At 48.6% G+C, this 144,179-nt stretch overlaps 2 protein-coding genes and 1 pseudogene across 3 annotated transcripts; 1 reads left to right on the top strand and 2 right to left on the bottom strand.

Annotated features, from left to right (window-relative positions):
* Positions 1–13,926: 13,926 nt before the first annotated feature.
* LOC144095283 (uncharacterized) lies at positions 13,927–15,100 on the bottom strand. Its single transcript, XM_077629061.1, has 2 exons — positions 14,959–15,100; positions 13,927–14,370 (listed from the first exon to the last, which is right to left on the bottom strand). The coding sequence occupies exons 1-2, from the start codon at positions 15,010–15,012 to the stop codon at positions 13,927–13,929; spliced, it is 498 nt and encodes a 165-aa protein (XP_077485187.1). The 5' UTR covers positions 15,013–15,100.
* A 3,106-nt stretch (positions 15,101–18,206) lies between these two features.
* LOC144095282 (uncharacterized) lies at positions 18,207–34,138 on the bottom strand. The gene is made up of 11 exons (XM_077629060.1): positions 34,031–34,138; positions 33,266–33,642; positions 31,796–32,060; positions 30,325–30,598; positions 29,275–29,444; positions 27,563–27,728; positions 26,472–26,721; positions 23,018–23,267; positions 21,906–21,978; positions 20,115–20,434; positions 18,207–18,563 (listed from the first exon to the last, which is right to left on the bottom strand). The coding sequence occupies exons 1-11, from the start codon at positions 34,136–34,138 to the stop codon at positions 18,396–18,398; spliced, it is 2,421 nt and encodes an 806-aa protein (XP_077485186.1). The 3' UTR covers positions 18,207–18,395.
* Positions 34,139–72,198: 38,060 nt separating this feature from the next.
* On the top strand, positions 72,199–134,863 carry LOC144093532 (uncharacterized; annotated as a pseudogene). Its single transcript, XR_013306298.1, has 8 exons — positions 72,199–72,418; positions 99,305–99,512; positions 124,285–124,420; positions 125,714–125,847; positions 127,886–128,087; positions 128,493–128,626; positions 129,517–129,787; positions 131,087–134,863. The product of XR_013306298.1 is annotated as an uncharacterized LOC144093532 (transcript).
* Positions 134,864–144,179: the final 9,316 nt, after the last annotated feature.

Here is a 144,179-nt window from a genome sequence, read left to right as displayed (position 1 = left end):
CTCAACGCAAGAACGAGCGCTGAAGAGCTGCGCTCTAAAAAAAAAATCGGCATACCCTTGTACAGCGGAAGGCGGGCCGCCTTGAGCAATAAGACCCCAACGCTTTTATCACACTGCGCGCGCACCTATCATGCGGACGCAGTGTTCGGCAGCGGTTCGGGCGGGCGCCTCGTCGTCGGCGTCCAGGAGCCGGCACAGCAGCTGCTTTTCCGGGCCAGGCGGCAGCATCCGAGACGCCAGCAGCGCGGTGCGCAGGCCGAGGTAGTTGAGCAGCTCGTGATCCTTTACGTGCTGCGTCGATCGAATGACATTCCGGTTACGCGGAGATCTGCGACGCTGTAGCTTTATCCTTGATCGCGTTTGTCCAGTTTTGAAAGTTCAGGGCGCATCGCGAGAGCAGTAACACGTCGTAGCTCCCTTTCAAGTAGATCCGCCTTTTCCTGATGTTTTATTGCTCCGAATACCAAACTCCCTACCTCTCGAAATCTGAGGGTCCAACTGCTGGTTGTGTTTAACTTCCCAAAGCCGCACATACCGGAATGGAGTGCCTCGGATTCATCCCGACCAAGCGGAGTTCACCCGGACACCAAAAGCGTACCACATATGGTTATACGCGGGTATTCTTGGTTGGGCTGAAGGTCGTTCAAGGTCGTTGTTCTGCCTACCCGAAGACTGCTTTATCTAGCGCAGTGAAGCTTTTCGCTTCAATAAACTGCTAATTTCTTCCGAACTGTCTGGCTCAGAGTGAATATCAGTGCAGGGAAGCGTGGTTGCTCGCCATCAAACCTCGATTTCAAGAGGAAACATCGTACAGGAACCTCTCTGGTTGGTCGAAACTTGATAAAAATAATACAGAAAGAAAGCGCCAACGAACCTCAAATATTATCTGGAGGACCCAACCAAAGCGAACAGCCCTGCTCGACGGCGGGAAAATTTTGCTTGAGATCGAGCTCAATCCCCTAAGAAAACTCCTGCTTAAGTCCTGGAACATTCAGCAGACACAGAGCACAGTTAATAGCTCTCCTAAACGCCCCCCCCCCCCCCCCCCCCCCCCCCGGCTTAAGATCAGTGGTCCGGCAGTTTGATAAATGTCATCGTACTTGTTTTTAAACCCAGACGCGCCTCTTCCGTGACCACACCCTAATGAAGTCGAGCATGCATGGCTTCAAAACGTTGGGTTCCTTACGAGAATCTTTGCACTTGGTTGGCGCTTTGCTTACGAAGCCCCGATTTCAAGTGTAGAAGCGCGCACCTTAAGCACGTCCGGCAGCGCGTCGACGTAGCTGGGTGCTCGAAGCACGACCTCGTCGAGTTCATGTCGAGATTCAAACGCTTCCTCGACAATCGTGCGAAGGTTCCAGGACGCCCACGCACCCTGCGGTGCCTCCTCGGAGGCGTTCTGCGGCACTGTGTTGTTCTCCGCCTCTGAAATGGGAGGCACGGGAAAATGCGCTTGTCTGTCAAGCACAGCAAGAACTATAGCTCTTTCCCATTTGGATCTACTCCACATGTGCACTGTCAAGTACATAAGTTCAAGCGATACGCTTAAGTTTATTGTTTATGATAGTTTAACGTCCCGAAGCGACTCAGGCTATGAGGGACGCCGTAGTGAAGGGCTCGGCAAATTTCGACCACCTTGGGTTCTTTAACGTGCACTGACATCACACAGTACACGGGCCTCTTGAATTTCGCCTCCATCGAAATTCGGCCGCCGCGGCCGGGATCGAACCCGCGTCTTTCGGGTCAGCAGCCGAGAGCCATAACCACTCAGCCATCGCGGCGGCGGTACGCTTAAATATTTATTCACTGCAGCTGTTTTAACTTTTTTTCGTAAGAATGTCATGCCCCAGGATGCACTTGTTCCGGCAAGAGTTGTAAGCTCACAAATGGCAGCAGAATAAGAAAAAAATATGTGTAAATATTGTAAATATATGTAAAAGCTGAGTGGTCTCAGCTGTCAATTACTTGGGCACTGTAGGGCTAGACCGGCTGCCGAACTAGTTCATATGAACAAATGGCTTGTCCTCGGGCGGGACAGTAGCGAAATTCCTCCGTAATAGATAACGAACAAAATGTGAAATGTACGCTGCAGGTCATAATTTTTTTTTCAGTGTTATTAAAGGCGTTGCGTACAAAAATAGGAATACATCCCTGAACACAGAGATGTGCTCTTACGCACCGAGCAAATACCACCCGTATATAAAACTTCAATAATAAAGCCAGCTGTAGTGTCCAAATATTTTATATCCGTCATTTTTGCGAAAGCGGAGCTCCGATAAGCCGGCGAATTACGTGAGAGTGAACGACAGTAGCGACGCCCTTGAGCATTTCGGAAAAAAAGCTAGTAAGTGGTTTACAAATAATAAAAAAGGAAGAAAAAGATTTTTGCTTGCCCCGGCATCTGCCATCGCTACGGAAGCACCTGAGCTGGGGCAGCGGAATAAAGGATAGCTGGCAGAATGGAGAAATGAAGGGAAAAAAAGGCTACTGGTCACAGAATTCTCTGGTCATGATAGACTCATCGCTTTCGCATGAAGCACTGTTTTTACAGGACGTTACCTATATATAGGGGTTGGACTTTTCGGCTTTTTTTTGTAAATTTCTGCGAAGTTTTTCCCTGTGTTTATTATCATCATCATCAGCGTCACTACGCCACTGCAGGGCAAATGCTTCTCCCATGTCTCTCCCAATTAACCCGCGCGCCCGCCGTATGCCCCCAAACTCCTTAATCTAATCCACCCACCTGACTTTCCTTCTTTCGGCGAAGATTAATTTCTACGTACAAATTTTCGTTTTCTTTTTGTGAAATATATGATGTTCATGTATGGTTAAAAGCGCAGTAGAATTTATTTTACTTTTAAAACTAATTAACACGCAAATAGTCGCTTTAGGAGCAATATCCCTGCATGAGGAGGTCGTACGGTAGTATTAAAAAGTAAGAATGTTGTAGTCAGATGATCAAGAGGCAAAAACGTAAGTACAACAGCATCATATTGTGCGCGTGCTGACGGCAGCAATGTTATTGCCACTTAACCGTCGCGGAAGCCATAACATGAAACATCCGAGCCATTTATGTATAGTTTCGCTTTGGCAGTTGTTACAGTTCGATAAGTTGTCAGCGTCCTTACATGCAGTAGAAAACCCACTTAACAAGCAATGGCCCTAAACCAGCTATAAGTCTGAGTTGACAAAATATAGGCTAGCCGACAGCACTTATAGACGAGCAGCTCCCCAATTTGCAACGGCGCGTCTGAGTTCGCGGATATGTGCTTCTAGACTCGCAACCATGGCACTATATTCCAAAGCTACTGTTGTCTTACCGCGTTTCTAGATACAAGTTTTTTTTAATAATCTCCTGCGACCTACTGTAATTTGTACTCGAAAGCAAATAGCAGTGTTATGCTTCTTGAAACGTTTACCTAATTCGGTTAAAATTGAATTTCAAAAAGAATTCGGCTTAAGTTTATCGGTGCTTTTCGGTTGGTTTAAACCGAAAAATCCGACCCTTACGACCGCTGGTCCTTGAGGTTAACGGAGTGGATTGCAAGAGAACGCAAGTGTAGCAGGGAGCGGCGGAAAGTTAGGTGGGCGGAGGAGGAGGTGGCGCTTCAACGGGCTTCAACGAACTGGGCTTCAAGAGGGCACGGCTCACCGGGCAGGTGCAGCGTGGTGTTCCAGGGAGGCGGGTCGTTGCCTCTTCGCGCCTTGTCCAGAGCCCTTCGAACCGGTTGACGTCGACGGGCGGCGGAAGCGTTCCTCCCGCCGACGCGAAGACCGCAGCGGCCGCTTGCGCCACCTCGGCGGGACCAACCGTCAGCGCGTCGAGCAGCAGCCGAGGTTCGGCCAAGTATACGCGCCCATTGGCATCTACGCCCATGCTCAGAAGCGCCGGCTCGTTGGTGAAGTAGTACGCGCTGCCAGTGCCTGCGCACAACGGTGACTTAATTTTATTAAGGCGAAAGCATTAGATGGCTCATCGACACGGAGTCCTCGCTATCTCCCTAAATGAGCCGGCGTCACAAAATGCGGGATTGGTCGAAACTGTGTTACGTCATCAAAGCACGTACAAAGGAACAGAATAGAATCGGAATAGAATTAAAATAGAACTAGAATGTAATTGAAATAGAATTGCAATGCTCCCGCAATACTCGCGCGTAAACTCTCTAAGTACCCTCGGTAACCTTTAATGGAACAGGCTATGCTTCGTTAAGTGTGGTAATCGGCGAGTCACCGCAGCGGTAGCCAAGTGGTTGAGCATCCGCCTCCCATGTGGGAGGTGCGGGGTTCGATCCCCAGTGCCTCCGGGCACCCACCGGTGATACATTGGGTACAAGCTTTCCCCTGGTCTGGTGTTCGGCTTATGAGGCGCGAAATGCTTGGAGATGGGTCTTCGACCCACCTTCAGTAATCGAAAATACCTTGTGCCATGGCGCTCTTTGACCATAGATGCCCTTGCGTCATAAAAATCCATAATCATCATCATAACCGGTGAGTTACACGCCGGCAGTCGTAGCGAACTTCTTATACGTTCTGGCAAATAGCGCACCCGTACCAAATTTGCAACCCGTCCAGTTTTCCGACCCGCCGCGGTGGCTCAGAGGTTAGGGCGCACGGCTGCTGAGCCGGAGTACCCGAGCTCGAACCCGACCGCGCTGGCCGTGTTTCGATGATGCGAAACGCAAAAATGCGCCCGTGTGCTGTGCGATGTCAAGCCTCGCCAAGCCTACCGCCGCTGGCGATAGGCTCCGCTTCGCAGCCGTGCCCAGTGCTTCGCCAAGCATGGACGTCGTCACCGTGGAGGGGGAGGATCTAGCCCCTGAAGAGTATATACCCACGGAAGGGGACCTACGTAGCCCATTGCTACGAACGCGCTCCGCTGCTTCATTATCTTCGAAACGCACTCCGAAGCCACCGCTGACGGCGTCGCCTTCCACGTCCGCACAGCATACCGCGTCCCAACAGCCATCTCGTTCCTCGTCACGTAAGCTACCTCGCCGCGATCCGTCACTGACACGTCTACCTTTTGAAGACTTTAAAGTCATCATTCGCCATCGCGGTGGCCTTAATCTGCGTGCCTGGGGCGCGAACGCTCTTCACAGAGCAATCACCTCAAGCCTCGATTTGACCTGCTCCGACACCGCAGAGAACCGCCTCTTACAGGGGCTCCAGCCGGAATCGCTCGCGGTCCTTCCCACCCCTGGACTTCAGGTTGTATCCTCGCCGAGAGTCCGCCACGAAAAATCGGGTTAGCGGGGCAGTCGCGGCTTCTCACTCTCAGCAATCTCAGTCTCGCGATTCAGAGCTTCAAGCCCTGCGCGACGAGATAACAGCCCTTAAAATTAGAAACCATAGACTCCAACAAGAAAACGCTTCTTTAAAGCGTCCACCCTTTGCACCCGATCCACCATATCAAACAAATCCTACTCTGCCCCTTCAATCTGTTCCCACCACCTCGCTTCAGGCGCCCACATCTACTCCCCCGCAACCCAAAGATACTACCTACAGTCCTCCCTCTAGACGCAAAGCAACCTCCCGCTCAGAACGATACGCTAATTTTGCCGACCTCCAGGAATTGCCCAGTTAAACTACCTAGCTATAAACCATACTCCCTCTAGATGTCACCGCACCCGACATCGCTATTTTGATTCAACGCAACCTGCCGGCCGTCCTACACTCCTTAGACGACGTTGGCGTAGACAGCGTCTTGCTCGAACTCCTCCCTCGTGAAAGGGGCGACCAAAGCCTCTTCATTCTTAACCTTTATAGCTCCCCAAAAGACAGAAGACGTGACTTCACCCCCTTTCCCGTGTCAACAAGCTCGCGCACCATTCAGGTCTCCTCATTGTAGGAGATTTCAATGCCCACCACGCCCGCTTGGGGTTACCGCGCCGCCAACCGAAAGGGTAACAATCTGTGGTTACTGGGCACAGGAACTGGGCTTCACCCATGTTACTGACCCTCACACTCCCACCCGCGTAGGAAACAGCGTGTCTGTTGACACTTCACCTGATCTAACATTTAATAAAAAAAACGTGCGGATCGATCGGTGCCTCAACACTGGGGATACCCTTGGCAGTGACCACTATGTCCCTGCGACCACCCGCAGCACGTCCCCGTGCCGTCGGAAAGGTCGCCCAACCCTAATCACGGATTGGGACAAGTTTCGTACCGTACGTGCTCAAAACGCCCCTACCCAAATTAATAACCTGGACGAGTGGATCTCCAATATCCAGCCAGATGTCTCTGCTACCACTAAGGAATCTCCTGCCACGGCTTACCAATCCAATACAGACAGCCGTCTCCTCCACCTATGGCAGGCCCGCGAAAGCGTGCAAAACCGCTGGAAAACACAACGCCACAATAGAACCCTTCGGCGTCGAATAGCTCAGATCGACAAACAGATTGAGGCGCACACCCTCGCATTGTCTCGCCAGCAATTGGGTCAAGTTTGTGACTACATGCGTGGCCAGCTCTAGCTAACCCGCACCTGGCACCTTCTCCGATACTTTTAGACCCGGACGGTTGCAAAAACATCCCAACAAGACAGCATTTCCCGCATAGTCCATCAACACCCCGGCTCAGACCAGGATCTTCTCGGTGAACTTCGTGTCCGGTATCTCAGTACTACTTCCCCGGACCCCCCCCCCCCCCCTCTCTCTATCTCTCTCCCCCTCCCCCCCTACATGGGTGGCGCCAACCCTGCCCTCGATGCGGAGATTTTGGAGGCTGAGGTACGATTCGCTCTCACTCAGCTCCGCCCTAACTCTGACCCGGGACCAGACGGCATTTTCAACAAAACTCTCCGTAATTTATATAACCCGTCCATTGAGGCTCTCAGTGCCTTCATGAATGATTGCTGGAGAGAGGATGAAATTCCCGCAGCATGGAAACATGCACGCGTGACTTTCATACCAAAGCCAGGCAAACGACTAGCTTTCGAACACCTCCGCCCCATCTCCCTCACTTCCTGTGCTGGGAAACGGATGGAGCACGTCAATCTCAACCATCTTAATCGTTATGCTGAAGATAACTATCTCCTACCTCGCATCATGATTGGCTTCCGCTCAAATCTCTCTACGCAAGACATTATATGCTCCAGCTCTCGAGAGAGATACTGTGCCTCCTCTAACAAAGAGGGCACAAAGGCTATTCTAGGGCTCGATTTAACTAAAGCATTTGACAGCGTCTCGCACGGAGCTATTCTCGCTGACCTCTCCCTACTAAGTCCTGGTCACTGTATCTACGAGTATATACGCACTTTCTTCTTTGGTCGTATACAGCTGAACTTAGCTTTGGTTGCCTCCTCTCAGATCCTATACCCCTTGGTAGCAATGGCAGCCCCCAAGGATCCGTTTTCTCCCCCGTTCTTTTCAATGTCGCCTTACTCACGCTACCTTATAAATTATACGCCATCCCCCGGCTGTCCCATACCTTATACGCAGACGACATCACCCTCTGGGTTTCAACAGGCATGATGCTGAGGTTGAATTCGCACTTAAACAAGCGGTGGATGTCATTGAGCGCCGCGTATAAACTACTGGAACTAGGGGTCTGCAACACAGTTACGGAGATCTCGGAAGCTCATCTCACTTCTCAGTACGAACGTCTCACCCACTCCTCCACGGGCCGTCACATACTCGACAGGCTTGGAATAAGCTTCGCAACTACCGCTGCCGACAAGGCCCAGTTTCCGTCCCATATCCACAGCAATCGTATCGTTACCCCTCTCCCTAAAAACATGCACTCAGAGTATCATGTCGCTCGCCGCAAGGACAGGGCTAAGTCTCTGCATAAAAAGCATTTAACAGATCAGACAGTGGTCTATGTCAACGCCGCCGGATACCCCGATCACGATGCTTTTTCGCTCGCTGTTGTGAACTACTGTGGACGGCCGTTTGTTGCGTGCTCCATTCCCGTCAGATCGGCTGAAGATGCCGAGGAGGCGGTCATAGCCTTGGCGATGGTCTCCACCTCTGCAGAAACCATCTTCAGCGACTGTAAATCTGCGATTCGTAATTTCACCCGCCGCGGTGGCTCAGTGGTTAGGGCACTCGGCTACTGATCCGGAGTTCCAGGGTTCGAACCCAACCGCGGCGGCTGCGTTTTGAAGCGAAAAGCTTCACTACGCTAGTCAACACCGCGCTTCGCGCGAGCCTGCGTATGTCGGAGCACGAGTGACGTCACGCGCGGCGCAGGTGGCCGCCGCCGACTCCGTCGCCTGACCTTTCGCCGCTGCCGCGCGTGACGTCACGCGCGGCGCAGGTGGCCACTGCCGCGCGCTATGCGTTATCGTTTGACGTTCGCCGCAAGCACATGTTTTGAAGCGAAAAGCTTCACTACGCGGGTCAGAGCCGAGCTTCGCGTGAGCCAAACTGGTGAGTTATGCGCATGCGCCGCGCAGGTGGTCGCTTCTCTCCGCAGCCGTCACCGTCGCCGACTCCGTCGCCTGACCTTTCGGCGCAGCCGCGTGCTACTGCACATGTGTGTCATGTGCATGCGCAAGGAGGCTATATAATTCGCTTGCCAGAGAATAGGCGTGCGCACTCGACATGGAAGGGAAGGAGAGTGCGGCTGCTGCTAGACTATGCAGAAAATCTGAGAAACTAAATTCGTCCGATACAGAAGTACTCGCTTTGGAGTTGGCTGCGCAACAGCGAAAAAAAATGATAAAGTCAAAGCTAAGCTACGAAGCAAAACCATGACGTGAAACCAAGCATAACTGAAGCTTTTCGCTTGTATATCCAAGCTTAACCAGAGCTTAGACACTGCCTAATTTTTTTTAAAGCGAAAGCTTTACTGGTCGCGAACTTGCGATTTCGTCGTGGTGGTACTCCGAGGAGGCACATGACGTCACAACGCGCGCCTCGCCACGGATATTTCTCTCTCTCTCTCTCGCTCTCTAGTCACTACTGCGCATGCGCCACTAGTACCACCGAGCCACAGGTGTTTCGCCGCTGCGCAGCGCCGCGCTTTCCTCAATGTCCAACTTTCAAATTGCAGTTCTCTCTTTCTTCTTTCGCCCCGCCGCGGTGGCTCAGTGGTTAGGGCGCTCGACTACTGATCCGGAGTACCCGGGTTCGAACCCGACCGCGGCGGCTGCGTTTTTATGGAGGAAAAACGCTAAGGCGCCCGTGTGCTGTGCGATGTCAGTGCACGTTAAAGATACCCAGGTGGTCGAAATTATTCCGGAGCCCTCCACTACGGCACCTCCTTCTTCCTATCTTCTTTCATTCCCTTCCTTGTCCCTTCCCTTACGGCGCGGTTCAGGTGTCCAGCGATATATGAGACAGATACTGCGCCATTTCCTTTCCCCAAAAACCAATTATTCATTTTCCTTGCCTTACGGCACGGCTCGGGTGTCCACCACGATATGTGCAACAGGCGTCATTTCCTTTCCTTAAAATATCCAACGGGCAAGGCGTCGCGCCGCACGGACGATGGCATTCCGTGGACTCCTTGGCAACGCTGCAATACGCTGTCGCGTCCCACTCTTAAAGACGAACCTTGAGCTTACACCGTTTTTTAAATCTGTTTTCTTACTTTTTATTCTTTTTAGCCAGTTAAGCCGGCGCCGTTTTTATACATTATGCGGTTTGCACTTCACACGAAGTCTTCGAATGACGTCAACCCCTTTCGAAGAAGCTGCAAACCTAATGTTTACCGGACCCCGTCGGACGGTGTTCCCATTGTATACAAAAATGAACTAGGAAGCTTACGCAGCGCCTGAGATTCAGAAATATTTAATGTGCTATACACTAAAGCGCTCACTAGACAAGTACAATTACGTTTTGTTTCTTACAAAATCAGTGCATTTTCGGGCGTGCTTTTCTTTAGCTTGGCGTTTTATTTTATTTTTGCTTACGACGACACGAAAATTTTCTTGGACGGTAGAGGTATGCAGCTTTGCAGCAACTACGTGCGCTCAAGCGATTGGTTCATCTTCACTGTATTCATCCCATCCGTGGTTTCATCTGATAATAATAATGAACAACAACTGGTTTTGGGGGAAAGGAAATGGCGCAATATCTGTCTCATATATCGTTGGACACCTGAACCGCGCCGTAAGGGAAGGGACAAAGGAGGGAGTGAAAGAAGAAAGCAAGAAAGAGGCGCCGTAGTGAAGGGCTCCGGAATAATTTCGACCACCTGAGGATCTTTAACACACACACGCACACGCACGCACGCACACAAAGTACAGCACTGTGCGACACGCTTGCTGTGCGCCGCCGTCTGGTCCTGTTTGCTTCTAACGCTCTCCATTATAATTTTATTGAGGGTGGGTGGTGGTGAACTTTTATTTGATGGAATAGAGTTTGGGAGCCACTCTGTTACATAGTCGGCATCCCAGTCTGGTCTCGCGCCTGTTCCACCAGAGCCCTTTGGGACTCAAGCGAGGAGCAGTTGAGGAGGGCAGTCTCCCATGCCTCTCGGTTAGGGGTAGGGGAGGAGAATCCCAATTGAGTGCATGCCCACGCCATGTGGAAGATATCACAGGTTTCCCCACAGCCGGCTCTGCCACTTTAATTCTAGGTTCACCTTGCTGACATGGTCTTTTTTAGCAGGCGGTCTCATGCCAACTGCAGCTGCCTTCCCTGTCCTGACCGCGGACACACGAGCAATCTACGTGGTAAGTACGTTTACAGGCGTTGCTATGCCGCACTTTAAGAGGTCGTCCTATCTTCACGGATGTACCTTGGATACGCCTCCAGCCTGGGTCAAATTGCCAGGCTTGTGCGGCCAGGGCGAGATGCCGGCGCTGTCCAGGAGCTTAGACCGCAGCTCGGCGCCGTCGTTTGGGCCTGGCTCGAGGCACTTGCGGTAGAGGCGCCGCATTGTAATGGGCAACCAGCGTTTACCGGCCCTTCCTGCCAGGAGCATGTGCAGGGCGCTAGTCAGCGCCGCTTGGTGCTTGTGGTCCATCGTGCGTCGGTCGCGCCGCACCTCCCAATGCTCCGTCCTCCTAGTATTCGATAGTAGGCCCAACGAATCAAACAGTGAATTTATAGACTACAAAATGTATGCGTCCGGTAGAGCAGCCGATATGCACCCAACGGATATTATCAGGTTAGACGTCGAAATTCACACGTGTTTGTGTTTGCCGTTTCTGTGCGCATTGAAAAACGCGAACCCGCAGCGGTGGCTCAGTGTTAGGGCGCTCGGATACTGATCCGGTGTACCCGGGTTCGAACCCGACCGCGGCGGCCGCACTTCGATGGAGGCGAAACGCAAAGGTGCCCGTGTGCTGTGCGACGTCAGTGCACGTTAAAGATCCCCAAGTGGTCGAAATTAATCCGGAGCTCTCCACTACGGCACCTCTCTTCCTTCTTTCACTCCCACCTTTATCCCTTCCCTTACGGCGCGGTTCAGGTGTCCGCCGATATATGGGACAGATACTGCGCCATTTCCTTTCCCCCAAAACCAATTATTATTATTATTTATTATTATTATTATTATTATTATTATTATTATTATTATTATTATTATTATTATTATTATTATTATTATTACTATTTTCATTTCACATTGGTTCCAGGGAAAAGAAAATAGCGTAGTATTCTGTCACATCTCGGTAGACACCTGAACCGCGCCGTAAGGGAAGGGATAAAGAAGGGACTGAGAGAGAAGAAAGGAAGAAGTGCCATAGTGGAGGGCGCCGAATAATTTCGACCAACTGGCGATCTTTAATGTGCACTGACATCGCACAGCACACGGGCGCCTTAGCGTTTCGCCTCCATCGAAACTCGGCCGCCGCGGTCGGGTTCGAACCCGGGCACTCCGGATCAGTAGCCGAGCGCCCAAACCACTGAGCCACCGCGGCAGGAGAAAAGCGCGAAGGCATTTCCAGGCTCTTGTACACCCGCAGGTAGACTCGCGACACGTACAAATCCATACAATATGAATGAAGAGGACAAAGTTTGAGCATTCGGTTGAGGATTACTGCATAATTTGGTGTGCCAAGCATTTTTAAAGCGAATGCTTTACTACGCCAGCCAGCGAGCCATTTCGGCTCGTCGCCGAAATGGCTCACTTCAGCCGTATGCCGTATGCCGTGTGCCGTGGCCGACGAACGACCTTGAGCCGCCGTTGCCTAGCAACGCCGCTGTCGCGCTCCAACAGATGGCGCCGCCGTCGACGCCGCTGCCATTGCCGCTCGCTCCACAAGATGTGCTCCGCTGGGGTAGAGGGAGAGGAGGTGTCGCCTCGGGGGTATATATATATATATATATATATATATATATATATATATATATATATATATATATATATATATATATATGCGTGTGTGTGTGTGTGTGAGTGTGTGTGTGTGTGTGTGTGTGTGTGTGTGTGTATGTGTATACCCCGCGCTTCGCCTCAGTGTATTGTTCTGATACCTGATTTCATATCTGCTGCGGGTCCTTGAACCCAAAATATTAAACTTATTTTTGGAATAAGGCGGCGTGCTTGAAGCACTCTGGCACGGGTCGGCCCGGTATTGCACTGCCTCCGGGTTCGGCCCGGGGCCTAATAGCGCGCGTCTTTTCTTTCTATCTTTGCTCTCCTACCCTTAAACTCTCCTACTTTCGGCACGCGGCAGTGAGCGTGGCTCGGCTTGAGCCAGTAGGCAGGCCCGTGCACTTTCCTTTCCTTTCTTCCTATCAGCAACAACAACAGAACATCAGTGTATTGTAGCCGTTATGAAGAGCGCGAAAGAGACGCAACAACGACAGAACGAAGCAAGAAAGAGACAACGCGCTTAAGAGATGCCAGAAGAACGCGCCGCATGACTCGAGAAGCGTCCTAACGAAGATGCGGCTAGAAGAAGTCGTGCCATGTCCCGGAGTGACTCTCCAACTGCGGAAGAGACCGGTTTGAGTTCTCGAGAGCTTCGGAATGAGACGCTGCGTAGACGACGTGCCGAGGAAACGAAGCTTTCGCAGTGCAGCTAGGGTTAAGCAGAGCTAAACCACAGCCAATTTCTTTTTCTGTTTTCTAAATAGTTTTCCTCTAGGCGTATAGTATCAAAAAGTAACTTTATTTGGGAAATACGCAAAAAATCAACTTTTTGTGAAAACTGGTTGTTCCCTTTCATATACGAACGACCTGTAGGTGCTTGTTTATTACCCTTCGCCGGTAAGAAGGCTCTTGGCCCGTTGTGCTAACAGGCGGCGGATATTGTACTCCCTCGCGGATTCAGAGCGACGCTTCGAACCTCCGTTTGCAATGCGCCATTAGAAATGTGAACTCCGGAACTAGGGCCGGACTGAAAATTTGGAAATTGATGGTAATTTCATCGTCCTTGCCAGCGACGCGTATACACCTCATTATTGTTTTGGTGACAGCACTACGCAAAAAGGTGCCGTGACAAGCGGCTCGAACATTCTGCTATTCAGTACATTTGGCAACCGACTGAATTAAAAATTTTTAAGCCGAGTTGGACTCCTCCTTTACTTGATGCTAATTGGCACATGCTATTCTTGATGGTCGAAGAGGGTCTTTCCTGTCTGCTCATAGCGGGTTGTCTCTGCACAAATCATAACACCACCGGGTCAAAACGGGCGCTGTCAACACATGGGCGTGCGAACTCTCTCCCTCCTCCGTGCAGTATTACTCGCGTACTCAACCGAAGGCGAAACCGCCGCAGTCGGTGAGCGGCTGTGGTCAGAAAAAGTTACCATTTCAGCCACATTAGTCCTGCTGATAGATTTGCTGTAGTCGAAAAGAACTCATGAATGAACGAAGCGGCGAATGCTCCTCAAAAGATGCCCTCCAGCCCGTGGCGCCGAACTACTGTCACGTCGGCGTGGACATTCACCTCGCACCTTAAAGCCACCGGCAATGCTACGCTAGCAGGTGCAAGGCGGTTGACAGCGACGTCACGGCAATAGGAAGGCGCCATTGGTCGGAGGGGCTTCTTCCGAGGGGCATTTGCCCTTTCGGTCTAGACTAGGAGCCCACGTACTCATCGATGCGGTGGTTCCTAATCCAGTTGTTGCAGACGTGTCCAAACAGGTCGTCGCAGGGGTTGACCGTTGGGTCGAGGCTGACGTTGGCGGCTGCCGCCATGCACGCCTCGGTGCGGCAGGTGGTTCGGCTCTCCTGGCGGCGCAGGGAGGAACCGCGCGGGGTGACCAGGCTGACGAACCTCCTGGGCGTGATCATGGTCTCGTTGCGACGAGCACGCTCCCAGTCCCCGAGCAGGGTGGGCAGGCACAGCGCGAACAGGGGCAGGAAGATGACCAGCATGCGGAACAGGCTGAGCCAGCTCGCGAGCCGGTCCACCTCTTCGTCGTCGACGGCATCGTCTTCGGGGGCGCCCTGCTGGACGCCGCCGCCAGCGCGCTCCCTGCCGGCGTCGCGTCCGTCGGCGTCAGCTCCAGGGGCGTTGGGCTGGGAGAGGCACGTACGCGCGTGAAATCAAAGCTAATACATTGTCCACGTTGGGCGTCCGGCGCCCCCGCGACTCCACTTGGTCCGGCGGGCTTTAAGGACGGCGAAGTAGAGGGCTGCGGACTAAATTAAACCACCTGGAGGGGGGTTCTTTGAATACTTGCTACTAAATACAATACATCTTCAAGGCCATCTGCGCCCTTTAGATGTGCCTAGGGATGAGAGTTCGCGGGCCAGTCTGGCCTTAAATAACACGGCGCAGATAAGGCCTCAGCCAGTCTAGGCACTGTGCGAATGCACACGATTGCAATGCCCGCGTACGCGCGAAATCTGGCATCGGCTTAGGTTCACGCTCTGCGGGCACTTTTGCGTAGTCAGCATTCCTACACTTTTTTGCTTCATCTTAATGACACATAAGAATCCCGAGGACCCGAATCCCGAGAGCTCCAAGACTGTAGCTCTCGACGAGCGCATGCAGTAATCCGCGAAAGCCAGAGCTTGGAAGAGATCACATCGTGCCAGGTTAGGGTTAGCTCGAAGCTGGTTGGTTACGAAACCGCACACGCAGAGTGCCACTGCCGTACTCACCCCGTTGGGGTCGCGGCTCAGTGAGCTGTTGTACGCTGGTAGCAGTGGGCGCATTGCTGTGTGGAATTGGAGACTGAGCCAGGAGCCGTCTCTTGGTCGCTGTTTTCTCAGCAATGGGCAGAGACCTGCTGCAGTAGGCTGGCTGGCGCGTGGACGTTTGGCGCGTGGTACGTGCGCACGATTAATCAGAGTCCTCTTCTTCTTCTTCTTCTCCTTCTTCTTCTTCTTCTTCTTCTTCTTCTTCTTCTTCTTCTTCTTCTTCTTCTTCTTCTTCTTCTTCTTCTTCTTCTTCTTCTTCTTCTTCTTCTTCTTCTTCTTCTTCTTCTTCTTCTTCTTCTTCTTCTTCTTCTTCTTCTTCTTCTTCTTCTTCTTCTTCTTCTTCTTCTTCTTCTTCTTCTCTTCTTCTTCTTCTTCTTCTTCACCCCAGGTATATGGCACATACCCACGCGCGGGGATTGGCCAAGGTGTAGTTGAATAAACAAAGTTTCCATGGAAGATGACAAAATTGTAGCACCAATCGTGAATTTTGAAAAAATCAATTCTTAATGGTTTTCTCAGTCTTCTTTTTCATTGCATATCCGGTTTTTGCGAAAGGTGCTACAAAAGACTCGATTCTTATTGGAAACAAGTATGGTGCTGCAGGCAGCGGCTGATGTTGGGGAACAGACTAAGGCGGCCGTGTGCTGTGCGATGTCAGTGGGGAAATTCGCCAGGAAAAGATTACGCCCGCTTACCGGCGTAATGTTCAAGGTAGCACCGTACATCAGTCCATGACATTTTTTAAACGCTGTTCGCACCGCCGTCGTCATCATTATTGCAGCGACTTCCTCCTCGGTATCCGACCCTCGGTTCTCGGTGGACGAGGACAAATCTGATATAAATCAGGATAAACATTTCGCATTTGGTTCACGGGGCTCAGCATCACCTATAGCTTAAAAGCTCCTCATCGCCAGCATTTTGCGCCTGCGACTATACTCACGCGCAAGTTACCATGTTAAAGTTCAAAGAAACAAAAAATAAATAGAAAGATCTCTCGTTTCTGATATGTGCTATAGCTAACGTCCCTATAGGGTTAATTCTTCATTTATGCCATATTAGTTACATTTTTACACTAAAAATATTGCGTTTTTTGTCTCTTTTTTTTTGTGGAGCTGAATAGTGGTTTTTCGGAAATAGCAACCCGGGTTCGAACCCGACCGCGGCGGCTGCGTTTCTATAGAGGAAAAACGCTAAGGCGCCCGTGTGCTGTGCGATGTCAGTGCACGTTAAAGATCCCCAGGTGGTCGAAATTATTCCGGAGCCCTCAACTACGGCACCTCTTCCTTCCTTTCTTCTTTCACTCCCTCCTTTATCCCTTACCTTACGGCGCGGTTCAGGTGTCCAAAGATATATGAGACAGATACTGCGCCATTTCCTTTCCCCCAAAACCAATATTATTATTATTATTATTATTATTATTATTATTATTATTATTATTATTATTATTATTATTATTATTATTATTATTATTATTATTAAATAGCAATAACTGGAACGTTAACCCAAGGTTGTTCACTAGGTACTTCGGCTACTCGCTGTTTACACTTCGTTATGCACCGATCTGAAGTACCACAGGGACAAAAATCTAAAGGACGGTTGAACAGCAATCCAGGAGTGAAGCTGAGTCAGGGTTATCGTTGGGAACATTTTAAAAGTAGTCAGAAATCAAGCTAAATGTGGCAAAAAGTAGCCATGCGATCTAATCTTACCGCTAAATTTGTAAATAGAACAGAAGCGATATTATGAATATAAGTTTAATTAAAATTAAGTAAAAGCATTTTGAGTCAACTCAAGAAACAATAAAGAGCACAAAATTTCAGCCCTTTTGCTTGGTCTTCAAGCCAGAGATATGTTGCGCAGAAATAAATTAACTGGTGAGTGTGCGGGCAAATAACTTATCTAGTTTAGATAGCGTTCTTGCGAGAATAATTCTGGCATATTCTAGCCAGCAACTCCGTAGGACGTTGAAGTTGTTCTGCTGTGGAGCCGTAGGCCGAACTTGATTCGTATAGTCGCCATATAAGCAAGTCCAGATTTATTTGTTGCGGATCATTGTTTTTGCATATTTCACACAGGTGAACACGCGCTCAGCATCAGCAGTTGAAACTGGAACTGACAAAAGTTTCAATGTGCCTTTTGCCAGGTGTGGAAAAGGGCATCCGCCGTGTCTTTGCAAGATGCCGCTGCGTGCCAGAAACTCGAAACATTGCGTGTGATTACATACGCTGATAGTTGTTGCAGTTTCTATGTTTGTGACTCCAACTAGATGGAGTTACATAAAAAAAATTGGCGCTGGTTTAGGTTTGGTTAAACCTGGAGTGACGCGATAGCTACAGCTGTCCGAGTGGAACTTCAATTGAATAGCGTGCGCTAACAGGACGAACACAGGAAATTCGGAGAAGACGAAAGAAGCGCTTCTTTCGTCTTCTACAAGTTTCCTGTGTTCGTCCTGTTAGCGCACGCTATTCAATTGAAACGTACCAACTAGCCCGCCAGAAAGTGGAACCTGGTCACGTGACAAACAACGTGACGAACCACGTGACCAGCCACGGCACCGCGCCGCCGGCAGCTGCTCCGCACCACGGGGCAGCATGGTGGCGGCGCCGCCACACTGAAGGCTCGAAATGCTACCGTAATGTAGCTATCGCTACAAAAGGTGATGTGGCAGCCTGAGATTTTCATCGCCAAACGGAGTCGTAAATTAGCCAGTTTGGAGCAAAGTAGCCATCAACAGCAAACCTGCCGAGAGTTGTGCCAACGAACGTCTAATTGCAATGAACTTTGGATATTTTCTCGTGCTTCCTGTGAATTCTCGTCTCCGATAGTATATTTCTCGCTGTCGCTTACTCACGTCCGTCTACGTACACAGTGGTAGACTAAGGAATTCTGAGCTGGGTGAAGAATATTCGCTTCCATGTCATGAGCATTCTTCACTGTGCGGTGATAGGCTACATCTGCCACGATGCCTCTCAGGCGCCCCACATATCTGCGACATATCGAGCCGTTATCAGTGTGCAGCACGAAACTAGCATTGCAGTTGCTTGGCGCGCCAATGACAAAACAGTGTTTTGAAACAGATAATGTGATGTTTATTGCGCAACTGTCCAACAATATGCAAAATTTACGTTGTTTTTTCTACTCTACGAGAAAATCTGACATTTTAGACGATCCTAATTAGTAGGATCGCCCAGTAAGGGTTATTTCCTCGTTAGACTAACATGAAGCGCTGAATAATAAAAAATCGTGCATAAACAAGGTGCGCAGCTACTATTAATGTCTTCGAATTCAAACAGCAATGCAGTTTAAATTCGGTGTTCGGAGGACGTATGGTGTATATTTTCGCGAACGAGAAAAGCATGTGAATACTCTAGGCCTCGAAATTCGTATCGCCCACAGCGTCAGATCCGGCCGCCGTGGGCGGCACTGACAGCCGTGCTGCAGTCTTGGAAAGGGTTGGGCTGCTTCGGCGGCGGCGGGCACTGAAAGGCCCGGGCGAAGTCTTCGTTCGTAGAAGTCACCCCGTTGACCCAGGCGGCGCGACCAGGTCGGGCTGTCCCATCGCGCCGCTGAACAAAGAATAAAAAATAAAAACGAAACAAGCTGAGCAACAGCTTTCGAGCAAACTGCGATAGAACAGAGCAGCGATTGTTAGCGGAACCACAGAGTGAAGAAACCTGGCGTTCCTCTATAGTGATCATTTCTTATTGCATTTAAAATTCCCCTCAGCAGCGCTCTCCTATCGAGGAGAAATTTCAGAAGCGAACGAATACTAATTGCATTCTATGATCACACAAATTTGCCAAAAGCGAAGATGGTTTGGTTTGGTTTTAGGGGGTTTAACGTCCCAAAGCGACACAGGCTATGACTGACGCCGTAGCGAAGGGGCCCGGAAGTTTCGACCACCTGTTTTTTTTTATTGTGAATTGACATCGCACAGTACACAAGCCTCCAGAATTTCGCCTCTATCGACATTAGACCTCCGCGGCGGGGGTTGAATTTCGATGGAGGCCAAAAGCGAAGATGGTTTGGTTTGGTTTTAGGGGGTTTAATATCCCAAACTGGCTCAGGCTATGATTGACGCCGTAGTGAAGGGCCCCAGTAATTTCGACCACCTGGGGTTCTTTAACGTGCATTCACATCGCACAGTACACAGGCCTCTAGAATTTCGCCTCCATCGAAATTCGACCTCCGCGGCCGGGGTCGAACCCGAGTCTCGGCCAAAAGCGAAGAAAAAATGTAATGTACCTCCACCGCAGTAACATTTACTATTGAACTATTTTTCCTCAGCTCTAGAGCTCTGTGCTGTGTAATTTTTTTTTATCCATTGTGGGTACTTTTGAGCCTTAGAAGGGTATGAGCTTGAGCTAAATGGTAATCCATGCTGCTTCCAACTAAATTTTATTCGAAATATCCAGCTAGACACGCGCTACGAAACATGCTCTGGTCTCTCCTCTTTACTCGTCCTTGTGTCCTCTGCGCGCTTTGTTTTCTGGCTGACAAGCACGATACACGTACTTGACCGCCGTTTGTCTATAAGTGCAATCTAGCCACTATCTAGGTGCGCTTTAGGGACTACTTAGCGATACATTGCATGATACGTCAGAGAGGCATCTAGTTGTTGCGCCGTATCACCGTCTTCACTGCACTGCGGCATGCTTGGAAGTAAGCGGCAGTATATTACTCCGCTGGAAAGCAAACGTTCAAAGCTGAAAAACTTCGATGGATGCAACGGTTAAGAAAAAATATAAAGATATATAAGGAGCCCTGATATAATTCACCCACTGGTTTGAACTTAACAGTATAGGTCCGAGTTTATTCATTTACTGCGCTTCGGAACAATCATCCCTATTAGCACATGTCACTTGGGAGTTCTTAATGTCCGTACGCATTCACGGCACGGATGAGAAAATGGGCGCACCTAAGACGGTTCTCATATTCAAAGAAGGTGCCTAGTGACGCGACCTAAAACGATTACGTGATCCATCGAGGAACACCTTTTGAAAGTTTATAAACTTATAACTCAAGCATTGTTGGCTTATGCGCAATGTAGTGTGTGTATACCAGATTCTTTCTGCCGCGCATGCCAAAGAAAAACTTGTTCGAACTGTGTTGCGCACCTTGTACTTGGAAGCGAGGAGCTGCTCAACGTCGGGTCCGTTGGCCTCGCACTGGTTGAGCGCGTAGAAGACGAAGAAAAGCTGCTCGGGTCCGAGGTGCTCGAGGCCCGGAAGCACGAGCTCGGAGGCGTGCGGCCAGGCCAGGTAGGCGCGCAGAGCGAGGGACAGAGCCCGCGACTCCAGCGCCGCGTCCAGCCGCTCCGGGGACGCCTCCCACGAGGAGCAGCCGCTCCGCTCGGGACGCCGCAACGACGAGGCGCGCTGGTGCTGTTGCAACCACCGGAACAGGTGCCGCAACACGGGCTCGTAGGAGCGGACACCTGCGAGAAGAGAAGAGCACTCGTCGCGTCTGTAGCATGCAGGGACTGAAAGTCATCAGCAGGTACAACTCAAGAACGAAGCGGCACTTCGCCGTCAAAGGACCCCCTTCCAGCCAATGGCGTCGGCCGATTCCCATGACCCTGCTAGCATGACAATGCAGGGAGCGGCGTGACAATGGGTGGGGGTAGACTATACCCGGCCTTGGAGAGACTATCCCGTTTCGTCTGCCACTCCCTGCATTATGACGCTAGCAGGCTCATGAGAATCGGCCGACGCCAATGGCAGGAAGGGGGTCCTTTGACGGAGAAAAGCCGCTTCGTTCTTGAGCTGTATCCGAATGCAGCTACTTTCACTGCAGGACAAAGGACAGTAACCTTCCAATTAACCCTGTTCCGTTCCAGATGCTGCCACCTTACATCTTGCAGACATCTTAATCTCATCTGCACACCATACTCAGTGCGTACACCTGCTGCCATACGGACTCCACTGTGTTATCCTATGCGATCATTCGTTATTTATTCTACGCATTAATGTCCTACGCCCATTTCCTCTTCTTGATCTTAGCTAGGTTATGATTACATCACGTTTGTTCCCTGACCCACACGCCTCTAATCCTGTGTATTTATAAACACTTTTGCGCTTAGCATAGCTCGCTGCACTGTCCGCAGTTTAATTTCATAACCTTTTCGTTAGCCTGCTGTTTTCCGCCTCACAGGTTAGAACGGAAAGTGGTTGAACGGATGGGCGCAAAATGAACATACGTTAGAAAGTGCTGAAAAAAAAAGATAAAAACGCCCTGCTGCACAATGGGCATACGTTACGGTGGACAATAAAAACAAATAAGAAAAATATTGTCCTGCCCGCAGCACATTGAGTGGTTATGAAGTGACTGTAAACGTCGTCAATGGTGGCTGACAGTGAGGTTGGAAGGTGAGATAACCAAATTTGCCAGGGCAGGAAGGCTGCGGGTGGCTCAAGACGACTAATAATTCGGGGAAGCCTAGAGAGGCTGTACACGATCACGATGCCTTTCGAAATTAGTCATAATGAGCCTAATTCTGGAAAACTTGGGTATACATGAATCTAACTCTAGTCTAGGAGAAGACTAACGTGCATGATAATGACTGGCCCTGATCTGTTCCGAAAAAATGTGCTGGCAGTAGAAGTAACAGGTGCTATACAAGCACGGGCCAGTTGAAGGTGTCTCTTTTCTCTGAGCATCTTTTCACAAGAAAACTTTTTTCCTGACAACAGACTGTGCCTTTTGCGCGAGGAGGCTTTGATGCTATATTTCTTGGGATTTTTGCTAAGGAACCGTTGCCGTTGAAAGCCAGGGGGCTGTGCTCTCAGAGGTGCAGCAGGAGGAACGAGTTTGAATTTCATTCCGTAAGTTTCGAGTGCGTTACAAAATTTCCAGCTTCGCCTCAGCGGCATGACTAGCAAGGAAACAAGGGCAAGGAAAGGTCTTACCGATGCGTGCCACCTGCAGCATGCCTGTCGAAGGATCGGTAGCCCAGACCAAGTCGAGTGCTGCCGGCGGCACCTGGAACGAGTGCAGTTGCCAGGATTATCCTCCAGTCTCGCTGTTTATACGAAAGGCTTTGTCGCATGCAGTTGGAAAAAAAAAATATCGTCAATTGAAAGCGGCGGGGTACTGTTGGGAACAAAAGCGGTGCATACTATAGTTGCTGATGCATGGCCCGCTTCTATTTCAACGCCTTGGAGTTTTCGCTATGCATGAGAGGCACGGATAGATGTTGAGTGTACATTCTTTGCCAAAAATAATCAGGCTAGACGGTTTGCTTCTCATATATTGAAGCTACTATGTCAGCCCTCAAGCACTAAACCTCTGTATGCTAAGGATAACCCTCGCCCTCACCTTCCGAGAACTTTTTGGTCTTTAGGGAAGCCGTAAGGGCTCTACTATTCGATTGAGCCTGCAGCCTGGTTACTTTTGGCAAAGGATGTACATTTATTTGCGGAAGTGGTGGTTGGAGCCGTTGCGGATGGTGCCTCAGTGGTCTCTGCTGTCTTCTTAGCAGTGGTGAGCAGCGCCTTCTGGTCTCTCAACTAGAGAGACGCTGGCCAACATCCCTTCCCACTGCTTCAAGGCCCCATCAGGCGGCTTAAGGTTGTTGGTTACTAGTGAGCATGTCCATGCGATGCGAGTGAAAGTAGGAATGTCGCCACACCAGAGGCATGCATCTACATATAGTGTTGGGTGAAGGCGATGGAGGTGGGGAAGATTGGGGTATGGAAACGAATGCACTCTCACGTCTCTAGATCAGAGGTGACACTTCTCTGCTTGGACAGCAAGCGCTGCCGGAAGGTGGCGCGGCAGTGAAGCCCAATAGAAAGTCGTGTGCTATGCACCGATTTTGCTACTGACAGAACATGTAAGCAACTTGTACGAAACGGGACCATTTTTTTCTTTTCCCCGCTCGGTCACGGGCCCTCCAGATGAACACGAAACTTGGTTTGGTTCGGTTTGTGGGGGTTTAGTGTACCAGAGCGCCTGAGGATATGAGAGACGCCTTAGTAGAAGGCTCCGGGTAATCTCGACCACTCCTTGGGCGACAGACCTGGAGCGTAGCCTCGGTGCCCATCTCGGCGCCGTCTTCGTCGCTCTCCCCTTGGTCGGTGGCGACGGTCTCCTCTTCGCGCAGCACCAGCCTGCAGCGCGTCGACAGCAGGCCGGTCTGCCAGCGGGCGTCGGCGAACTGCTCTGGCTCGTTGAGTGCCAGGTGCTCGTTGACCATTTTGTCCTGCATCCAGGCGAACACGGTCTGCGAGGCCGATAAGGACGCCGGGGCCACTCTCTCGCCGTAGAACCTGTGCCATTTTGCGCGCGAGATTGCGGGTCACATGGGGAGGAGGAACAAACTTTTATTTGTCATAAGACAAATAGGGTAGGGGTTAGGGATGAGCCTTAGACAGGTGCGTGCGCCCTCGCAACGGTGCTAGGTGGCTTGAAGACTATGCTTCTTGGCGACCTGCAGGGCCCAACCCGCCATCCGGAGTTGTACCTCCGGGTCAGGGCTGAGCAACGCAGTCTCCCACTGACTTCGGTTTGAGATTTGGAAGCTCAGAGGTAGTGGGCCCTCTGGGCACTCGAATAGGATGTGATTGTGATTTGCTTTAGAATGATTGCAGAGTGTGCGGCGGGAATTGTATTCTGCCGGATACATCAGGGAGTAGATATAAGGATTTGGGAATGTTCCCGTCTTAAGTGGCCGCCAGGAAACCTGCTCTGCTTTGGTGATGGATTTGTGCGGGGGTGGGTATTTGAGTCGATAGTTTCGATGGTGGAGGATGATTTCATGGTAGGTTACCAGGCACTCCCTCCTGAACCAGGCGCACTGGTACGTCCGTCGGAGAACCCCCTTCTGCGGTTGCTTCATGTATTTTAGTGGCACACGCAGAACATTCGAAAATAAGGTGTCTTATGCCGACTTAAACCGCTCACAAATTCATATTTCAAGCATTCATGTTATTCATGTCGGAGCGCATTTGTGCCTCGTCATATAAGCCACGCAAATATCACGTCGTGGTTATTTACTTGCAACGTTATTTTGCGATAGCGTTGAGGTAAAATAGGACATACATTTGTGCAAATCATTTGTCAATGCCAGTCTATTTTATTTCATTGTTATTTTTCTGAATACGGTACATGCAGCGTCCACGACGTGAGTATTGCGGGAGGTTCCAAGGTAACACCCGTCAGGGGCCTCTCTTTTGAGTAAGTGAATGAATAAAGAGTGTAGAAATGAAGGACCAAAAAAGCCGACACAGATCAGAAGAAAGATTCACGGATAGAAAGGAAATAATGAATCAATTCGTCAACATACCAGCAAGTATTTATTTATTTCCGAAATACTGCAGGTCCTTACTGTTGACCCTAGCAGGAGGGACAAGATCAATACAGTATGACACTATACGAATTCATCGCAATGGAAGGAGGACAGATAAGTCACAACTTAATTGAAATGGGACATGTTCAACTACAGTAACACAACCTTTGTCCGTAAAGTTTCGAGACTTATTTATTTTCTTCTCTAGAAATGATACCCTAAAACAAATGTTGGTGCGCATGTGTAGGCCATCTTTTCGGGCTAACCTGAGCTATTTATGTTCATTGATGTGGCAGCTACTTGATGGCACTACATGTAGAAAAAATACGTTGTCACTAGTCGTCTGCGCATTCTACTGCGAGTGAATGTGGAGAGATGGACGTTCACCTCGAACAGCGTGTAAACATAAAATTCTGTGTGAAGCTTGGCAAGACAGCCAAACAGACGTATGAGCTCCTTCGTGACGCTTACGACAACGAGACATTATCGCGGGCGCGAGTTTTCGAGTGGCACAAGAGGTTCGTTTCAGGGAGAACGTCGGTGGAAGACGACACAAGGCAGGGGCGCCCTTAAACCTCACGGAATGAAAACAACGTGGCTCAGATCAGAGAAATCATACAGCAAGACCGCACCATTACAGTTCGCATGCTATCAGATGCTCTCGACATTAGTAAGACAACCCAAATTTTGTGTGAAAACTTGGGAAAACGAAAGCTGAATGCCAAAATTGTGCCGCACTTCCTCACACAGGACCAGAAGGACACGCGGACATCAGTGAGCGCTGACTTGCTCTCCGAGGCATAGAAGAGTGCTGCATTCGTCGACATCATCATTGCTGAAGACGAAACATGGTGTTTTCAATATGATCCCGAAACAAAGAGGCAGAGCCCCAAATTGCGGTCCACAAGCTCTCCGGCGTCGAGAAAGGTGCGGCGACAGAAGACCGAAACAAAGACGATGCTGATAGTTTTTTTCGATGCCAGAGTTGTCATACACCACGAGTTCATCCCACAAGGGCAGACGGTGAATCAGGAGTTTTATATCCGCGTGCTCCAACACATGCGTGATGCACTGCGACGCCGTCACCCTGATTTATGGGCATCTAGACAATGGAGACTTCTCCGCAATAACGCAAGTCCGCACACTGCTCTCAGCGCGACAAAATTTCTCGCCAAGCACAGCATTACTGTACTTTCCCATGCGCCTTACTCGTTTTACCTCTCCCTATGCGATATTTTCCTGTTTCTTCGTGTGAAGAGAGCCCTAAAATGTCGCTGGATGAGGAGCGGGGAGGCCATTCAAGTCGCCACGACAAAGGAGCTGACAGTCCTGCCAAAAGAAGAGTTTTCCAACAGTTTCCAAGACCTCAAGAAGCGTTGGAAGCTGTGTATAGACTGCAAGGGAGACTATTTCGATGGAGTGCTGCACAAATGATTTCAATGTTAAACGCACGTTTTTAAATGGACTCAGTCTAGGAACTTTACGGACAAATGGTTAGGAAAAAAATTTACACAGATGCGGAACTGACGGTGGGTCAAATGTAATCATTCTCAGTAGAGTCGATAACAAGGTAAAAAGATATTGGAGGAGTCACTTAAGCTCCGCATTTAGTGTATGAAGTGACAGCGATAATGAGTTACCACTGCGCAGTGGTGCAGCTGTTAAGCGACGCGCCACTGCCCTGCGATGGCAGGTGCTGCCATCGGTGGAGCTTGTGAGACACAGGTTGCTCTTCCCAAGCAAGTTTCGCGATCAATCATTAATTTAACTGCCACCTGACACGGTGGGCAGTTTGCTCACAATCCGGTGGGCAGGTTTTGATGACGCCACAAGGACACGTGACCGTTTGCGCGAGGCCGCGCAGAATCTTCCGCCCCGGGGTGTCCATAGGGTATCCATAGAGCGGCAACCCTGTGTGGTGGACATCATACCCCGTCCGATTTTTTCGCTCACAACGCTGACGACGGTGGCGGATTTCGTTCTCTAGCGTTAAAATCATTGTAGGACCCTCAGTGCTTTTTCCGAACCTGTTGCTTAATCCTCCCTTCGGTAATGCATGTCGGTAAACCTTGAGAGCATAGAATAGGCAACATGGAGGTCTCTAGCAGAACCCTTTGTCCTCCAGAGGACGAGACCAAGCACACTATGCGGAGTCGTGATTCGTTTTGCGACAGAGCAGTCCCACCTGTCGACGTATGCCTGACGCATCGTGGCGTTGCTCAGCCAGTCGGGCGCGAGCCCCACCCAAGGAAGGGCATCCGCGCGGTCGGCCAGCACTGCCGAAAGCGAATTGTTGCCGGTGTCCAACGCCCCCGCGCGCAGCAGGCCGGTCAGCTGGTGCTTCAGGTACCCCAGCAGGGCTCCTGGGTCCAGGCCGTGCACCAGCGGAGATCGAGTTGCAAGCACGTGCAGCGCCAGCACCGGCTCGTACTTCGCTGTGATAGCAAGGAAGACGGCGCAGTGCATGCTGCTGTCTACACTCACGTATCTTAGAGAGTAGAGCGTCTGCATTCACGTCTATCAAGGAAGCAGACACGTGCATGCAAGACAGAAGAAACAGAGTTCACATTTACGACACACTCACTCGGCGAACGCTGACCAAACAATTTATCCTTACTAATACGTGTCGTAGAATTTTTGGGTCGCTGGGAAGTTCTAGAGGAGAATGCAAGTAGAACGAGAAGAATCGAGTCTTTAGGAACCCGACTGAAGGAATTCTCAGCGCACGAGTGCGTTGGGCTCGCATCTCCCAGAAAAAGTGGAAATGAACTTATAAGCGGTCGTCTACTACGGGTGTATTTGCAGATAAAACGGCGACGGTCGAGTCTGAGTTGCTCTATCACTTACAAAAATTTCTTTAGACTGTCTGTAGACTGTCCATAGACGTCTGTCTTTAAAGTCTATAGACAAAACCTAGAGAACAGTCTAGATTTATGGCCATACACTTTTAGTAGGCTTTTATCTATAGACAGTCTATACACTATAGATAGACAAAAAGAAATATCTATAGCAAGGCAATAGAGTCTACAAAAACTCTACAGACTGTCTTTAAATCATTTTTATAAGGGTAATAAGCAAAAGGTCGCTAATTCGACACCAAACCTGAAAAGCCACATCAAGGTGACAAACTGCGAAAACAAGCTGTATTACTGAGGCCTCAGTGCGCGTTCGGAAATGATCCCAAGTGCTTATTTTGGCGTGCTCTCCAATCGACCTTTAGACTGTGGCCGTAAACAAATGGAGGCAAGACTCCGAGGGTCCGTACGCTGGGCGCACCTATCATGCGGATGCAGTGCTCGGTTGCGGTACGCGCTGGCGCCGTGTCGTCAACGTCTAGAAGTCGGCACAGAATCTGCTTCTCCGGGCCAGCCGGCAGAAGCCTCGACGCCAGCAACGCGGTGCGCAGGCCCAGGTAGTTGAGCAGCTCGTGCTCCTTCACTTCCTGCATCGCGCGACGCTCCTTTTAACACGTCGGAATAAGAGATGTCGCACGGGAAATAAACCAGCCACCTTGCGCCGTCTGCTGCCAAGTTTTCAAAACAGACTATTTTGCACGAAAATACGTACTTTTAACAATACGCTGATAGCCTTCTTAAAAAAACGATAGTCTCACTTGGTTGCAAGATAAATGATAGTCATCTCCAGCTACATGGCCGTTGTTTTTGTTAGAGACGGGAAAAAAGAAGATACAGTCGAGGAAAAAAGTCTCTGGACAGCGTGTTTCGTAAACTAAGCTGATAGCTGTATTATTAGCCGCTGGCTGGAGACCTCCGCAACTGTACATGTCGCGGTTCAGTAACGCAGTCGGGTCCAAGGCACATGCAAGAAGCCACGGGGTGACCGTTTCATTTGTATACTAGCGCTCCACGTTTGCTCTGTCTCGGCTTTGTTCTGGTAGACGCAAGAGATTTCCTCTGAAGAATTTTTACCAGCCAAAGAAGACACATAAACAAGAGAGAACCACACAGGACTAGGGCTGGTGCCTTGTCCTGTGCGGTTCTCCTGTGTACGCGTCTTCTTTGGTTGATAAAAATTCTTCAGCATGCCATACACACAGGCCCACCATTCAGCCTTGCTGCAGATTTCCTAGTGCTGCAAGGATTTCGAGTACGACTCCTTCTTCATTTCAAAGACTAATATGCCATCACCTTGTCCGTGGCTACGAACTCGCCATTGGCCCTAACCAATAGACTATGCTAAATGAGAATTTTTGAATGCGTTTCCATATTAGAAGGGTCTGTGCAAGCGCAATTAATTATCAGGTTTGTAAAATTACTGACATCTGCCGCGGCTAACAGTTTGTTCCTAAAGAATTTTTCTCTTTTTTTCTTAACCACCAAATTTTAGAATTTTTTTTATGTTTTCGCTAACACCCGCTATATTTTTGTCGCGGCGAGTAGTGCGTTCAGTCTGCAAGAGGAATGCACCCAATAGAGCATGTTTTTGAGCAAGAAACAAAGTATAGAGTGACTGCGAACGTCAGTCTCGTGCTTTTTGACTTTTTATTCTAGCTGCGCCCCAAACCGCACTGCGTGAACACCCGAAATTAAACAAAGACAAGTAGTTGCATATAGAACGCGCATCCTTTTGTGAAAGGTACGCAGCACGTACGCAAAATATTGTTATTTGTCCGACTGTGAAAAGGATCATCATATGCGACCCTACCTTTACGGAATTTATGAGTGTCGAGAGAATTCTCAGCATCACTTAATCCAGGGTCGAGCGATAAGCTAAGGGGAGAATACACGAAAGGCACAGAAACGTGTAAAGCTTGAATCTTAGTGCATTCAAAACGCCAATGTTGGTACAACCTCTTGGATTTTTCAAACACGAGCATGCCACAAAATATACATTACAACTTGCAGTGTTATCTGTATTTATCCCGGCGCGCGCCCGTGCGCCATTCAGTCATTATATTTCGCAAGTTTCATTCCTTCTACTTGATGAAGCGCCAACGTGGTTAACGTTGCTGCGCCTCTCGAACGAACCTTGAGCACGTCCGGCAGCGCATCGACATAAATCGGCGCCCGAACGACGACTTCACTGACGGCCTCGCGAGGCTCGAATGCCTCCTCGATCACCGTGCGCAGGTTCCACGAGGACCAAGCGCTCAGCGGTATCTTGCCCGAGCGCTGTCGACCGCCGTCAGGCTCCGCTTCTGCATTCGAAGACCTCCGTGTGGTTAACCACGATTAAGGATCTCCTTCATGGCTAAACAACGAAGGACGTCAGTAAAACCAAAAGGCTATGAAAGCAAGGACACTGCGCAGACAAATTACTCTTCTCAAAGCACACCTAGATTCAAGATACGCCTCAACGTATACGTAGCATGCAGCGAGACACTATTTCGAATGACTTGCACTCTATCAACCTGAGGAGTGTTCTTTCTGCTGAAATATTACAACAAATCATAGAGAGTCGTATAGACTCTCTATGAGCGTCCTGTGTTCTCACGGAATAATGACGCCCACAGGCACGTTCCATGCTGTGCTTTATTCTTCCCTTCCTATTATCTTTTAATGGTTATGGCACTCGGCTCGTCACCCGAAACACGCGGATTCGATCCCAGCCGCGGCGGTCGAATTTCGATGAAGGCGAGATTCTAGGGACCCGTGCACTCTGTGATGTCATAGCATGTTAAAAAACACCAGGTGGTCGAAATTTCCGGAGCCCTTCACTACAGCGTCCCCATAGCGTGAGTCGCTTTGGGATGTTAAACCCCCGTAAACCCATACGCATCTTATCTTTTTCCATCCCCTCTCCACGTGTAGGGTAGCAAACAAATCTTTGCTGATTTAACGTCCCTGCGTTTCCATTATTCTGCCTCTTGCTCTCTATGAACCGTGCATAAACGTCCCGCCAAATGCATCAGCACGCTCTTTTTTAAGGACAGCGCGTGACCGACCTTAACTGTGCAGGCTCACCGATTGCACCCTCCTGCTCAGTAATGTGCGCGTCAAACGTCAAACATCTGCGTTGATCGCTTAGTGCCAATTGGAATCTCATGACCGAGTCTGGGGAAGTCAACAGGTTCATACCAGACAGGAACAGCGTGGTGTTCCAAGGAGGAGGCTCGTCGCCCCTGCGCGCCGTGTCCAGGAGCTTTTCGAACCGGTTCACGTCCAGTGGCGGCGGCAGCTGCCCTCCCGCCAACACGAAGGCTGCGTCGGCCGCCTGTGCCACCTCGGCGGGTCCCGTGGTGGGCCCGTCGAGCAGCAGCCTAGGCTCGGCCAGGAACACGTGCCCGTCGGCGCCGACGCCCATACGTAGGATTGCCGGCTCGTTGGTGAAGTAATACGCATTGCCCAGTACCTGCGCATTTCGCGTTAACAATGCACCTGATGTAGATATTTATAACGGCGGAAGCGCCGCTTATGTCACATTCTTCGAAGGCGAAAGCTGTATCTTGGGGTGTTTGCAATGTTGTAGAAGCACATGAACCTGCAATCGGTTGTCAGGAGAGAGCAGATACACAGGTGACTTCGTGTCTGCGTCAAGAAAATGGCCTCAAGGCTGCCTCAAGCCCCTCTCCCTTCCTATGAGCAAGCTCCCTCTAAAGATCTCCTGGGTCTAGGGCCTTGGGAGTGTGACTTCTAACACACATATTGTACACCATACACTTCAGTGCCCTTTTTACTTGTTTCGTGCCTGTACAGTTACATGCACCGGATCAGAATAGCCTCAGATCTATGTAAGGATCTTCTGGTGTGCCGTACTGAGTCTCGGGATAGATCGTCGGGACGTGGATGGCGCAATCTGCCAGTGAACGATCTGCAGGGCAGCCAGGTCGCTGAATTAAGCCAGTGCTTGGTAAGGATTGTTACTGCCATGCTCCAACGTGCATGTGCAACGTGCAACGTGCACGGGCAGCGAGCCGGAAACGCACTTTTAATGACCTCGTTTCAAGCACTTTAAGCTAGCACATTTTCAGCTTTATCGATTTCCACACGACGCTGGACGGAACGTATGTAGCACTATGAGCACCTCTCGTAGCCAACGAGCACCTCTAAGCCAACGTTAACTGGTCGCAGTCATGCATGATGTGCCCACATGGTGCACTTGAGTGAGTCCTCAACGGCGGCGAGCCGCGCGCTTTGCTCTGTCCGAACAATATAGTAGTTTTAGAGAATAGGTCCACCCCGAGCACTACAAGTCAACTGTGGCGGAAGCAACGAGGCGGCAGATTATTTGTATTCATGATTAACCAACTCACCCAGACCTCTGTCCTGTTTCAGAAAATTCCTTCTATAGATGGCCCCTTTTTTATCAGCCCCAGCCCGCGTACAGCTGTGCCATCACGACCTGCTCGTCTCTGACCCTGCCCTTCAGCTTCAAGGAGATTGTGCCTCCCGAAGTTCAAGACTTATTTGGAACGCTAGAACATTAGAGGGGCCACACAGAAAGGGCAATCAATGTCACTATATCTGACCCAGTGTCTGTCCTCGTTGTAAAAGTGCGTTTCTTGTCCGCTTTGTTGCTCACACTATTGTTTATTTGCGTAGTCCGCACCTTGGACACGTCCTCGGCATTGGCGGTGTCCCGTCGTGGCTGCGGCCAAGGAGCTACGCCGGCGCTGTCCAACAGCTTAGAGCGCAGTTGGGCGCCGTCCTCGGGGCCTGGTTTGAGACACTTGCGGTAGAGCCGCCGCAGCGCAGCGGGTAGCCAGCGGCTGCCGGCCCTGCCCGCCAGAAGCTTGTGGAGCGCGCCAGAGAGCGCCGCCTGGTGCGCGTGGTCCATCGTGTAACGGTAGTTTCGCGCGTCCCATGACTCTGACCTGCGGCCATATACCCAGTGAATCAACTGCCACATCCCTGTCATCACATTTCCGGGGAGCCAAACTCCATAGCTCGTGCGCGCCTGTGCCTTCTGGTAAAATGCAGCGCACTCGAGAATTGTAGGCTAGATTTCCTGCTAATTCTAAATGACCGCCCCATTTTGCGAAGGTTCATGTTGCGAACGCACACATTCGATGTGAATGCAATTGCTCGTTGGTTTATAGCCCATAACTCGTAAACGCACCTGTCATGAATTAAAATATTTCTGCTCATTACTCCCAATCTAAGGCAGAAATGGTGTCAAATAGTAAAGCAGGCCCAAACGTTCTCACTAAGGTAGCGCAGTAAAATTGTCTCTCTAGAGTACACCTACAAAGCATGTCGTTGTCCTAGAGAAATTGCTATACTGCGGCAAAGCCACTTCACCACGGGACACTGCCATCCTGTGGTTAAGTCAACTCAGCAGGCGTGTGTCAGCGTTGAAATCTTGGCGACGCTTTGCCCCCTCACAACGGACCAAATAAACTGTCCTCGCTGCATTCTTCGACGCGACTGCTCGCTATAAGTGCTAACGTTCGCTGTTTTCACTTTCTAAACCATACGCCCAGGGGTGAGAGGCTAGAGCCCTTGTTGCTCTGATAATTTGGCCATTTTTGGAGCTGCGAAGAGTGACTGTACTGCACCCTCTTCAGGGTCGGGGGACGGGGGAGGGGGCGGCATTGTGTTCACGCGGATATTTACATTTCCGGCAGAACTTCCTCTTCCGACGTTACTTTGTCGTCTGGCGGTCGTCTGCCATGTCGCGTGGCAGGAGGAGGAAGCTCTCCCGACAATGGAATTTTCGCATTAAAACAAGCCCCTCTCCCACCTCCTTGTCCTGAAGCAATTACGTCGAAGAATGCAGCGAGGATATTGTGTTTAGAAGCGAGCGGACGAGGCATCATCAAGTTGTCAGCACAACCATGTGGACAGTAGTAGTGTTCCTTGGAGGGGTAGTTTTGCCGCATTTCAGCGGTGTCGTTGGAACAACGGCACGCTTGCTGGGTGGACTTACCACACTATTCGAGTGTCCTTTGCTAGGGTGCCTTCGGCGCATTTCAACGGTGTAGTTAGGAAAATGGGTACGACAAATAGACAACTACCGGTAACCGGTATATAGGTTTCCGGGTGAGTCAAACGAAAAGTATATGTAAAGCGGGCTCACCGTGCCTCACTGGCGCCCCTTATCCAGTTGTTGCAGACGTGGCCGAAGAAGTCGTTGCACGGGTTGGCCGCCGCGTCGAGGCTGACGTTGGCTGCCGCCGCAACGCATGCGCGGGTGCTGCACGTGCGCTCGCCGGCGCCCCGCTCGCGGCGGGACTGACCCTGCGACAGGTACGAGGCAAGCGTGGTGTCCGGCGTGTCGGGCGGCCGGTTCGCGTGCTCCCAGTCGCTGCCCACGTTGCTGAGGATGAACAGGTTGAGCGCCAGCAGCAGCAGGAAGACGGCCACCATGCCGGCCACCAGGAACCACACCGCGTGGCTCTTGCTTTCCCCGGAACCCACCTCGGTCGCGGCGCCGGCCGGGCCGGCGGCGTTCTGCTAGAGAATTAATCGGTGCGTCAAACGGAAGTGAGCGAAGAAGAGTTCGCGAGGTGGAAAGTCCCTGAATGATTTCCGTACGCGATTGATATAGCGGAAACTAATCGGAGTTTTTAGATTCAGGAGCTATAGTTGGGACTGCAATTGACATTGGCGAGGTTCGGATTGGCGAGGATCTATGTTTCAAGTGATGGCCCCAGGTATTCCGCCCGGCGCACCTACACTCTAAACACGAATTCGCCTTTATGGGAGAGAGTAAACTGTCCTCTAGCGCACATCATTTTATACAAGAGAGTGCTCTGGAGGACAGCTTACTCTGTTCTTACTCCGTTCCCTTTAGAGTGTGTGTACATACACCACGCAGTGTTCCAGCCGTTGGTTAACTCACCTGGTAGGGATCGCTCACGTTGTCATCGTAGTACTCTGCGTCCGTGCCTACGGCGGCGTCCGTCTGCCGGCCCCAGACACTGTTGTAGGTGGAGTGCCACTCCTGCATGGCGGCAGGTGGTAGCACTCAGCGGAAGAGGCCGATGGTCGTCGCTGCAAAGGCGGCTTTCTGGATTCTGCAAAGGCCGGGTCCTTCGAACAGCTGCGCGTGGCGGCACGAGCTTCTTCTGATTCTTTTTCTTCTTATTCTTTTCTCTTAGCGTCGTGTATGCACGGAGGGAAGACGAAAAAGAAACATGTCGAATTAGAACATTTTGTCATCCCTTGACACCATGAAAATTAATTAATTAATGATGACAAGGCGCAGAGGTCTGTCGAAAGACTGCCACTCCGTTCCGAAAAAAGAATGCCAATGGTGCGTGGCGGAGAGAGTAATAATTCATGCAGGGAAGATTCATTTACAAAAAAAAAAAGAATGTCTCCGAGGTCGCCATTTGCGACATCCATTTTCCATCCTCCTCTGCTCTGAAAACAGGAATGCCGGTTTCAAGAGGAAGGTTTAGAGTGTATTACTATGGGGAACGAGTAAACATGGGAATAGACACAGTTTGTTCATGAGTCGCGTGTCGAAGCTGGCACTGCGCGACACGTTAGGAGACGCCCGATGGTGCGGTTAGAGCAAAAACCAGACAAGCTGGGTAAGTAGAAGGAAACGATGAGAACACCCTTTTGTGCATGCGCCTGCTCGATGAATTTATTCTAAAGCACAGAATGTGACTATTGACAACCAAGTTGAAAAACGTCGTTGAGTGTTAGGGTTGGCACAAGAGACATCGTGGTTAATACAAAGAAAAAAAAAGCAAAAGTCAGTAATGCACGTGACTCACGTCGGAAAATGAAAGTGACCATTTTCCGTTGCGGCTACTAGTTTTTGGAGTAACTGGCATGCGCAGGCTGGTACAAGTTGCGAGCGCTGCAGCTTGAAACCCCAAGAAATTCCTCCACCATCGCAGAGTTGATGAGCCAGCTAGCTCTTGTGCAGAGACGCTAACGATGTGTTGCAAAGAGCGTATGCTGCATTTTTTATAAGAGTTCCGTTTTTGGAAGAAAGGTTCTCGAGACTCACGGTTTTTCGTACTCCGTTTCATTAGCTTGTTGCTAGATTTCATGAATACACAATTGCTGGAGCTGGAAAAACAGTGGCAAAAGACAACCTAATCCTCGTATCCTTGCCTTGCTAAGAAAACTTTCATTCTTCGATGATGCGTTCTCTGCGTGCTGTATGCTCGAAGGAAGAACCTATACTACACACAGCTCTCATACGGATGTGTGTATGAGAGGACACATCACAGGGTGGAGTAGATTCGAGATAAGGGGGTAATTACTGCCTTAGTTTCTCCATTGTATTTTCGGAGTTTCAAAACTTTAAGAAACAGTCTTAATTCGGACAGGAGAATTATATTCCCCACGGTTGATTCTGTGAAACAGGTGCAGTTAAATTAAGCGCATGCTGGTTGGTGTAGATGAAACTTACATGCTCCACTTAAGCATATTAATTCATAAACCTCCAATGAGACTGTCCCCTAGAGATAAGAAAATGTCTGTATCCTGAGGTCCTGCACAGAACCGATAACAGATGATCTCCTTGTAAACTCCAAGCGAAGGAAAACGTAGCCAGGGGTGGAAGTCTGATGGGCAGATGAGATAAGAGAAGGCAAGAAAAGAGATAAGGCATACAGCAGGGCTTTATCAGAGATGACAGATAGAGGCCTTTGTCCTTCAGCGGACGTAACAAGGGCTAAATACGATGAGAAAGATCACGAGCCGTATTTTGTTAGTTTTCTGTCTTCGTTCTTTTGCACGTACACCACTCGCAGTTGCAGCTTGTGACGTCATGACTCAACCACCAGGGAAAATAATGAATCTAGCCTCAGGTTCCGGGGCCATCTTTCTGTTCATATCACCAAATTACCGCTTAATTACGTTATTACCGAATCCTTGCGATGTCGATTCGATCGGCTTGAGTAGTTAGGCCTCTATCCCATAAAGGCTCGCTGCAAAGTGTGCGTGGCGCAGCATCACGTGGCACCAGATGCCTCAGGTGAGCACAGGCAGTGCTCCATTCTCACTGGCTCAATCCTCATGAGGCTGACGTCATTTGGGTTATTTTGATACGGCGGGCATACCATCAGTGTCACTATGACGATGGCGACATCCAAAATTCAGCTAAACGTCCTTCAAACAACCATTGCATGGCAAAACATCTGCTTTCATCATAAAACCAGGCAGTCTGCCGTAGTTTCACTTTGCCAACTCCCCAAAATATCCGTCATCGCAGTAGAGCAGAACATATGTCGCACCCTATGTGCACCTCTTCTGTCTGCCTACCTGTGACGCAACTACTTTTTTCAAGAGAACAAACGAACGCAAATTTTGAAAACATTCGCGGGCTAAGATATGAAGGCTAGTTTGAACGATGCGAATTTTCACTGAAATAACTGCAGCCAATGGACAAAGAACAAAGTGGCTAACCAGGGAACATTGTAGCTAACTGATTATAAATGAACTAGCGTCTTGCATACATCATGCGTTTCAACATTCCGATACTGCTCGTGAGCTTTGAAAGACGCCGTCTTGCGAGACTCCGGAATAATTTGGGGCACTCGGGATCGTTTAACGCTCTCTGAGAACGCACAGTACGCCGGCGTTCCGCATTCTACCTCCATCGAAACGCAGCCGCATGCAGCTGGCGGGATTCCGTCCAGCAACCTTGCGCTTACCAGTCGAATTGCCATCTTTATTGCAATCCCGTGGCAAGACTGATACGTTGGCGAAAGTTTTCCAAGCCACGACAGAAACAAAGCTCTTATTTTGGAAACAAAGACGGAATTTGTGTCCTGCCCGTGGTATGAAGGTCGAGCAACGTGAAAAAGCGGTGTTCCAGTTCTTGTTCCTTAAACGGCAGCATGCCGGTCATGTGCAAGCGCCGCCTTCCACTTATTTTCCGATTCTTTCCTCCTTGCTCGTAATTCCCGGCAAAGTGAGGAGCCGCATAATGCGCTGTCGAGCCGTGAAGAGGTCTTCATCAGACACATCTCGCTCAACTGGACTGGCACGAGTTGCAAGGGGCCGCATAAAACACCGGGCCATTCGACGCAGGCTTGCGCTTTTGGATGAGCTCGCAAACTAGGTCAGCCACTAATTTCATCTCGGCCCGCTCGAGCTTCGGTCCAAAAGAAATTGTGTCTCACATCGCTTTAGAATGAAGCGCGTGGGACTCGACGCTGTGTTCTCAGCAAACTACGTAGGGCCCTAATATATTGAGGCTGCCCTTTCTGTTTAATGATATGGTGTTAGAAAAAAAAACATGTTTTTGACTGTTCTAAAGCAATCACTCCACTGAAGTTTGCCACTTTTCTGAGTTATGATCTAAGGTCTTTGCCTTCCACCACATACCTAAAAAGTGTAAGGACTCAGGTTTGAAACAATGAAAAAAAGGGGGTGCTTATGTCAGCAGGCCTTAACAGCAGACGCGAAGATGCGCGCAAAATTAACTTCTTTTCCAAGGAAGCGTGTCCAGTAAATTTAACTTCCGGAGCCATACACCAGGGCGTCTAGTCATGGACAAAAGGTTTTAGGACATTGGCTCGCGGGTAAAAGTTACCTCTGCGTCATGTGGCTGAGTAGGCCTGATGACGTAGAATTAAAAGCATAGAAAAATAACGGAACAAGTGTTCATCTCCTGGAACGAATACAGGCTGATTGGACAACGATGAAATATTTTTTTTTCTCAGGGAAACCACATCCAGCAAACTTTTGTCCATGACTCTTTACTGGCCGTCCAAGCTGTCGATATCTGTACCATCATGACCTATTGAAGTGTTTTGTAAAACGAAGCGCTGTGATAAAGTGCGCCGCAATATGTACACGTGATGTCACTCATAACTTGAGCCAAGACTTGAAAATGCTCAGTCGAAAGATGTTGTTAGCACCCGTAGGGAGTAAGGCCTATATACTCAGGTCATTCATGAGATTACTATTCGCTTCTCGTCTAGACTTTTATTCAAAGCAGCCTATGGCACTAATCACAGCGGGAAGGCTTTGAAATTTCCGCTGAATTGCCTTGCGCCTGTAGCCTTATCTGCCGAAGCCCTTGTGCGTTGCTCTTCTCCGCATTTACACGTGGACGTAAGCGGAGCGCTTACGAGTGACCAATTAAATGAGCCGAGTGACCTCCGTTATGCATTATCTCTGGCTTACAATATAAGCAACCTTGTGCAGTGGTCACCTCCATGGGCACCGATTCAGCCCACTGTGCTTATGTAAGCAGTGCTAAATATAGTTCCGACGGCGTCGCTTCAGCCGGGGGTAATCGTACAGTATCCCTCACTGTGCATATTTCCTTCGGAGCGAGACGCCTCAATCGGTGAATCTATACCGACATTACAAAGATGTTAACCACAATGTCTTCGTTGTCACTAAGCACCATAAGCACGCTGCAGTTTACAGAACGTTGGCGCATAAACAAAGACGGAAGCGGAAGATTTGACGACGAACGTCTTAACAGTCCGCGGGAGTGAAGAAAAATACGAGAAGGGGGCTCAGTAAAAAAGAGCCCTATACACTATAGCGACGTCTTGATATCTCGTCTTTACGGGCCGCTTTGCACACGATCGTTCGAGAGACGTCCTCCGAGCGGAAAGCGGCACATTTGCGTCAGTGCCCTTGTGTGTATACGGCGGAAATTTATGGTGTGGCCGCATCCGTCGTGATTTATCGACTCGAGAAATGCGCGGCACTACTCTCTTTGATTAGAAGCGCCGAGTCGCGGATGCCGTGGACGAATCGAAACACCATCAGGCGGAGCTTTTAAAGAGAACCATAGAAAGAGTCAAATACGCGCATTACCCTCAGAAAGTCTTACCCAAACAGTGAGAATATAAATCGGGTACGGAGAGGGCGAATCAAAATGATAGGGACCTTTTTGTCCCCGCGGAGGAAATAGTTCAAGCGGCGTTTATTTCAACGTCCAGTAGGATATTGCCATTGCTTAAGGTCACAAGCGAGGGAGCTCACGGAAAAAAGGGCTATAGGGGCGCTTCACAAGGCCAATAAGAGCGGTGACAAATGCTCGTTCTGGTGCGTGTTCGACGGTAATATCAGCATGCCAATATTTTAGTATCACCGTAGCGCATTCTGCAGGAGAGCTATAGTTACTCCGATTCGCCCTTCTCTTGCCGATGGTCCATTTGTTGCACTAACATCAAAATGCTTGCCACAAATTAATAATGCACGCAGAAATCAGTTGGAACCCAAAAGGTAACATTTATTTCGGGATTGAGCAAACCGTAAGAGCGAAAATATAATTAATAATAATAATAATAATAATAATAATAATAATAATAATAATAATAATAATAATAATAATAATAATAATAATAATAATAATAATAATATAATAATAATAATAATAATAATTTGTTTTTGCGGAAAGGAAATGGCGCAGTATCTGTCTCATATATCGTTGGACACCTGAACCGCGCCGTAAGGGAAGAGATAAAGGAGGGAATGAAAGAAGAAAGGAAGAAAGAGGTCCCGTAGTGGAGGGCTCCGGAATAATTTCGACCACCTGGGGATCTTTAACGTGCACTGACATCGCACAGCACACGGGCGCCTTAGCGTTTTTCCTCCATAAAAACGCAGCCACCGCGGTCGGGTTCGAACCCGGGAGAGCGAAATTATCAGATTTCACATTTATCGCAACTTCTGTTTGCAATTTCTGCGTGCGTTTGCGTCAATTCACTTGCAATTGTCAGTCCATATCATGCTGCTAGCTGCAGTTGCAGGTATCCGCTATGCTATGACGGTGCCGACATTTTCATATTTGTTTTAATTTGGTGAGCTCAATATTGCGCGCTGGTTGTGATGACGTCACAACGGTCACATGACCCCTCTCGACCAATCATTAATTTAACTGTCACCTGCCACGTTGGGCACGCTGATCGCAATATTTTCGCCAGGTTGCCAACAGCCACGATGAGCGGGTTAATGACGTCACAAAGTGACGTGACCTCTCGACCAATTAGCGAATTTCGTCTCGGAAATGGGCGGGGTTTTGGTGTGACAGCGACTGTAATGCTATTGCCACTGAAAATGCAAATAATTAACCCCAGCGGCATGTCGGAAAATGTGCCAAAACTTGGCCACACGGTCATTTTCGATCCTCATCGAGTCTGACTCCGGCTGAAGATCCAAGCTCGACAGGCAGAGATGCTACATGCTCCCATTTGATCCTGATTGACGAGTTAGTCTGCTGCAGAACTGGTGTGCGCTGCCTGAGCTCCTATTAGATATAGCAAGCAAGCGAGTTTGGAATCAAATAAAAGTAAACAAAGAAGTAGGTTTATTTGAAATATTGCTGCGTAGTTTCTAACTTTGTTGTATGAGAATTCGCGCTTTAACTCAATCCCCCCCCTTTTTTTTCTTGACACCAGAATAGTTGTCCTTTAGTATTCGTTAACTTTCAGCCGCCTGTAAAACTTCATTTGTGTTGGGTCAGTCCCATGAGGCGTACAACACGGCGCCTACACGCTGAGCTGTTCGAATTTCTTTTGATCGCACTTTTACTTGGGTGTAAAAGAAAACGTTAAAGTCGTCCTAGAATGCATCATGGACGACTCTAGCTTCTTTTTGCTACCGCTGAAGTAAAAGCATGATTAAAAGAAATGCGAACAGCGGAGCGCCTAGGTAATAATTAAATAAATAAATAAATAAATAAATAAATAAATAAAAAATAAATAAAAATAAATAAAACAGGCAAACCTATCCTTTCTTACACTCACTCCGAGGCAGGCGAGAACTTGTGAACACAACTAGCGACGAGGGGCAGGGAAGAGGTGTGTAGGAAACCGCGAAGGGAGAGGAGAAAGTGTAGTACAACGCCAGGGGTGTTTCGTCACTGACCATGCTGAATGCATGGCGACACAACGGATGGCTGCGACGCTCGGCCGCTGAGCACAGGTCGCGGGATGCGAAAGGAAAAACGAGCAACCAACGCCGATATATGCTATGTGGTGTCAGCGCACCTTGAAAAAGCCCAGGCGCTACAAACTAATACGGAGTGCTTCACTACGGCTGCACTTTCTATTCTCTCGTACTACCGGGTACAACGAAGGAGTACGCACCCCCAGCCCCATTCCTCACCATAGCACAGGCCGCACACTGGCGACGACTACAAACTCGGACTGATCCATACCCAAAACTACTACATGCCCGATACAGAGACCAATTCCCCCTCATGCAAACTTTGAGGCAAACCAGGAGACTTCCTACACACGCTCCTCACCTTCCATCGTCCCCCATCAACTATCCGTGGCGGAGTCTTACTGGGAAAGACTTTATGGCCGCAACTTCTCAAGACTAGCGCCGGCTCATCTCCAAGCACTCTGAGAAGGAATGCTTTCCAAGGGCTATCCTTCGCTTTGTAGGTGTGCCTCCTCACACAAGAGGAAGCATCCAAGTGCCATGTAGGTGCTTCGCCCCAGCCATTTACATCATCGTTGGCAAATCACAGTTTCCGTCACCACCTTCCTCTGCCTTCTTTCACTCTTTCTTTGATCCCCCCCCCCCCCCCCCCCGCCCGGTGGCACGGTTCAGAGGTGCATGGTGAGTGAGACGCACTGCACCTCCTTTCCTCTTAAACCACCCGTGTCCACGACCACCACACAGAAGTATTAACGTTCCTGTCTCTCTTGCTTCACAGTCTGACACACTTCTGTCTCGTCGTCTAGCTCACACAACGTAACACAACGTGTACACAACAAAAGTCGGCAAGCTGATTGATGCAGCATCACAGCATTTTCTATTTTAATTTAGACCGGTTAGGAATGAGGCGAATGCTTTACTGCGCAATACTAGGCATTCTGGAAATGCTCTCTGCGGGTGGCCTGGAAGCCCTTTCTTCATTGTTGCCGTTTAAATGTTGTATTTATTTTGTTTTCACGCTGTCCTGCGCTCCGGCCCCCTAGTCAAGCAAACGCATCTGGGTTATACGCGCTGGCCAGTGGCAGGGAAATAAACAGCTCCTGAGGGTGTTTATGAGAGACCGAACGAGGCGGCGTCCCAAACCGCGCCCTAGGGGCTTTCTGGGAGGCAAAAAGTTGGCCTGCCCCTGAATTGTATATGTGAGATAGTCTTTTCGCGCGCGCTGTCTTTGCACGGGACATAATCTTCAACGGGTATATAGATTGTTCGTAGGTCGCTATTCAGTGCTCTGTGACGTTACTATACGGGCACAGAATAACGTCAACGAAGCATCAAACGGCGCTACTCGATGTGATTGTATGGTTTTCTCGTTCACCAACGAAGAAATAAGGTTCTTAAGCATGGCATAGCAGCATGGCATGGGAGCGAGTATGTTCGGTTTTTGTTTTCTCCCTTGGTTCCTTTTTGTTTTTATTCGTTTGTTTGTTTGCTCGTTTCGTCGCAAGGGTGAAGACACAGAGCCACACACATTTGTTTAGTTGCAAGTGTGAACAAGATCCGTGTGCGTGCGTGTTTGTGTGTGTGCCGTCCATACGAGTAGTCCTTAGTTTTGACATCATGCTCATGCAGATGGTCTCATGGCTATCTCGTGCACGTCAGTGAATCTGTAATGAAAGACAGAGAAAAACTACCTGAAGACACAAGTATTTATGTACGGGACATATGCAATATATATATATATATATATATATATATATATATATATATATATATATATATATATATATATATATATATATATATATATATATATATATATATATATATATATATACAGAAATACCCGGGGAAATAGTCGATGACGCGATTGAACGCGCTCGCAACCTAGAGCGCACATCCATCCTGGCAGAAAACAAGGTCAAAGACGACAGCAAAACAAACTTAATCCTTACATTCTCCTCAACGGCTCCCAGAGTAAGTAACATACTAAGCCGTCATTTTAATATAATCAGACAGAGTAATAAGTTGTCACTAATATTCAAGGAACCGCCCAGAGTGGTGTACCGCCGGGACAAGAACCTGAGAGACTTGCTTGTCAATGCGAAAACAAAGAAGAACTCTACCCAGGGTGGGTGCCACCCATGTGGAAACCTCGGTGCAAAGTCTGTCCGCACATTTTAGACACCAAACTGGCAAAATCCAAGTTCGACAGCTTTGTGTTTCACATAAGCGAAGACCTCGACTGCGACTCAAGCAATGTGATTTACAAACTTCATTGTGAGGTGTGTGGACAAGAGTATATTGGTCAGACCAAGACATCATTTCGCTTCCGCTTTAATAACCACAAAGCTCACGTGTCATCATTACCCAGCTTACCCCTTTCCAAGCACCTGCGTTTGCCACTCCACAGTTTCGAAAACATCCGCGTCATCCTTCTCCAGTCCGGGTTCCCTAGCACCTATTACAGGGAACAAAGGGAGTCATACCTCATTCACAAGTTTCGCACGTTCTCCCATGGCATGAACGCTACTCCTGGGAGGCTCTCCTGCTTGAGGGAGGCAACGTAGAAAATTTCACCCGTCATAGGATCTGGACAACATTATAAATCAAAATACGCCGGATGTTGTTCTTGACAACTTCAACCACGCTCTAAATGGCTGGGAATGTAGCTGTTTATTTTATTGTATATTGTTTATTTGTCAGTAATCTCCTTTGTTCAACTTACAGCCAGCTTCCGTGTTCTATCTGGAATAAACACCTATATTCTAACTCTATCACTTAGCCTACTGGGACCACGCGGCTGCCCCGCGGCCGCAAACCTTTCACGGTTTCCGCACACATGTATTATTATTATTTTCTTTCTTCTTTTTTAACTACCGTGCGATACATTTCTGATCATGAGTTCTGTGCTATGTCTTCCGCGCCCAATTCATTCTCATTAACCCATTTGGTATTTGGTTGGCGCCCCATTCTATTCATATATATATTTTTATTATATTTTTTTTATTTTTTGTGTGTGTTAATATTTTCTTCTTTCAAAGTTCTCTTGTGCTACTAATTTTTTCTCTTTTTCCTTTTCGTTTTCTCTCCCAAATTCCTCTCTGCCTTCTCATTACGCACTCGGGCTTCGCTCAATATTTGTTGTCTTTTTCCCCCACGGCTGCCACTTCTTCACGGGAAGCGCACTGCCGGACTCGAGTTGAAACGGCTAGTTTATTTATGGGAAGAAGGGCGCCAGGATGTCTGGTAGACAAAGCCCGACGGAAGGGCCTACCGAAGAAAAGAAGCAAAGATACGCATGCGACACCACTGCAGGTTGCCGCTGCGGCCGCGCAACAAGTGTCTCTTGTGCGCGTCCCCAGCAAAGCGTCTCAGGAAACCTGATACGGGCCGGCGGCGCGGACTCGGCGGCGTCTTGCGGGAGTGTCGTAGAGAAGGGGGGGACTGCGGCCTCCGGTGCGCCGAGAGCCGTGTTTAACGCTCCTTTCCCTTTTCTATCGCTGTTCAAACTCGTTGTCTTTTCTACTCCTTTACTATTTCCACCTCCCCGTTTTGCTCTGTGTTTTTTCTGTGTTTAATTTAGCCACTGCCCCTGTGAGAGCTGCTGCGCGGTCCATTATACGGCCCCTTGCCCTCACTTTCAAGTTTGCTTTGAGGGCGGAGTTTATACATCCTCGCCCGCTTTGTGTCCTTATATTGACAAGACTGTTTCATTGTAAGCCTGCCCTGACCGAAGGGAATACCATTCCCGAAACTGTTGGCACAATAAACCTTTAAAACGAACAGTCGCGTTTGTCGTAATACTGTACTTACACTTGTAAACTGGCGCATTGGAACCCCTACAGAATACTATATATATATATATATATATATATATATATATATATATATTATATATATATATAGTATAATATATATATATATATATATTATATATATATATATATATATATATATATATATATATATATATATATAAAATTCAATTATACCAACTCTCTGAAAAAATACCTGGAAACACGGTGGTTGAAATAGATATTTTTTAAAGAGACGAACTGTCAGCCGCAGCTGACTTCAGTTTTTTTGGTCATGCTAATTAGGTGGTATGTTAATAGAATTTACTAATTATCCTTTAATTAGCACACTCTGGTGGTTAATGTTAGTGGTGAGTTCAGAGCCACGGCCGAGACGATGCCTTATCAGTTTTTGAAACGAAGAACAGCTCATTCTCTGAAGCCCGCAGTGCGACAAAATGCGGTGTTTTTTTTTTTTTCCACACAAAACCGAAACTGAGAGCATGAGGCACGCTGGAAGCTCAGTGTAAGCGTAACGAGACTGGTGGCGCGTGAAAAGCCGCCGGCGCCCATTTATAATTAATAAGGATATGCACGTCATGTGCTTTCTTTTGCTTCGTCGCTTGACGCAAGAAAAACGAATAATCTCCAACTACGTGGCTGTCACTTTTGACAACTACAGGTTTGTTCAGGCGTTTGCGCTGTACGCGCTTGCAAGAGGCTTCGCAAACTCCGCCGCCCCCGACGGGTTCAAACCTAGTTTCGGAGCACCTCAGCCTGCAAAGACGGTTCGAGTTACAGTGTTCGAAGGGGGTTCTCACTACGAGATAAAATTCGTACGCTCTAACCAGCGTGTCAAAACAGACGTCAGTTGTGAATGTAAGCGATCCTTCGTAAGAAGAGCACTTCAGAGACGCACTGAGCTTTTGCTGGAAGCCCGGATTTACCTCAGGTCTATCTTTCCTTGCGAGAAAAAAAAAAGAGGGGGGGGGGGGCATAAATGGGCTTAAGAAAGTAAATGTTACGAAAGTAAAAGTAAATGGGCAAGTTGGTGAGACAAGCTTTGCGAAGACTGCTGCTGCGCCAGTTTTTGAAAATGAGTTTTTATCGCAAAGGCGGGTTTGGGTTGTTCACAGATTGACGATCCATCGAAAAGGGGAAGGAGGCAGGGGGAGGCAGAGCTGGCCAAAGACCTTTTTTCCTAAGCATTTCATCTCTGTGAAAGCCCTGCTGTGAAAGCCCCGCAGCATGCTGAACTTCTTCGAAGACTGCGGACTCACACTCTCATCTGCTGAACTCCCGTAGAGCGAGCTCATTTAAACTTCATCGAACGCCAAGATCAACTGTATCTCTCATCTGAATCATGGACCACCTTTGCAGGCTGAGTGTTTGAAACTGGTTTTGCCCCCGTAGGTGCAGCGCGGTTTGCGGAGCCTCCTCCAAGCACACCCCTGAGGAAGCCGGGCCGCCGGGCCGGGCGACGCTTGTACCCCATTTTTACCGGTGGGCGGCCGGCGGTGGGTTTCGAACCAGCCACCTTCCGCAAACTTGTGTCCACTGAGACCAGATGGGTGCCATGCGGGGTGATCCGAACCCAGCACTTCCAGCATACGAGGCGTATGTATGCTTTAACGTGTTAATAAAATGTGTCGCGTATTAATCAAACTATATCAAAATTGATTCAAGCGACGGAAACTGCAGTATTGCAACGCTTGTCCAGGAGGGAGAGAGAGAAAACTTTTACCCAAAAGAGGAATTTGCAGGAGCTGAGTGGTCGGTGCCCCTGGTCCAGGGCTGCGCTGGCGGCAGATGAATTGCGGCCTAGCTAGATTATCCAGGTTTGCTGGCGCACGCTGTCGCTGGTAAGTACCGCCTCCCGCTGCTCGTGTGTCGGGTACGGTGCTTTTAGCCTCGAGTCTGGTTTGTCCTGGCATTCCGAAGAGGCATGGGAAAGCGTTGGGCTTGCTGGTTTGCTGGGACAGTAACCTGGGTATTCTGTCGGTCTAATCTTGTTTAAAATGTGCAGAATAGGAAATGCTTTAGTTTGTATTCCCCTGCAGTCAGTGCGCGCCCGGGGAGGATAGTTGTTTGTGGTGATGAGAAGTCGCAAAACGCAATGAAGGGAGCTTGTGCTTGCTGTGTAGTAATTTTCACAGTTATGGTGGGCACGTGTCAACAAATAATCGTGAATTTGCATAGAAGGACTTAAGTAGGTGGACCATTCTGACAGAGGACTAGCGATACCTCTACGCCTTCCACACGCGATTGAATCATGTCACAAAAAACATTTAGCAAAGCTTCTTGTCTGCGTCGTTAACGAAATTTGCAAAAATGCAGGGTATATACGGTGTAGTCTGTGTATGCAAAGCTCACCCTCGGTTATGTTAAATACAGACCTCTTCCATGAAATGCAACGCCCTCTTACCCAGTCAGACGTTGAAGAATAATTCAAATTTTGCATGAAAAATCTAGCTGGTACCATTTTCGCAGCATTGCTCTTAATATTTTAGTTATTAGCACGTTCCTTGCATCTCTGTTCTTTGTCTTTCTTAAAATTTCGCCACAATCATGCCTTCCTTTCTGCTTTGTAGACATGACGTCATCTCTTTTCACCAGTTTCTTTTCCTTGCAAGGCTAATGTATTCGTTGCGCGAGTTGCCCATTTTCTGTGATTATTTTCCAGAGGGCTAACAGTTTTTTTTCTCTCTGTAAGTTATTGTCTCAGTCATAATTGAGGCCCTTTTTTACAGCGATAGCGTTAGGCGCCGTCCCTGCCTTTCTCGTTGTAGTCGTCGCCGTCGTCGCCGTCGGCGTAACCGGTCATTAACGCACTCACCTTACATCACGGTCAACCTGAATCGCGTAATCCTACGGGTGTGCTCTGTTTGGAACAGCCGCCTGTCAGTGCAGGGGTGCATCACGTGACCACTGCACCAGTGCGATATGAGGTCACTGTGTCGTTTCTACCTCAAAATATCCCAAAACTAGACGCCTAAAACAGTTATCGCTGAATCTCGCGTTACGTAGCCGTAACCGTCCTGCGAGTTTTTTTCCCCTACATTCTCTGCACCAACGTTTACACTGGCTGCAGACTTTGTGAACATACGCACCTGCGGTCAGCGCTGTCAGAATGCGTGAAGGAGCAAAAAAGTAAGCTCCCACCAAAGGGGCTATGTTTAGAACGGAGCGTTCGCGGATGCAATGCATGGCTGGCCGAACGAAAGACGGCTAACTCCCTCCTCTTTCTCCTTGCCTTTTCCCTCATAAAGAAGCAGCGTTGTCACATTAGCCAGTGATGTAAACGTGTTTACCCAGGTGCATCTGAGTGACGCGTTGCCGCGTCGGCAGATTGGCTCCGTCAGCAACGTGACGTGACAACCCACAACCTCTGCCCTGCACCGTATTTCGCGTGATGCTCTCTCGAAAGGCCGAAACGTTGAAGCCTCGTTTTTTGGAAGTAAGGCACAGTGCCTTCTGAAAGCCAAACGGGATCAAGAACACGCTAGCACGGGCTCATTTGGCGGAGTTTAAAACTATGCTTACAACATTTCCTTGTAGAGCGGTAAGAGCACCTTTAGCAATAGGCTGTGATCAGCTGCGATACCTGCTTATCTTTGAGGGGACATACTAATGAAAGGCTGATTATTTTCGAAAGTTTAGTAATAAAAGAAAGCATTGCTACTTAACTGAAAGGTCGCTCGGGTGACAGCCCATTTGAGACGTACGTACAGAGCGCGTAACAAGTTTGCGAGCCACACGGCCTGATTTTGAACCGTTAAGTGTGGCTTATACGTCACTCCCGAACCTGAAAATCTCTGTAGGGAATAGGACACTCCCAACTCTTAGAACTTTGATAGCTTCATAGGCGTCTAAGTGCTAGAACATACTCCTAAAAAGCACACCCTATGGCCGGGAAACTTTTCAGGTACCTTGTACATAAGGGGACAGCAGTGAATGCATGCCTGGCACGGCTTCATTTGCAAGAATGATACGATGCCATTCAGACAGAAAGATAATTTTATTTCCAATACTTAATCCGATACTCTAGTCGTGCTTCTACCACTTCTTTCCCACGACGCCATGAACATGCTCGATTAGGAGTGGCATGAGATGTGCTCTTTGCTACATCCAGCTCTCCCAAGCAGTAGGGAATACGCTCTGGGTAATGTAATGTGAGGTGTTGTGAATTGGTGGTCTTGCAAGGGCGTAGCCCCGCATTGTGTGTGTGTTTGGTGTGCAGCTCTCACAACGGCGGCAGGTAGAGCACCCGGGCAGCCCCTTTCGGGGGGTCAGAGGGTCCACTGGATGGTCAGAATTTCTGGCTTTGCATGCGGCACATCTCTTCATACATGAAGCGAAAGGGGGAGTTGGCAGAAGTTCTATAGTGTTGTCGGTGCTTTTGGTGGGCAGCTTGCCTACCTTTGTGCAGTTGCTTGCGTTGCTCGCTCAGATCGTGAGATTCAGACCTGAGAGTGGAAAGGCTCGGTTTATATCTCCGCCCTTGCGTTTTATCCACACCCTGATAGCTTTGTACCTATCAAATTGTATATATTGCGGGATATAGATTCAGTTGTACGAGTGCTGGTATGTGCGAAGAGAATTAACGAACTTTACTGTCACTTTTGTTTTGCAGCTTTCGATCCCCATATGACCCAGCTATAATGCCAAAGCGTGGCACGTTAGGTCATAGTGCTAGGCGCACTGATATTATCTCTAAAAAAATTCTATATGGTTTGGCATTTAGAGTCGCGTTGAACATGCTGTTGCCGCCAGTTTTTGTGGTCGCCACCAAGTGGCAGTATGCTTAGGCGCTTACGCCGGAAGAGTTCACTACGCGGTGAATTCGGTTAATAAACGCCGTATACTGCACTCGTTCGCAAGGTTAACTTGTATCATGATTATGGTTTTTAGGCTGCCACTGAATACAGGCACGAAATGATGACGTTTCTCGCGAGAAACGTGCCATATGCATACATGACGGCGTTCCCATGTGTTGAAAGGAACAGCGAGCAATAGCTGTGGAGCTCAGCAAAATATGCTATTTTAGAGCGCTTAAGTAAAAATTGTCAAAAGTAAAAGCTCGAGCATAAGAGCAATCAATAACAAAACTGAAGAAAAAGTTTTCGAAAGCAAAAAACAGCACCTTACATTTAAAGCTCCGAGATCCCTTTCTGTATGTTCAGCGTTGTGCCACGTAATACGCTGGAAGAGTTCCCGCCAGCCTCCATGCTGAGAGAAAATCCGGCAGTAGTCAGCACTCACACGAGGTAACTCCGAACAAGTTTTCTTCAGGGTGAACACTGTTCAACAGTGCCGACGACAACAAGAACAACGACAACAACAGCGACGACGACAACAACAACACTGACAGCAACAGCCCTATTAGCAGAAACAACAACACCAACAACGCCAACACCACCAACAAGGAAAGCCTCCACCCCCAACCACACCAATACCACCACCAACAACAAACAGAACAAACAAAACAACAAAGAGAGCAGCAGTAATAATTAAGTCAGCTGCTACTTCACCAACTTTCCTTTAGTTTCGCTATTTATTTTGTTCTGTTTTGATACCGCCATTATAAGGCTGAGCTATACGGGAACATTTTGCACAGTCATTCACAACATTATGAGCACCCGAAATTACACCGCCCACCGTTACCTTTGGTTTATTTATATTTTTCCCTCTTTCTCTGGATCACGTGCTGTAAGGTGTTCCGCCTGATACCCGACTAGCCCTGCTCCAAGCTGCACCATTCCCACTTCCTTATTTCACATCTTCTTATTTATTACTTTGCATCCCCCGTTGCAGCTCCGTACCATACAACATGGAAGCCTACAAAAATAACCACCTCGAACCGCCAAATTTTCACAATTGCATGATCATGAGTCGTTGATACATTTTCAGTAGTAAAGAAAAATAGCTTTCGCAACTGCAGTTGAAATCGTTCGGCAAAATTACTCATAAATAGTGGATGGATGCTCGGGAGCAGACTCGCATGTAGATCGTTTCCCGTTGGCGATTGGGAATGCAGGGAGAAAACGAAATGAGATATGAATAAGGAGTGGAAAACCCTCGCGTATTACTGATTAAATAAAAATTGACATGCATTTAGTAGGACGATAAAAAAGGCAGTCATCTTCGGAGAAACCGAAGGGAGCAGGTAATAACACAATGTTTATTGAGCAGGCCCGATAAACGGTGTTATTTTGCTCAACGTTAAGGAATGCATGCTTCCGTTTTATTATCAAAAGAATGAAATAATTTTATAAATTCCTCGAATGTGGGACAGGAGGGCTTAGGGCAGTGCTGGAGCGATAAAAAACAACCCGCAAAGTAGCCCCACTTCCGAGTCCTTAGTTTTTACAAGGATTGCACTTTTTGTGCATTTCTTTCAAGTGGCGGCGAAATAAAAAAGAGCAGTGACTCAAATATTTAATGTATTCTCCGCGGCGTCCTGCTTCTGTCCGGCCGCTAGCTCCAACAGCTGGGATTCACATTAACGCCCGCGCTGAAATTCATGCTGATTCGTGACCTATAGGCCTGCATAAGCCGCTTGACACCATGAGTGCAACGATTCAAAGTGCCTGACTAAACGTGTCAGATGAGGCGTTTTGCATGTGACGTAGTCGAAGAGAGAGAAATTTCTCAGCAGCGGCAAGTACAGAAGAGCATCCAGAAATTAATGATACTATATTAAATCACGTCTTTAGTAAAGGAACACTTCAACGAGCTCGAGAAGGAGAACGACAGTCTCGGCGATAAGTTTATCTTCTGCTTGGTGCAGAATCAGGCCCAGTTCGTCTGCCTGCGTGAACGAGTGCCGCCGCTGTAGTCTGCGGGGGAAGGGCCAGCTGAGATCAATACTCATCGCTATGCAGCTGGACCATTTCCACTTAGGGCAGCCACTGATTGTTCTCGCCCTAAGCTGAGTGTGTCTGCTCCAGGAGCATCTCGACCGCATACAAAAGGGGCGAACCTTGCCGTTTGTCGTGTCATTGGTTCCGCACGGTGGCCGTTGCATGCCGGTAAAATACGTCGCTAGGAGGAAGCAGACGTCCGCACACTGCTAGTATCTCTCCTGCGCTATTGGACTGGCCACCAGTGACCGCTATTTGAGGGTCAGGCGCGACAGATGCTAATGTTCGCGGACCGACCCATGTCTGCCACGCATGACCAACGGAAAATAGCTTCATCGTGGCCCGCGAACAAGCCGGATAGCACTGGCGGAAGCATTTGTATTGCCCAGAGGGCGTTCGCACTGCAATGGGTAGAATGACCCGTTCATATCCAGCCATGTCCCGTTCAGCCCTTCTAAATAGAGCGTGTACACGGGGCAGTCGAAGCTCTTCAGAAGCTTTGTCTGTTAACGAATATGTCGGGTAATCTTCAAAGTCACATGGGGATGTTTAGGTGCGGCGTTCTGTGGCTCATTTGTGGGGAGGAATGGAGGCCACCTAAGCAGCGAGGGGTTTCAGTTGGTGTGCGAGAAAGAGCGACACAGAGGGAGACTTTCCGTGGAAAAAAGAACGAGTGTGAGTTCTGTTCATTAACGACAAAAAAGGTTATTGCTAAGGCTTACTCATGGTTTGTAGGCGTAGTAAGTTCGGAAGCCACTGGTCTTGAACTGAGGACCCCACCCACAATCCGCCGCGGTTTCCTTTTTACGAATAACTGTTTATTCTTTCTCTCTCTCGGCGCACTGAGGGTTCAATGACCTTTTGCAACTTTTCCTTGCGGACCGAACGCACTAGGAGTGAATATACGCCTGGTAAGGTATGTCGAAGAGCCCCGAATTATTCGAATTATTCTTCTACCAACAGTTGGCCAGCTAGAGTACGCGTTTTGATTACATTGTAATGGCGGGTTTATACAATCCGCTTTGAAATATTGGTAGATGATTCGTCGTTAATTCCTGCAACAAAAAATTTGAGTTCAACTGCACAGCTTCAGAGGGGAGCGTGACGAAGTTCGTATATTTCGACAAGTCTAAAGAAATCCTATCTCGAGGTGCCACGCAAGGAAATTATCCGAAATCGGACACAGTTTTAAATGGCAGAGGTAAAATATCAGCTTTCCAGTGTCAGCAGTGCATTAACATGCACTCTGTTACGTTCTGATAACCGTTTCTTTCTGCCATAAGCTCCACTCATTCCAGCGAGGTATGTTTAACACTTCTAACTGTCCATGTTCGGCATCTAGTGACCGCAGTCCCATATCAGCGTATACAGTGGCTTGGAACCTGGCTCGTGGCAACCTCATGACAAATATAACGTATATATACGTTTTTTTTTTGCTTTGGCATTAGATGCCATGTGAAGGCAACGGGACATAAAAATGAAATGAAAAACTATTCAGCCACAACTATGACTACCAAACGCTGCAGGAAGAAAAACGCATTCTTGCAAAAACTACACTAAGCAAGAAAGGGCAACGGTACATAAAAAAAAAGTTCAAGCCCGTTGTGGTTTACATCATAATGCCGCCCAACCTGTTCTGTGCAGTGCCGCCTATAGGTAGGGCTAATGAATCGCCCACAACTTTGCGCAGGCTGTCATTCTCCGGTCGTGAAACGACTAGACCGCGAAAGCGATGGGTCGGGGAATTTCCCTCCCACTAAAAGTTTAGGGCCGTTAAAACGTGCTCAAGCCAGGACTTTTCGCTCTTCCTTTCGTATCTCACCCGCTTTCATCTCTGACGTCAGCCAAAGTCGTCAGCGTCGCTGGAAACGGTATCCTTATGCCTCTGCGCATAATTTATTTTGTCTTTCTTCGCTCTGCGACGTCTTTCCAGATGTCGCTTTGTGTTTTCGTCTTGCGCCTGTCGTAAGACTGCATTGGTATTTCGCGCCTATTTTTTTGCTCGACAGAAATCGGCGCGTGATCTCAGTAAGACGTGCTGTATAGATCTAAACGCGCACATTCCTCTGCTGTTCTTATTTTTCGAGGTATGCGGGGAGGGATCGTTACGGAAATGGCGATGGGTGCGCTGCATTCTGCGCTCGTCGAACAGAAGAAACTTTGGATCGCGGAAAGTGTTTTTTTTTTTTTTACGAGGAAGCATCACACGTCGGCTTTTCGCAATCGATCTGGCGACAGTGACAGTGAGCAGACGCCATTAGCGTTCTTAGCGCCGCACGCTTGCGCAGGTGGCATTTGGGTTCGGGGCTAGCTGGTTCATATTCGTAACCGTTTCTGAAGACGGCACATAAAAACGGGAAAACTAGCGCTGGTAAGTAGCCCCGCCTCTTGCGTCTCCAGAGTCAGAGCGCGCTGTTTCTTAACTATTCTTTAATAGTCAGGGACGAATAAGGCGATTCGTTTTGTCGGTTCTGAGAGAAATGAAAATCATTTCATGCAGGCCTGCAGCAGAATAATCCGGAAAAGGCAGAGCTTATTGCCCTAACCAAAACTAACCACCTGAATTATTATTATGAATTCATTGTTGGGTGCGTAATTATTACGAAATAACACCCAGGCACTTGGTAGGCATATTTTCTGGCGAAACTCTTCATCGCGATGATGTGTTGGCAATTCTGAGCAGACATTCAGGCTCTCCATTAACTGCAAGCAAAGGCAAACACTAAAGAAATGCTCCTAGAACTGTAGATTAATCTTCTAGTCTTTAGTATTGCTGAGGTCTTCGGCAATTAAGTGTCATTTTTCCGCAAATAACGTCGCTTGTTAACGAAAATTCAAGCTGACTAATATCAATTAATAGCTGCACCAATACCACGAGGACTTCACGCAATTATAGAATGCGCCATTAATATAGGGCTATGCATACAAAGGCACACATCGTAGAAAAAAAGTAATGAATAGTTCGTGAGAGTGGCCTAACATTTGTATCTGTGCTCTGTGCGATATCGATGCATGTAAAAAATAAGTCTGGATGCCTCCACTGTTGCGGCTTCTTGCATGGCTCCCTTCAATCTATTCATTGGGAAGCGGTTCCGGTGTCCATCTTGAGTGAGATAGTTACCGCATATTTCCTTCCGTCAAAACCACTACTAGGTATTTTCTAAGCGACCAGTATCGGTCTTGGCGGTAGGATGCATCCTTAAAGCTACAGCAGTGATATGGAGGTGAAAAAATAACCCAGTTATTATCAAACATCTTCACTACTATTTCAAAAGCCCATTTCATTGACTGCGCAACTTTTATTGATGCTAGTTACTCATCTTGTGCAATGCAGAAAACTAGAGCTGTTTAGAAGGATCCATGTTTATCTAAGGCAGCGTGACTTCAACATGCGTAAAACATGGCGGATTGGTCAGCTTCCTTGTTCCTAGAAGAAATAAAGGTCGCCGTTCGAAAAAAAAGATGTGCTATATCATAAGTTTTCTCGTCTGCTTAAGATGCTTCACAGAATGCTTTATTGAAGCTTGTCAGAGCTTCCTTGGCAAACGGATGGACAGACAGATCCCGCGGTTAGGAGGTTATGAATGTTGTTTGTCACAGATAATCGAGCATATATAATAAAGCCAGGCCACCCGCATAAGATTCAAAAGCGCTATCTCAAGTGCAACCCCCGCCTGAAAATATTCGTCTGCTTATTCTGTGCCATGTTTACGCGACGGCTTTCTCGCGAATACTCGTATACAGTTGCTCATATTCTCCGATTGTTTTGGCCTCAGAGCTGGGCACTATCTTTTCGCGACCAAATTTGCCTGCGCGCATCATAAATCACCAGTCGGAAAACAACCGCGCTGTAAGGTTGGCGCCATTCAATCGCCTCTTTCCATTTTAACCGGCGCCGTAATAACGACTGAAAAAGCCGCTCTACGAGCGGCGCGGCGAAAGCATCGCGGTCGTTAGTCTGGACGGCGTTCGCTGTTTCACTGGAAGCTCGTTTCCGTGTTCCCTTTTACCAAACTAAACGAGAGGTCTCCCCTATCAGTTGAAGGTCGCGTTTCCGCCCGGTCGCGGCCTGCGGGAAGAAAGCATCCTCCGTGGCCGAGTGCGGATCGCCCACAGGTCTGTTGTGGGGAGAGGGAAGGGAAGCATGTGCGCCTCGCGGCTTTCTTCAAAGCGTTAACCTCGCGGAGGGCGCGCTTGCGGTTATCGAGGGCACCCCTTTTCTGACAGGACCGGCGCCACACGGCGTGGCGCGGTACGGACACTGCCCGGTGGCTGCGCGCCCATTTGCTAGCCTCATCTGGGAACGGTTAGCGGCATCTTACCTGCCCCGAGGGGGGTGTCGCGGTCCCTGTTGCGGGGAGAGCGTTCGTCGCCGCGTTTGCAAGCTGCGTATGGCGCCAAGGCCGGGGCTTTAGGGAGAGAGCAAAAACACATGTAGTGACGAGGCTCCTCCTGCTCGCGGCTTAAGAATAATTCAACTTCTTGCTTTTTTTTTTCTTTTCGCGTGGGGAGAGAGCGCGGGGGCGCGCGATGCTCTGCCGCCATCGCGACACAGAGATTTTGGTCTCGACCGGAGCCAGGCACGCAGACCGTGCTCTCGAGTAGCCGTGGAGTGGGTCCACGGGGCGGCTGGTCAGACATCATGCTGTCATGTACATACTCCTTGTAAATAGTCGTCTGTGTAGATAAAACCTATATCAGTACTCGACAAGAGTCCCTGTCTTCCTACTGGCTCAGTACTTCGTTGGAAAAAAAGAAGAACGGAGGAACAACCTCTCCGTACGACAAGAAAAGAAGAAAAGAACCACCCTTTACTGGCGCAGTCGACAGGATGAAGAACTGCATCGGAGGAGATTCGGAAGACAACAAGTGGAAGACGATAGCAAGCACCTCCAAGCGTAGGACACCAAAGGCGGTGTACCTGCTGAGGGTAACTGCGAGAAGGTCGTCACCGGAATCGGCGAGGAACGTCAACCCACAGCCACGGTCAGAAGAGGACCACACGGGCAACAGGGGAGAAGTCAACCGGAAGGCAGCCAGCACCATCGCGGCGGAAAAGCGGCGAACTTGGCGGCGAGCGACTTCCGACCGACTGACGTTCACACCGGTGGATCCAAGTGAGTCCTCTTGTTTATGTTCGGGTGAACGCAGGGTTACTCGAGTCAGTGGTTTTATATGGAGACGAGATTTGCCTACTTGAACCCTCACAAAATGCCTAGAAACGCTGAAGGCAGAAACAGCACAGGTGGGGAGGACAGTGCGGACGAGTTTCCTGAGCTAGACCTCGACCGACTTGACACCGCGGAGGTCGATAGCGGGGGTGGCGAGGGCAGCGGTGATGGGTCCCACACACGTCTCTCTGAGAGGGAAATGGAATATAACCTGAAAATGGCGGAGGAGAGGCGCAAAGCCTTGGAACTCAAAGTTGAGCTCGCTCGACTTCATGGTCCCACCGCAAGGCGCACACGTGACGATGCGAGCGAAGGAGAACCGCTAGGCAGCCGGATGGCATTGAGGAATTACTCTAAATTGTTAACAGGTGCCATTCCGAAATTCCCCATTGGTGCGGAAGTACCTATTTGGTTCGAATCCACAGAGAGCTCGCTGGAGGCGTACGGAGTGCCGAGAGAGTTTTGGGGACAAATTGTTTTCCCATTTGTTGCGGAGAGGGTGCAGTACCTATCAACGCGACTCACGCCGGCTCAGCACCGTGATTACGAGGTGCTGAAGAAAATTGTGCTTGAAGAGCTAAGGCTGTCTGCAGCCGAATATCAAAGACGGTTCCAGTCAGCTACCAAACGTGCAAGTGAGACTTGGAAAGCGTTCACGACGCGTCTGCGCAGCTACGCGAACTTTTACGTAGACGCACGCGGCGCGAAGTCTTTTGAAGACCTTTTGGAGCTTCTCGTCGCTGATCAGCTGAAGGCGGGCTTAAATGAAGAAGCCAATAAGTACGTTAAGCTTCGAGAAGGCGAAAAATGGTTTAAGGCTGACGAGCTAGCTCGCCTTCTGCAGACCTTCGAAGAGGCTGCGGGAGAGGGTAGCGCACAAAGGAGGGGCAGCGGCCTTAAGCCAATTGAACAGAAGGGCGCGGCTAAAGGTGAGCTGAACAAACCTCTCAATGCACAAGGGAGCGTTAAGCCTCGAGTAGAAGAGCCGCGAAAGGGCAAATTAGTCAAGGCAGCTCAAAAGTCAGCTCCGCGGGGCGAATGCTTTCGGTGCGGTGACTCCACCCATTACGCTGCGCACTGCCCACTTCTTCGCGAGGAGACTAAAATCAAATCAGTAGGACCCGCGAATGGAGACAGGCTAGCAGCGAGAGTAGCGCTGGATGACTCCTGCTCTCCGCGTACCAACTTGAGGGAGGTAAAACTAGACTGCAGCGGCAAGGTAATTGACGCTATTGTCGACACCGGCGCCGATATCACTGTGATTCGTGAAAGCAGTGTGCCGGAGGAGCTAGTAACACCACACGGTAGCATAGAGCTGGTGTCAGCGTTTGGCGAGAAAGTGAGTGCTAAGCTAGCACTGCTGCCTCTAGCTTTAATTGGCGAAAAATCACCCATACAGGAGGTGGTGGAAGAGACACAAGTAATGTGCGCTCTTACCGACAAGCTGAAGTGCACCGATTGTTTAATATCGGGTGACACATGGGAGCAACTGCTTGACGCACGCCAGGTCAACACCGAGGCCCGGGTGCTAGCAGTGACGGAGCAAAACAAGCTGAAGGGGTGCGAAATCGATAGACCGGAGACGCCCGAGAGAGCGGAGCCGGAAAGCACCGCTGGCAACGTAGCAACTCCGTCAGAAGCGGTAGAAGTGCGGAGCGAGGCACGCGAAGCTGAGCCGCTACAAAGCAGCGACGCGCAGAAATTCCGTGATGAACAGCGGAACGACGATTCCTTGCGTCCGGCCTGGCAAGGTGCAAAAAGGGGCAAGGCGGGAATGTTTACAGTTGATGGGCTTCTCTATCACAAAGACTACGTGCTAGGAGAGCAGGTGCACCAATTGGTACTACCGGAATCGCGCCGCAAAGCTGTGCTTAGTCTGGCCCACGAATCTTACTGGGGAGGCCACCTTGGTGCCCGCAAAACTAAAGCGCGCATTAAGTATTCTTTCCACTGGCCAGGCATGAAGAAAGACATTCGAGACCACTGCAGCAGTTGTCACAGCTGTCAGGTCCGCTCGGACAAGAGACAAGCTGATCGAGTGCCGATAGCACCACTCACGCGGCCGAAAGTGCCATTCCAGAGGGTGAATGTTGACGTGATCGGACCGCTCGATCCACCCTCTTCGAGAGGGCATCGCTATGCACTCTGCGTAATTGACCTGTGCACACGCTGGCCGGAAGTAGTCTGCTTGAGATCTTTGTCCGCTAAAGCTACCTGCGAGGCCCTATTAGCAATCTTCAGCCGCACAGGCGTTCCTGAGGTGGTATGTTCCGACTGCGGGACCAACTTCACCGCCGCCTTGACGAGAGAATTTCTCGCGAGATTGGGTTGTTCTCCACGATTCTCGACTCCTGACCACCCAGAAAGTAACGGAGCGGTGGAAAGGTGGAACAGAGTCTTCAAAAATATGCTGTTTCACGTTATTGAAAGAAACGCGAGGGACTGGGACAGATTCATCCCGTTTTTACTGTGGGCATATCGAGAGGTGCCCCATGACACGACCGGTGTGTCGCCTTTCCGGATGCTGTACGGTAGGGACCCGGTTGGACCACTCGCGATACTAAAGAACAGTTGGGCAGGTGATATTGAGCTGCCGGCAGACCTCGCAAACTCGCCCGCTGATTATCTGAAAAAGTTAAAGGTGCAGCTTGAACTCGCAGCCGATGCCGCAGAGCTGACGAGCACAAAGCAACAAGAAGCCTACGCTTCTCAGTACAACAAGCACTCCTGTATCAAGAATTTCAGAGAGGGCGATACGGTGCTGATCTTCGATGAGAGCCGTTCAGGGAAACTGTACCCAAAGTGGTTGGGACCGTGTACGGTAACAGGGAAGTATCGCGAGCACTCGTACTACGTGCAAATGCGCGACGGTCGCCAGAGACTGGTTCACGCTAACAAGATGCGCCCTTACGTGAGCAGGGTAGCATCGGTGAGCATCATGTTTCATGATGACAGTGATTTCGGGGAGGTGGAATATACCCCGCGTGCGAACGAGGACGAAGTGTCATGCGTAGCCCTCGGGGTGGAAAAGACAGCACATCTCGATGTAGAGACGGCTGCTAGAATACGCGCTGTATTCGACCAGCACAAAGCACTCTTCGCAGCGAAACCAGGCGTAGCGCGTGTGGGCGCGCATCACATAAAGCTGGTGGAGGGCGCCAAGCCGAAACGCAGTCGCCCGTACCGAATCGCTGAGACTCTGAAAGGTGAAGTCGCCAAGCAGATTAAGGAGCTGCTAGACTTGAATCTCATATACCCGTGTGAGAGTCCGTACGCGCATCCAATCGTATGCGCGCCTAAGAAAGATGGGTCGGTCCGTCTGTGCATCGATTACCGGGCGCTCAATGCAGAAACCGAGACGGATGCCTACCCAATGGGATGCCCACAGGAGCTAATTTTGCGTGTAGGAGCCGCGAAGTTCATTACACTCATCGACCTAAAACGAGGCTATTGGCAGGTTCCCCTAGACGAGGGCTCGCAACTTGTAACAGCCTTCGTGTCGCATTGCGGTCAGTTCGCATGGAGGGTCATGCCCTTCGGCCTGAAAAATGCAGCTGCCACTTTTCAGAGGGATATGAACAACGTGTTGGCTCCTCATGAAGAGTACGCGTGCGCGTATTTAGATGACATAGCCGTCTTCAGCCAATCGCTAGAGCAGCACGTGGAGCATCTGCATGGGGTGTTCACTACTTTGGAGAGCGCAGGATTGCGCGCTAACGTAGACAAGTGTCAGTTAGCTCAGGCTTCAATCCGGTACTTGGGACATATTGTAGGCTCGGGCAAGCACGGCCCAGACCCTCAGAAGTTGGAAGCGATCGAGAGGCTCCAGGTCCCTAAGACGAAAAAAGAGTTGAGGAGCGCGCTCGGTCTCTGCGGCTACTACCGTAGCTACATTCCGAAGTTCGCTGAGATAGCTCGCCCGCTAACGCAGCTGACGGGAAAAAGTGTACCGACCCAATTGCCGTGGTCACCGGAAGCCGATAGCGCCTTCGAGGCACTCAAGCGAGATCTCTGTGCCGCCGTTTCGCTGAGTACACCTGACCCACAGAGGCCATACCTACTCTACACGGACGCCTCAGCTGTGGCTGCAGGTGCTTGCTTATCGCAAACTGCCGATGACGGTTCGGAACAGCCGATCGCCTTCGCAAGCCATCGTTTTACACCGACGCAGATGCGGTGGGCCACGATCGAAAGAGAAGCATTCGGGGTCATTTGGGCATTGAAGAAGTTTGAGACGTGGGTGTTCGGTGCCCAGGTAACTGTTGTGTCCGACCACAATCCGCTGTCGTACCTCACGAGGAGCGTACCCCGAGGTGCGAAACTTACCCGCTGGGCTTTGGCGCTGCAGCGCTATAATGTGACGATCCAGCATCGCAGCGGTAGAATTCACGCGAATGCAGACGCACTCTCGCGTCTCCCAAATGGTTGTTGGGAGTAATGACTGACTCGAGGCCCGGAGCGTTCACTAGGGGCATAAACAGGGTGACGCTGAAGCACGCGTCATCGTCCCTGTGCCGTGTGAACTGAGACCAGTGTGCGTCCCGGGACATCAACCTGCCAGCTGTGCGCGTGCGAACGGTGTGCGGAATGCGGTGTGAGAACTGTAACCCTGGGACGGGTTTGGACACTCATTGCATGTCGCCTTGTTGATGTACACATGTTTGTCATTTCTTTTGTATTATCTTGTAGCGGAATTTTGTACTACCTTGTGTGGGAATGTGTTACGGAAAGTGGCGTTGGCGTCCCACCTTGTTATCTGTGTAATTCAATGAATCTATTTAGTGATTATTGAATCTTGGGAGGGAGGTGTAAGGTTGGCGCCATTCAATCGCCTCTTTCCATTTTAACCGGCGCCGTAATAACGACTGAAAAAGCCGCTCTACGAGCGGCGCGGCGAAAGCATCGCGGTCGTTAGTCTGGACGGCGTTCGCTGTTTCACTGGAAGCTCGTTTCCGTGTTCCCTTTTACCAAACTAAACGAGAGGTCTCCCCTATCAGTTGAAGGTCGCGTTTCCGCCCGGTCGCGGCCTGCGGGAAGAAAGCATCCTCCGTGGCCGAGTGCGGATCGCCCACAGGTCTGTTGTGGGGAGAGGGAAGGGAAGCATGTGCGCCTCGCGGCTTTCTTCAAAGCGTTAACCTCGCGGAGGGCGCGCTTGCGGTTATCGAGGGCACCCCTTTTCTGACAGGACCGGCGCCACACGGCGTGGCGCGGTACGGACACTGCCCGGTGGCTGCGCGCCCATTTGCTAGCCTCATCTGGGAACGGTTAGCGGCATCTTACCTGCCCCGAGGGGGGTGTCGCGGTCCCTGTTGCGGGGAGAGCGTTCGTCGCCGCGTTTGCAAGCTGCGTATGGCGCCAAGGCCGGGGCTTTAGGGAGAGAGCAAAAACACATGTAGTGACGAGGCTCCTCCTGCTCGCGGCTTAAGAATAATTCAACTTCTTGCTTTTTTTTTTCTTTTCGCGTGGGGAGAGAGCGCGGGGGCGCGCGATGCTCTGCCGCCATCGCGACACAGAGATTTTGGTCTCGACCGGAGCCAGGCACGCAGACCGTGCTCTCGAGTAGCCGTGGAGTGGGTCCACGGGGCGGCTGGTCAGACATCATGCTGTCATGTACATACTCCTTGTAAATAGTCGTCTGTGTAGATAAAACCTATATCAGTACTCGACAAGAGTCCCTGTCTTCCTACTGGCTCAGTACTTCGTTGGAAAAAAAGAAGAACGGAGGAACAACCTCTCCGTACGACAAGAAAAGAAGAAAAGAACCACCCTTTACTCGCGCGTTCATCGGCAAAAATGGGGGGACGCGAGATTTTCATCTTCGTTCGCCGCGCCCAGTGAACCGGAGAAGCGGGCTTTCGTTTCGAAAGCGCTGCAGGCTGGAAGGGAATCTTCGCTCGGCTATAACGAGACGCCAGCTTTATTTACTCGCCCTTTCATCTCGGATGCTTGCGTGGGCTTGGCGCTGCCTCTTTGCTTTCCATCAGAAGGGTCGACGAGGCGGGAAAAACTATGCGGACTTCAGGGTACTTCGTTTTATCCGGACGTCGAAGCGGACCGCCTATGAGCGACATCGGCCTTTAAGCTGGCATCGTATTACTCTGTCTTGAAGCGAATCAAGAAGACTGCTGAGCATCGATGCAAATTGTAAAAGGCTTTAAGGCAGGCAAAACTTCCTGACTCGGATAACGTCTATCTGCCGGTGTTTTCTGGCGGAAAAATTTCCTCGCTTGGAAGGAAATCAAATGAAGTAAATAAACATTTCGCAGCAGATTATAGTCAGGGGTTTCACTATGTTTTAATTAAGCCTTTATTCTTACAGTCAAAGGAGGTGTGTCGAGGCCCGGGGACCCTTGCCCATAGTTTTTACAAGGTCGCTAATAAAGTTGTTTAGCACGCATTCAAGACGGTTACGTAGTTTGGGTTTAAAATGAGAAACATTCCTTGGGGGGCATCTCTTATCGGAGCATTAATCTCGAGATATACTCAAATCCACCGTTTGCCTTTGCGTTTGTTCTGCCCGCGTCTTCATTATATAATGTTTGTGTCCTGTTTACGTCTGCGTACGTAGGGTTTGTTTGCAGGAAAAATAAATAAGCACATATACGTGCCTTGTGACATGCAGTTTCGCCACTGAGGCAAACAATCTTAGCATGAACCCGAACCCCTCACCCCCACCCTCCCCCAAAAAAAGAAGAGGAAAAGAATGAGAAAGAAGAAATAAAAGCATGACGCTTGTTCAGAGCCCGGACAGCTCCGCTAAGCAAATTCGGTAAATGAGCAACAGAAGTATTCGTTTTATTCTTGTTTTCTCAATAATACGTGCAATGCCATGCCAGGAGGGGCTGGAGAACATGCATTGGTTAGGTTAGGTTAGGTTAGGTTAGGTTAGGTTAGGCTGTGAAATGCAGTGCGCTCGGATGAAATTTTCGCTTTAACTGAATTCGTGGTAAACGCTGCATTAAACGGTTTCGGGCGCAAAAAACGTAAGAACTACTTTTGAAATCAAATTGAAATGTCTAGCTACACTGCATACGCATTACAAAAAGTCCGGACTTCCACTGGACATCGAAATTAAATGTCTACATCGGACCACTGTAGGGAGGCGTTGGATTTGTCCACTGAATGCCACAATGGATGTATACCTTTGACATCGCAGTTGGATGTCGTCATTGGATATCTTTAATTGAACGTGCCTATCGGGTGTCTTGACATTACTAGGAATCCTGCATGCACAGCGCCCAGCCAATGCCGCCAAGCCTAGCGACCTATAGTATTTCAATAGTAGCCATGTACTCGGTCATTCCCCTTTTTTCTTACGTCACGAATGATGGAAACGCCCTATTTTGCAATGCTCAGAGCCATGCGTCACGTGGTGGTAGCCAAATGAACTAGAAGCACGCGCCCTGAATTCCTGGTAATGAGTTCCATCGAGTCTAAGAAGTCAAGGGAAAAGGTATCAACTAAGAAAAATTCGGCTGGAGCGTTAAAAGGCATCTATGCCTTTCTATTTTTTGTGCGTGCGTGTGTGTGCGTTGCGAGAACGCTACCCTCGAAGATGAGAGAACCCAGAGCTGTGCGGAATATAAAAGGTAAGGCAAAATTCAAATGGCTTCGTGCAAAACAGGACTTCCCCGTTACATTCATGTCCATCTTTATAGGGCAAAAATTTTGAAAATTCTAAAATTGTAAGACACTGCTATGGGAATATTGAAGGTAATGGTCCATTATTCTGATATGTAGCAAAATATTTCTTTTAAAGTGTTTCCATTGATCGCAACGCACAGTTAAGATTTCCATAGAAAACCAACGCTTTTGACGATAGCAAAAAAGTGAATAGAAAAAAATACAAGACTACCGTCGGGTGATCTGCGGATATATTTATTGTTATAGTGAAACCTCACATTATATGAAAAAATTACGTTCATAAACAGTTTCCCGCTCAAAAATGTTTTTGTCCAGAGTTGCTGGGTATGGAGCACTTAGCTGAGCGAAGCAGTGAGAGGTCAGTGTATGTTCAAGTTATGTAAAAGAGAAAAGTGTACATGAAAATTGTCGGATACTTCCCTACATCCCGAATTAGGATTTCCTAGTAACCCTTTATCACTGCTTGACAGACTGCGCCGTACATTGATATGAAAGATATTTACACTTTCATTGCCCCAGCTTTCCAAGAGGGTCCCGTGCAGCGAACTTCGGCGTAAACGAAGTAAATTGTCTGCGTGCTAGAATTAGAAATTGTGGGAAGTTGTTCTTTACGTCGTAGCGAACGTCTGGTTCGTGGTAATCGGATCTAATTTAGCTGATATCATCTAATAGGCGGCGATGTAGTCTAATCGGGAGCACTAAGCTTGTGTGACGGGAGCAATTTGAATGTATGAAAGCAGATGGGTAGGCTGCGTCGTGTTGCCGGAACGACCGCGGTGCTCAGCTTCCCACAGAAAGGGCCCAGCCGTCGGACGCGTTGAACGCTCCAAGAGAAACAAACGGCCGACGAGTTCTCCGCCTGACCCGGATGATGCGCGCGAGCAGCAGTCGCTGAGCGTAGCCAGAAACGCTGCACAGCAGTCGTCTCCGAGCCAGGCCACCATGTTGGAAGGCGGGGTCCTGGAACTATAGAGCTGCATGCTGCACTGGCTTCAGCGCTGGCTTCTTTTTTTTTGTGCTTCGGTTTCATGCTACAAGCTGATTGCCAACTGAGATGCTGGAAATGAACACAGCATAGCAGAACTTGTAAACCTAGCCGAGTGGTTTTTTTTTTTTTTAGTCTCCAAAACGACATGCCGCCGCGTTGGCTCAGTGGTTGTGGCGCTCGGTTGCTGACCCGAAAGACGCAGGTTCGATCCCGGCCGCGGCGGTCGAATTTCGATGGAGGCGAAATTCTAGAGGCCCGTGTGCTGTGCGATTTCAGTGCACGGTAAAGAACCCCAGGTACTCGAAATTTCCGGAGCCCTTCACTACGGCGTCCTTAATAGCCTGGCTCGCTTTGGGACGTTAAACCCCCATAAACCAAACCTTAAACCAAACCAAAAAAACAGCTTTGGATTTGAAGGCGCAGGATCAACGCCTTGGTCCTGTTTCGCTGGTCCTTTTGTTCTACTCTGCTACATGAAGCGCAAATCCGGTCACTTTTATGACTTGTGCAGTTTTAGCTAGATTCAGCGCGTTGTCTAAAAAAATGATGAGTTTTAGAAAACAACAGTGGTAATTTATCTACTGCTTTGCGGTGTTAAACGAATGCAGACTTCACCTCTTCATCTTTGAGCTTTCTTTACCCTTGATATTGGCTCTGATAATAGACTAGGCAAAAGGTCAAATTCGCTAACAGGCGTATAAAGGGCATAACTATTTTAAGAACTTCTTGCTGCGCTAGGCACGGGAATTTGATCTCTCTCTAGCCCTTTGGTGTCCATCACAGGCAATGCTACTTTCATTAGTAAACAGCACCCCGTCTTTGGTGCTGAATTACACAGAATGTGATTCAATAAGGCAGGTTGTAGGATAGCTGCTTTTTCAATGTGTTCAACCATAGACAGTGTTTCCACATAACTGCAGCGTAAAAAATTACGAGCTTTTGTCCGTGTCGTATGTGTTTCTCCCCTTTTTTGTGCTCGTAATTTTTTACGCTGCAGTTATGTGGAAGCAAAGTAACCAACTTGCCCAAAAGCTCGTTTTACTATAGACAGTGTGTTGCGAGAGACACAACGGTCAGCGTCCATCCCGACGTGCGCGTTCTGCGTCCAATTTTGTTATGGTGTACTTCATTGCTTTTACACGATATCTTACGCTTTTAGAACAGCTCAGTTATTAAAATTTCATCTCAATAGTTCCAACTTGCTTTGTACAACTTCTGGAAACCAATCATTGCTTTTTAAAAGTTCCAAAAGTTTTCTTATGCAGCTTAACGGCACCCAAGGACAGTTCGCTGTTCTATTTCTAGTTACAGTGTGAGTTTCTTGCTTAACCAGACAGCTCATCATCATCAGCCGGACTACACCCACTGCAGGGCAAAGGCCTCTCCCATCTCTCTCTAATTAACCCTGTCCTTTGTCAGCTGCGTCCACTCAATGCCTGAACCAGGTAGTTGGCCCTGTATTAAGAACGCAGCTGCATTTAAAGGGGACATTTGGAAGATATATTGATTCTCCAAACGATACGATACGATGCGACATCATGCGAAGAACATGGTCCCACATTGAAAACTTGTTTATCGGGTCTTTCCGAGTGTCTGTGCTTGTGTTGGGAGTTAAAAAAACCGATGGCAGCCATTGTGACCTACTGTGGTGGCTCAGTGGCTAGGCGCTCGTCTACTGAGCCGGAGTTCGCGGTTTCGAACCCGGCCGCGGCGGCTGCGTTTCGATGGGGGCGAAACCTAAAACGCGCCCGTGTGCTGTGTGATGTCAGTGCACGTTAAATACCCCAAATAGATAGGGATAGAGATTTTATTCTGAAGCCTGTAACTCCCAGCGTATCATGCGCAGTACAAACTGTACTGCTATCGATATTTTTCGGGGAAATTTTTCATTTGTGTATTGTATTCTGATGGAGGCACATCGCATTTTTCGCGATTGGAAAAGGTGACTGACAGATTGCAGTGAATCTACAGTATTTTTTACACAGCCTCACTTTACTGCAAGAAGTTTCAGTGCACTGGACCATCACACGTACCTGGGTTTCTTCATAATTTTTTTTTCCTGGTTCTCTTTCCAGTACTCACAAAAAGAAGCGTCTGTGCAGGGCACGTGTTGTTTTTTTTTTTCAGTAGGTACTGATGCTTGTCTTTTGTGATGTTTAAGAATAAGAGATAGGGAGAGCTTCTGGGCTGTCAGATGGGGATCCGTTTAAAGCCGGCTTCCGAGGAGCACGAGATATTACAAAAAAAAACACAAGAAAAATAGCTAGCCTTTCCTCCAGGGCTATCCTTCCCGTGTGACGGCTGGCGGCAGATGGTCAATGGCCCATTCGAAGCAAATTGCCCTCTGGTGCACGGAAAGGATCATCGGCTGAAGATGACACTTTCTCACAACAATGTTTTCCGTCCGGTTTCAAACAGAATTGCTCAATAGTTTTTCATCTGGGCGTTAGACGCGTACTTTTCAACTGCTCGTTCCATTTCCAGGGCGGTATGCTTTCTTTTCCTTTTCTTCTTTTCCAAACTTCTTTTTCCCCATATAAATGTGATCGGAACCGCTTCCGCTTAGTTTCCATTTGTCTAAGACGCCGGAAACAAAGAGGTCGAATGGCCGTGCGTGTATGGCATTCGTTTTAAATGTATATCCCGGCTGTGTCAAATAAACTTTGGCTCAAATTGATGCCCTTCTTTAACGCGAGATATTTGTACAGGTACATGCGATTCGTTTTAAATTTTCAAAAAAAAGACCACGATGATTGCGGTGCTTGGTAATACTTTATCACAGCGCAGCTGTTTTGGTTGATTCTGCCACTAAATCAGAAGTTTTGCTCTTTTTCTATGCTGATTAAATTATGAAAGACGTTTGTTTTTAACCTACAACGCTTTTATTCTGCGTTGTCAGTTTTTGATGCAGAGTCACGAGTTTGTTGCGCTCGTTTTCGCCTATTGCGCGACAGCAATAAATGTCCTTAGTTGTGAGTCAGCACTATGTCCTCTTCCTGTCTTAGTGGCGCTGTACCTTCAGCTGTTCAAACGCCCATTGCCAAGAATCACACTGTAACCGACGAACACGCCCCCCCCCCCCCCCCCCCCCCCCCGAAGCCCCTACCATGTGTCGCCACGAGAACGCGAAGCCACCCGGGACTAAATGGAAGAGATGCTTCGCGAGGACTTCATCCAACCATCGGAAGAACTCCTGGGCGGCATCGGTTGTCCTGGTGAGAAAGACGGCTCACTTCGTTTGTACGTCAATTGCCGTCGCTTGAACAACATAACGAAGAAAGACGTCTACCCCCTTCTACGTATCGAAGACACTGGACCGGCTGTGCACTGCCAAGCACTTTTCTTCGGTGGACCACAAGAGCGGCTACTGGCAAACTGAGGTCGATGAAAGAGATTGAGAGAAGACCGAATTCATCACGCCAGATGGCCTCTTGGAGTTCAAAGGGATGTCGTTTAGACTCTGTTTCGCACCAGCAACGTCCCAGCGGGTAATGAATGCAGTACTGACAGGCCTGAAGTGGCAAATTTGTCTAGTATACTTAGATGATATCGTTGAAATCGCCTTGAACTTTGGAGACAGTCTGAAAAGGCATCAAGCAGTGCTGGAAGCAATCACATCGTCAGGGCGAGTCTTGAAAGCAGAGATGTGCTAATTCACCTCCGAGGTGGTGCTATTTCTGGCCATATCGTAAGCAAGGATGGAGTACCAGGACCCGCAGAAAACGGCTGCATCGCGTTGTTCCGCAGCCGCCCGACAAGAAAGCTGTGCGCAGATTCCCTGGGCTGCGCGGATATTACGCATGATTTGTCAAGACGTTTTCGCACATCGCTTAGCCCTTAACACAGCTGGTGAAGGCAGATGCGACATTCAAATGCGATGCCTTCACAATGTGAAGCTTTCAAAACGTTTTAGCGCCGTTACATACACCCCCTTCCCCCCTGACATCATGTACCTTGACGATGACGCGCACGCCGAAATCCACACTGATGCAAAAGCGTGGGTCTGGTCATCGTATACTCGTCCAGAAGAGGGATGGTATTGAGAGTGTTATTGCCTACGCCAGCCGCTTTCTGTCCAAGGCCGAGGCCAACTGCTCTATAACCAAGGAGTGCCTCGCGATAATCTGGGCCACATCAATATTCCGCCCCTACCTATACGGTAGGCCATTTAAAGTGGTAAGTGACCACCATGTATTGTGGTAAGCGACCACAAGACCCCTCGGACCGTCTCGCTCGCTGGAGCTTGACCCTGCAGGATTCTTACATGACCATGATCTACAAGTCTGGACACAAGCACACCGATGCAGGCTGCCTATCGCGATCCCCTATCAACACGTCGCCGGGAGATGTAGAAGTGGACGCCTTTTTGGAGCCGATAAGCACCAGTGATTTCGCATAACGCCAACGCTCGGATCTGAGCTGCAGTCTCATCGAGTACCTGGAAGGCAAACCTTTTTCACCCCCTGGTGCATTCAAGCAGGGACTGTTCTCGTTTTGTCCGTAGAACGGCATTCTCCTGAAAATTAACTTCGTACTAACTTGGCGGCCAACCTTCTTGTCGACTCTGCAAATCGATGTGAGTAAATTCTACACTCTAAACACGAACGCACCTTTACAGGCGTAAAAAACGAAGTAAATTTACCAGTAGAGCACTCCCTTCTATGAAAGCGAGTGCGCTAGATGACAGCTTACTCCATTTCTACTCCTTTCGTGTTTAGTGTGTAGAAGCTTCGTATGATGTAGAAGCTTCGCTGGCCCTTCGGCTTTACTGGTACCCTCCGCCGAATTCAAGGCAGCTATTACTGGTCAAGAGTTGTGCATATCAACCCCGGAAAACACCGCCAACGAGGTCGGCTGGGTTTCTGCAGCCAATACTGCAGCAACAATCCAATCATTTCCAGCAGATCGTGAGCTTGGTGCGTGATATATCCTTAGGTGCTTATGCGCCACTAAACCCAACCTAAGAACAACATTTCCAGCCCATCAGTATGGACCAAAGGCATGGGCCTTCTTTGCCCTTTTCCAAAGTCGACGTCCGGCTACAAGTGCACAATTGTAGCAACTGTCTTTTCGACCCGCTGCACCGAAGCGAAAGCCCCGCCCCTCAGGCACTCGGGCACAGGCGCTCGCACTCGACGCCCTGCCGATACGCCCATCAGCAGGTCGATGAGTTTCCAATGCAGTCATTTGTCCCTCAAACAAACGTCGACTGTGGTTCCAAGTGATTACGATGTTTCGAAACAATGCGCAGTGGCTCGTCATTTAGAAAGTTGAACCCAGTTTACAAAACTAACACGTCTGCGAAAAGTTTCCTAACGTGTCGTCTGGAAAACGACGCGCTGTGCTTCTCTGTATACGTTACTTAATGTTCTGAGGGCAATCAATGAGAAAGAGCCCCTGCGAATAGCTCTACGTTACGTGAACGATTCAGCGCCGAGGCGATTCGAATCACGTCGTCGTTTAGATGAGGTCGTGTAGCGAATGGACTTGTCGATTGAACAGTGATGCTACTCTGTTCCAGGTTAGTAGTTTAACAGCCGGCCGGCTCTGGACACCCATTTCTTCTCTCTCTTCGACGAAACCTAAAATATTTACATGGAATAACGCTTCAGCTCTTAAATTGCAAGTTCGTTGTGCGGCTATATAAATGCCTCACTATTCGTGTGAATACATTGCACGCAAACTAAGGTAATCGCGGACTAGTATTGCGTCAGATATCGCTTATAACTTTATTAATAATTCTGTACTGAGGTTGTCACCGTCGCTGCTTTCTATACGCTGGTTACAGGAACGGCGGTCAGTTATACACGTAATTTTATTAATTTTTTATTTTGCTTGATTTCTTTAATTTCTTGTAAACTCCTTTTTTTTTTCTTCGTGTTTCTGTACCTCAAGCTTCTCCATACGTACGATGGGAAACGGAACAGCAAGCGTCGCGCCTTACCCGACAGCCCAGCCAACGTAGTACAGCGTGAACAACAGGGCAAAACACCAAGGTAAGCACTAGCAGGACGAAGCGCTTCGTGCTGTGGTCTACCTTCGTGTTTTAATTGTTCTGTTCTCGCGCCTTAAAAATAAATGATGAACCGAAACCGACTAGCCCTATCAAAAGAGCATGTTGTCTTAAAATAGTAAAGCGATCGTTCCTTTCTATTCTAACCCAGTCTTATCACCAGCCACGCCTATCACCTTTTATTCGCGATGAAAACGGCGTGTGTTGGCTCCTGCTCTTAAGCCAGGAACTAAGCGCGCCACGTCCGTGTTTTCTCACGCTATATATAGCACTGCGTAGAAATGTACTCCAAAGTAGTTCAAAGATCAGCTCTGGCGAAAATAATTTCAGTAGGATTTAAGAGGTGGAATTTAAAAACACTATAACAGAATCTCTCAACTCAGCGTATGTATTAAAGGCAATGCTCATGAAGGCAGTGCAGATGTGCTAGGAAAACATGTTCAGAATAACCGTTGCACAGAGAGCTGAAAAAGGGGAAAACGAATTATTTTCCTGGGCGTTAATTACTTTGCTTGAAAGTTTCACCCGACTTCCAAATGCCGCGGACGGGGCGGTCCTTCGCCTCCCGTCAGAGAAGCTGTTCGTAGCAGCTCTGGGCGATTTGATCGCCGAGCGAAGTTCCCGCGGCCACCGCAGGGGTGCACCACTGGGACGGAGCCGAAACCGCGGTCGACGGCGCTGACAGCAATAGCCGAGAAAGCATCCGCGCTGGTGCGGCTGCTTGGGCGCTCTCCGCTCGCTCATCTCACGAGGCACTGGGTTGTCTTTTGTGTCTTCGAACGCCGGAGGATAACAGAACGCCGCGACGCGCGCTTGCACGGATTCGGTAGTGCGCTGCTCTGCGATGTGTTGTCCTCGCTCCAGCAACGGCCGCATCGCGGTACGCCTGCGCTGGACGGCGCTCGTGCTCGCCCGTGTCATCGGTTTGGCCGGTGAGTGCACGCCGAAGCCACTCGCATGCTGTGCGCGCGCTGACACGTGGTGCTTGTTCATCTTAGAGCAGGCGACAGCGCAATTTGCAGAAAAGTGAAAGAAAGCCTGTCTATTGATCAACGTTTCAACCAGAGGACTTGTAATTTTTCTCTTGTTTCTCAGACGATAAGACTTTAAAAATTGGGCTTTCTTCCCATTTTTTAGTTTGGTTTAGTTTATGGGGGTTTAACGTCCCAAACCGACTCAGGCTATGAGGGACGCCGTAGTGAAGGGCTCCGGAAATTTCGACTACCTGGGGTTCTTTAACGTGCGCTGACATCGCACAGTACACTGGCCTCTAGCATTTCGCCTCTATCGAAGTTCGACCGCCGCGGCCGGAATCGGACCCGCTTCTCTCGTGTCAGCAACCGAGCACCATAAAAACTGAGCAACCGCGGCTCTTCCCATCTTATGCTCAAGTATAATCGTTCTGTCAGAAATACCATCGTTCCTGCTCCCTATCCACCACGGGTATACTCATTTACAACAGGCGTAAGGTGTATGGAGACCTTTCAACTCGTGGATATAGTGTGTGCATTGCGTGGGCTCTTGTTTGCTGAACAGACTTGGTACGTGCTGAGGTAAGGTCCTTGCGCGGAGATGGGTACACAGTCATCAAGAGGGTATAGGAGTACCGGTGCTCTAGACTTCAGAATCCAACGCGATTGTTCTGCGAATGGAAAACTTTAGGTATTGAGAGGTATGTTAAGTTAGATTCGGCGGGTTCAATTATATTGCGCTGCAGCCCAGTACTGAAAGTATGCCATGTAGACTAACTGTTCGTTCAACCGTGGTCGGTTTTTGTAAAAGTGTTAACTTGCTGGCCGCTTCATGTAACATCTCCAACTCTAATAAAAAAAAAGAAGTTAATGACCTGTCAATGTGTAAGCATCAACAACTGTAAAAAAAGATCTTTGGTGTCTTACCCAGGAAGTTCTGGAAGGTGCAGTAATCTGTACTTCTATGACTATAGGTGAGGGTGATGTAAGGAATTCCGTTTACGAACACATTTTTTTTTGTTTTTTTTTGCGCTAGGCGCACATGATACGGGAGTACTGTCTCATGGCTTTGGAAACGGTGATGAATTCTGAGAGCTATCGTTGTTTGAACAGGAATAGCGACTCACAGCCCACTCCAGGCGCGAGACAAGAATCCGAACGAGCAAAGCCACCACCGACTGCGTGTTACCTGAACTAACTAAACTGATCTGCAGGTTAATTACCTCACCCACTTCCGGGAAAGGGACACGCACTGAATTGGTGCTGCCATACAAAGGGAAGTTTGCTGCACGCATAAAATAACAATAAAACATGAAAAGAAAGGGTTCAGAGATGTATTTCATAGCAAACGAAAATAAAAGAGACTACAAACAATTGTGTCTAAAATTATAAAAATAGGGCCGCTTATGCGCGGTAATTTCAACTTTTCGCATCGAACTCGAACCAAACTGTTGCGTACTCTTACAAGTCGATTTACTCAGCGCAAAGTGCCCAGTGAAGTTTACTTGGTGTTCATCTTACCCAGTCGCAGGAAAGCTCTACTCTTTAAAAACGAAATGTTAGATAACGTGGTCTTCTATGGGAGTTTACAAAGGAAATAGCTATTATTTTGTTATAAACCGTTCCGTTATGTCGAAGTTTAATTCGGGTTCAGAAATAATGAAACGGAAGAACAAGCGAAGTAAGTGAACGAAGGAGCCGAATGACCATGATATCAAGGAAAGCAGAAGACAATGTTAGCTCCTTTGAATAAAACATACGCAACAGCTCTGGACACAAACATTTTTCAACGGTAAAGAGTTGATAAGCGCAATTTTTTTTCATATATTGTAAGATTTCACTATAACAATCAATATATCCGCAGATATCCCGTCGGCAGAATTTTTTGCTCTTAACATTTTTGCAATCGTCAAAAGCTTTCCCGATTGGTTTTCTATGGCATTCTTAACTGCTCGATGCTGGCGATGGAAACAATATAAAAGAAATATTTTGCTACATATCGGAAGAATGAACAATTACCTTCAATATTTCTGTGCCAGTACCTTGCAGTTTTCTAATATTCAGATTTTTGTCCAAGAATGTTTAACATGTTCGAAATTCAGGAGTGTGCTATGTCGATGACAGATCCGCTTGAATGGAGTATAGGAAAAGGCCCTTCGCCATATTAGGGGACGAAATCTACACCCGCATGTAGGGCGCAATGCTGTAGGGATCGAGGAATGCTTCGAACTTTTGGTGCATGGCTGCGGAGAGGAAAGGACAAATCTGCACTTTAACTGCTATTTGCGCACGTGCACATTTGCGTGTGCGTAGTGGTGATTCATAGTATTCATAGTATTCATGATTCATAGTATCGCCAGTCGAGCGTCGTACGACCTAAGACCGCCGCTGATAACAAACATGACATGGCCTTGTGCAGTCTTTGCCATAAGTAACCAGGCTAGACGATTTGCTTCGAGGTCGTATATTGAAGCTATCATGCCAGACCTCAAATTCTAAATCTCTGTGTGGTGAGGAGAACTCTTGTCCTCACCTTCCGAGAACTTTTCGATCTTTAGGGAAGCCGTAAGGGCTCTGCTATTCGAATGAAAAGCAAACCGTGCAGCCTGGTTATTTCTGGCAAACGCTGTACAGGAAAGCTCGCAACACCTCAACGCAATGGTGTGCACAGCAAACTCCCAGCTTCCTGAGAATGTGCTGCACCTATAGCAGTAATTTCACTGTTTCAGTTGAATTTAGTCTCCTTCTTGTCACGAATAATTTTTTCTTGTGGGTGCCATACAGCGAAACTAGTAAATAATATTTCAGAAAACACTGAGCGGAGTTGCCCATCGTCTACCATGTTCATGCAGACAAATTTTGCCTCCAGTAGAAACGTTGATTGTTTTTGCTCTTTGTCGAGCATAATGAGAACCGTCGAAGCACAAGGTAATTTCACACGATCGCTCGGATGCTTACTTGAGAAATCTGGGCATTTAGTAGATGTCACTATTTCCAAAGAATGTGACACTGTGTGGAATGTTCCGCGTCCTTGTAAAAAGTGACAGGGTTTTAACGTAGTTAAATTGAGAAGACGTGCGAAAGCATGTGTTTAGCCTGGCTGGCTCATGGTTTTCTTTTGCTAGGTAGTAGGCACATCTGACCACGGTATACACTCAGGTTAGGCGCTGATCGTGGTTAAGCTGATCTGATCTGTTCGCGCCGCAGATGTAGGTTGATGAAGACGACGATGTGCAATGCGCATCCCCCATGTGGGTATGTGCCATGTTCTAAGAAGAAGAAAAAGAAGAAGGAGAAGGAAAAGAAGAAGAAGAGGAAGAAGAAGAGGAAGAAGAAGAAGAAAAAGAAAAGAAAAAGGAAAAGAAGAAGAAGAAGAAGAAGAAGAAGAAGAAGAAGAAGAAGAAGAAAAGGGAAAAGAAGAAGAAAAAAAGGGGGAAAGAAGGAGAAGAAAAAGGGAAAAAAGAAGGAGAAGAAAAAGGGAAAAAGAAGGAGAAGAAGAAAAAAAAAAGAAAAAGAAAAAGCAGGAGAAGAAGAAGAAGAAGAGAAGAAGAAGAAAAAGAAAAAGAAGAAGCAGAAGAAGAAGAAGAAGAAGAAGAAGAAGAAGAAGAAGAAGAGAAGAAGAAGAAGAAGAAGAAGAAGAAGAAGAAGAAGAAGAAGAAGAAGAAGAAGAAGAAGAAGAAGAAGAAGCGAGAGGGTGTGTTGCAGTTTAACACGACGCATGAGTGACTGCGGCGATAGCATAGTGCTCTCGTGCAGTGGCCAGCGAAGCTGATCTGTTCGCGCTGCCGCCGGTTCGAAGCCCATTCGCTTCAATATTTATTTTATTTCTGCACCCTTAAGGTCATGCAATTGCCACTAGATTCTTGGTTGCGTTTGACCGCATGAACTAGTGTTTTCGCACTAAAACTTACCCGCTGGCCTTTAGTGCTAGGAACCTAACAAAATGCCTTTAAGGCGCAAAAATATCTGTTTTCGATCAAAGCAAGAAATGGCGGCTGAAACGATTATAGAGGCGATAATGACCGCCCTTACAAAAATTTCTTTAGGCAGTCTATAGACTGTCCATTAACTTCTGTCTATAAAGTCTATAGACTCTTTGTAGACAAACCCTAGAGAACAGTCTATAGGCAATGCAGATCCTGTAGACAGTCTATAAACTATCGATAGATTTAGGCCATACACTTTTAGTAGACTTTTATCTTTGGTTAGTCTACAGACTATGAAAGGACGAAAAGAAGTATTAATAGGAAGGCTATTGAGTTTATAAGAAGTCTATAGATTGTCTTTAGACCATTTTTGTAAGGACGTGACCGTGTTGCGACAGCTGTGGGGGCCTTGTCGCAAACTGTCTCAAGATGACGAAAGCGTACACCTCGCGACACGACTAATGGAGTATTCCAACCGGCGATCCAGAGCCGCTCTCCAATTCCGCAAAGGAGCAAGATGTCTGGGAGAGTTCCGGCACCATACCGTCGCGGTGCAACCAGGATTGAGGACCTGAATACAAGTCACCCATTGAAACACGCTCTGCGGTTTCGCGGAGCAAGATAACCTAGTCCGGATCGTCTATTGGAATACGCCGTAAAGCAAACGGCCATCGGGTTGCGAAAAAAAAATTACGTTCAAAAGAAAAGCGTTCATTGCGCCGCGGCAAGCATTTCTGGGACGCAGCCACCCTTACGTCCATGATTCGCAGTGCCGAGAGCTCCAGTTTCTGCCAGGCGCAGTTCTCGGGCTTGCGTGCATAGTTTCCTAGTGATGTTTTTAGTCGCGCCTCTCTCCGAGACGAGGGGAACAAGAGCAGGGGGCCAGGGAGAGGAGGGTTATTTCACCGTGCGAAGGATGCGTGCGGAGGAGGAAAGCCATTATAGCAAGCTCCCGCGCGCTCTCACCATCGGAACTGTGTGCTGCTTCAAGTTGACGCTCTGAAGCGCGATATACGGCGGTCGGTAATTACTGCCCCCTCACGGCCGTTTTTGCCAGCGTCGTCAAGTGCTTTCTGCACGCATTTGCGTGCATGTGTTTGCAATAAAAAGCAAAGCGCGATTGTGTGGAAACGAAACAGCGAAGCGCCGAAGGACATGCTGAGAATCAAAGAAAAATTATATATAACGTAGTGACAGATGAAAGAGGACAGCCCCCTCCCTCCATGGTCGAGGATAGTGCCCGCCCCCTTTTATTGTCACGCTAGCAAGTTCATGGGAATCAGCGGACGCCATTGACTGGAAGGGGGTCCTTTGACGGGGAAAAAGCCACATCGCTCTTGAGTTGTATCCGAATATAGTCCTTGAATATTACGCTCCGCCATTAGCAATTACACTTTTAATGTTCTTAAAAGAAAAAAGCGAAAGTAAAAATTTTTATGTCAGTATACAGCTGTTGGCAAATTGCACTTATCCACGAACGTTTCTCGTTCGCTAGCGTGAAACGCAAATGACAGCCGGTGCGAGAATCTCTAGTACACGCTTGCAGTTTCTCTATAGTGGACAGACAGTAATCGTAGTACAGTCCCGGCCATAATATTACGGAGCACGCTTCGGTGATTCGAACTCTCGCCACACCTTCCCTAACGCAAATTAGGAGGTGCTTCTTACACAGCTTAGCACACGTCACTGACGCGTTCGCGTGTGAACAGAAGACACACTAATATCTCCTCTACAGAACAACGTGAGAAGACGTTGAAAAAATTTTCACGTGAGAAAATTTTCATACGCTGAAGCATGCTTCGTAATATTTTGGCCGCACCTGCACATGCTAGACGCGAAGATGAAGCCGCTTGTCATTGTTGTACTGGTTACATGAGCAGTGGAGATGGACAATTAAGAACCCTTTAAAAAATGCGTTCGATGTCACCTATTTGTTCCCTGCTCTGGCACCTCTTCAGCATTAATTACTGAGCTCTTAAAAGTTTTCCACAATACACGTTTCGCTCCTTCACAAAGTTCTTGCACCTTATTGAGGTCGACTTGCCGCAAGCGAACCAGAACAAAAACGCTAAGTAATGCGTGATTCTTGTATTTAGACGCGCACGCCCAACTTCAAATGGAAGGGCTAAACAGCACTGTGTTCACAGCCCCGCCATTAATTTTTTGCGTCCTCAGCGGCTGTCTTTGACCAGTGCACCGCGTGTTCCGAGGTCTGCCGTCTCGCAGCTACTTGGAGCATAAAAATGACCTGCTTCTCCTGCTCAATACTGTCTTCTGAGATCATACGAGTCTTTTGCACTTATTATATTTTTTCATTCTACGGGTACCATTTTTTTCTTGCTGCTATTGTATACACCGCATACCCGATGCTAGCACCTTCATTTCAATATGTTTATATACTCAAAGGTAGCACTAAGAACGTAAATTCTCGAACCTACCAGAGATGAGGCTTTCCGTCTTGCAAGGGCAGACGACATCTTGCAAATCAAAGCTGTAATACGTAATGGCTGGCTAGTTGGTTGTGTATACTTAAGCGCCTGTGTTTGCGTCATTTTCTTTCTTGTCAGTGTTGCTACTGTGCTACCAAAGCCGCGCAAATCTTCGGAACTAAATCTATTGTCTGTTGTGCTGGCCTTTCGCAAACTCTCTTGGCTCGATTCTAATGACATGCCTTTGAGTTTTGTGGCACTTCATTATAGTAATTTTGTTTTGATGGTTTAGGGTTTCTCAGAGAGAAATAAAAAGCGCCTCGCGGTTTGTCAACAATCAGAACGCAAGAACGACCAGCCCGTAGAACCCGTTAGCAGTGGTCTTCACGGCGCAGTTAAATTTTCCTTTCTCTCACCAATCGTATCATCTCAATGCGCTCGAGGAATCTGCTGCGGAATATTTCCCAGCCACTGTGCGGCTCTGTCCGTTCCTTTCGTGAAACGACTGCGAAAACCTCTCTTCTTTTTCGGAGCCTGCTATCAGCAGTGCGCTAAATGCGTACGGTGCACATTCGGGTTAAGTACGACGAGGGCAATACCCTGCCTCTCCGCTCCCTACACCCAGCGCCTTGCACAACCGCTCCTCCACACGAGAGCGTCGGGTCTTTTGCTAACAAGGTTGCATATCCGTTATTTATTTTGTTCTATTGAGTTTAGAGCCTTTGCAAGCTTAGGCCGCGCTATGCAGTCCGCTACATGCCCGGAGGCGCTGTTCTTGGCACCGAAGAAGAAAACATATTGCGCCACCTTGTTATGATGCTTCGCGTGAGCGGATCGCCTGACCTGAGGCGAAAGAGCACTGATTCTGACATTTGGTGTCTTGTGCTTCGGCGAACCGTCTCGGGTACCTTGCCCCCCGGCACGCGGCGCAAAGCCGCTGAAGCGAGCAAACATTCAGCACAGTGAAAGCACTCTCACCCCGGGCGTGTCTGAAGAGAGAAGGTTGTTGTATTCAGGGGAGGCGGGCTGAGCAAACAACATGGCTGCACAAGTGGCCGCCATGGTCTCGGCCCCACATCAGTCGAAGGGATACAGGTCTTTTTCTCCTTTTAGACGACTTTATATATGCGTGATTTTATTTGCTCATTCCGCCGTTGTGCGAGATATTCGGACGTATAGCCTCAGCGGCTTAAAAAGGATACAATTCTTGTACGTAAGTTTGGCGGAAATTTATTAGAAGATTCGTCCCACTAATCATATAATTAAAACTACACGAAAGCTCATCTGCTGCGCACCTAACAACTTGAATTAATGCTCACTCAACGAGGAATAAGGTGCATCATTCGCTTCACAATAATATGGCAATGATAAGTTGGTTTTAGCATTAACACTCTGCAACAGTCTTGAGCATTGAGAAACGCTGTGAAAAGGAGGAAGCAGGTGCTGCTATTTATGTCAAGGCGCTTAGCGCTTAAGGAGAACGACAACCGAACGAAAACGAACGCGAGCGCTTTTCTCTTGTCGTCGTCTTTCTGCTTTCCTTGTCCCGACGTGAACATAAATGTACAGGGTCGATCAAAGTTGCCACGCCACACGGTCTGCTTTCAAGCGCTATAGTCGGTCAGTTACGACACCCTCGAAGCCCCAAAATCTCTATAAAGGATAGAATAAGTACCATTCTCACCTCTGAGAACCTTCACACCTTTATTTCTATCATAGGTTGCAGGATATGCCGCGGAAAGCAGACCATGTGGCTTGGGAACTTCTTACCACCCTGCACACTACCAACCAGCCCGACCGGTAACTTCTTGAGTTGTTACTATGACGTTTCATAGCTCTAATCGTCACCTTGCCAACGTCTTCTGTGAGTGTAATACTGTTGAACAGCATAAAAAGCGCTAGAAATGCAGCGCTAGAAATGCATCTCAGCATCTACCACTTCTGAACCCGTTCTGAAGTTCTCCGAGTACTCTATTACTTTCTACCCATGACTGCATTTTTAATTTCACCGCCCTGCATCGTCAGCCTGTATATAAATGATGTTATCGTAATCGGTCGGAAAGATTTGATGTTCGTCTTATCACCTTTGCCTTTATAAATCAAATTCATTTTACTCTGTTTCTAGCTGTGCAGAATTTGCTTATTTGTTATGACTGCCTCCAATGCTTTTATCAGCGTTTCCTTGCCTCTTGGGCGAAGTTCATTAATTAACTTGATTGGAATTTCATCTATTCCTACGGACACGCATTTTGAAATATTTGCTTCCGCCTTTTTCCAGTTAAGATTGGTCAGTTCTAAGCTGTTTTCTAATGTGCAATCGTGTGTTGCTCCCTCATTTCGGGCGATTACCCTATCGTCTTTCCTAAATGGCTCAGCTATCACTGACGCAATGTAGTTCACAGTGTCATCTCCCTCTAAACATTTTCCCTCAACATCGTGAATCTGTTCCTGCGGCTTCACCATTCACGACAACATTTAGCCCCGCCGCTACCACGACAAATTGCGCTCTGCAACATTCTTAGAAAGTTCGCTTTTTGTCTCTCTCAGTACTGCGTCCATAGTCCTGCCTGGGAATGCCCCGACTGCTACCCGGTTATCACCCTTTACACGCTCTATTATAGCTCTTTTGCACCTACTCATATTTGAGTCACCACCGATAAGCACTTGGCTATTCTCTTCCTCCATCCTAACTTCCGGATTATTATGCCGCCTCTTATTTGTGACTGCGACCTCATTCCTGGAAGTTAGCTTGTTCCCCTCCTCTCCATCGCCTCCAGACTTCCTAGCTGCCACGTGTGCGTAGCTGTTCCTGTCTGAACCCGCCTGACCTAACTCCTTATCGCTGTCCATGCCAGCGCAGGCCCCATCCACGTGGCTGGCGCTGGAATGTCCGCCAATGTGGCTTCGCTTGGCGGTGTCAGCCATTTCTGCATCCAACAATTCACTAAGCTGCTCTTGGAGTTAGCGCTTCTCTGCCCTCTCTACCTGTAGCTCTTTTTCTAGAGCATCCATACGTAACGCTAGACTGGTGTTCGCTTCGTCAGACCTCTCCAGCCGTGCACCTAATACGCGGCATTTGCACATAAAATCCACGCCTGCGGCCTCCTCTACAGATTCGAACCGCGTTTCCTTCAAATTCACCGACGCCTCACTCCTTGCATTTAACCTTCAGTTGCTTGACCATCTTAACATCACTCTATTATTGCTACCACAAAATGCTAGAAAAAAAGAAAACCACTTGCAACCACGTGCTCGAATAAAATTCTGCCTACCGCAAAAGCCGAACACCTAGAACAGAAATTCTAACTACTTGTCTAAACCAGTTAACTTACGAATGAGCCCTGCAAATCTATAGCTGCCGGCCCGAAAAGGCCCGGCCGTTAGGGCACTGACCTGTTCTTTCGCGAGCACTTCACCTAACTAGCCTAGATCTAAAACTAGCCTGAATCTAAACTCTGAAATATATTAAAGGAAAGAACCCATCTGTTTGTCGCAGTCACGGCTCTCTCGCAGTCGTCCGTCCGTCCGGTCCCGGTCAACACGCGTAATCCGAGGAGCACCGAAAACAAGCGTCCGCACCGCACGGCTGTCAACTGTCAGCTTTCTAGTGAAAACGACCTCTGGTGGCGATACCTGCTTTCATTTTTTTTCGCTGGAAAGCTGTTTTAGGGAACTCAACCGCGATGACCATCGCGTCATCCGTCACAACGCAGCTACAACGCAGCATTAATGGTCCTCACGAGGCCGTCGTCTTTGCAGCTCAGAGCGGAGGTCGCGACTCAGGGCGTGCAGCTCCTTCGCCATGGAAAAAACATGGAACCGTCGGATCAACCGCAGTCAAAGCTAAGATGCAGCGCGCTCGTAAGCGTGATAAGAAGTGTCGGCAACGGCAGAACCGTGTGGAGTACACCCAACAAGCCTTGTGTGGCCAAGGGACTAAAAAGATCCCAGTCCACATTACTACATCGCATTCGCACGGGCTCTGCTCGTACCCCTGCGTGGGTCTATAAGACGGGCCTGGCATCGTCTCCGCTGTGTTCCACATGTGGTGTGTGCGGTGATATAGAACGTTGTCTTATGTGCTGCCCAGTGTACAACGCCGAAATGTGTGTGTTGTTCGCTTCCCTCAAGAATACAGGAGCCCCTCACAGTTCCCTTCAGGGCATTGTCTACCCGCGTGGAAAACAGTCGTGTTGAAAGGAGGCTTCATGACTTCTTTCAAAGTTCCACCAGGACTCAGATGTGGACTCCAGATGGTGACAGAGGAGTTGACTAATGACGTTTACAGGTGATTGTGTTTAGAGCCATGCAGATCAGTCATATGTGAGAAATGTGCCTGGTTTGTTGTCCATATTCAGCATTTAGGTGTCGCTACGGTGGAGCAATTTCCGGCAGATTCCGCAAGGCTAACCCCACCAGCAGCTGCAAGAACCTCAACCTCTCGACAACGGCAAAATGCAGCCGTACATGATGCGGAACGCAAAGCTGCTTGGTGAAATCCAACATCATCGCCAGATGAACGCAGCTTATTTTCGGGAGTATCGCAAGCGTAAGAGGGAAACATCTGGCGAAGTTGCCCCCGTCGACGGAGCCCCCGCCTTTTAAACGTGCGCTAACGGACGAACAGCGTTCTCGCAAAGTCAAACATAAAGGGGAGCGCCGTTGCGCGGATAGCTTAATTCGCACCCATTGCCGATGTAGTTTTTCTTGACGTTTTCTAGCTCGCGAAAGCTCCGCCTTAGTCAAAGTAGCCCCTCTCTCAATAGAACGAGGTATAGTGTTCAATCGCTATAAACCAACTCGAATTAGTTCACAGTGCCCCTTGAAGCTGTCTTTTCCCTTTTTTCGACAGCTGATGAAATGCACTGACACAATAAAATTCAGGTGTAAACCTAGAATCTTCTTACCTCGTAGCTCACTGTGCCTATGCGCAACGCCATCTGTAATGCACTGCCAGCGGAACCCATTTGAGGCCAAGTCGAGAAGAATCAATCGTCACAGCGGAACGCATTTGTGCATTCTGTGGCTGTGTCGTCCCGTCAGACCGGAAAGATCGGTCGATGGGGCTTTGCGCGGACGTTCGCCACTTGGTTAGCGTTCCGCTCGTCTGTCGTGGTGGTCGTCCGATGCGTGCGTCGGGCCATCGAATCCGAAGAACCGCGAGTGTCTAATGTTCCGGGCAAGTCGTGCGTGTAATTCGCCGAGCTTAATGGAATTTGTTTCCCCGTCGGAAGCGATGCCTTCCTCCTCCCCACCCCTGATTCCACTAGTCAAGCACTCCCACGCGCGTCGAAGCAAATTGACCGTGGGCCCAACGGTCGATCGTCCTATACATGTCCGAAAAAGCGTCATCTCTGAGGACGACGTTGGGTCGTGGTCGCCTTCCTAGCTCGGAGTGACTCGTTGCCCGAAGACACGTGGATATCTTCGGCATTGTTATGGCGCTACTCAACGTTTACACAGACAAGAACGACACATACAGACAGGGCGCAAACTATCAACTGATTTTATTGCGTGGGAAATTCGTTTTATATGAATTGTTGAGATGAAAAGACACAAAAACAAGTAGCTTCATGGAGATGAGTAGTCTAATCTTCTTCTGCTGACAGGCATGCGTAGAGGACGGAATCTTTTCACTTCTTTAAAAAGTTTATCTCTCGCTTCGTCAGCACTACCGACGGGTCGCTTACGCAAGTGCCTTCCTTCTCAGGAACCGATTACAAACCAACTAGGCCCATTTGAAGCTCTTCTTACACGTGGATACGTTAGTGTGTTGATGGTAGGAGTGCCTACCAAAACTGAAGGTTCCTGACAAACCCATGTTTGTCGTTTATCTACACCACACAAAGCCGGTGTTCAGGTGAAGTGTATAGTCTTTGCTGTTTGGAGGAAGTGTCGCATTAGTGCGCTTTGTCGTCGTTTGTATATCGCAAGGATACAAAGCGATTCGGAAAGCCTCCCTTTTATCGAATGAAAAGGGTAAACTGCGCGAAACGTGACAGCGTTAAGGATAGCTCGTGTCTCAGTAAAGACGGCGTCGTCGTCGTCTTTGCCGTCGTTGACCGTGAGCTAAAAATCCCCACAGAAGCAGCCTGGGAGGCAGGTGAGCCACCTAGGTCACGTGACCTTGTGGCATCATCACAACCTGCCCACAGGATTGTGAGCAAACTGCCCACCGTGCCAGGTGGCAGTTAATAATTGGTCGCAAGATTTTTGCTCGGGAAGAGCAACCTAGATCGCACAAGCCCCCACCGGTGGCAGCACCTGCCATCTCAGGGGCGCATCGCTTAAAACGCTGCACCACTGCGCGGGGGGGGGGGGGGGGGGGGGGGGTACGAGGACGCCCAGGGATCTATGAATGTAAAGTAGAGAATGACCAATACCGCACATATGCGCATTAACCCATTACCGCTATTGCGTCATACCCTTAAGGCGGAGTTTAAGTGTCCCTCCAATTTTCGAGCTTATCGCGTACTGCTGGTAATTCCCCGATGTACATTTCTACAGTTCCAGTTACCTTTAGTTGCCGTTAAGTAACACTGTCACAGACTGATGTAACGTATACAACCACGACTGCTTTCTTTCGAAGAGCATTTATGCAGAAATGCCGGCTGTTTCGCGGCGTTCAGGTTAGTCCTTGCGAATAATTACACCGATGATCATTTTTTTTACATTTTAAACATCTACGTAATTTATGATATGCCATCAGATAAAAAATTACGCAGAAATGCGAGCTAAACACAGAAATTTAAAAATAGTACGCGTTGACATTTTGGCATTAGTCATCGACGGTCCATGCACGTTTTTCCTTACCGCGCCTATTAAAGGCTTTCAATCTGAACCATTGTGCGAACAATCCTGGCTGCTTCTGGACAAGCAACGGAATTTAGTATGTTTAAAAAAGGCTCTACGTCAGTTTCGGAGTCGGGCTTTTGGTCAGCCATGTGAGGGGGTATTTTTAAGCTTCTCACAAAACCTGTCAACATGGAGCGATCGCGGAAAACACGGCGCCCAAGGTAGTGTCGTCGTCTCGCGCTGACCCTGTCTAGCAGCGACGGTGTTCTTGCCATATTGCATCATTGATACGCCTTCTAGATGCAAGTGCCTGCAGCTTTGTGCGGAAGTATGACGTCCATTCGTCTTAGTTTATTTCGAACAGAGGTCGTTGGACCACCCAGCCCGGACTATATCGATAGGTGCCCGTCTGTAACCTCCGTTTCCGCCGTTACCGATGACCATCACTTCTTTCCGGACCTCTCTTAAGGTACAGGGCATGTTTGAACGATTCGGTACCACCAGTAGTGTAGCGGATGCAGTTTTCTGCAAGACGGCCCGAGGGCCCACCTTGGCAACGCACTGCGAAGTATACTGTAGCCTAAAACCCTGCGCGAGAGCAGCTGTTTTTATTTATTTATTTATTTTTGCTGAGTGGAAAGTTTTTATGAAGAGTCATTTAACTTTGAAGGCTCACTGTTGGCATAGGAATGCAAAGCGTATTTTCTAGATTTTTATCCTTTTGTTTTCTGATTGGATATGTTTATATTTTTGTGACTGTTTGTGCGAGACTGAAATATTTCCAAAGATTTTTGTTTTTGTTTCCAAAGCAACGTACAGGGTTTGTGAAGAGTCCCCATGCAACAGGGTCTGCTTTTTAGTGGCATATCCTGCCTATTATGATAACAATAATGAAATCAAAGTTCACAAAGGTGAGAACGACACTTCTATCCTCTATAGAGATTTTGGCCTGGGAACTTCTGACCGACCCTGTACATTCTGTTTTCTTCTTTCCATCACTGAGAAGGGAATTCTTCTAGCTATACTATGTTGTCCCGCATAAAGAAAAATATTTAAAATTGAGTGGAAAAATTTCTATGCACACCACCCTGAAATCGTCTGTCTTCCTGCGGTAAAGAAGGAAATAATGCGTGGAACATATTATACGACTGCGTTCTCAATTTCTTGTGTACGCTTTCCCCGTATTCTTTCTCTCTCATGTCCGCTTTCTTCTTACCCGCACATTTTTGCCTACGTACACGTCACGTTGACAACAAAAAGGCTCAATCGAATTTTCCTTCCTCGCTATTTTTTCCTCACCAACGCGACCTCCTCCATTTCGGGGGGAAACCGGTAGCGCGGACAACGACGGCAACGTCGCGTCGCGCATCGCAATTTGTAAAAGTGGAGCGCACGCACATTACAGGATGAAAGATCCGCGACTCCCGATCCCTGTTCCCGCGAAAGGAAGGGAGGAAAGAAAAAAAGGGGAAGCTCGCTTTTACAAATACTTCCCTTCCTCGCACTCCCAATTCACACTCCCGGCCGCCTGTGACCGCTCCGTTCGAGCTGCGTCGTAACGACGTGCTGGGAATGACACGGAGACTTTTGCGAGTCACCGCGCCGTCTGGCGGCGGTCAGCTCCATTCCTGCTGACCCTCGCGACACAGCTCTTCTGCCTTCCTTCATTCCCTTGGTGTTTTTCCCTGGCAAACTTTTTCTTCCTTTTCTTCACCGTCGTTCTCTCGCGTTCCTGTAACGTCCTTAGAAAGCCTGAAATGCGCTTCGTCTTTTTTTTTTTTTGAGGGGGGGGGGGGGGTGTTTTGTAACATTTGCCGGTGTGGCAGAGCTCGGTCTTATTTCGTATTCGACCCAAAGCGTGGCGCGGAACGCATACTGATATTTTCCACTACAGTGCCCAGTGACCTTTACGCTTGCCCAGTTCCCGTCTATCTACCTTTTTAGCAAGCGGTAACAACTGCGCTGTAGAGCCGTCCGCTTACAAGACGAAGGATGCGTCAATCCGACCCTGTATGCGGGTGGTACTACTTTTTATATTATCCCCCTTTTTTTGGAAAATAAATGAGCTTCTTCTCTATTATTTATACGTCACAATACGGTCTCATTCGTATTGTTTTTTTTTTGTAATGCGGCAGGATAAAAACCTTCTCGAAAAAAAAAAACCTTCACTTCGTTAAACTAAATGCGACGTAAGTGCGCTAGCACAATATGTATGGACCAGTCGCAGAAATTACTTACGACTGTCCTGCAGTAACGTAAGCGCCAGCCATGGCCCGACACGGTTTCTGCCTTTCCTCTCGCCTGCACCTGCCGCGAAACCGGCTTTCCTCCTTCACCAATGCACCACCAGGTTTCACCAGGACACATAACAGCTTTTTCGGTGGTGACCCACCCAGTGCTAGCGCATGGAAAGGGAAGGAGGACTTCCTGCTCTCCACTTTGCCATCCGCAATCTCTCGCCTGTCACCCTCCCTTCGTCTTCTCTCTCCCACTTGCATTTCCCTCTCCGCTGATAGTGGAGAGGGAATTGCCCCCTCTCCACTTTACCTCCTGCCAGCCGTGGCAGGTGGAGGCTTCACCCCCAGACAGCACAGCTTTTTCGCTTGCGAGACATCTAGTGCTAGCGCACTGAAGACATGTTGGCCATAAGATTTTCCATTGGTTTAAGGCAGGTAATTTTCACAGAGTGGATAATTCACATTGGCTGGACCGAAGTGACGTCACATCCGTCAAAGGAATCGACAGTCTTGTCAACAAGTTAGGTAATATTAGGTGTCCCCGTCAATTTTAGTCCCTTTTATACTGCGCTACAAGCTTACGGCAAAAAGTACGGAAACTTGTGGTGTCGCGGGCTCAAGAGTAGCTTAGACAGAGTGCGACGTTAACGAAGCTATTTAACAGAAATAGAGATTTCCAACAAGCACGTACTATTCTGCTGTGACGGGGAGGGTACGGGGCCCCGTATGGTTGCGAGCAACCTATGTTTCAAAAGCTGTTTTCACAACGTTTTCACTCCGTCATCTCCGCTCAGTAGAATGTGCCCAGCCGTTATTACAGGCGCCTAAGTTATCTCAGTAGCTGTCCAAAATATCGTCGCGAGGTTTTTAGCGGTTTTTCCCCACGCTTGACGTGCCTCACGGCTTCATGGTTGTCCATTTTTAAATTACATGCGAAGGCTATCCAACGGCCGTAGTTTTTCTCGCTGAATAAATTCACTGGTGAATAATTTGAGAGCGCTAGCTCATATTAGCTTGTTCCATTTCGCGTCGTCGTCAGCGCCCGCAGCGCCACCTGCCTCAGGTGGCAAATGGCAAAGTGGGCGTAGAGAAATCCTCTTTCCACTTTTAGAGGACTGGAGTAAGAGAGAGGAGGGGGTGGGAGGCGACAGGTGGTCTAATGACTTGGGTGTCCGGTTCGGCTGCAAGAAGTGACTGGTTCGAAACACACCGCCGGACACGGGCGGCTACAAGCACCACCCAGCCCGGTGCCCGGCGTTCTTAGTGGTTTGCGCTCGGCTGAAGCTTCGCTAACTCCCCTGTGCCCGTCTTGGGGCAAGCTCAGCTACAAACACCTCATCCTGCAAAGGTGGTTCGTGTTACCGTGTTCACACGAGGGTTCAAGTTCGTACGCCGTAACTAGAGTGTCTAAGCGAATGCACAGGTCAGCTGTCACTGCTGTAAGCAATAATTCTAAAGAAGTTCACTTCAGAGCATCGTTGCAGCCCTGGACAAATCGAGATTCACCCCCGGCTGTCTGATTTCACAAGAAAAAAAAAAACATCACGCTTCTAAAATGTTTCTTTGCTGTGACGCCAGAGCTAGCGCTCAAACATTCGCGTTACGCGCTCGTAGCTGCCTTGTGATTCTTTTTTAGGGGGGAAGGTTTGATCATTAGTTATTCGATAAATAAACGGTACATGTGCAGGCAGGTTTCTCAGATGCAAGGAAAGGGATAACCCTGCCTTACCTGGTGGTGAAAAGGAAACGACTGCAAAATTATATTTAAGCTACGCAACGGGGAAATGGTACATTAAAGAAGGCACATATTGAGGTGCAAGAATCGGGTGGGCGGTGACATGGCACTCACTTCATTTTTGCCGATGGCGAACATTTTACGGGACGACAGATATTCAGAGCAGGGTAACTTGGCATATATGAATATGTAATTCGTTGTTTAGCAATTACATGGTTACGAGCGACATGTTTTTCGACTAACGCACCTAACAAGTTGGGCATGCGTGTCTGAATCGCTCTGACTGAACAGGTTTTCACCAAAGTGCCTACGTCTAATTGAATAACCGTGTAGTCCACGTCCTTGCATGGAAGTGAAGTCATTCCTCTATAAGCAGCGAGGCTCATTTGAACCATTCTTTTCAAAGCCGCAACTTGGGTGGCAAAGCAGTGTCCCCATTAAGCTGTCAAATGGTTACGAAACACATGTATAGCTATATTCTTCTCTTTCAAGCCGAGCTGGAGTCCAGAGCTAGCGATAACTTGAAGAAATTTAAGTACAAAGTTCCAGCTCAACACATTCCTAAAGCAAGTAGTCAGTCTTCAGCGCGTCAGATTAGATTCTTGAAAGCTAAACACAACCGCTCTCACAGAATACAGGCGTGCAAACAGATACCAATGTGGTGCTCGGATTACGCGTTCACTCGAGTGCAGCTAGCACTACGTACACTGGTACGCCGCTCCAATCAACGGGAGGAGCTAGAATATGCAGGAGAGCGGGCGCACGTGATAGGCAGACGTGACTTGCATTCCGTTCTTTGCGGATGAGTGCCAGTTCTAAGGAAAGGAAGCAGGGCAGAAAAGTTAAGACGGCGGGCAGGGGTGCCGGAGATGAAGCAGACAGGAAGGCTTGTGAGGGCCGATCAATAAGCCCAGCCCAGCTAGGTTTAGGAGCGATCAATTTACTTGAGCAACTGCCATGAATCATTGCTGAGAGCCACGGCTGCTACAGTTGTAGTTTCTTAACCCTGTGTTTAGGGCATTCGCCTCTCATATCGTGGCAACCTGCCTGTTCGTCTATTTGCGCCGCAAAAGTGAACAGCGCTTCGGCGCATGAGTTGTCAGTGCTAAGTGCGGCAGGATCGGATGCTATCAGACACGGAGAAACCGCGGGCGTTGTGGCGCTGTTTTTTTGATGCCGAGGCAAACGCTATAAATAGATAAGGCGAGATTCTAGCGTTGCCATCTTCACCTGTGTGTGCGCTGCGCTATAGTTGCAACACCCGTGCGAATACCACCCAACGAAGTGTTCTTGCTGCCAGCTGCATATAGTTCACGTTTCGAGCTTCTAGTTCCCAATACGCAGAGGCGTCCAGAAGCACAAAACGTAGAAGAGGAAAACGAAAAATTTAAAAGTTAATTGCTTATTGAGGCAAGAAGTGCAGTATAGAAAAGGTCCAGCGCTTTCTTCGACGGCTCGTAGATGGTGGCATCCGCAATCGGTTGCAGGTCAACTGATTCTGCTGCTGAACGTGTGCCGCTTTAGCCTGCCTGTGTTCTTCGAGCTGGGAAGATTAAGGTGCCTCTGTCATCCACTGCTTTTCTTAGCTGGACAGCGCGCTCGGCTTCCTTCTCTGCTATTGGTTGTTTATGGGCTGCCGCGTTCAGCCGCGTTCAGCCGCTTTCTTTTTTTTTTTCTAGGGAGTGCGTTCAGCGTCTCTCGCTGCATGCTTTCACTGTTTGGCGAGCCATAGCGCTGGCCCGCCACTCTTCAAACAGTAGCCGCCGCGCTGGCTTAGTGGTTATGATGCTCGGCTGCTGACCCGAAGGACGAGAGTTTGATCCCGGCCGCGGCGATCGCATTTCGACACAGGCTTAATGCCAGAGGCCCGTGTACTGTGCGATGTCAGTCCAGAGCCCTCCACTACATCGTCCCTCATAGGCTTAGTCGCTACGAGACATTAAACCCCATGAAAACAAAGCAATACTTTTAATAAAATTAAAATTTTCAAATTTTTTTTCGTCAAAATTTCGGTTGGTTCCTGAATGAAGTGCAATAAAAGTTATGTTACTAATTATTACCGTTAAAAAGACACAGCCAAGGTTGTAACCCCCTGCGCATCTCGCGAAACCGAAACTAGAAGTTTTCCGGCCAAATAAAAATTTCTTTTTTTGTATTATTAGTTATTCGTTCTCGTTCATTTCTCATTTTTGATTTATGATGACTGTTGCTTATCTTCTATCTCTAGTTTTGTTTGTCTTTAATAAATAAAATTCTCACACCAGTGACGCCAGACGTTTGGAACACATTCTATAGTTACGTCGGGATACTAACACTGAAGTTTGATTTGTATGATGGCATGTGTAATTTAAACAACCGTAACAGATATACGCTAGACGTTTCGAGCCACACTGGAATCAAACCTGGTCTGTACACACAAAACTTGCCTGACAAGTGACCAACAGCGTATCCGGAGGTCTTCCTATGGGTCTATACTGTTTCCACAAAAAAAAAAACATAACAAAAACGAGCTGCCACGCGACCAAAATTAAGCAAATATCAAGACTCAGGAGGGGCTGGGCCACAAATAGAGCGGATTTTACCCATGCTGGACATTAATTTACGGCATTTGTAGTGATTTCTGATCTTCTTTCTCGTTTTTCTCGAAATTCACTTTGTTGCCATTCCTTCTTACGCGGGCAATCCTAACCTTTTCCCTCTACAAGATTTTCATTCAAAGCTTCTGCACTCATCTCTTGTATGCCTAACTGTGCAATGAACCACAGTAAGTAAAACCGTGCTATTTGCTTTTTTACTGCTTCATTTTTTCTCAGAAGGTGTTTATACAAAAACCATTGTTCATGGTCATTCCACTATTACACATTGACGATTGATGATATTATAAATATTTTGGTTCATTGCACAACTCCTGTCTTCATATGTGTAACAGAAAAATGAATTTTACTCGCGAGGAACTAAATTTCACTTTTTTCTGAAAAAGTGACCTCATACCTTAAGCAGCCTTTGCAGACATTCGAGCCGTTACAATGAACGCAAGAACGATTGCTGAGACAACGATTTCAAACACATGGCGCGTGAAGCTACCAGTTAGAGCTAACAGCGCAAGCGATTGCGGTTATATCCGAAAGGTGTAAAGCATCGAAAACGAAACTGCTCTTTTTGTGACGTCGCTGGTTTGAATCCCTCTCGGTGCTATATTAGTGCCATTTTTTTTTATCTCCCGGATATCATTGACGTGGTAGCTTTCGCAATGTTTCGGTTGAGCTCGGTTTCATGTTGCCCCTCACGTGTGTCTTCCTATTTGGCTGCCATTGAGTAAATAAGAATTTGCTTAGGCTGTTCAAGGAAACTCGAATGACGAGTCAGGTCCATATTTTGTGTGACAGGAGGTACTACAGAGTTCGCATGTGCTCATGGCGAGAGCACAGTAGTGTCAAATGATGGACGTGAAAATGTGTATCCAAGGTAGGACAGAATGAAGCAGCCCTGTTGAGACGGGCGGTTTCTGGATGGTGTTCGTTTAAGTTGCTGAGAATTGAAGCTAGAAGCATTTCGGGCGTGGGAGACGGTTTGTATTTCAAGAGAGCTGCACGCGAACTGCTTTATTCCAGATGCTGTGCGCACCTTCGTCGACTTAATCGCTTCATTGTGCACTAGGGTGCCTCGATGCTGTGTTGCTTGCCAAAGTAACTGCATCGAGGCATCCTATCGTTCACGGCACTTACGTGCCACCGCACAAGATTAAGAAGTAACTGGACTGGAACAACCGAACGAGTGAAGATTATGTAAGCCGTGACATTGTAATACCTGAAGTGAAAATATTGCGTATAAGGGGGGGAACACCGGTTCCCTCGTAGGGGTGGAAGGTATGACGATTTTTACAATAAACAACACTCGTTTCTTTTTCTTGCAGTATTTCGTAATATGCTGTTGTTATATTTCGTTCGAATTTATGAGTTCTGGTGCACTCAAATTACTTTTTTTCACGTCTACCTGTGCATATCTAATGCCATTATTGATGGTTTGTTATCTCATATCTTGTACATACGCTACGCTGAACTAGAGAGGAGTAGAGGCCGCGTCAGGCATTTTAGCTTTCAGCCTCTACCCGTACGACAGACTCTGTACGATGTCTGCCTGAGTGAATAAATTGAGAAATGTCGCCATAGATGTTAGCAAGTACCTACTTTACGTGAACCTTGAGAGACACCGTGCATGCAGGTTCGCGAGCGACTTCTCGAGACCATCTGCAACATATCCTCTTTTTTACTCTTGTTTTGAACCAGCCGGAGTATATGCACTATCTTTTCGAAATCAGCATAATTCATGTATGGGTACACGTGATGGTCACAGTGCTTGATGATCGCCACACCACTATCGGCGATTTGGGCGGCTTACAGTATAATTTTCGAGGCTCCATTTTCCTGCTGCTTCATCATCTTGTCTCGTTGTCATAGGATGCTGACCAGATAAATCGGTGTTGAGACACATCTAGAGCGCTATCGAAAATCGGGTGGTGTATCTCAGTGCCGTAATAAGGCTAGGGTACCTGAACCTTTAGCAGCCCGCCATGCAGAGTTCGCAGAGTCGAAAAAAGTGAGCAAGAAAGACAACACTGTCCCCCATATTCGAAACACGTTGTTTTATTAATGAGATAGCATTAATAGCCTCGTCGGGAAGGAAATGTGCCATCGGAAGCTAAATTTGCTGATTAGCTAGAAGGAATGACGTCACCAGACTGGAGCATGCCCATTGGCTGGTTGGATGGGGGGGAACCGACGCTACCAGATGGGAGCATTCCCATTGGATGGAATGAAGGGACGTCACCAGATAAAAAACTGACGTCACTCCAGGCAAAGGCATCAAGAGGTTCTAAACAGATAATGAAATTAGGTGTCCCTGTGAGTTTTTTTTTTTTGCCCGCTAACGATAAAACGAAAACGTGATCTAGAGCTGCAGCGACTACTCCTGGATCGACCGTCATATTGCGCGACACAACTCATCCGTGAGTTTCAATCCCCGTTCCTCGCATAGTCACAAACGCCTGCATCTCTGGACCTTTCAGAACGGCGGGTGGTCATCCCGCCAATGGGCGCTGCCACGTGATATTCACCACCGCCGTGCTGAATAAGCAATGACTGATCCTTTAACACACTCACTGGCGCAATGCTTTATTTTGTCGATTCGTTTGATTGTTGTTTTTTCGCTTACTGCCTCGCTACCAGTCTGGTTCGCTGCCGCGCTGGCTCAATAGCTGCCTTTTCACGTGTGCATTTCCTCAGAACTAATGCGACCGCGAATAAAAAATCCCCTCAAGCGGTCGTTGTTGCTCACCGACCGCCAGTACTGTCCGTGTAGCGTGAGTGATGTAGCTGTCACACTGCCGCTGCTTGGCCCAAGGGAAACTAGAATGCAGGAGGAAAGATAGATTCGTCGGGATGAAAAAGGAACACAGGGAGGCTAAGGGAAGTGGAGCGAGGAAGCATCTCTTCGAGGCATTGCTCAGTAGCATGAAGCCTGAAGTTAACTGAGAGCAATGCAAAGCGAAATGATAAAGAGAGAAACCAGTCTCTCTTTTCCTTCCCACTAAAGAGTGTTCAGCAATAGGAGCAAAAACAATCGACAGTACTGCAATAATTCATGAGCGTCATGCAGCCTCTGTTTAACAATTTTTCTTGAGTAGCATAGTGTCGTGTTCATACGTAAATAAAAGTTGTGAAATCTCGCATTAATAAACCCTGGAACGCCACGATGTGGCGAGAGCAACAGTCTAACACAGCAGCTCAAGCGGCTATTCCTACTTGTGTTTCAGCTCCGGTGCTGGACCACTGACAAGGCCCATTTACTGCAAGCTGATGTGAGACGTATAACTGCCGAGTCCTTGACAACCAGACTGCACAAACGACTCATGTGCAGTCATCCATACTCCTGCCTAGAGCGCTCAGAACACACCGGGCAGTATAGTGGCGTCATTTAAGTGTGGCCTAGGGGTCGAAACTAGATCTTGTCGCGCATGCGCATTTACATGGAGCGTGTTTAACTCCTCATCTCTTCAAAAGCTATACCGAGTCCGTCTAGCAGCGGCGACTGTCATAAATGTACAATAGAGAGCACTGCTCGATCGCTCGAGACAGATGTGTAGACAACTGTACAAACACCACAAACACTACAAGCACTGTCAGTTGCGGATCAAGTTCAAGATTAGGCAAATAAAGGGTGGTTGTCTTCTGAGGTTACTACGTTTAAATTGCAAAAACTGAAACACGCCGTAGAGCGCTGTTAAGGGTCACCTCTACGATCACCGTAAAGGTGTTGTAGTAGAACACGTTCTTGGGCAAGTTGGTTCATAGCTTGAGTGGATGAAGCGCACAAAAGACACGGCACATAGGCAAAGACGGACACGACACAGGCGCTACTTGCTTGGAAATGATGATTGGAAATGATGATGCCAAATCAACAGAATGTGAAATTAAGCATGTAAACCCGTTTCTGAAATGCGCTGTGGGGGTGGTTTACAGCATCCCGTTGACCTGTGGAAAGGTGTACATCGGCCAGACAGGCCGATGTATTAATGCACGTTTAACCGAGCACAAACGATCACTAAGAGTTGGTACCGGGTCACATTTGCGCATCACTGCAAGGACTGCGGCAAAGAAGAGAAGAAGAATTGTCAACCAAAGCTCCAGGAAACTCAAATCCTTTGCAGAAGTAAAGATAAGACTGCCCGAGAACTGCTAGAAGCCCACCGGATTAAAAAAGGCGGGAGTTCCTGCATCAGCACCCCATCGCTAGTTATACATAAGAATGAGAGTATATTTTTAGATAAGTTTAGAAAGATTTGAGTCACTTTTGTTCCCTACAATGCAGTATCCATACCATCGCCAGTATCTTTTACCCTTTGCTTGTGTTTTTTTTTTCATCACCCCTACCTCTTGGCTATAAATAAGCCGTGCGTGAATCCAATAAACAGTTGCAAGTAGCGCCTGTGTCGTGTCCGTCTTTGCCTATGTGCCGTGTCTTTTGTGAGCTTCATCCACTCAAACACCGTAAAGGTGGTCGTAGAGAGTTGCTTGGGGATTCCTGCATCATCTCCCTGTGCATGCTCATCGAAGCACCTCTACCCTCTCTCGCAACGACCGTCGATTATTAACGCGGTAACGTTAAGGCTACCGTTCTGTAGAAAATCTGGCGGCGTCGTCGTCGTCGGTGGCGTTGCGAGCGAGAAATAGTCTGAGAAGCAGCCTAGGTGGGCCACCGGTAGGTCACGTAACCTTGTGGTGTCATCACAACCTGCGCATCGGTTTGTGAACAAACTGACCGCCATGGCAGGCGGAACTTAAAACAATGATTGGTCCCGAAAGGTTGCTCGGGTAGCTCGAGGTTGTGCGAACTGGGTCGCACAAACTCCACCGGTGGCAGCACCTGCAATCACAGGGCGGAGGCGCATCAATTGCACCACTGCGCCAGGAGTGGTATGAGAACTCCTCCGTATATATAAATGTAAAGTAGAGAATGGCCAATTCCGCATATATGGTCATTAATCCATTAAATCTGTCGCGTCATTTCCTTAAGGTGGAGCGTTAAGTGTCCCCTCCAATTTTTCTCTCTTTGTTTCAATAAATGCTTCCACCTTCACCTCCTGCTAAGCTTCTCTGTATCGAAGTACAGTATAACCTTATTAAAGCGTTTTTTTATGAAAATGCAGGGAAGTACGTATTATCTGTGAAAAGATATAATCCAAACCGCATACTGTTGAATAATGAAGCCGTTGAATGAGGTACAAAGGTGTTTATTGACAATCCTACTTCATAGAAAATGTCAATTCGAATTAGTATTTTTGGCACAACGTGAGAAAAGCTTATTTCATAATTCTCGCCGAATTCAGTCGGCACTAGAGCGGCAGTCGGAACTTAGCGAAAAATGAGCTTCGCCACATATCCGGCCCGCCGACTGGAATGGCGAAGTTTTCTAGCATTTCTTTCGCGTCGTTTTTAAATGCTTCGCCCCTTTGCAATACTGCACTGCGCAGAAACCACCTCAAATTTTTGCATCGTTATTGCTCTTCAAGCTGCGTCCCCCAGATCCGGCCCGCTCGTATGTAAGCTCATTGGTGTAGTTCTCGTATGGTTCTCCATAGAAACTCCATAGGACATTGGCATTGTCCGCGGTTTTGAATGAATGAGCCGGGAACCTACCAACGATGTTCTACTGTACTTAGAAAAATGGGCGCATGTCTGCCCCCTTCGTACAGACCAAATACTTTGACCATACAGTTTACTGGCTCAACTGCCTTTGCGCCATTGCAAACAAATCATCGTCGTCGTCATAATCTTGCTCTTACGGCATGGTCCATCCTGAGCGTCACTTCTTTCCTATCTCCCGAGAATACAGGGCTGAAGTTTTTCAATTGTTGTCTAGCATAGGTTCAGGAAAAAAGCTTTCTGCAGGCCATCTGACAGGAAGCCTGCATGCATTGTGCAACGATCAATAATCGCTTACCATGGGCGGCCAATCTCACAGGGCTCCCCTGGCTCGCGAAGAAACGCATAGCAGCGGTATGCGTCGCTGCCCTGCGTAGCTCCTGAAATATGCATTCTGCACAAAGGATGAAAGTAGCGGCCGGGGGGAGAGGAAATAATGCTCGCTTCCGAGGCAATGCCTTGCAGTATTGACGACAGCAGCTTTCGGCTCTTTCGCCAGATACAATGTGCCGAGAACTACAGATCTATTGGGCACATTCGTCTTGACGTTGTTGCGGTCGCTGCATCGCGTAGCGTTGTGCACTTATTGCGTTCTTCGGTCTGTATATACCTGCTCACGGAAGGCGATAAGGAGCCCAAGTAGCGCAGAAAGCGCTTTCACCACCACAAGCAGAGATAAACTTAAGGAAACAAGATTCGGTTGCCAGAATTGGTGTCCCCTTTTCTTCTGGAGACGAACGAATGTTGTCAGCAGAGACAAAATGAAGTCCCACGCACAGTTAGTAATGAATTGTAACCAGAATGGGTTTTTATTTTGCAGCAATATACGAGGATTTCTTTGTCTTGGTTCGTGGTACAAGTCCTTTGCTTTTATTCGCGAACAATCTTGATTTGTGATAGCGAGGACAAGACAAAAAAAAAAAAACCCCGCAAGGATGTTCTTTTGCTCTTTTTTTTTCTTTTTCCTAGAGTTCCAGGCGGAGGCCAAATCAATCTTGTTCTGAGGTTTCGCTGCCTCATTCGGTAGGAATGGCAAAGAGCTCAGTATTGTGACTGATTACAGCTGGTTAGTGATGTTATAGGTTTCCAACAGTACCAAAGCTTCGCCCGTCCTGAGACTGTCGCCGTGTGTAGGGCGGGAATGTCTTGGAATCTTCTCTTTAGTGCAAAATGGTTAGCAGCCTGTGTTGTTCCCGTTTTTCCATGCGTCCAATATACGACATTCTGCAGGTACCGCTAGTTTCGATAGTTGGTGATGAATTCGTGGAAAAGTATCCACGCAAAGTAATACCACCGCTGGTTTTCTCACTTGAAGGAGGCGAAAATTTTATTGCTTAAAAATGCGATGAGGCCTAAATTGCTGTCATATTTGTTTCCCGGTTATAACGTATTGTTTAATTGCCTGACCTGTATTTCTCCCTGACGCACTATTCTCTACTACAAAAATTTAAATTTCTTGTTCTATTACCTGCTTGATAATGCTTCAGCTGTGTGTAATCTCACGTGCTCTGCCTGTACTCGTAGCCGTGAGTGAGGGCCTGCGGCTGGTCCGGCTCGACATGCCCGGCGTGGTGATCAGGGGCGACCCGGTCTGGCTCAACTGCTCCTTCGACCTCGAGTCGGACGACCTGTACTCCGTCAAGTGGTACAAGAACAACCGGGAATTTTCCGCTACCTGCCCAACGAGGAGCCGCCAGGACAGGCATACAAGCTGTCGGGCGTCTACGTAGACGTGAGTTGCTGACCTGGTTACTTTTTTTCCGGTCTCATGAGCAGCCCCAAGAAAGCCCGTCGTGCTGGAACTAGTCTCTGTTTTCTTTAGCCATTACTTCGGAGCTATCAGTAGGTAAAAAAACAACCTTAGCACGTATATTAAAATAAATATGACAGAGCGACGAAACTCCGAGCAGTTCTGCTCAGAAAACTTGGAAAGGACACGGTGATCCTTAAGTGTCGGAGTCCGCGTTCCCCGCCTTTTGATAAGTAGTACGACTTGCTTTTAAGCGCACATTTAGTTCCTTATCTCCACTCCGTAAATGGGACATTTTTTTTAGCTGAGCTTGATAGAAACAGGTATAATAATGTTAACGATATGCCTTGTCTGAGCGCTTACACATGACAGGCAGACGATTGAAGTAGCTAAAGTCAGCAGAGTGGTGAAACGAATACGTAAATTCTACTTCCACGCAAAAGACTGCCATCATCCCATCCACAAAGCTTCGAGTAGTCGAAGCTTTGTTGATGATGGCAGTCCTTTGCATGGCAGTCGAATTTACGTATATGCGGTTATCAACGACCAAAGTAGGTAGACGAGTCCTCGAGGATCTGCACATAGCGCTGCCACCAACAACAGAAGACAGAGGTAACATTCCCAAGTACTGGAGAGATGAGCTATTAGTTAAATCAATACCAATAAACATGCATCACGAGCACAATCAAGGTAGGAGAGAAGCAGGAGCTAGAGCTATAGAGGAGTATTACGGCAGCAAAAATGGCACGTATTATGTAGACGCGGCGGGCCCTACGCAAGAGGGCATCTGCACCGTCGCGGTCATACACGAGGGAAAGCAGGTGGATGGACTCTCGGTGAAAACTAGTAAAGTTGCGTTGGCCGAGGAAGTGGCGATAGCGCTGGCAGCCACATACTCAGACGCCACGCACACCATTTCTGATCCTCAACACGCCTGTCGAAATTATATAAGGAGAAGAATAGCGCCGCTTGCCAGCAAAATTTTACCAAACGCGCACCATAGCTCAATGCAGAGAACAAAACAATTGGTATGGGTGCCCGGGCACCAGGGAATAGAAGGGAACGAGGCTGCTCTCACAGCCGCCCGAGCGTCTCTTCTCCGGAGTTCCACTGAATTCCCACACTCTGCCGGGACTCCTGTACCGAATCCGCTCACCACATATGCGGATATTACAGCATGTCTGCGCCTCAGTAGGCAGACGTTCCCAGAGCCCGTCAAGGGTCTGGATATAACTGAGGAACGACGCCTCAGAAGGCTGCAAACGGGGTCGTTTCTAAGCCTTGCGATTTTAAAACACATAGACGCTCCTTTGTTCGGGGTACAGTAAATTTTGTGAGATGTGGGCAGACGCATATCATATGGTATGGGCCTGCCAGAAAAATCCGCAAATAAAGAGAGTAAATCATCCAACGAGAGAGAGCTGGGAGGCGGCCTTGTCCAGCTGCTTGGACGTGGAGTCCCAGAGGGCTCTGGTTCAAAGAGAGAGGGCAGTGGCTACCGTCAATGATGTCCCGGAATGAGGGCTACCACTCAGGCAAGGGAGTGGTGATACCCTCCACTCATCTGTAAATCCCGCACCAGTGCATCCAATAAAGTTTTACTACCCCAATCAACAAAAGCTTTAACATCGAGTTCGAAATAAAGACTCTGTAGTCCGTTCGAGCTGGAAGCGTTGGAGGCAAGCGAAAGCTGAGATTCTCTCAATTTCACTTTCGCTCGATTTTGCACTACATTGCAATCACCGTGGCGCTTTGAAATATATAGTATCTGTGTTCTCGGTCATTTCCTTGTGACTTAGACAGCAGACGGATTTCTTGATAAGGATGGACCCGTCATATTTTCTGGCCTTTTCGGATATCAGCGCCGATTAACTTGCTCTTTGTTTATTAATTGAAATCAAAAGACACCCAGAGCAGGCTTTCAATAAACGTTTTGCACAAATGGAGCAGGCAAGGGTAAGGTATTGAGGGGCTGGTTATGATAAATATGCGGGAAGCCAACGCTCGTCGTAACGAAGGAAAGCAAAGGGGAATTTTTTTAGAGCACCGCCCGTTCCTGCGTTTCTTGTCGTCGTCGGCGTCGTGGGCGTAACACGCCACCTGACACCTGGCAGGCCACCTGACAGGTGGCGTGTTGGCAGTTATCAGCAGAGCGAAACGCCACGTGCGGAGGAATGGACAACCGGAAGGTGGCTGCGACGGGAAAATCCTGGAGGGTCGCTATCAGCGTGACACGCCACCTGCCAGCGGTGGCAGGTGGCGTGTGAAGAGCTTCTCTCAAATTTCGCATTACTCACCAGCGTAATCGTGTGTCAATTTTTTTAAGCCCTTGACGTCTCCTTTTTTATAGATTAAGATGATGATAGCGTTTTTCTAAGCTTCTGGTAGGCTCAAGGTCATAAGGCACTGCTGTATACAGGGTGCTTAGTTTTTATCTAGCACAATATCCGCACCGTCCTTGAATAGATCCGCTGTTACCTGATCCTCACAAGCTATTTTCCTCTTCTGCATTGCTCCTAACGCTTTCTTTACTTCGTTTCTTTTTTTCACTGGCAGGATGTCCCATTGGTTTGCGATACTGCCTCTCTCATTAACTCCCTAATTACACTGGTTACTGTATAAATTGGTGTAGAGCTCTTCGGCTACTTTAACAATTTTATCCATATTGCTTATGACTTTGCCCTTTTTGTCTCTTAACGCACACATCTCATTTTTGCCTATGCCCAGTTTCCTCTTCACCGCATTTAGGCTACCTCCATTCTTTAGAGTATGCTATATTCTCTCCATATGAAATTTCCTTATGTCGGCTACCTTGCCCTTATTGATTAGCTTTGATAGCTCTGCCAGTTCTATTCTATCTGTAGGGTTAGATGTTTTCATGCTTTGGCATTTCTTAATTGCATCTTTTGTCTCCTGAGATAGCTTGCCGGTACCCTGTCGAACTGTCCTACCGCCGACTTCTACGGCGCACTCCGTAGTGATAGCTGTGAGATTATAGTGTGCGCGAGGTACAAAGTTACAGCAAAGCACGAGTTCGAAAAACTAGGGGGGGGGGGGGGGGGGGCGGAAGAGACCAGGAAGAACAAAAATTTTTTTACAAAGAGAGAGAATCGGTGACAATCTAAGAATGCGTCTCCTAACCTGAATGCAGGTGTTCCCAAGGGAACTTTTGCTTTGCTGTAACTTTGTACCTCGCGCACGCTCTATAAAAGCTGCGTGTTTCAAACGCTGTACTACACTCGAAAAAGGCTGGTCCTCCAGCCGAAACGTCGTGAATTAAATCCTGTTCATCATCATCATCATCATCATCAGCCTTACTACACCCACTGCAGGGCAAAGGCCTCTCCCATGTCTCTCCAATTAACCCTATCCTTTGCCAGCTGCATCCACCCTTTGCCTGCAAACTTCTTAATCTCATCCGCCCACCTAACCTTCTGCCGCCCCCTGCTACGCTTACTTTCTCTTGGAACCCACTCCGTTACCCTTAAAGACCAGCGGTTATCCTGCCTTCGCATTACATGCCCTGCCCAAGCCCATTTCTTTCTCTTTATTTCGACTAGGATGTCATTAACCCGTGTTTGTTCCCTCACCCACTCTGCCCGCTTCCGATCTCTTAACGTTACACCTATCATTTTTCTTTCCATGGCTCGCTGCGTTGTCCTTAACTTAAGCTGAACTCTTTTCGTTAGCCTCCACGTTTCTGCCCCGTAGGTGAGTACCGGTAAGATCATGCTGTTGTACACTTTCCTCTTGAGGGATATTGGTAAACTGCCACTCATGATCTGCGAGAATTTGCCATATGCGCTCCACCCCATTCTTATCCTTCTAGTTATCTCCCTCTCATGATCAGGATCAGCTGTCACTACCTGCCCTAAGTAGACGTATTCCGGCACAATTTATAGGCTCTCGCTGCCAATTGTGAACTGTTGTTCCCTTGCTAGGCTGTTGAACATTATCTTGGTTTTCTGCATGTTAATTTTTAGACCCATCGATCTGCTCTGCCTGTCTAACTCGTTGATCATGATTTGCAGTTCACCTCCTGAGTGACTCAGCAAGGCAATGTCATCAGCAAATCGCAGACTATTTAGGTATTCTCCATTTATTCTTATTCCCAACTGTTCCCAATTCAGGCCTCGAAATACCTCCTGCAAACATGCGGTGAACAGCATTGGCGAGATCGTGTCTCCTTGCCTGACGCCCTTTCTTATTGGAATTTTATTGCTGACTTTATGGAGGACTATAGTAGCTGTGCAGTTGCTGTATATATCTTCCAGTATTTTGACATAAGGCTCTTCTACCCCCTGATTACGCAATGCCTGTATGACTGCTGAGGTTTCCACTGAGTCGAATGCTTTCTCGTAATCAATGAAAGCTATATATAGAGGTTGGTTATATTCTGCGCATTTCTCTATCACCTGATTGATAGCGTGAATATGATCTATTGTGGAATATCCTTTACGAAAGCCTGCCTGATCATTTGGTTGATTAAAGTCTAACGTTGCCCTGACTCTATTAGCGATTACCTTAGTAAGTACTTTGTAGGCAACGGATAGTAAGCTGATCGGCCTGTAATTTTTCAAGTCCTTGGCGTCTCCCTTCTTATGAATTAAGATAATGTTTGCATTCTTCCAAGCTTCTGGTACAGTCGAGGTCATAAGGCATTGCGTATACAGGGTGGCTAGTTTTTCTAGGACCATGTCCCCTCCATCCTTCAACAGATCTGCTGTTACCCGATCCTTCCCAGCTGCTTTTCCCCTTTTCATTGTTTCTAAGGCTTTCTTTACTTCATCTTTCGTTACTGGTGGGATGACGCATTGCTGTGCACTGCTGTCTTTCTCATTAACGCTCTGATTACATTGGCTACTGTACAGGTCTGTGTAGAACTCTTCGGCTACGTTAACTATCTTATCCATATTGCTAATGACATTGCCCTGCTTGTCTCTTAATGCATACATCTGGTTTTTACCTATGCCTATTTTCCTCTTCACTGTTTTTAGGCTACCTCCGTCCTTTATAGCATGCTCGATTCTCTCCATATTAAACTTCCTTATGTCGGCTATCTTGCGCTTATTTATTAAATTTGATAGCTCCGTTAGTTCTATTCTATCGGCAGGGTTAGATGCCCTCATGTTTTGGCGCTTCTTAATCAGATCTTTCGTCACCTGAGATAGCTTCCCGGTATCTTTTCGAACTGTCCTGCCGCCTACTTCTACTGCGCACTCCGTAATTATTGATGTCAGATTATCGTGCATTGAATTAACATCAAGATCATCTTCCTCAGTTAAAGCCGAATATCTGTTTTGCAGCGCTATCCTAAACTCCTGTGCTTTCCCTCTTAAGGCTAAGTCGTTAATCGTCTTCTTCTTCGCTAGCTTCTTCCGTTCCCTCTTCAAGTCTAAGCTAATTCTAGACCTTACCATTCTATGGTCGCTGCAACGCACCCTTCCGAGGACGGCCACATCCTGAATGATGCCAGGTTTAGCGCATAGTATGAAGTCGATTTCATTTTTAATCTCACCATTGGGGCTCTTCCAGGTCCATTTCCTGTTTTCTCGTTTGCGGAAGAAGGTATTCATGATCCGTAAATTATTTCTATCCGCGAATTCGACTAATAACTCTCCCCTGCTATTTCTAGAGCCTATCCCATAGTCACCTACCGCGTGGTCGTCAGCCTGCTTCTTGCCCACCTTCGCATTGAAGTCGCCCATCAGTAAAGTGTACTGCGATTTTACTCTATTCATTGCTGATTCTACGTCCTCATAGAAGCTTTCAACGGTCTGGTCATCATGGCTGGATGTGGGTGCGTAGGCCTGCAGCACTTTCAGCTTGTACCTCCTATTCAGCCTAATTGCTATAGCTGCTACCCTCTCGTTAATACTGTAGAACTCCTCTACGTTGCCAGCTATATCCTTATTAATGAGGAAACCCACACCTAGTTCTCGTCTATCCTCTAACCCGCGATAGCACAGTATGTGTCCGTCCTTTAGTACTGTATACGCCTCACCTGTCCTCCTAACTTCGCTAAGCCCTATCACATCCCATTTAATTCCCGCTAGTTCCTCAAACAGCACTGCTAGGCTAGCCTCACTAGCTAAAGTTCTAGCGTTAAACGTTGCCAGGTTCAGATTCCAATGGCGGCCTGTCCGGAGCCAGAGATTATTAGCACCCTCCGCTGCGTCACAGGTCTGACCGCCGCCGTGGTCAGTTGCTCTGCAGCCGCTGGGGACTGAGGGCCGAGGGTTAATTGGTTTGATCATAGAAGGTTGTGGCCAAGTACTACACCAGGGCGGCCAAATCCTGCTCTGGTGAGGGAGTGCGTTGTCGGTTTTGGTCACCGAGATCAGGCCGCACTCCAGGCCTGGTTATGCAATTCCATCGACACGCGGATTTTTTTTTTAAACCCGGTGGAGAATTGCGCGGCACCAGGATTTGAACCCCGGTCCTCTTGCACGCGAGGCGGATGTTCTACCTCTACGCCATCGCTGCATCTCGCTAAATCCTGTTATGTTTCTTCAATTTTTGGTGATTCTCTCTCTCTCTCTCTCTATATATATATATATATATATATATATATATATATATATATATATATATATATATATATATATATATATATATATATATATATATATATATATATTGATTCCTGAAAAGGGTAGCTAACCGTAATGACGAAATATGAAATACTCTTCTTCGCTGTGTTTTGTTTTCCATTCGCGACAAAAATATTTGCCTGTTCACCATTACAAATGTTTTTGTGAATGGGTCGACTGGAAATGTAGTATAATATAAGTGTCCAGGATAAGTATATGATATAAGTCCTGGATAGGTTACAATATAAGTGTTCAGGAACAAATGCCTGACAGCAGCAGCACCGCAGTAAGTCATAACTGTGTACCACATGATTCCCTCTTGGAAACTCGGCCCCAAACAAGTCAGCTCGCGCTTCGAGAGGAACACTCCAGTCTTCCGAGTTCCAACCGTGTCGTCATCTGTTTATTCCCAGCAAAACAAAGGAAACGAAAGTTGGCGCAAAAGTGCGGTGGAGGCTAAGATGCTTCCAGACGTGCATTGTCGCCACTACGCTGCCGGCTTCCAACTTCCTTAAAAGTAAGGGCGCTGCCCCGAACACAACCGCCGCAATATAGCGAGGCAGTGAGGCCACTCCGTACGACTGTTGTCCTTGGGACAACTGCACCGAGCGTTGTAGATCATGCGAGAGGAAATGGGGAAACGGGGGAAAGAAAGTAACGGCTGGAAACTTTTCTCGCAAGTGCAATGTTCGTGCATTCTGGCGCGATGCCAAGAGAAGGGCGGCCTCCGAGGCGTCGTTTTCGGCGAGACGAGGCCTAACAGTCGTCGTCGCGCAGTTTCTCGCCGCAGTTTCGTTCTTTGTGGTGATGACCGTGAAGACAATGTGAAACGCGCGAAGCTTAACGTATACAGGAGAAAAATCTTTTCTTTTCTTCACCAGGACTTCCGACCAACCCAGTCAAGAACGTCCACTCGGCCTGTGTCCGCATCGTCGTTTAACCCCTGCGGCGTCAAAAGGACACTTCCGAAACATTGCGCTCTTCAAAGGCATCCCATTATGCCACTAATATACGGCGCGGTTGTGACACCTAAATTGCTGCGCTTCGCATTGCGTCGTCGTCGTTGTTGTTTTTGTTGTTGTTGCCTTAAACGCCATGGCACATACCCACGGTGGAGGATCGGTCAGGGTTTTTGTAAGGCTGTTCTGTCTCCATTCTCTACGCATGGTTTTTGGTTGGCCTTACGCTTCGCCGGTGAGCTTTGTTCGTTAAAAGAATGTAGTGTTGGGTTTTGTAGTCACCTTGTGTGGTAGAGAGAGAGAGAGAGAGAGAGAACTTTTTTGTGAACAAAGGTTGGAGGTAAGTCCCCAGAGGGCAGAGCCCTATATAGTCAGGGACCCTTTTGCCGTAGCTACGTGGATGGCCCTGGCGATCAGGAAACGCTGCTCGTCATTTTCGCCACAAAAAGGGCAATTTGCGGGGTGTCATGTGTGCTTAAGCGCAAGATGGGGTAAAATGATAATCTGGAATTCGCGCGAGTAGGCCGCCTCCTCTCGACGGGGATTTTTTTGAGGTGGCGAGTCGGTAATGATCGAGTATGCGCGAGCTCCGCCTCCTCTGGGTTGTGAGATCGCGCGTCATGTAATCGTCACACCGTCTCATGATACTCAAAGAAACATTACCGGTTAAAGCTATTAATGACGCATTATTCGTTTGCAATACGCAAAAATGTGTTCTAAGTGGCCTGTCAACGTGATTTTCATTTTATTTTATTTTGTGAGTCCGTAGAGCGAGGGGCGAGAGACGCATGCGCTTATGGATAGAGACATCTTTCGTAAGAATAACGCAGGCTACTTTGCGAAGGTTCCGGTCTGCTTCCAGGACTTCCTGTCAGGCTCCTACGACATAAATTCAGTGTTGTAGTCGTAGGATGTAAGGACAGTTTTTCTGTCAATAGGGTTAGTGAATTCCCAAAATATGGCCGGAAACTGCTCAAGCCATTAAGTGACCAGCGTGTTTTTCAGGAAGCATATTACTGAAAACAATAAGGTAAAGCAAATAACACCGTCCATATGTATTGTCAGCGACAATAAGGAAACCCAATGAGCATTGCGGTGGTTAAGCAGGTACGAAAAGACAACCGGCGTACTAGCTTGTACTTTCCAATGCGTTCACTTCGAAGTAGCTATAACATTGCCTGTATCGTTTTTGTCGGTACTACTAGGGTCCCTAGAAATACTTCTATTTCTAGGGACCCTAGTACTACATCCACTTGCACTTCATTTTTCGCTTGCATCCGACTATAGTCACCGGCTCGAAAGGCTGAGTAGAACTTCCATAAGCATTCCCGTTGACCAGCAAATGAACGCGGCAATGTTGTGCTACGACATATAATAATAATAATAATAATAATAATAATAATAATAATAATAATAATAATAATAATAATAATAATAATAATAATAATAATAATAATAATAATAATAATAATTGGTTTTGGTGGAAAGGAAATGGCGCAGTATCTGTCTCATATATCGGCGGACACCTGAACCGCGCCGTAAGGGAAGGGATAAAGGAGGGAGTGAAAGAAGAAAGGAAGAAAGAGGTGCGGTAGTGGAGGGCTCCGGGATAATTTCGACCACCTGGGGATCTTTAACGTGCACTGACATTGCACAGGACACGGACGCCTTAGCGTTTTTCCTCCATAAAAACGCAGCCGCCGCGGTCGGGTTCGAACCCGGGAACTCCGGATCAGTAGCCGAGCGCCCTAACCACTGAGCCACCGCGGCGGGTCCTACGACATGCGGCCAAATGAACATTACTTACCCAGGAGGAACTATGTCACGTATACGTCTTGCGCTGCAACGCGGCTTGCTAGACTAGGCTTAGTTCGTCTCGGTGCGCGCAACTTGCCAGTGCATGGCCTTCGGCAGGGGCGGCAGAGCCAAGGCGTGCCTCTTCGTTTAGTTTCCGTTCCACTGGCCGTGACGGTCCTAGCGAGATTTCTCCGGAAAACATATTACGCGAGCTGCACTTCACTGGCCCTAGGGGTGCGACTCCGCGAGCTTTAATCGGCTCCCTTATCTACATAACGATTTCTTCAGTAGGCCTCAGGTCACCCTCATCATGAGTTCCATAATCATGAATTGAATCAACGAGTGGCATTGCTCAGATCCATATTCACCACTGCTGCTGCTTTTCCTCTGAACGTTAACAATCTTCTGAAGGGTGATACACGAACGAGATTGAGAGTATTGGGAGTGCCAGGAAATGAAATCAGTGTTGCAAAATATTTGCAGTACTATGTGAAGTGAGCCCGTTGAAAACCTTGTACTGGACAACGGTTGCAGCATAGACGACTGGACACTTTCTTTAGCAGTTTTTGACGGAAATTATGCGCAAAAGCACGGATACGTACTATTCCTGCATTGCACCACGGGAGAGAGGCAAATATATATGTTCGGACTGAGCTTGAGAGGAGAAGAAGAGGAGGAGGAAGTAATAGTAGACGAATACTCGTGTCTTTATGATAGTTTCTGGTAGTAGAGGAATGAAAAAGAACATCTTTCTGCATGAAATCTAGCAAGGTATTCCCTTTTATAGGAGTAACGCAGGCGCAGCAGGGATTGGCCGGCGAGCTTTTCATCCCAAAACTTGTTCCATAAACGCAGAGCTGGCAGTTTACAACCATTATTGAAGCCTTTAATGGCTTAGAAGAAAAAATGCGACGAAAACAAAAGAAGACGAGAAATTCACACGTGAAGTATTGGTCTCATAGCCAAAACCTAAACCCTGAGCGTAGTACTTTAGTAATTATTTTGGGTGCCTACAACATGTTAAACAGGAACATCCTGGTGCTCATAAGAAAAGTAAATGAACCACTCGTGCATAATGACGCCAGTGACTCCCGTTTACATAGTCAATCTTTATTCCCTCGGCTAGCGGATACAAACTATCTCGGAGAGATTGGAACGGATAATACGCGTACCTTGCGTTGAGCATTCGTCTTAGCCCATTTGCCATAATGGACGCTGCCACAAGATCGCACACCGCAGTGCAGGGAACTTGGGGTCGTTTGTGTCAGCCTGATTTCCCTAGCACGCTGCGCTTCGCCGTTGAAGTCAGGTCACCGCTGTTGTGCCCAACACTACTGTCAACAAGATGCAGTCGCAGAAATTTTTCACCGGAGCTCCGTACCTGAGTGTGAGAACATGGGAGAACAGATAAATCGGTGTTCACTGAGCATACCGCAGCCATTGTAAGAATACACAATAAGGCAGCCAAAGACGTTTTCGCCGTAGCGCGTGAGAGCACAAGGAAAACTCCCTTACGTCGTGTGGTATTCGATTTACGCTCGCATCTATTTAGGTAACGGGCTGCTGTGCGGCCTATAGCGAGTGTATACATTCCTGGCTGCGGGACAGCGTGCACAAATGTGCCGATGGTCGCATGTATGTGTGTTTTCTCGAGAAAACCTGACAGGGAATTGGAGGATTACGGTGCAGTTATACAACGGTGCCTTTTGTGCAAGACTTCGCCCCTTTGGATTAGGCTAGGAGGCAACGTGTGCTTTTTGTGACCGAAAAAACTGTCCGACCCTCCTTCTGAACGACTGCAACATATTGATAATCTCGATAAGCTGGGCAAATTGATTTTCTTGAAGAGCCGTGGCGTCAGCGTACCGGGACACGGAACGGGAGCCTTCGTGCGTTAGTGTAATGCTTCGTGTAGCGTTTATCTGCGCACGTGTGTAATGCTTCGTGTAGCGTTTATCCGCCCACGTGCGCAAACTACAGACATCCGCAGGCATGTTTCGTTCGAAAACAAGAAATTGAGCACCATTAAATTACTGATCCGGAGTACCCGGGTTCGAACCCGACCGCGGCGGCTGCGTTTTTATGGAGGAAAAACGCTAAGGCGCCCGTGTGCTGTGCGATGTCAGTGCACGTCAAAGATCTCGAGGTGGTCGAAATTATTCCGGAGCCCTCCACTACGGCACCTCTCTCTTCCTTTCTTCTTTCACTCCCTCCTATATCCCTTGCCTTACGGCGCGGTTCAGGTGTCCAAAGATATATGAGACAGATACTGCGCCATTTCCTTTCCCCAAAAAACCAATTATTATTATTATTCACCATTAAAACTATCTGCAAATGTTTGCGTTTCGCTGCAAAACCTATGCATTCGTTGTGGGGGTAAAAAAAATCGTCTGGAAATTTATCGCATCTTAGAAGTAGGTAGACGCCACACTAGCGTCCCTGCAGTCACACTCCGGTGATTGTAAGGGAATGGGAGTGAAACGAGTAATGTCTTTGTGCTGAGAACGAAGGCGTACAATACGTCCTCCTCATTGTGAGCTCTCGCCTGCCCGTATTACACGCGTGATTGTACTTTTGGCTACATAACTTTCACAGAAACGGAAGTTAAGCCCGTATACCGGTGGGTTAAAGTAATAAAAAAGAAGCGGTGTACGGAGATTGGAGGCGTAAAATACGGTACGCTGCAGAAAATCGCTGACGGTCATGTATAAGGAGTACGAGCCAGCTCTTCAATCGCCAGTTCGGAAGACAAGGCGCACCGGAACATGCAGGTTCGTGCTTGCGGTAATGAAATTCACTCCCTCTCGAGAAAGCGACGAAGAGGGGACCGATCCGCAGTCTTCACAGCCTGTGTGACCGCTTATCCTCGCGTTTCATCGTCTTCAGACATTAATTTAATTTCAATGTGGGAAGATCATGGGTATAGGCGGTTACGCGCGCTGTGAACAGTGTGGGTCATGACGTGGAGGACATCAGGCCTGGACCTTAACAAGGACGTCAGTGACGGGAATCCGCCAACTGAACACCAGGGGGACAGTGAGGGGAGATAATGTGCCTAAAAGGCACAAGCACGTCGCCTTGTACTCCACACTCCGATAGCCGACGTACGTACAGTCGGGTCCTAAGTGACCCGGAGCGACCAGGGTCGGAGCCCCGGTCCCCGCTTCACTCTGAATCGAAGCGTTAACTAAGCAGGCACCGGGATTCAAACCACTGTCTTTGCGTGTGCGAGCTCGGCACGTTACCCTCCCGGCTACCGGAGCTTTTTTTTTTTCCTTAATATACTCGGCTACCGGAGCGGCTTGACTGGGGCGTGCATAAAAGTGGCGACAACAGTGATGAGGTGCACGGTGCACGTGTAAGTACGAAGTGGTGTGCTCACTATCACATCACGGCTCAACGAAACATGCTGATATCAGCATATCACCGCTCTGCAGCCTTTGCGATTGCTGGTTACGGCTCGCAGGATCGGCGTTAATCACGGCGGTGCATGTAAGAGGCTGTTTTGCGCGAAAACAGCAGGACGCAGCTGCCATCAAAATGATGTAGAAACGCACCTTTGGCATCAGCAGTCGGACGCCGAATAAGCGGGCACATCTATCGAAATGTTGGCGAAGAGGTGTGTAGGCAGTAAAGTAGCTTGAAACTGCCTGTGTAGAAGTGTGGAATAATGCCAAAAATAGTGGAAAATTTCTGCTCACACTTTGCCACTGCGTTTCAGTAACCGTCCCTCTTCAGGCTGGTGTCATACGGCGGGATCTCTCCTGGTTCGCCGATACAGCTCGCAACGTGCTCTGCTTCCGAACTACGTCATCAATGGCAGTAGGAAGGCTTGGGGAATGCCGACGTACTGCATCTGCAGGCAGTTAAGAAATAGATGTATAAGAATGGAGCATGCCGACGAAAGGAGAGGCTCTGTGAAGAAGATCCGTTGGGGCACATTCCGGAACCCGCCGCGGTGGCTCAATGGTTAAGGCGCTCGGCTACTGATCCGGAGTTTCCGGGTTCGAACCCGACCACGGCGGTTGCGTTTTTATGGAGGCAAAACGATAAGGCGCCCGTGTGCTGTGCGATGTCAGTGCACGTTAAAGATCCCCAGGTGGTCGAAATTATTGCGGAGCCCTCCACTACGGCACCTCTCTTTACCTTTCTTCTCTCACTCCCTCTCTTATCCCTTCCCTTACGGCGCGGTTCAGGTGTCCAACGATATATGAGACAGATACTGCGCCATTTCTGTGTCCCTAAAAACAATTATTAATTTATTATTATTAATATTATTCCGGACGAAGCGTGGTCCGGATCGTCTCAGATCGCTGAATATGCCAGTTCAACGCAATATACGCATGACGCTGCTAAATGCAGATGCATGATGCAACAGTCGAGGCCGGATATTACGAATTACTGAGTATATCGAACACACACTTACGGTCTTTAAAACCGATGTTTAAAGTATAGGAAAGCCGCGTTTTATATTGAACTCCACGCCGTCTATCGAACTCCGTGCCGCGACCCTGTAAGTGGCGCTTTTCCAAACGGCGTTCTTCGATAACATTTCGCGCGCGGAGATGAGTCGGCTGCGTGACCTTCGGCACCTGCTGGCGGTAACAACTTCACGAAGTGAACGTCGGGTGTGCATGAGGGGTCCTTTAACCCATTTCTCACGCGAAATCGCTATCTTGCGGTGAAGCGAACTTATCGCTTATCGGCGGTCATCGCTGGTGTGCTTCGCTGACGAAGGTGATGCGGAAACCAGCTGCAGTTGATTTTAAGGCTTCATTTGTAGTGCACTTGTAACATCTTAGCATAGACGGCGCTTTGCTTCGAAACACCGTCCGCTGCGGATTCGATGCGAATAAAGTTCGGCTGGGTAACCCCTAGTGAGACGTGCGCTGTCATCACATCGGCGGGCGGCTCGCCGCTAGCGTGTGTGCATTGTGTTCTGGCTGCTGTGTCACATATTTTACATACTTCAAACTATCTTTATATTAAAATGTTTCGCTATCCCCTTGGTGTTCTGGATACATCCGGGTTCGACTACAGTGGGAACTTCCGTGCTAATAATAATATTAATTGGTTTTTGGGGAAAGGAAATGGCGCAGTATCTGTCTCATATATCGGTGGACACCTTAACCGCGCCGTAAGGGAAGGAATAAAGGAGGAAGTGAAAGAAGAAACGAAGAAAGAGGTGCCCGTAGTGGAGGGCTCCGGATTAATTTTGACCACCTGGAGATCTTTAACGTGCACTGACATTGCACAGCACACGGGCGCCTTAGCGTTTTGCCTCGATAAGAACGCAGCCGCCGCGGTCGGGTTCGAACCCGGGAGCTCCGGATCAGTAGCCGAGCGCCTTAACCACTGAGCCACCGCGGCGGGTAACTTCCGTGCTTCAGTCTTCAAATTTCGCCGTCACAATGCCGCTGCGCCAAGAGCTATACACTGTGGTGTTCAGATTGAAGGTGTTCTAGCACTGCCGTTGCATATTTTATGAAGCGCCTCACTTTGTTACCCCGTTGCTTTGATAACTTCAACCCACTGGTACAGTTTCATTCACGTGATGTCTGCAGTCCCATCGAAATACAGCTGCTGCCTTTGCGGAACCACTTCCTTAACGACAGAGAAAAATTACGAAGGGGGCGTATTACTACTTACGTGCCTTGAATGCGAAGTCATGAACTTTTTAATGCCTACTCCTGCCTTCCTTTCTAATGACATGCCCATTTATTAGTTGTTGATGTCAGGACGGCGCGAAAGGAACAAGGACAAGAGAGGCACAAGAGCACAGCAGGACAGGCGCCTGATATCCTGACATCAACTACATCTGTGAACCAACTAGCCCATACCAAAGTAGTTCTTGAGTGTGCTTATTAGTACACAGTCGGAAGGCAACGCATGCACTAGGTTAACATTTATTCGGCAAGAAGCTATGCGGTTTCGTGGCCAGTGGGTTGTGAAGCTCGAAGTATTTCGCTGTCACTGTGAACGGCGCTACAACCATCAGGGTGGCTACTCTGAGATTCGTGACGTATCTGGTTAGTGGGGAGTAGCGACGGAGTTACCGTCACACTGCATAACATTTCACGAACCAGACATGAAGCAAGAAGTGTCGCCGAAGGGTGGGGAAGAAGTACGAATCCCAAAACGATCGTCTCGCAGTTTATTCGTTGCTTGCGAGGCCGGCACTCTGGTGGGGTGCAAATGAAGCTGCCATGGTTACACGTGCCGTGAACAGTGGTACCGCACTCGCTTGCGGCTCTTGTTTTCCCAGCAGCAGCACTTCCCGTGCTATAAAGGAAAGCTCTTCCTTACGTCGTCCAGTACTTGCGGCCGCGGTTTTCATACGACACCGTAGCCTCTTGGAGAAGCGGTCGTCCGTCTTACTGGACTGCGGTGTTCTTTGCCCCACGAAGGGTAAATTGCGCAGTAAACAAGGCGCTTGAGGATGCTGTGTGTTCTCTAATCAAATACCGCGTAAATACAATGCGCCGATACTTGCAGACGTAGCACAAACTAGACGCCCCTGTAGCTGTGCTTGTCCGCAGAAGTTCATTTCCATGTGTCGCATATTCTCAACTTCACTCGCTCCATCTACCACACCCCCCCCCCCCCCTCCCCCGCCTACTTCGAACTGAACTCTATGCGTATTGGATTTGTGGTCCATCTTCCCACATTCATCTCAGTGATGGAAATAGCCGCCACACAGCTGTATAAGTCAGCAGTATACTCGTAGCTGTAATATGCGAAAATTCTTTTCACAGGCGCCGTACAAATATATGATATTTGCAGTCCTTGTTATTATTGTCGCACGCAGATCACGAATTACCGCTCACTGCCGTCTATACGCGGATAACGCTGACGTGTAAGGAGATTGAAGCGTAATCGTATAAAGTCTGCGAAAGCCAGCCACATTTCCTGTAGTTATTCGTTAAAGCTTGAGGTTTTGTTCGTGCTACCCTGGTCCTATACAAGCGCGCACACTTTTAACGCCATGCTGTTCTGTGCTCTACTGTAATCACCGTGACGTCTAATCAAAGCAAACCTCTTGAATAGCCTCGGCAGCCCACTAAAACCTGGATGTTCCTTAGACCTGATACAGTACGATTTTCATAGTAAACAGCTGTGGCTGCCTAGGGTCAAATACAATTACTGCTACTATTGTTAGGGTACGTACATGTAACGGGAATACCTTCGGCAAGTGCGGGAAGTGTGTACACGCTCACTAGGAAACATCTCCAGCTTCAAGAGCACGAGTCTATCCGCCGCTTGTACTATCGCAGATAAAAATTTCACGAGTAAAATTTTAGGTGTAGAGACAAGTGCCGCTGGCTCCAGGGCGAAAGTTAAGGCATGCGCGCACAAAATGGAGTTCGTGAAAACAAACGTGCTTCAGTTTGCTTTGTCCAAACCGAAGCAAAGGACCAGGATGTATACTCCCGATATATATTGCGCCTTTCATTTACACAAGGAATTCTGTACAGGCTGTCACAAGTGTTGTAGTCAGCAGTATATTGTTCTTGTCATAGGACGAATGGCCAAACATGGAAGGGCAGCCACAGTAGTAATTTCTCGTCATACGTGCGTAACACGCGCTTGTGCAGGGAATAAAGTTTGAGCATTCAACCAACGATCACTCGGAGATTACGTGCTGCAAGCACAGTTAACTAACTGATTAACAGTTAATTTTAACTATTTTTCTTCTTCGTCAAAAAAATAGCGAAGAAATGTGTTGTTTTTTGTTTTTTACTTGTGGAAACTGGTTATCCCATTTAAATTGGAGCGGCCTGTACACTCCTCCTGCAGCGGCGTTCACCTACTCCGTTGCCTCGCTGTGCTGTTCCTTCGTGTCCCCTCAGCTACGCGAATACCCCGGTGCAGATACACGCACAGAAGACAACTTACGTCGTACTATACTGCAATTATTACATCCTCGTCATTAACATATTGCATAAACACTGCGATTATCCGGACGCATCCGGTCTGCGATCGCAGTTCCAGGATTACATGCTCGCATCCATCGTCACTACGATTTCGAAATCGGCATTGGCGGACAGTGGTTATCTTCCCGCGTGCTTCCTGCGGCTGGTGTCTGTAGGCTATGCTATCACAGGACGGTGCCATTTGCGAGATCGGTTTACGCGACCGGTATGGCAAAGAAGTTCTGCAGAGCAGCGGCTACCCCAGCGGTAACAGCATCTCGGTGTCCCATGATTCCATGTCCAAAGGCTACATGGACTAAAGGGGAGTGCCCGGCTAGTACGAAACCCGAAAATGCATTCAGACGCGTCCACTCAGCGACAGTTTTGTTGCGATATGTGCAGCTGGGTGCGGGTGGGGCTGTTACGTTCATGCGGTTTTGCGTCTTCCAACGCTAATACGTTCTCTAATGAGCCAGTAGAACAGTAGAACGCACATTTAAACGCAATAGCAATTACCTCATCGCGTTGATGCTTGCCATCACGACCGCAGTATACTCAGTACAAGTACAGCGCCCACGAGTGATGACTGCAGTGACGTTTCGAGAAGGTAGCAAAACCAGGACTTGGCGTTAAGACTGCAGTCCTGAATACTTCTTTCAAGCACTTTTTTTTTTTCGTTAGCACGGTGGGGGATGTGTACCAACGCTTCGGTACTGTAGTGCACTAGAACCAGTCTATGCCTATGACATAAAGGCCGACATGAATTATGTGCTTCCTTCGTGTCCGTGCCACAGAGACGGATGTAGGAGCGGCATCCGCATTCCCAGATGCATCACAATCGAATGCTGTTCATTTATGAGGAGAATTCGCGGGCTTGCGTTCTTACAGAAGCGCTCGTTGCGACATGCGTGGAGTGTCGAGCGAATTGCCTTGTGTCTTTCTCTGCACATCTCCAGGCCCGCTGTTTCCCAAAACATGCACCATATGTAGACAAGGACGTGAATTGCTTCGCATGCTTTAGAGATCTCAGCCCTTCCGTACAAAAATTTCCCTTCTGTTGTTTCAGTTCATTTCTATGGTGAGTGAGCCTGCTTTTACATTTCAAACTTCGTGGTAACAACGTGTATATATGCTCCGACAAGACAGAGCACACAGAGTGCTGGGCAAGAAGGCCGTCCTCCTCTCCTCATCACATATTCTGCGCGTACCTACTGTAGGGCCCCCGACCAGAGGGCGTCAAAACAACGAATTTTGAAGTCGTGCAGCTCATATCTGGCCTCGAAACCGAAAACAGTACGGCCGTGCACAGAAGTCCGCACGCCGGGGTTTATGGAGATAGCCCTGCACTTCTTTATTGTCGCGTGTCTAGTGCCCACTGTCTTTCGTTCGGCCGCAAACCCCAAGGAGTCACGTTTTGAATGGCTTGTCGACCTCTTTTGTGTCCTGCATCGCCTAGCGTTGTTTCAAAAACGTCGGCTGCAGAAGAGGGGTCATTGAGGGGCGGGTTTCTGAGCGACTTCCGGCTTAATCTCCAGGCTCTCCTTTTGTGCTGCCGACGTTTTCGACTGCTCCTTCCGCTCTCCCTGCCTTTCTCTGCATTGCGCCAGGGGCGTTTTTCTTCTTGTCCGTGAAACATCAACACACGCGGCTCTTTCTGTGTCCTAGCTGTTTGAAAGGCGCGTGGACAGAATTGAGCAGTGCTGGGAGCGTCGCGAAAAATATGCGAGAATCTTCAAATGTCTGTGGGCGGGGTGCAGCCTGCACTCAGATATTCCGAGCATGAACGGGAGGATTGCGGTGGGTACAAATAACACAGTTACTTTTTGCGCGAATAAGTGTACAGCGCTGCACTTCGCCGGTAATCACTACAACGTGCATATGTTAGCGTTTCACCATTGCCATGCAACGACAGTGAAGTACGACTACTCGGACGTAGGATATACGTGGTGGTGTACAAGAATACGTTATGTACGCTGTGTAGGGGGAAGAAGGTGAATTCAGGGCACTCATTTGAATTCATTCATCCTTGACAACGCAAACCAATGCGGTAGCCTAGCAGCACTAAGGATTGTCTGTGGTCACGCCACTGTAACGCATCCTGCTCTGTAGCCGATGTGTTACGAGGTAGCGTTCAAGGGCTCTTACACAATTACCCGTATCAAGGAAGCTTTGGCGTAGCTCCTACCTGCTGCCAGCACACCATATGATAACCGGTAATTCACTGACGTCATCGCAAAGCAATGAATGTCATTCAAGGCTATGGTACTCCGATTAACGTGCGCCTAGTAGGTGCTACGGTGACTGCTTTGCTGGCTTTTAGGTTCAAGGAATGGCAGAATGTTTCGAAGCTTTGGACGCGCTAGCCTTCCCAAATTCGGTCATAAAAAGCATTAAATAAGGCAGTATACTTTGCAAAAACTGCGGAAAGCGGAAGACAGGGCGCACTCACGTGTGGACAGCATCTTTGCTGCCTGTCCCTGTTCTGTTCTGAACCTCGAACTTACGCCGAAATGAAGCTCATTTCACTGTACTGCTTTCCGCTCACTCTACAAGCGTATTGTCACGTGCGGCGTGAGTGGAAGGATTGATTACTTTATCCCACATGCTTGCGTCAACTATTGCATAGCATGCATGTAGTTACAGTAACGTTAACGCTTCACAACGTCACGGTAACATGGTCGCTAGGGCCTCAAACAAAATTAAGACAGCGGAGAAGCCAACGCTCGCGTCAGCGCAGTTGTACATGACACGCTGTACTTTAGCATGATAGCTCTGACGTAGAAGCCTGTTGTGTCGGACCCTGAGGACCATACATGAACAGGGCGGCTCGTTACGTCATCCATTTACTCCTATTACACACGTTCCTGTATCGCACGCTTCACAGTACTCCGATGAACAGAATAACTAAACTAGGCGCATGGCTGATTCACTAATATATCGCGAATTGAAGACTTCAGTTTACCATTCGGCGCGTTCTTAGCGGTCTTTCGCCACAGCTATACTTGCGCAAATTTAAAAAACAACAACACAGTTATCGTCTAATGAAAACTGCCTTATACTGACAGAAGGCGTTCGCCACGGCGCATGAGCACAGAGTAATAGGAAGTGGCTCTTCGCGCGAGTGGCGAAAAACGGGAAGATATACTTCGTCCTGTCCCAGCATGCACTCGTGTCTGAACTTTCCATTTCTGCGGAACTACCGGTACGGAAGTCCGCGCAAAGCTTCGTACATTCCGTGCACTGCATAGTACTGCTGTTATGAAGCACCGTAAGCCAGTCATCAAAAAACATGAAAACGGCGACAGCCACGAAGAGAAGAAACGAACGGCATCTCGTCGCTATGACGCTGTGAGCGTGAAACACGTGCATCATTAGTAGGCTCATGCGTTGCCCGCTTGCCACGGCAGGCTCGTGACGACTGGCCGAGGCGAGCGACTGCGGCGCTCATCAGGCGCTCGCTCGGGAGGTGCTCCAGCGAGATGCGGCTCGGCGCGCTCGGATCGTTGGCGCAGCCTTCCTTTTGTTCCCCCCCCCCCCCCCCCCCCCCCTGCCCCCCAGAGGGCACGGGTCCAAAGCTCACACCTCGCCACTCTCCGTCTCTGCGGAAGACGATCAAGGGGAGCCAAAAGCAGCACTCGCAAGCATTGTCCGCCGCGCGGGAAGTGAAAGCGCACAGATCGTCAGTACGCCTCTGTGGACGGTCCTTTGTCTGCGCTCGTCGCACTGTCAGCGTAGCTGGCCGCAAATGCCACGTGCTTCGGAAATCCGCTCTTCTCTAATCGTTATGCTCGCCGCGTGGCGTAGGCGAGGGTAGTGACAGCCACTAACTGGACATTACGATCCCGTGACTTCCTTATGTATACCTCCGTAGCGGTATAGATGATGGAAGCGAACAGTCTCCGAATCCAAGGAGTATAGGGGAGGTATTTTGTATTTTCCTTTAATTTATGGTGTCTATCAATGGGAGATTAATAGGGTAATTATTGTAAAGATAATTCATTAGAAAGCAGAATAAAACGTAATCACATGCCGTCGGTGGGATCCCAACCCACGACCTCTGATTTTCGCGTCCGGTCCTCTACCAACTGAGCTACGGCGGCGGCTGTCCAATCTTGTGCTTTCGGAGGTAGTTATGTGCAGTGCAACGGAACCTTGAGTGTGTTCACCAGCGCCACACTCGTCCATACCGGCGGACGTAGTAGGTCCTGTATTACCGCCAGTGCCACGTAGGAACGTGGTCGAACGGTGAGGACTGAATCTGCGGCGAGAACCCTATTATGCCACGTATAGCATTAAGACTGCCAGAATCGAGGCCCCCCTCAGCCATTGAACCTGCGAACTGTCGCATCCCTGTGATTGAAACTGGCCCATATTTACTGCGAAAAACTACAAGGCAGGCTTCCGGGGACACGAAAGGACAGCACACGACAAAACAGCATGCGACAAAACAGCGCACACAAAACAGCACAGCGACAAAACAGCACAGGAAAAAAACGGCGCAGCGACAAAATAACACAAGGAAAAAACAGCATGGCGACAAAACAGCACAGGGAAAAACAGCACGCCGGACAAAACGGCACAGCGACAGAACAGCACGTCGACAGAAGAGCGCAGGGAAAAAACAGCACGACGAAAGAATAGCGCAGCGCAGTACGGTGCAGCGTTGTAGAGGCTGCTGCAGTGGTCGAGTGCTCCAAGGCAGCGGGAAGCGTAGCTGTTTGTTTGTAGACTGTTTGTAGCCTTTTTAAAAGCTGTTCTTTCGTAGCGCGCAGTCTTCGGCACAACAGTGGGTGCGTCGGTGTCGTAATCAGTGCGAACATCGCTCTTTAGTAGTTCTGCACTCGTCCTAAGCTGTTTCAACAGTACTCGTATGCGCACAATTTCTGCAGTGTACTTCACCGCAAGGACCGTTTATGGACAATCTGATTTCATTTAAACCCGCAGTCCAGTTTACAATGGAAAAGGAAATCGCTGCAAGGATCGCTTCTCTTCACGTTATCGCTTTCTGGGCTAACGTTCGGCATGCCGCTACCGTTCACCACAGGCTTACACACGCGTGGAAGTACTGGAATTTTAACTCTGCTCATCCCGTTCGTCATAAACGGTTCGTCGTATTATTCTAGGGTCCTGTTTGTGTCCCAGCCCCGTAATGCGCTCTTAAAGGTGAAGAAAGTTCGCGTTGACCTCGCATGCAATGTGTACCCATGACAGCCCCCAGAACATCACTCTCTGCAACCTGCACAGCCCCGGTTCCTCAAACAGCACGAGGGCGCAAGTGTTCTTTGCGCCCAGGGAACAAGCGAGGCTCTCGCGCAGATTTCCTCTGAATACCAAGTTCAGCTTTCTCGGGCAAAAAAAAAATTGAAAATTGGAGAATTGTATGTAAGAGACCCGCCGCGGTAGTTCAGTGGTTAGAGCGCTCGGCTACTGATCCGGAGTTCCCGGGTTCGAACCCAACCGCGGCGGCTGCGTTTTTATGGAGGCAAAACGCTAAGGCGCCCGTGTGCTGTACGATGTCGGTGCACGTTACAGATCCTCAGGTAGTCTAAATTATTCCGGAGCCCTCCACTACGGCACCTCTTTCTTCCTTTCTTTCACTCGCTCCTTTATCCCTCCCCTTACGGCGCGGTTCAGGTGTCCGCCGATATATGAGACAGATACTGCTCCATTTCCTTTCCCCAAAACCAATTATTATTATTATTATTATTATTATTATTATTATTATTATTATTATTATTATTATTATTATTATTATTATTAGTAGTAGTAGTAGTAGTAGTAGTAGTAGTAGTAGTATTGTTGTTGTTGTCGTCGTCGTCGTCGTTGTTGTTGTTGTTGTTGCAAGACACTGTTATGAAAATATTGAAGGTAATTCTTATATTATTATTCTTAATTATTCTTATATGTAGTAAAATCATTTAAAGTGTTCGCAGCAATAGCATCGCGCAGTTAAGACTGCCATAGAAAACCAACGGGGAACGCTTTTGACGATAGCAAACACGTGAATAGAAAAAAACTACAAGACGGCCGTCGGGCGATATGCGGATATATTAAATGTTATCGTGAAATCTTGAATTGTATGAAAAAATTGCGTTCATAAACGATTTCCAGCTCAAAAATGCGTTTGTCCAGAATTGCTAGCTTTGGACGTGAGCATTGCCGTACATCAAGCTCACACAACTGCTTTGTCATGCAAAAGACCGTCTTAAACGCCCACGTTACCAGGGAGTAGCATAGTAGGGCCCTTGCAGAGACTGTGATGCGTCAAACATTGGCTGGTCAGGAAACTTGATAGGAATGAGCAAACGAGCGATATCATCAAAAGCCGCGTGCCCTGCAACGCCCTGGCAGAGCATGCCCAAGTGATGAAACACATCATAGACTAGAAAAACGCCGCAGACTCGGACACGGAGAACTGTTCATCACGTTCGCTCTCACAATCGTTGCATACAGAGACGATTAAGAATGTTGTTAACAGGACGCAGGGAAATCTCCCTAATGTCTAACTACGTCCGCTCACTGCGACGCCGCGCGCACTTATAAAAAGCGAACCCATACCATTCGTCATCAATGTGAACGAAGGACTCGAATGGGTCCCGCAAACGTGAATATCATGCAGGTTCTTGCACGCGGCTATGTACTCGCTAATCAATAGCTGCGATATGGTGACAGTCGCGCGCTGCTCCGCAGTACTTGCGAATAACGCGGTAAATTCTGGAAACTTCTTATTGCGGCGTGGAAAGTGCGGCAGCTAATAGTGCATGGCACGTGCATCATTCCCGATACAGTGCCGGTATATGTAGTGCACGGACAATTTGAGACATCGAGTGCACACATCACGCGAAAAAATTACGGGTGACCGCTAACGACACTAGGTTCCACGCTCTGAGGGTGCCGATCTGTGAAAACACCTCAAAATAATTAGTGCTCTTTGTATGCCTTGCGACAGCGCAACAGCAATGCGGAGTGCAGCCACATTCAGGAATCTGTTGCGACAGCTACGCTACCTGGTAGGTCTTTTAGCACCGATATTCTTCAGCCTGCGAACTGAGAGAGCGATCCAGTGCACTCCTGCTTACTGCAAGAGTGCGAGAGGAGCAAATGACGCCCGGTGCTTCTAGTCCCGAGACTGCGTCACAGTTCAAGCACAACCAACTACGCAGCTATTGCCGGTATACATGTGCGAGAAGACCTCGCGTATTTGCTGATGGATGTGGTGTATATTTCAACCGTATGCAACATACATCTGCTCGAAAACTCGACCGACAATATTGACCAAATAGCGCCAAAAATTCATTCTAGCGTTAAAAATAAAAGTCTTCCTTAGAGTAAGCTTATGCAGCCTGCGGTGTTGGAAGCGTTGAGACAACTGTAAGAATGAATTGACCAGAATGGGCATCTACTCGTCTTCGGTTTACTGTAAGCCCGTCGTTCTTTTGTACCTGTACGCCGTCCAGCAGTTGCATCAGCACCGTTCCTCGGATGCACGCAGGCAAGCCGGAGCTCGGTGGGCAACCTGTACCTGAAGAAGACGGACCTGAGGTCGGAGGGCCAGTACGCATGCGAGGTGTCAGCCGACGCGCCCTCCTTCCAGACAGTGCGATCTGAGAAAGAGCTCAAGGTGTACGGTAAGTTTAACAGTACCTCTTGCTGGGCTAGTTGGTGGAACACTGTTTAACAAAGGTGAAAACAGCGCTAAATTTGACACAAAAGACGGACAGGACACCGCCCGTCCTGACTGTCCTGTCAGTCTTTCTGAGCGGTTTTTGTCAAATTTAGCGCTGTTTTTACCTTTGTACGGCAAGTGACAGACCGAACGTCTACTGGGGTGAATGAGCCGCCTACTGTGAGGAACAATAGGAACGTTTCGTCTGTTCATTCTGCACGAGCAATAGCAAGGCTTAATACACGCATGCAAATAACGGGGGATAGCCGCGTGTAATGCAGTGTACAGCCATTGTTAAAATTATAGAGCTTGTCGTCTTTGCTTCTGTGTCATGGTGTGACGACATGCAATCTTACACCACCAGCGCACCAAACCCATTAATGTGCGAGGAATTCTCGTACTCACGCATGTGTGCCGCGCTACACGTGGGCTGTATATTTCTGAAGAAGACTGTACACGCTAGCGAATAAGTGCGTGTGGAGTTGCGTAGTCTTGAGCAACAGGCAACAGAATTCCACTCTGACGATAGAAACCAACCAGCATTGTAACAAACATTTCGCATCATGTTATCGAGGGCGGAATAGAAAAGCTCGGTTACTTCCTGCACGGCTTTCGTTTAGCTTTTAAAGATACAGGTAATGAATCCGTGCAAGATCAGTACTTTCTCGAGAATGAAGCTGCTCCGATAGGTGCAGGTGGTGTCAGACGGGCTCAACAGCATCCGTGTTTGCCGGCAAGCCAGACCTCGGTAACAGCAGGAAGCATGGTGCGCATAATAACAGCGCGTGTGCGTGCTTGCGTTCGACCGTGAGGAATGACCATTAGGGTATAGAACAACCGCAAACCAAAGTTCAAATTCATCAAGAATGGCAAGCTTTGGTGCCGTGTACTCTGTATATAGTGTCATGGAGCGCGCCACTGTGAATGTCTCAGCAGCTCTTAAATTCCCACGACCCACAAAGCACGAGCCCAGTAACGGAATTTTTGTGTAGACGAAATGGTAAGCGAGTTTATCATGATCATTCACCTGTTACTGCCTAAGAAGTACAATTGAAACGCTCATTTCAAGGCGGCTGTGTTAGACATCAAATGAATAATCGCTTCCCTTTTTGAGAAGGTTCTTTGTGCGCTGGTGGTGTCTATACTGCCAAACCTGTACGCTGTAAAGTTGGAGATGTGGTGTAAGAAGCAGTATTTCTATTGCCTTCCCAAAAAGGGGACGTCTGTTTAATGCTTCTTCTGTCATCCATCGCAGTGCTGCCAAAAGAAGGGCCGGAGATACGGGGAACGAAGCCCCACTACAGAATCGGAGATTTGGTGAATGTGACCTGCTACGCCGCGGCAACGAAGCCACCAGCAGTGCTGACCTGGTCCATCAACGGAGACCAGGTTGGTAAGAGTCATTCATACCAGTGTCAGATTCGGCTTAGTTGTCACAACGTTGAAGATTGCGCCTGTCCGGAAACGTCCATACGTGTGAAGCTATGATATCATAAGTGACTGAAGATTACGTTTCCGCAGATTGAAGTTACTGCAGCGCTCACGGTGCGACTGAGTAAAAAGTAGTGAGGGTGTAAGCTACAAGTGTGGAATTCAGCGCCCCCTACTGTGTTTGTGTGGACGTCCATACGCCTTCGGAACGCTTATGCGCGAACGTACTACGCGCAGTAGTTCCACCACTCGTCCCAGGCGCCCACGCCTCGAGACCGAGGAATCGTCTTCAGTTCTTGTATGGCACAATTAGTTCTCTGTGCTTCAATTCGCACCCCTTCGTTAACACCGGAACATATCTGCATAGAACATATCCTGTACGCCACGTGTCGGTTACGATCCGCGGATTTAATCACGTGATATTAGATGCGCACACAATGCGAAGGTTCTGATGAGAGGGCTACACACCGCTGTTATTCATAAACATGGCACTTCCGGGCTGCACGCTGATATCGCTGTCTACAACGCTCTATCATAACCCCCGGCGTATATGTACATTATCGGCAGTGACATCAGCACACGCAGTTCGCGTCCCTGAGCATTCACGGAACCCTGGTAGCAGAAAACCTATGCATTGGTAACGCGAAAGTACCACTCCGCAACGTCGTTTCTGGGAGGAGGGAGGGGGGGGGGGGGGGAGGAACCTCCAAAGCGCGCTTACGTAGTCAGTCATTAGTTCTTAAGAAATCGGCTACCCTCTAACTGCCGCTATTTCCGGCTATGTTCGAATTTTGCGGAGTGCGGAATGCACAACGTATAAAATAGCGCAACAGCAGACAAGGACATGAAAGAACACACACGAACGCTAGTGTGTGTTCTTTCATATCCTTGTCTGCTGTTGCGCTATTTTATATTTTATACGTCATGCACTACCAACAAGCCCAAACCGCCACCTTATCAGAATGCACAATGTGGTTGCTGCTGAAGTCCCGTATTATGGCTGGCTATGTCCACAGCTGTTATCACTATCACCAGGGTTATTACGGTCGCACTTCCTTTCTGTTTACGCTTCTTGCTGTTGCGCAGTTCGCTGGTTCTACGCATGATTACTGGCACTAGCAGCTGTCTTCATTTGAAGAATATTACGCATATTCTCCGTACAACCTATATAAAAAAAACGCCCGTGGCTACTCATCAGCGCCTACCTCTACGAGGCACACTCGTAGTCTTGCTGATATCACAATCTGTACATCATAGCGCTAAACGATGAAGAAGACAAGACAGGCGCTTCGTTGTTTAGCGCAGTAATGTATAGTTAAATCCCACTAGCCCAACTTTCCAATATCAAAATCTGCTTCTTCGTGTTTTGCCTTGCAGGCAGGAATATTGTGAAGTCAGTGCTATAGATGTCTGCTGTAAGTAAGAACGCCATAATAAGAAAGGAAGTGAATACCAGCCTTTTTTTTTTAATTTAAAAATGATAGACGTTGTTTGGCCAAAAATGCCCTGATAATGCCAATCGGGATGAGCTCTGAGCGATTTGAGAAGCCATTGGAGACGTTTAGAACAGGGTGCACGGTATCAGTTAGGGACGTAGGGGAATAGCGGCGGGCCAGTGCGCAGGCGCAGAATAATGAGGGACGGGCGTTATTGTTCTGCGCACTGCAGCTGCAGAGGTTGCGCGACCGTTTTGGCCGGAAAGCGACAGTCGCAAGGTGGTGGCATGCTGCTCGATTTTCCTGTCTTGCGACACCAGGCCGCAAGCCGATAAACCTATCAGCGGTGTCGTTGCCGCTAGCAGCCAGGACCGTCAAAAACATTTCGGGAAAGTGACCCACATTCTCGGCCCGCTCCTTGGTCGAAAGTTCCAGCTGGCTTCGCTCCCTTCGCGACTCCTCTCTGTGTAGATGAGCCTTCACAGTGGTCACACTCTTCTACGACAGCACGCGCGCGATTTACGCTCCCTTATCTCCGCTTTCGTTACTCTGGTTCCCAGGTCCCTGCAGACTACGAGCGGATGTATCCAGTCTTCAGTGATCAGGTTCTGCTGTACCACTCGTCCTTGGGATTGACCTTCACGGCCGAGCCTCACCACTTCACCTACGGCATCATGAAGTTGAAGTGCACCGCCACCGTGTCCGGGGCATACTCGCTTTCCAGCGAGGAGATCGTAGCAGCGCAAGATGCGAAGAATACTGGTACGTGCCCGCAAAACCCTGAACTAAAGTGTACAGGCACAACTAAAGTTATGTCGACGGTTAATATTGCAGCCGCTTAGGACTAGTGTTCCTGTATATGCTGTCGCGGGGAGGGGGGGGGGGGGGAGCATATATAGGAGCACTACGTAGGACGTCCTCGTACAGCCTTTGCCAAAAGTAACCAGGCTGCGTGGCTTGCTTCTCATTGGAATAGTAGAGCCCTTACGGTCTCCCTAAAGATCAAAAAGTTCTTGGAAGATGAGGACAAAGGTTATCTTTACCATGCAGAGATTTAGAGCTTGAGAGCTGACGTAATAGCCTCAATATACGACTGAGGAGCAAACCGTCTAACCTGGTTACTATTGGCAAAGACTGTACATGCGCTTACTGTAAGTGTGGTTGCAGGTGCAGACGACGACAAGCCATCGATCACGGGTGGCCAGACGAGCTACCACGTGGGAGATTTGGTGAACGTGACCTGCACCTACGCGCGCCACAAACGTCGGGTCGATCTGCAGTGGCACTTAAACGACAAGGAGGTAAACTACGTCCCATTTTTTTTTTCGGTGTACGGCTAGCCAAAGCGAGGAAGTGAGCTATAGTTATTGTTTTGGCGCTGTCAGGTACGAAAGTTCAACTGAATACCGAAGGGAGGCTACACTTGACATGCATGCAAAATTTACGTAATGCCCATCAACGACCTAGATGTGTGGGCTGTGTTCCCGCTTCGGAAGAGTGGATGTCTGAAATATGGTTCAGTTTACGAGCGTCCGTCCCAAACGAAATTACGATCCCAGACCGCTTCAGTGCTGAATATATCTGCAGCAGACTTGGTCCCCACGAAACCTGCACATGAAGTGTAACACATTAAGCTGTCGCATTTCAAGATAAGCACAGCTGTTACGTTGCCTTTACCGCCCTCTATCGCTAAGCACCACTGTTCGCACAGCGTACCGAATATAGTCTTAAATCAGGTCGCTGGTCACGGTTTCGGACAGCGTTGCTACCCCGAGTAAAAACGTGCATGTCGTGCTGCATACCTCTTGTTACCGGTGTCGCCGAAAAAAAAAAAAGCCGCCCTACTGCAATCTATGAATATGTTCTTGTCGAACGTTCGCAGCTCTGCGGCTTCGCTCGGCTGCCTCTTGCTTTCTACTGTCCTCAAAGCACAATTAGATAAATCTTTCTTTCGTTCTTCGACCTCACACCCGACCTACAGCTGTGCCTCGATACGATCTTTCTTGCCAATCCAGTGCGTATGTGAACGAAGGCAGCGCATCGCGCAGAACACAACCCCACGAACGTTTCAGAACTTCTTCGTGACTACTGTTTGCGAGGACGCTGCAGCGCGAGGATCCACCGCAGTTCGGTGAAGTGAAGACACATTCCCGTGACTGCACGATGCCACAGTGCCATTGCGACGACGCAGGTGTCCAACCGGTACCTGGTGCACTACCCGCCGCAACGTTTGGAGTCTGGCCGCCAGGTGGCGTCGCTGGGCCTCCGGTTCACGGTGCGGCCGAGCCACTTCGTCAACGACGAGATGCGCATCAAGTGCACGGCCACATTCCAGAACGCCACAAGGGGTCTCCCTGCCACATCATCCTCAGCAGCGCTGGATGGGGACTCCAGGAAAGGATTCATGCTCGGCAGTAGCCACCGTTCGTCGGGTCTCCACGTCTCTGAACAGTACGGAACAGGTACTCCCGTATTGATCGACTCGCATGCGCGAACAGCGGACGCATCGACAGGCATAAGGTAGTGTAAAGCCGGCAGCACGCTTAGCACGAACGCTCGAGCGCATGTCTTTCACTGAGATTAGCGCCGCTGGGTTAGAGACAATGTTGGGGTTGAAGCTGGGCAGGTAAACAACAAAATTAAAGAAGGCCGAAATAGACAAATACAAGGGGAATAACGAAAAAATATGATGGAACACGTACTGATTCTGGAAGAGAATCTTGAATGCCAGTGAAAACATTTCCAATGCTACGTCCAAGCATAGAAGCGCCAAGGGAAAGAACAACCGCAGAAGACAGGCGCGAACTGAGTTTCTGGAATAAAATTTCTAGCAGACGCTTCCTTAACGAAGCGAAGCGGCGACAGAAGAGAAGAAAGTGATGAATTGCTTCTGGCTCAGCACGATATGGACACAAAGAGGAGATCGCGAGTCAAGGCCTGTATGTGTGAAATTTAGCTGCGGCATACGACAACGCAGTTGCGCGAAGAATACTTCAAGCTTGCGAGATCGCTAACAGTGTGACGGTTTGTGCGGCATTCTTTTACTAATGTCATCGTTTTTTTTTATTTTAGAACGCTGCATGTGCAAAGGCTACGTGAATCCTCTAAATTTGTCGGTTTAAAAGTACCTCCCGTTTCACATTCGTCTGGCGGGAGTTTTGTTGTAAATGGGGCAGTGTATGTAGGCGCGCGAGGGTGTCAGCAGACAGCTGTGACAGATGTACTGTACGATAACAGGGTAATTTGCGTACCCATGCATGCGACGACGTCTGCTTGCTGCGTACCTCCAGCGGTACTCTGCTACACTACATGTGCTTCGATGACGACACACACACACTTTGTTAAATAATTACTGTTACTGCGAAGTCATTGAACGACTGTGCATACGCGGAGTAATGTGTACATGACGCGGTTTGGAGGCTGAAACGGCTAACATCGTCGCCATGTCTCCGCTGCCACGCCATGCTGTACAGCACAGACACGCATTCGCAAAACAGGCACAGAAGCAGAGGCACAGGGTAAAGTAAGAACGACGCATGTATATTTCAGTTCCGTGAAAATCGCCTGCAAATATGAAATCAACCTGCAGAAGTTGTGTCATGCGATGTCATTATCCAGTGCAGTGATCTATAGACACATATTACATGAGTGGTGGAACAGCAGGCGCATCTCACGCGCGATCTTTTATCACACCCATATATTTCCTAACCCCTATTGGCTGCAGTTCCAGCCGGAATCACAATTCTCCGTTTTCATTGCAGTTCCGGACAGCAGTGGCTCACATCGACTGACCTCCGCCGTAGTGCTTGTGCGGGGCTGGACCATAGCGGTCGTCGTGGCGTGCGTCCGATGATGACTGTGAAGCAGCTGTGACTGGGAAGTCAACAGTGCCGTCGACACATCATGTGTCCTTCCATCCATGAAGCGCACGGTCCATGACCATAGTCACGTGGCGGCCGCGTCGCGAAATTTGAGACGTCGCTTTGGGCCACAGCACAGACACGGTGTACACAGTTCAGTGCCTTGGGTGCATGCCCTATGAAAGATTGCCCACGGCAGAAGACATCACCTGCGCTCCAGCCCCGTTGTACTGTGTACAGAGTCATCCAAAGGAACAGAATTGCACACGGAAGATTCTGGTGCTGTATTCTAGATGCTGTATATGTCTTGCTCAGACACTCGTAATGTGTCCTCCTTGGATTTTGAATTATGGTAGCGATATCCAGAAAGTTTTATGCAGTGCATTCAATCCCAGATTTTCAATCTAAGATTTTTGTAAGGATCCGTCAATTCTGCTGTCGGCGTTCGCAACAGCTGTACAATATGGGGTGTGTCGAAGTTACAGAACTGACGAGTAGCGAACAGGTGTAATATGCTTTTTCCGAATACAATATAACATGCGCCAACATGAAATGAATGGAAGCAGGTATTGCTGACTCGTAGTTTTTGAAGCCAGTCGTTTAAGCGCCTAACTGCAATCGCTGCTGATGTCGTAACTTGAACGGCACTTCTCGCATCGAGAGAAATGGAGTGCTACAGCCCCCGAAATAGCTAAAAACAGTGCATTGTGCTGCACGGCACACCAACTCCTCACGGGCATCGACGTGACGGTCTCTCAATTCGGCAGTCAATTCACGAGGCACCTATCTCGCGGACACTTTCTTGAATCGCAGCACTTCACCGATAATACATAGTGCTGAACCGGCACTGATATTCAGAGCAGTTGCGATTTCGTCCACAGTAATAAGCCTGTTTTCCTTCGCAATCGCCTCCGCTGCGGAGATATTTTCGTCCATCACAATGCGGTGTGCCTGGCCCGATCGGGGGGCGTCCTACAAAGTTCAGCCACCTTTCAACTTCCTACTCCACTCGTAGACTTGCTGCAGGGACATACATGTATATCCGTACTGCACTTTCATCCTCTAACGAATTTCAGCTTGTCTACTCTACCCCCTCATTTCTCAAAGAACACGTCACAGGTCGCTGCTCTAGTGCGGTGCATGTTGTAAATGAAGCCGACATCTTTGTACAGAGGCTACTTCCTCCTTCTGCGTTCGTAAGGTTTCAGCATCTTTCAGTGACTGCTGAATCGATGGATGGAAGATGGGAGCGTCCCCTTTCAAACGGGGTGGTGGCAGCTGCCATATTGCTGGGCTGTTTTCATTGTATTTCTCTAATGGTGTAATAAATCAGTTTGCACACTCGCAATCCTATGCTTCTAACCTCATGTCACCTCTCTGTTTTATTTTGCTTTTCTTTTGCCGCAGCGGTGGCCTAGTGGTTGAGCATCCGTCGCGCATGCGGGAGTTGCGGAATTCGATCCCCAGTGCCGCCGGGTACCCACCGGTGATACAATGGGTACAAGCTTCTCCTGGCCTGGTACTCGGCCTAATCAGGGTGAAATGCTTGGGAAAGGGTCTTTGACCCCACCTTGAGCAATCGAAAGTACCTTGTGTCATGGCGCTCTTTGGCCGCAGATGCCCTTGCGCCATAAAAATTCACTATCATCATCATCACCTATCTGTTTTTGAACCACCAATCTTCCAATCGGTTTTTGCTAACTTACGCCGCAGATTCATTCACATCACCACCTGTTCGCCACTCTTTAAACCACAAGGATGGTTCATGCCAGGAAGCTAAACAATCGTAGAGTGCTTCGAAATTTCAGCGCACATTTAAGGTTTCCATTTGACTGACCGATTACATTACCTACTTTCAACTACTAGCACAAAGATCTGCCTTATGAGCGTGTAATTACTGCGGTTGTTTCCTTCAAGCGATGAAACGGAACGATGTGCAAGATGCGGGCGTATTTCGCGTAAGCGGAGTCAATAGGCGTCCCTGGCTGCAACTGCTTGCGCTACTACAGGGCCAGTTGAGCAAGGGCGAGTTAATCGTCACGTTCCGCGAGTGCATGCAGGTACACTCTCGAAATGTTTTAGAGGCGCGGGGCGGTGAAACCAGCTACGACAAGGGACGAAGCTGATGACAGCAGGAAAGGCGCACGAAATAAAACAGCGCTCTCAGTTTTCCGAAATTCAGGGTACTTTTCTGTAATTACGTGTTTTTAAAGGCCCTCTTTCGTAACCGTAACCATGACCGCTACATCTGTACGAAGATACTGAAGCATACGAAGTGGCCTCAGTACCGAGATTTGTTTCCTCGGCCAGGGTGTCCGATATGCAAACACGAGGACATTGAAACCGACATTCATCACTTACTGTGGGACTGCCCAGCTCTCAAGGTTACAAGGATCCGGCACCTGAAGGTAGCGGGCCTTTCACCAAGCAACCCTGCTTCATACATTGCCTGGACGCAGGGACCGTACCATCGTTCCCTACTGGACATCATCAAATCAGCTAGCCTTTTTCCATTCATTTAATCACTAATACATATTTCATCACACCTTCACCCATTATTGATGCCCTGCGGCAATAAATTTCGCTTAAAAAATGCATACGAAGTAGAATTTATGACAAGCATGAAGAACACCTGTCACATGGGCAGATTGAAAGGCACAGTAGGTTGTTCCTGTGTGCACCACTCCTGGAAAAATTTGCAAGCACTGTATCGCAGTAAGTGGTAGAAGTACGTTTCCATGCTACCACACATCCTAGTTTCTGCAAATGCTCATCTGAACTGCGCAAACACCGTTATCGAGTCTACGCACGCAGGCACAGCGGAGTATGCCGAAACAACATCCAACAGACTGAGCTACCCGCCGAGGCGGCCGCGTTTCGATGGAGCCGAACTGCGAAATAAGCTGGTGTGTTGTGCGATGTGACTGCACTCTGAGCTCCTCCAGGTAGTCAGCATTAAATCCTGAATCCTCCGCTGCAGCGCCTCTTTTGCTCTTCTCTCACGGCGCGGTTGAGGTGTCGGCCGAGCGTGTGACTACCTCAGCCAGCTGCTGTTAATTTAGGTGACTGCTCCCTCCACACCGAGTTCACGCTGACGGTGCACTTCACATTTCCCATCAGAAAACAGTGCAGTTGAGAGCATACATCTCCGTGAGCGAGCATGCTTCTGGCCGATGTGCAGTCAGTGACAAGCCCGGAAGGAGGCTATCAGTAGTGTTCTTTGTGGTACGATCCTTCCAATGCATAGCGAACTAGCCGCAGTTCAAAGTTGTAGACTGAAAGCAATGTGGCTATAGATTTCTGGTGCGAAAGCACTTCCAGCCGCACTCCCCGGGTTTCAGCGATGTGCGCCTGTGTGTGCGTGAAGCCTCTGAGTAGCAGGTGTGACTGGCTCACTGAGTCGGTGGACACCTTAATCGCGCTTTGAGGCACGAGTGCGTGGCGGTGGTGTCCACCTGCAGGAAAGCGTGCTTTCTCACAATATTTCGCGCTTATCAATGCAAAACCGTCAGGCATTTTTTGCGTTGGTACGGAATATTGCAGTCTATATACGGAACTATATTGCAGTCTCACCAATATGGTTATACCGGCTGTGAATACGCGTGTGAACATTATGACACCCCATACTCATGACATGCTTTCAAAAACAACTGCCACAATAAAAATGTCCCACAATCTAGTCATTTGTTTCGTGTTGCTTGATTTCTCTACGACTTTGTGGGTACAGTTGCTAAACCGCATTGTGAAAGTGTCATCCATTGGCTGCGATCATTCGTATACTTTTTCAGAGTGCGAATGTTTCCCTAGTAGATGATGGTTCAACGCGCTTAACTTCACAGAACGAGAAGACCTGTTTCCACCATTAAAACCAGTTGTAAGTTCGCGCTCTGTGTTGTTATTGTGCCTTCTCGTTCTGTAAAAAGTTAAGCGCGTTAAACCATCACGAACAACCTACTAGGCCTAATTCTCGCCATTTTCCTTAGTACAGTTTCGCTCGGTTTATTGGGTGCCGCTTTTCCCTTTCGGCAAGACGCGCTGAAGACGCCGGTTGTCACTGCATGTCGCCGGCGTGTCATATGTTGAACGTGTGTCCAGTCAGAACCGCCAGCTACATAACCTAGCTTTCGGTACCCTTGACCATAGTGCTTATCGAGACACAGCGATCGTAAAAGCAACGTGCGCTTATGCACCGAAACACGGAACTTCATGTATGAAAGTCAGTAACCGAAGGCAGAACATCATACCGTACTGGCACACAATGTAGCCGCTGGAAACGCAGCGCACAACAACGTTATGTGTGATCCTAGCGTGCAATTTTACCTGTGCAGACACATATTCGTGCAGGGGATTGATTCCGGAACATTTATGTACTGAGTCATTATAACATCAGCGAACGAGTCTCGGGTTGATCAGCGTTCTACCGAGCATGAACCGGATGTCTTCCGCGTACTGTCCCCTCAGGTAACGTGCTTTCGGGGCCGGAATGTTGAAGGATACCTGTGACTTCAACTAGAACGGGAAGGTTTTTGGAAGTCGCGGAATTTCCGGTGGAAGACGAAGCTGTAGGACAGGATCCAGGCAATGCAGATGTGAACTGACAAAATCGCGGGGAATTTCGGAAGTAAGATGAACTCACGCGCGCGCATGCGAAGCCCACCCACTGCGGTCACTCTCCGGTTCGCGATGGGCGCGTAAAACACCACGTTGTGGGCTAACCGCGATGAGTGGCTGTTTGTGATGGCATTGAGAGGTAAGCTTCGTATCTCAGGCACCACCATTCGCTGCGCAGTGCACCGCATAGGTGTTGGATGGTCGGTTCTATAGAGTCCCAGGATATTCACGATTCACGGCCCTCCTTGTTCACGAATGAGCTTTGTGGCAACACTAGCAGAACAGAGATCACCACAGTATCAGGCAGCTAGCTCTATTTGTCGACGTGCCTTTGCCGATGTATGACGCTTCTTGTTGGGTGGAACGAAGTGCCATTGGAAGTTCGCTGCATGGGCTAGTGTACAGGCACCTAGAGACTTAACATGACCGATGGGAAGCGTGGCTTGGACTGCCACTAGCGCCGCTAAGCGGTAATCATCGGGTGCGAAGTATCGCTATCAGTATGTGTACGGCGGACGGCGATAGCTGGTGCGCAGCTCGCCTTGACTGCTTTTGTCGCCTGTGCCCGATCGCCGCGTAGACAGCGCATTCGTTACAGTTGGTGGTGGTGGTAATGGTGGTGTAAAACATTTATTTATACTATTTACAAAAGAGGGATTGCTTGGACCGTGCCTGCAGGGCCCGGCCCTCGCAATAAATAGGGGGATGCCTAGTCCGGGACCCCTGTGGCCTCCGCGGCGGCCCGGGCTCTTGTCACCAGGGCTCGTTGGTCCTGGAGAGTTGAGCAGCCGAGCAGGGCATCCTCCCAGTCCTCTCAGGTGGGGTGGGAAAACAGGATTGGCAGGGCATGTCCACACTATGTGATACGTGTCCGCAAACACTTCCCCACAGTGTGGACACTCGCCCGAAAAGGCCGAATTGAAATGTTTAAGCAGTAACGGGCACAATACCGTGTTGGTGTAGAGGCGAAGAATCCAACGCTCCTCCGCCTTTTTGAGACCTTTACAGGGGGGGGGGGGGGGGGGGGGGTATCGGCCGTGAGCGGTTCGATGCAGGAGAGAGATCTGCCGGATTGAAATCAGGAGCCGGATCAGGCAGCGGGAGAGGTGATGCCCGGTGGTTAAGCGCGCGGGCGGTAGCGTCCGCTACCTTATTTCCCTCTATTCCCGCATGTGCTTGGGTTGGGCCCAGATGATGGTGCGCCGTGTTGGGGAACCCCAGTACTCACATCCATGTAAAATTTGGAATTCACGATCTGAAATTTGTCCCTGTTAAAAATTGCGGCAAGCTCCCCTTGAGTCGGTGATAATAACTGAGGACGCTGGATCCGCGGCTGCAAATGCGATAGCAACTTCCTCCGCGAATGTAATGTTAGGGGAATGGGCATTTCTCCGCGTTTTGCTCTCCGATGCGGCCACATTCGCCTGGGCAACGCGTTACAGGTTTCGCAGGAACCCAAAATTCCGCGCTAAGCTGTCTCTCCTGACGCGCCTTGCGAGTTTGCCCTGAAGGCTGCCGAACTAACGAAATAAATGCTATGAACAGTGTGGTGCGCTGTCTGAAGTTTTGGCATACATGGGTCAACTTAGAAGCTCACCACACTGCTGAAAACATTTATTTTCTAGGATCGGCTGCCTTCGGGCAAACTAGCAAAGCGCGCCAGGTAAGACAGCTTGGCGCGGAATTTCGGGTTCCCGCAATAAGAAAACTGTAAAGCGTAGCCCGGGCGTTCGATGCTGCATCGGAGAGCAAAACGTGGTGAAACGCCCACGTAACGAGCACGCTGTCGACAATTTCAAACTGATCACATGACAAAGAGTAGGCAATGGGCGTAGCGGCGGTGAAAAGAAAACGAAGACTAACGCAGCACTGTCGCCTCCTCCCCGGCGCCAGTTTTAAGTCGAAAGCCTGTAATGGCTCATACTCCCGGTCGAGATCCTGCCCGTCCGTTACATCTCCAACCGGAAGTTACGACAACGGAAGTGACGTCATACCGTCCATCCGTCCGTTACGCTATTCAACTCGATAAGAGAAAAAATCTTTGTGCATGATTGGATTCGAACTAACGTCCTTTCGTTCCGCAGTTGAGCGTGCTAACGACTACGCTACTATGCTGCCAATGCATATGTAGTTCTCCTTGTCTAGGACTCTGGAGAATGTTTGCGGAAAGGCGTTGAATCAGACGGATTCCTCCCAAACGCCCTCCAGTGTTTCCAGCATTTAAGATTCACAAACAATTGTGTACTTAATTAAAATCTTAACCACACATCAGTGACACTAGCAGCAACACCGCGCTAAAGGCTATCGCCTCACCGCACTTTCCTCCATGAATTTTCTAACGTCCATGGCGGTGTTGGTATCTGCTCAGCGGCATCGAGCACAATCACCGCGCCCTTTCTAGGCGACAGCGAGGAGAACTGATTTGCGTTCGTCGGCCTAAAATAGCTTCCATCGTCAGTCCTAAGCCAGCCGAGCCGCTCAGGTAGCCGCGGGGGTAACGTGCCGAGCTTGCACAAGCGATGACCGGGAGAGATATGCCTGAAAGAACAATCCTGAACTCTGTTTTTTTCGGCGAAAGAAGTCCAGTAAATCGGTGATTGAAGATTGAAAATTGGTTATTGGAGAACGGAAATGGCGCAGTATCTGTCTCAGATCTCGGTGGACAGCCGAACCGCGCCATAAGGGAATGGATAAAGAAGGGACCGAAAGAAGAAAGGAAGGAATAGGTGCTATATAGTGGAGAGCTCCGGAAAAATTTCGACCACCTGGGGATCTTTAACGTTCACTGACATCGCACAGCACACGGGCGCCTTTCTGGGTTTCACCTACATCGAAAAACGGCCGTCGCGGTCGGGTTCGAACCCGGGTATACTCCGGCTCAGTGGTTAAGGATCTCAGTAGATGCTCAGTAGACGCGCTCCTTAACCACTGAGCCACCGCGGCGGATGTAAATAGGTGATTCAAATGGGAACCACACCCACCGCCCTCTCCAATAGTTACCATAAATCAACCCCTGGTTGAATGGACGTGCGAATATCAGAACCCAGTGCACACTCCGAAGATATGGACTTGTTTCTCTGCGCTGTAGTCGCATTTTTTACCTTTAATCGCGGGGCACCGCACGTTTGCCGGCCCGCTGCTGAGCATTCCATACATGCGTGAGGATTTCCCGCAGAAGTCCTGCGTCCGTGAGGGCATAGTGTAGTAGGAAGTACTGGCCGCGCTGACAATACTCGAGTGTCTCGGATCGTCGAATAGCGCACTGGTCACCGTGCCTCCACCGCAGAATGCGGAGCGAATTCTTAGTGCGATATTTCCCCCCTCTATGAATCTCTAAGAATCTATAGGAGTGCGAAGCCAATGTCACTAATGCCAGAGTCCTTCAAAAGCTGCAAATGCTGTCACGACGGATCGGAAGGAATAAGTTACACGAAGGAAAAGTGCGAGGAAAGGTATATGGGCATGAGATAGCATTACGCTTCTCCACTTTTGTTCGTAAACAAGACAGGTTCGTGGACGTTCTTGGACGTATGTAGACAGCGAATCCAAGCAGTTACCCCCACTACATCCTTTATTGTTCTCACAGCGTTCGCCGCATAAACGCTGATGCAATCGCTGACATCTCCGTAATGTCCCTCTTTTTGTGGCAATCATTCAAAAACTACGAATGTAGGCCCATTAAGGCCGACCGAGGAATGTGCCACCTGCAAAGAAGGTTGCGTATCAATGAGCGGCGGGGAGGTCGAGCGACTTCTGCCCTCAAACAGCAGAGGCAAGCGTTGCCGTGCCATTGTGTTTCCAATGATAGCTTCAGTGTTCTGAGTACGTTCTGATTTCTATACTCTTCCACTGATACGCATACGAAGAGCGCTGGCATAAATGTTCCCCGACTGATCTTGTTGCTGATGGTACTGGTGCTCCCCGAATTCTGGGCAAGTCTCAGTTCAACGGAGAAGGCAAAAACGATTCAGGCTAACAAAAGTGACCGCAAGAGCTTTGCGTCGCACCTCACACCTTCCTTGCACGGTCTTGATTAGGAGGTACTTACGTAGGTCAGAGGAATCGCCATTTCGTGTTGCTAACGCTAGGTTACGGTTTCTGCAAACTTCGAGCACTGTACTTTTGTGCGAAACGTTAGTCGTCCTCTGACAGAGAAACGAAATATGAAAATTGACTAGAAACTTTCGTCCCAGTCTCAACTCGGCCTTTTTCAACTCAGTGGATTATCAATTCGCCCAAGTTTCTCCTTTAGCCTGAAGGCTTCGCCTTAAGGGGAACGGGGTCCGCGAGCCGTGGTCTCGCCCGACGAGTGACACACCCACAGTCAGTGCCAGAAGACCGGTTTATTCCGGACCAAAACTACGCTCCAAAAGAAAGAAAACAAGGAAGCAGGCGCTACACCTGAGCGCGGCAGAAGAAATAAACAGAGTCGAAAAGGCAGTTCAAAAGAACTACACAGAAAATACAATAAGACGCGAATAAGACCAGGCGGCAGCGATGAGGTCTTGAAACGCTACATGAAACCTGGCTGCTTGCGTAGCAGCCACTCACGCCAGAAGGCTGTTCCATCCTTGCAGACATGCCACTTCCATCTGCGCTCTTCAACCTGGTACGGTGCCTCCCCGCCGTCCGCGTACTACATACATCCTGCTGGCTCGTGCTGACCGCCGTGACCACGCGTGCCGTAGCAACGCTCCCGCAGGGACCCCCTGCGCGCAGCTTCGCTGGACTTATCAAGGATTCACCGCAGCGATCGCATTATCTGGCGAGCAAATGCTCGGTCATGCGCAGTTGAGCTTCCTGCGCGCGCACCTGGATGACTGGAAGAGAGCGCGCGCATTTCAAATGGATAAAGAAAGGGGCCGTAGAGCCCTACAAGCCCGAGGTGTGAAAAGCGACGTACTTCTTTAGGATTATCTAAAGTTCGCTGCACACAAGCGCGCATGACCAGATTACTGCCACGGCGGATGCTGCGTCAAATGGTGTTAGCTATGCCGCTGAAGAGAATCACGTGACTACCCCTTCGCACCATTACCAGGAACTCTGGACAGCGTACACTTCTGAATAGGAGGCAACTGTGCCATACTCCTCCTTTCTTACGTCACAGATGATGTCAACGCGCTATTTCTGACTGTTGAAGTTCTGAAGCGCTTGTCCCAAGTTCCTGGTAATGAAGCGTTATATTTTTGCTTTCCAGACAGGTTGTACACGCACGTAGCAGATGACCTAGACTACAACGGTCGGCGCAGGGACTCATTAAGGGTAGACAGCTGGGCTAGTTGGTTTGCATTATTATGGATCATGGTACCAGCGCAAGAAACAAGGACGAAGGGAGAAGAAAGACAACACGAACGCCGGTATTGGTGTTGTCTTTCGTGTTCGTGTTGTCTTTCTTCTCCCTTCGTTCTTGTTTCTTGCGCTGGTACCATGTTCCATAACAGGGACTCATATTTAATTTTTTTTCGAACACATAATATTGATGTTTCGGATTCGAAGGCTGCGTGATTAGAACGCTGCAGTGTATCTTCAGCAAACATTTATCTGCTGGAAGAGCGTGATAGTTTGTGGGAAGCGTTGGTTGTTTCCCTCGAAGGTTTTCTCTCTCTATTTATCTCCTTTGTCCTCATTTACGTCTTTTCCATTTACTCCTTTTTTTTTCTTCCAAATAAATATTTGTATACCATGCAATATGGCCGTCTGGTGCGCATAAGTTTCAACGATGAAAAAGGAGTTGAAGACGATTACCTGGCATAGCTACCCGGCTTTCGAGACAAGATTCACAATGAAATCACTTCCTTCAAATAGAGTGAAACTTGGTTAGAGCAGTTCAAAACTGCAGCTGCGCAGATGAATGTTCCGGGTGGTGTTGCTTCTCGCAAAAGTGCTGATCACTGCCGAAATTCCAGGCGCAATCCGCTACCGCTTAAGGCAATTGTGCAAAAACTTGGCAACAAATTATTACGCTGCGCCATGTTATCGTCAGCGCCTATGCTATTACCGTCATCAGTCACAAGAATCTGCGCCGCTTGCGCTTCACATCGTCTTCAAGGCGGGAGTCTGAGCTGTATGCACTTTGCTGACATCGGCCTTTCGCACCAACTCTGCTGCCGCTGAAAACCGCATTGCTACAAGGGCAAACGTACAGTATTGTTTTGTAGCGATAGCTACATTACGGTACCATTTCGAGCCTTCAGCGTGACGGCGCAGCCACAGGGTGGCGGCGCCACAACGCTGTCACGTGGTTGGTCATGTGGTGCGGAGCAGCTGCCGGCGGCGCGGAGCCGTGGATGATCACGGGGTTCGTCACGTGGTTGGTCACGTGAGCAAGTTCCACTCGGCCAGCTGTAGCTATCGCGTCACTCCAGGTTTAACCAGAGCTAAACCACCGCCACTTTTTTGCGTGCGTGCGTGCGTGCGTGAGAATATTATGTACAGCCTTCCTGATTTTCAATAATACAGCGGGAGCGTCGACCAAACTAGTGTTCCTGTACATGCTCCCTGCGGAAGCATATACAGGAACACTAGACCAAACTGCTGGTCAGCGCCTTATAACGGCGATAAGCGTGCAACACCGCGAGAGTTCGCGCACGCGCACGAAGGGAGAGCGTCGTCTGCTACGCTGTTCCGATCACGAGGACACACGCCCTGCCACAATATCTGTTCGCAGAAAGCCGGCGGGCTGTAGAACACATGCACATGACTAAGATGTGGCACTGAGATGTTTGAAAGCTGCGATGCTTTTTTTATACCGTCTAGACAATGAAAGACTTAGTAAAGAGCTTGTTGGCGCCCCTTTTATTGTGTTCCCACCTCGCGGAGGGCTGCTCAAATCAGAAGGTTCGCATTCCAGGCAGGTGCTTCCACATGCTGCTTTTTTTCCTTCCTTTTATTTTTTATTATCTTAACCCTGCTTCGTCAGTGCGGCCTCCCGTAATAAGAAAAAAAAAGACGGAAAGCAGGTCTCAGTGTCACATTTTAGTCATGCACACGTGCTCTACTGCCCGCCGGTTTTTTGCGAACAGATATTGTTGCGGGGTGTGTTTCCTCGTGATCGGAACAGCGTTGCAGACGACGCTCCACCCTCGGGCGCGTGCGTGAACTCTCGCCGTGCTGCACGCTTATCACCGTTATCACGATTCGACCGACGTCGTCCAACGGAACGTTCATTCTCAGGTTGCGAAGGGGTAGTGTTTCAAGCTCGCCATCAAAAAGTCGGCACGCAAAAAGTAAACGATACACATCGCCCACGAAAGCACAACTGATGCACAGAGATAATGTGGTGGCACGGAAAATCTTGTGCAATCATACCGGCGTGCAGTAGCAGTAGACGATACAAGACAGTAGCTTTCTCGCACGACAAGCCCCGTGTAACGCAGTGGAGGTGCAGAGGCTAGTGAAGGGGAGAAAAGTGGTGCACCACTAGCTGCCTTGCAAATTTTTCGACTTTTGCGACCACCACTTAGGTCTGATGTGACCTAGCCTTGCCAAAAAGAAAATGGAACGAGTATGAAGAAGACAATAAATAGCGAGAAAGACGAGAAAACACACGGCGGCATTTTATTTGGCTCCGAGCCAGTCTCTACGCTCTCCGGAAGTCCTACGCCTAAAGTTCAGGAAAGCTTTTCTGTCTTTCTTTGCTATTGCGCCCGACTTGCATGTGTAGTGGGGAAGCTTTCCGGTTTCTTCAAGGTCGAGGCTCGCTCGAATAATGGTACCATTGCACTTGAAATCTGACTGCGGCCAGACGAAGCTGCAGCAGCATGCACTTACGCTTGACGAGATGTGAGCAGAGGGGAGCCTTTTGGAACGGGACGGGAGTTTGAAAGCGAGTCATCGTGCAAAAACTGCTCTTTCCCTTTTCCAGCAGTTGAGTTTCCCCTTCCGGTGGCGATGAGAGGAAACTACTTGATGATGAAATCGGGGTTTCTTGATGACCCGGTGGTTCTACTCGCAAACATTCACATTACTCAAGGAGAGGAGAAGGTTAACTATTTATTTACAACATAGGTAAAAAAACGAGAAGAAACAAATCAAGGAGAAAACTATTTACATGACTAAATCGTGGATCAGACGAATTCAGCCCCCGCTCAACCCAGAGCGCTTGGTTTTAAACCCTCTGTCTCCGCCCTTAGCGGGGACAGCAACCAATAAGGTAACAAACGACCCATTTCGCCAATCAGTGGTCAGGGAAAGGAAAATAAGGTCCGCCCACTGATCAGAGATTGGGGAAAAAGTTCTGATTAAAACATTTGGGAAGGAGGTTTCAAATAACTACACAAACAACACAAATGCGACTTCCGTTCCCCACGCCACCCACGGCCCAGCCGTTACCACTTTCCTATCTCTTTCGCACACGCGACAAAACGATCCCTAAAGTGTTTAC

Source organism: Amblyomma americanum, chromosome 6 (assembly GCF_052857255.1).
Source record: "Amblyomma americanum isolate KBUSLIRL-KWMA chromosome 6, ASM5285725v1, whole genome shotgun sequence".
In the NCBI taxonomy this organism is placed as follows: domain Eukaryota; kingdom Metazoa; phylum Arthropoda; class Arachnida; order Ixodida; family Ixodidae; genus Amblyomma; species Amblyomma americanum.
This window is presented reverse-complemented; position numbering and strand designations above follow the sequence as displayed.

What these genes read in the sequence shown, in the direction of transcription:
- LOC144095283 (XM_077629061.1), bottom strand. Translation starts at nt 15,012, where the DNA reads ATGCGCCCACTGCTACCAGCGTACAACAGCTCACTGAGCCGCGACCCC. An exon ending in TGAGCCGCGACCCCAACGGG is followed by an intron (nt 14,371 to 14,958) that starts GTGAGTACGGCA and finishes TGCCTCTCCCAG; the next exon opens with CCCAACGCCCCTGGAGCTGA.
- LOC144095282 (XM_077629060.1), bottom strand. Translation starts at nt 34,138, where the DNA reads ATGCAGGAGTGGCACTCCACCTACAACAGTGTCTGGGGCCGGCAGACG. An exon ending in ACGTGAGCGATCCCTACCAG is followed by an intron (nt 33,643 to 34,030) that starts GTGAGTTAACCA and finishes TTAATTCTCTAG; the next exon opens with CAGAACGCCGCCGGCCCGGC. An exon ending in GCACTGCATCCGCATGATAG is followed by an intron (nt 26,722 to 27,562) that starts GTGCGCCCAGCG and finishes TTGCTATCACAG; the next exon opens with CGAAGTACGAGCCGGTGCTG.